This window comes from Clytia hemisphaerica, unplaced genomic scaffold (genome assembly GCF_902728285.1).
Source record: "Clytia hemisphaerica strain Z4C2 unplaced genomic scaffold, Clytia hemisphaerica genome assembly, whole genome shotgun sequence".
Classification (NCBI taxonomy): Eukaryota; Metazoa; Cnidaria; class Hydrozoa; order Leptothecata; family Clytiidae; genus Clytia; species Clytia hemisphaerica.
Genome location: NW_027103464.1, coordinates 1 through 144,179, shown reverse-complemented (window position 1 = coordinate 144,179; position 144,179 = coordinate 1). Strand labels below are relative to the sequence as shown.

The 144,179-nt window shown below is 35.9% G+C and overlaps 7 protein-coding genes across 9 annotated transcripts; 3 read left to right on the top strand and 4 right to left on the bottom strand.

Annotated features, from left to right (window-relative positions):
• Positions 1 to 29,826: 29,826 nt before the first annotated feature.
• Positions 29,827 to 41,423, bottom strand: LOC136798292 (doublecortin domain-containing protein 2-like). The gene is made up of 10 exons (XM_067054882.1): positions 41,056 to 41,423; positions 36,601 to 36,640; positions 36,157 to 36,245; positions 35,769 to 35,841; positions 35,211 to 35,263; positions 33,849 to 33,992; positions 33,192 to 33,237; positions 31,828 to 32,797; positions 30,918 to 30,986; positions 29,827 to 29,996 (listed from the first exon to the last, which is right to left on the bottom strand). The coding sequence occupies exons 1-10, from the start codon at positions 41,340 to 41,342 to the stop codon at positions 29,866 to 29,868; spliced, it is 1,902 nt and encodes a 633-aa protein (XP_066910983.1). The 5' UTR covers positions 41,343 to 41,423; the 3' UTR covers positions 29,827 to 29,865.
• A 2,505-nt stretch (positions 41,424 to 43,928) lies between these two features.
• LOC136798291 (U5 small nuclear ribonucleoprotein 40 kDa protein-like) lies at positions 43,929 to 74,678 on the bottom strand. The gene is made up of 12 exons (XM_067054880.1): positions 74,497 to 74,678; positions 70,109 to 70,159; positions 69,530 to 69,602; positions 68,641 to 68,734; positions 67,291 to 67,456; positions 66,918 to 66,971; positions 65,860 to 65,928; positions 65,013 to 65,133; positions 64,416 to 64,498; positions 63,415 to 63,476; positions 46,228 to 46,331; positions 43,929 to 44,328 (listed from the first exon to the last, which is right to left on the bottom strand). Exons 1-12 carry the CDS (start codon positions 74,641 to 74,643, stop codon positions 44,273 to 44,275), a joined length of 1,080 nt encoding a protein of 359 aa, XP_066910981.1. The 5' UTR covers positions 74,644 to 74,678; the 3' UTR covers positions 43,929 to 44,272.
• Positions 74,679 to 78,429: 3,751 nt separating this feature from the next.
• LOC136798285 (uncharacterized) lies at positions 78,430 to 79,329 on the top strand. The gene has a single exon (XM_067054873.1). The coding sequence runs from the start codon at positions 78,430 to 78,432 to the stop codon at positions 79,327 to 79,329; it is 900 nt and encodes a 299-aa protein (XP_066910974.1).
• Positions 79,330 to 82,494: 3,165 nt separating this feature from the next.
• Positions 82,495 to 83,868, bottom strand: LOC136798284 (uncharacterized). The gene has a single exon (XM_067054872.1). It carries the CDS (start codon positions 83,866 to 83,868, stop codon positions 82,495 to 82,497), a length of 1,374 nt encoding a protein of 457 aa, XP_066910973.1.
• A 5,149-nt stretch (positions 83,869 to 89,017) lies between these two features.
• Positions 89,018 to 141,913, bottom strand: LOC136798289 (disks large homolog 5-like). Of its 3 annotated transcripts, none has more exons than XM_067054879.1 (24): positions 141,814 to 141,913; positions 131,564 to 131,929; positions 128,098 to 128,523; positions 126,653 to 127,485; positions 125,843 to 125,875; positions 124,999 to 125,105; positions 122,946 to 123,045; positions 122,076 to 122,154; positions 121,399 to 121,499; positions 119,900 to 121,077; positions 119,416 to 119,575; positions 104,076 to 104,178; positions 103,336 to 103,357; positions 101,575 to 101,775; positions 100,978 to 101,066; positions 99,979 to 100,079; positions 99,286 to 99,388; positions 96,312 to 96,546; positions 95,466 to 95,659; positions 94,471 to 94,611; positions 92,199 to 92,332; positions 91,627 to 91,736; positions 90,268 to 90,377; positions 89,018 to 89,274 (listed from the first exon to the last, which is right to left on the bottom strand). In XM_067054879.1, exons 2-24 carry the CDS (start codon positions 131,763 to 131,765, stop codon positions 89,171 to 89,173), a joined length of 4,866 nt encoding a protein of 1,621 aa, XP_066910980.1. In that variant the 5' UTR covers positions 131,766 to 131,929; positions 141,814 to 141,913; the 3' UTR covers positions 89,018 to 89,170. The 3 variants fall into 3 exon arrangements, with proteins under 3 accessions (XP_066910980.1, XP_066910978.1, XP_066910979.1); XM_067054877.1 differs by lacking the exon at positions 141,814 to 141,913 and adding an exon at positions 137,295 to 137,376; XM_067054878.1 differs by lacking the exons at positions 101,575 to 101,775; positions 141,814 to 141,913 and adding an exon at positions 137,295 to 137,376.
• Positions 109,287 to 117,684, top strand: LOC136798288 (uncharacterized). The gene is made up of 9 exons (XM_067054876.1): positions 109,287 to 109,494; positions 110,244 to 110,344; positions 111,366 to 111,477; positions 112,030 to 112,187; positions 112,793 to 112,887; positions 113,757 to 113,904; positions 114,412 to 114,502; positions 115,185 to 115,619; positions 117,420 to 117,684. Exons 1-9 carry the CDS (start codon positions 109,341 to 109,343, stop codon positions 117,614 to 117,616), a joined length of 1,491 nt encoding a protein of 496 aa, XP_066910977.1. The 5' UTR covers positions 109,287 to 109,340; the 3' UTR covers positions 117,617 to 117,684.
• A 45-nt stretch (positions 141,914 to 141,958) lies between the features above and the next one.
• Positions 141,959 to 143,596, top strand: LOC136798296 (uncharacterized; the record flags this gene model as incomplete). The annotated part of the gene is made up of 2 exons (XM_067054885.1): positions 141,959 to 142,655; positions 143,154 to 143,596. Coding segments are annotated over exons 1-2 (1,140 nt in total), but the record flags the coding sequence as incomplete, so codon positions are not given.
• Between the last annotated feature and the right edge of the window lie 583 nt (positions 143,597 to 144,179).

The window sequence follows — 144,179 nt, the reverse complement described above, 5'->3', positions numbered from 1 at the left end:
CCTTTGAAAGTGTTCTAAAAGTGTTCTTAGAATGTTCTCATTTACAACCTTATTGCGTATTTTTGTGCAATTTCCTAAGAAAATGTGCTATTTAAGAGTTTACGAAGTCTTAAAATGTTCTCAACTCGTTGTTGATATTTTGACCTTCAAAGCCTTATGTTCTTATATAGTTTGTTCTCATAAAAAAACATGTAGTTGTAGAACGTCGTTTGAAATACTCTCTGTAACTCGAACCTTTCTCTAATTCGAAGAAAATTCCAAGCAACAGTTGACGCTCGTTACTTCGATTTTCAAGAGGAATTAGATTTTTCTCGAATAAGGGAGCGTATCGAATAGTAGAACGTCGGATTAGACAGCGTCAACTGTATGTAGTTAGAATTTATTTCTTCTTCGATGTGGTGTGATAATCACGTGTGTGGTATTCTGTTGAATTATTTTCGAATCAAACTATTTTAAACGGTTATTTTTGATAGGCGATAGGTATATCATATACTTGACTTTTCTAAAATTAGAGATTATTATTGAGCGCATAGATAAATAACAAGACAATACACGTTCTTATAAGAGCAAACGAGTTATGGCCAAAATCTTAAGAATAAATTAAGAACATTTTTACCAACTCTAAAACACTCAATACCTTAGGAAAAAATGCTCACAATATGGTGAAAATAAGAACTTAAACTCAAAAAGTTTAAAACATCCGAAGGCTTCAAAAATTTTGGATGTTCCTATGAAAAAAATGTACATAGCCGAAACACTGTATGAATTTTTGGAATGATTTTCTTTCTACCTATCGTATCGATTTAAAGTATTGCAAAACATCAGTAAAACATCTCAGCACGTGTCGGCAACAAATTCCTTATTTGGTGGGATTTTATTTTGTTAGATATGGTATTGACAAAAATACTTTATTTTCTTATCTTTTTTTATGTAAAAAATAATCAATAACGAAGTAACACAAAAATACGATGTTTTGTGGCAAAGTGTAACTTGGCGTCAATTAGAGCCCGAAAACCTTGACTCCAAATATGTGAAAAGGTCGCAAAATGGGGAACAGACGTATTACTGCCTAGAAAAAAGCCGTGACTGGAATCGTTTAACAAACCGTCATTTGGAACCTTAAGGGCTTATTCAACATCCTGGAAAAATAAAAACACGCCTGACCCAGTGACTCGGTGGAAATTTGAAATCCACCAGGGATGGCTAAACGCAAAATAAAATTTCTCACCGGGTCTTAATATGAAATATTAAAAAACTCACTGGGGTGAGAAATTCTATCTCAATTTTCATAGGGGTAGGGAAAAATCACTTTTAAGCATCATTCCTAGAATTAATTAAAAAAAAAATTTTTTTCTCCTTCAAATTTAACTGATTTAACCAAATCAATGAAGACCATAAGTTTTGATTGGGGGTAGTGAATTTCAAATAATTTTGACTGGGTTTACTGATTTTCCCACTGTGTTATCCATCGGATCACTGATACAGGGGTGTATAACAAACTTAACATATTCCGGCCAGCTAACAAATTAACCGGAGACAGCGGAGTGATGCAAGTGAAGAGATTCAGGCTATCGTTGCCAGCAATTTTGAAGTTTTATACAGTCAAATAAAATCAACATCGGAAAATAAAATTAGCACTGCAATCTTAACTCTTTACACAAACATGCAAAAATGGTGTTAACTTAATATCATTGTAAAGAAACACAGCTGGATTTTAAAGTTTTCCAAAGATTAGAAGGCAAGTGTAATGTCAACTTTCTTTGTTCCATTTTAAAGAGTAAGAAATGAAAAGGAATTAAACTTTTTTTTTAAGAATATAAGGCTTCGATGGTCAAAATGTTGAGAACAAGTTAAGAACATTTTAAGGCTCTGGGCACTCTAATACACCCGATTTCTTAAGAAAACAAACGAAAATATCCACTAATTGGTGAAAATAAGAACATGTTAAAAACATTTTTAATCTTAAATCTTAAAAAGTTAAGAACATCCGAAGGCTTCAAATATTTTGGATGTTCTTATAAAGAAAAAGGAATTATTGCGCAGACGCTTTGTCATCAAAATTTTTTGCCGACACCTCTGAAGGATGCAAGAAGATTGCTATAGACGCCACCGTTCACAAAGTTCCTCTTTTGAGTGAAGGGAGGGAAAATCAGGAATTTTTTCTTTCAAACTGTTTGATTTGAAGTGAATGCGGTTGGGTGGTGGGAAAAACCAGAACAATAGAATGGTACCAAGAGTTGTATAATGTTTACTGTTTTCCTTCATGAGAGACTATATTACTTTACTACCATGAGTACCACAATCTAGCTTTCTTTGAAATTTAACCTGTGGAGTCGGACTGTATCACGCATGTCTCATTCACATTACTATTCAAAGAATCAAATTTGGGAAGCAATGCCCCCATTTTTTAAAGCTTAAGTAGATGTTACATATCTAGTTTTATACAATTCTTCTGTGACTAACTGTAATAACCGTTAAAAAACTAGATGTAAACTATGTAATATATATAGAACATTTATTTCACTGAAGATTGTCATCCTGGATGGCATGAAACTTTGAATATGAAATCTGAGAACAGTGGTAAGCCAAGGGCGGTGGCGTGATGAACAATGTTTGAAACTATTCCGCCACTTGTTTTCCCGTAAACCACCGTTATGCCATCGTCTACAACAGATGGGTTTCAAGAAAATTACATCTGTGAAATCATGAAAAATCAAGAAAGCTGAAAATACTCAACTCTGGTCGCTTGATCAAACTTTGAAATTAGAAAGATATTACAACCAATTTTAAGGAGGCCCTGGGGGCCGCTGGGGGCCTTTTAGGGTCTTGAAATGCTTAGATGTTACTTTTACGTGATGTAGGTGAGGTTATATACATACATGTTTTTTTTTATAAGCAAGTGTCTGCCCTTACATCAGGCTCGCATTCTATTGTTCTCAAACAATAGAGCCATTGTTTAGGTACCAAAAACTGAGCCTGCATATGCTTATAAACGTTATGCTTATAAAAGAAAAAACATGTAAGGGTTTAAATGTGTTAACATTTTTAAGGCTATTTTCTCAAGTTGAATTACATGTTTTTTTTATAAGCAAGTGTCTGTCCCTATATCAGGCTCGCATTATGCTTAGCGTTCTATTGTTCTCAAACAATAGAGCCATATTGATTAGGTACCAAAACTTGATCCTGCATATGCTTATAAAAGTTAAAGAATAAAAAAACATGTATGCGTTTAGGTAATCATTCATCTTATGGTGTGTACGTGTGTTTATGTGATGAAAAGCCTTCAAACAAGATTTTTAAAATTTTTGTGTTTATGTCATTAAATTATAACCTCAAAGTTAAAGTAATGTAATCTTTTAATCTTCCAAAGAATTTTGTCTAAGTGAAGTTTTAAGATATTTTTCGACGTGCAAATCCTGATGCATGTTTTAAAACCGGAAAAGAATTAACCTCAGATGAAAAATGATTATAGCATTTTTGATGTAGCATCAATGAGATGCAAAATAGGCCTTGAATGCAAAAACGTTTGTTATTAGAAAATCCAAAATTTTTAGAGTCTTTGTTAGTTTTAAGATCTAAAAATGTTCTAAAAATGTTCTTATTTTCACCATTTTGAAAGTATTTTCTGAAAAATTAGTCGTTTTAGAGTCATGAAATGTTTTTAACTTGTTCTTAGTGTTTGGGGCATCGAAGCCTTATGTTCTTATATAGTTTAGTCTTATAATTTGCCAACAAGGTGCCGTGTTCCATCCCACTGGAAAAATTAAAACTTCATTTTAGTTCTGTGCTAATTTGAAAATTGGCGATATCGTACGCACGATAACAAAATCGGGAAATTACTGACTATAGACTAATTATTTTCAGCCCTGAACACCCCTAACCTAACTCACGACCTCATTGTCCCGCATGATATCGTTCCAGCCCGATAGGCTAGATGGCGTACTTTTGTTGAAAGGTGTGCCGAGGTTAGGTAGGAAATCCTACCTAGGTCACGTGACATTACAATAGAACTCCAGTGCTTGACCAATCAGAAGCTTCGCAGGTTTTCGAAAAAAATAGCAGCAATATTTTTGCGATATTACATTTTTTTTTGCTTGGAAGAGCTAAAAGCAAAGCACGACATCTAGCCCTTCGGGCCTTCTAAATATATGAGCATTCCTTGCAAAGTGCAAATGGATTTAAGATCAAACATTTTGACATGTGTCATAAATATCTTACTTGTAATTCAAATAACACTTTTGAGAATGACAGAATTCTAAACATGATCTAGATTATTTTAAAGATGGCAGACACCTTGAATGTTTATCACATTACTTGGTAAATTATATTCACGGCTGATTGTAATACCTTATCACGATGGACTTAAGGGCTCTGACCATAGTGAATTTTTCATAATTGCCGTGTTTAAAATGTGTTTTCTGACTGATGTAACCAACAAAACTATGGCATGTTATACATTTTCTGTTAGACAAACTATTCCTGAATCTGAAAATTCAAAAATTACATTGAAAAAATTTGATGAAGAAGAAAATGAAGACTTTTGCGAGGAAGAGTATTTCAACTTTGAAGAGCTTAGTTTCGGCGAAGAAAAAACATTTTGAAAAAATTTTCGCAGTAGATGGTGTATCTTTTACCGAACAATAAAAATTTTTGCGGAAAATTTTTGTAAATGCTTCTTTGTCTCGAAATCTTCAAAACAGTCGTTTTTCATCAATTTTTCACCTGGATTTTGCTTAAAAAAACAGTCATAACTTTTGACACATCTTTTTAGAAAAATTTTCCGCAAAATTTAAAATAGTTCAATTCTTTGCGGACAGGGTAAAGAAATTTTGAAACAAAAAAGTTAATTACCCATTAAAACTTAGCACTTTTTGTAAAAGATGGTGATGCAACATATTATTAACGTCTTTTTAAAGTTTATAACGTCATTTTTGCAATTAAATTCTTAATTACTCTTAAGGGATTCGATTAAAAAGCAATTTATAAAAGCAATTCTTTGTTAAAAGTGTTAAGGAACCTGAAATACAACTTTTTTGTTGAAATACCAAAATCAATTTTTGGACTATGGTCAGAGCCCTTAAGAATTTTCCTTTTTGATTGTTTTTACACGTGTAGGCGTTGATGTTTTAATACATTTAACAAACTCTGCCGAAAATACGGATTTCAATTATAGAAAACTATCCAGCCTATTTTCTGCAGAATCATTATCATTGATTGTTGCAACTGAAAGACGTGTATATTCGTTCAAAGTTAGCCAATATACCAAGTGCCAGACTTAAGGTTATAACTCCTGACCACTTGATTAAAAAAGGTCGTAAACCAAATTTCTTTTTTTTAAAGAGTATAGAAATACCTTTCTAACGGTAATAAACCATTGTCTAACTTTAAAGCTTTTATGTGAGCTTGAAGTTTGGGGTTGGAGTTGAAAATTTTTATCACCTTATTTCAAAAAATTTTGTGCGCTGCTGGAAAGGTTTACATTCATTTATACTGAAACTGAAAGGAAAGTGCCAGCCTTGCTTAACAAGGACAGGAAACCTTTGCTGTAAACAAATAATGTCAACCTCAACCTTCACCAGTCAACAAACCAAAAGGACGTACCAGATCTTCCACAACGTTAACTGCAAAAGCACTCGCATCATCTACCTCCTGGAATGCAACAAATGTCACATCCAATATATTGGAAAAAGCGAGACCCAATTCAATCAAAGACTCAATAACCATAGAAGTAATGCATACAGACCACGACAAGAGACAATCCCAGCGTGTAAACATTTCCACCAAACCAACCACGATTTCAACAGAGACGCAAAGTTCACCATCATCGAACAGATCAACGAGACAGATATAGAAAGAATGAAAAGGATAATACTACAGAGAGAAAACTTCTGGATCAAAGAACTGAGAACCCTCGCACCTCATGGGTTGAACCAAGAACTCAATCTTCTCCAACCGAGCGCCTAAGTCTGATTTACACGTTCATTTTAGACCAAATTCAACTTATCAGATGGCCCCATTTACACCAACCCATTTTCAAGCCGAAATCGCCTAAAATGACGTATTTGTCCAATTTGACGTCAAATAATTTTGTATAAAAACGCTTTTTTTCTATAGAAATATCATTCCCTTGAGAACGGACCGAGTCCGAGACATGTCGGGAAAAATCAAAATATAATAGCCGCATTCTTTTTCACCGTCCAACATATGTTTTATGTTCCTATATACCTTGTTCCTAAACGCGTCGTAGAATGAGTGAACTGTTAAATATGTGTTCGCTGGAATACAGTCAAATTTAATAAAACTTTATTCAGATCGCTTAAGCAGAATAATAGCAGCCATCGTTACACGTTTTTTTTTTATAAGAACGTCAAAAATTTTCGAAGCCTTCGGATGTTCTTAGTTTTTTGGATTTGAAGCCTAAAAATGTTCTTAAAATGTTCTTATTTTCAGCATTTTTTGAGCATTTTGATGTAATTTCTTAAGAAATTGCATGTTTTTAAGTCTCCAAAGCCTTAGTATGTTCTTAGAATGTTCTTAAATTTTTGGGCTCGAAGCCTTATGTTCTTATATAGTTTGTTCTTATAAAAAAAAAAACGTGTATTTGACTTTTCATGAATATGAAGTTTCCTTATCCTGATTTCGGAAACAAATGTTTTTCAATCAATTCGTTTGCAGAAATTGGTGTCAAGAGGTGAACCCAGTATAACTTATATATATTGAGCAATCTGCAATGCTGGAAAATGCTTTAACCCTAACAAAGAGAAACACTTAAAAATTATCAATATTGGAAAGCAATCACATGTTATTTTACAAAATTGACAGGCATAAGGGAAAGCTTCATTCATCATTATAACCATACAATAGAATCTTGCAAAACTGCAGGTTTCTAAGTCCTGTTTTCGTAGACAAGAAATGGTTCATTGTCTATAAAAGCCTTCAGACAGGCGTTTCCAATTAAGCGATTTCTTAAATTAGGATCGAAAGGTGACTTTTTCTCTTTTATTGAGCAATTAAAAAAAGCTGGAAAATTGCTTCCCTTTGACACGCAAGTCAACCGATCGTAACCAAAAGAGTAAAACACTACGCTATAAACCTTTTCATAAGTAACGTCACGGGCAGCGCTCACCTCGTTATCAAAAATATTGCTATGGTAATCGATTCCCAGAGAAATTCATAAGAAGTTTACATATTTAATTGCATTTGTATAATGGTTTCAAAACAAGGTAGTCATTACACTCAGAATAATTTATGAAAAGACCTATCTTTGGATCGTATCTCGAAAGTTTAGGACTGGTACACCTTGGAAAGATTGAATATTGCAAGGACTAAAAGGATCATCATAATTCATAATACCCGCGATCCCAGCTGGCACACAACGTTGTTTCAACGTTCATCTAACGTTAAATGGACGTTGTGAACGTTAGATAAACGACAAAAAACGTTGTGTGCCAGCTGGGATGCCAAATTATATTTAAGGATAACAAATACACAAAACTTTCATAATAGCCAACGTTCTCTAGGTTCAGTGGGGTACCTCCCTCCCGCCGATCTAGCATATGTATGGTCAAATACATTTATTAGATTGGACGACTGGTGAATTAGTATTTGGTCCTCAAATTGTTTGACGATACGGGCGATATGTGCGAGCAAGCACTGAATTATTTAAGAATATGAGGCTGGGAGTTGGCCAAAAACCTAAGAACAAATAAAGAATAATCCTAAGCTTCAGATTTCAAACATTACTAATTTCAAAAGTTTTTTAGTACTGTAAAGAAATTAAGCGTATTAAGAACGTTGTGGGAACATTTAAGCCTGAAAATTGCAAAAAAAATAATTTAAGAAAAGCCTAACCTGTATATAAAAGATGATATATTTTGTTTTCTAAATTTCTTAACGATAGTTTATGATTTATCAAGAAACATTCAAAAGTTTGCCAAAAGATAGGCTGAACAATGCGTTGGCTAAGGACGGAACGAATAAACGAATCAGGAGGAAGACAAGATGTTCGGTTGCTTAAGTAAAACGCAATAAAAAGTGTATTAACTAATATTTGTCTCACATTACGTTGGAAGCATATCCGCAAGTGGAGGGGATTTCCTTAAATGAGCTTCAAGATATATTATGTGGTGGAATGCTTTGCCAAAAAGGATGAATATTACATGACTTACTTTCCTTTCAACATTTCCGGATAACGTTGGAGTTTGTGTAATGTTAATATTTTCATATTTTCGTTGTATCTTGGCGAAAATGAAAAATGCGTTTAGCGTGACCTTCCATTCCTGTCTTGGTTCTCTATCCCAGCTGGCACACAACGTTGTTTCAACGTTTATCTAACGTTCACAACGTCCATATAACGTTATATTAACGTTGAAACAACGTAGTGTGCCAGCTGGGATTTATCAGTATAGAAGACTCTATCACCATGTTTTCATGTCCCTAACACTCTATCTGAACGTGTTTGAGATTCTAACAAAGTCTTTTGCACATATTCGGATAACGTTGGAGTTTGTGTAATATTTTCATGTTTCATTGTATCTTGATGAAGGAAGAAAAAAGCTTTTTGGCGTGGCCTTCCACTCCTGTCCTTGGCCCGCTGTTTATCAGTTTAGGTAGGTAGTCATGATGCTTCCCTAACACTCTGCCTGGAAGTGTTTGAGATTCGAACACAGTCTTTTGCACATTTCCTGATATCGTTGGAGTTTGTGTAATATTAATATTTTCATTTTTCGTTGTTTCTTGATGAAGAAAAAATGCTTTTAACGTGGTCATCCACTCCTGTCCTTGGTCCTCTATTGATCAGTTAAGATGGTAAAGTTAATATTCATTGTATCTTGACGAAAAGGAAAAATGATTTTAACGTGGCCTTCCACTCCTATCCTTGGTCCTTGATCTCTATTGATCAGTTTAGGTAGAGAGTCTATCACCTTCCCTAACACTCTGCCTGGAAGTATTTGAGATTCTAACACAGTCCGTTGCGGTGCAAGTCTATGATCAAAACTTTTTATACTACCAATCGGTAGCTATAATGTTCGAATCTCGAATACTTCCAGAAACGCTGTTTAGAAAAGTTACACTTGAAGACTTAAGGGGTATAATGGTTTTAAAACAAGGCTGTCATTACACTCAAAACAATCTATGAAAAGGCCTATTTGTGCAAAAAAGAAATTTTTTCAGTTTTTGAGTTTTCAAACGGTGATATTTTCGAAAAGCAAGATAAGCTGAAAGGAAAAGCTACGTGAAGTTAGCGTTGTAACGACTTAAGTATTCAACTGAGACACAATACTAAGTTTCCAAGCTAAGCAAATTATTTTTTAGTAAACATTACGAAATTATTGCCTATTCTCGGCATCTAAAGCTAATAAAAAGGAGAAGCTAATTCCTAAAGCAAACATCCTCAAGAAACATGTTTGTTTAAGCGCTGATTTATCCAGCTAGAAAATACATTATCAAATTAATGTATCTACTAATCTGAATCACAGACCCGTTGGGGCCCCAGTCCAACTGGATAATTTGGCAAAATTTTGTCCCCGGTGGGAGAAATACCATAGAATTTCAGCCCCACTGAAAAACTGACTTTGATTTCATTCCCATTCGAAATTCATTGCTTAGAAATTGCACTACGAAACCATCCTTGCTGAATTTATCCCCATTGAGATTTCAATCGAAATTTTCATCCCTGCTGTAGGAAAGGTTTTACCGGGGCTGCAAGACAGGAGCTGTATATAGGTATAGTATAAGGAGCATGAATCCATTAGTGGGTAGCCTATGCATCTACGCGAATGAGGGTAGAAGAATGACTGAAACGATTTGGAACAGCCCTCAGTTCTGACCCTCAGAGCAATAAGAATCTAACCGTCTCCAACACAGAAAAGACACGTGTTTTTAACTGATTGTTATGTATATTCGCTATTTTCTCTTCGGTGTGGTTTTACGGCTATACGCCTTTCCAGCTGGCACATAATGTTGTTTCAGCGTTTTTCTGCAACTTGATCAACTTCGTTCCCTGCGTATTATTATCAGCTTTTTAATGCTTACTGATAGCGTTAGATAATACCCTGACATTGTCTGCTTTTCGAATGCAAAAGATTACGTAATTTAAAAACAAAACGTCAGATTTCATTCGATCTTAACTTTTTCACATCAGCCAACATACCCTGGGGTATTCTCTGGCACCTATCAGTAACGTAAATAAAGCCTGGGATACACGGGAACGAAGCTGCAACTTTATTTGATCTGTATGAACTTTGTTCATCTGCCCACAACGTCAACATAACGTTAGATGGATGTTGGAATAACGTTGTGTGCCAGCTGGGGTTGGCTTAAATACTGTAGCCATAACAGAAATGACAGAAATGAGCCATGGCCAGTGTCGAAATAGAAGTAAACCTCACGTTAAACACCCTTATTTGGATATTTAGGAAGCAATGTTTTGGTAACTGACAAGAGGTTACAAGATCCTGTTTCCTTTCTCAGGGACAGAAGATTGATCAATGATCAATGTTTGTTTAATCAGTCATCTGTTTGCGAAAGGTTATTTACAGTATTATGAATTTTGCCCTTTGTGAAGTGAAGTGAAGTGAATACAGTCGTTCCATGTTATTTTCTGACCAGTCCCCAGAACTGTTGGAAAACCAAAGGATCCGGCGAGACTTGCACTACAACCATGCCATTAGCGGGCATTTGTTCTACCATTTAGCTACGTGTCATGTGAAAGGCGATAAATACTCAGTACCAAGAAAAATTAAGCTTAATGTTTTTCCTCTTAAAACCTACAGCAAATACTGCAATATTTTTGCAACATTTAGGATAGCGCTCCTTTGATATTATTTGTATTGGAAATGTCATTAACGACTCATTAAGCATCATTATAAAGTAATAAAGATGTTTTGTTGCAAATGCCGAGGAAACGCTAACTTTGTTTTCGCTATCTTCCGAAAAACAGGAATCCAAGAACACCTGGATCTCGAAAAAAATAAACAACTTCAAAAAACTGTGAGGTCAACCCTACAAAGTTGATTCAGTTGAGTCTCAATAACTCAAGCTCGTGGGCGTGGGCGAAATTTTTCTTGGTTCATCGTTACCGACGGCAAAAATTGCTAAAATCCTTATTTTGTCACCGCATGGCATGTTTGACCCCAAAATACCGTCGTTCTTTCTTCAAACACAAACAGAAAAAGGGCTGATGCCGTCACGCCGTCAAACCCGTACCCCACTATTTTGTCACCATCTGATGAGTTTTACTTAACAAATCTATGAAAATGCACACCCTTGTGTCACAGACCCGCTGGGACCCAGCCCTACTGGAAAATATGGCAAAAATTTCGTCCCGGTAGGAAAATACCCTGGAATTTTAGCCCCACTAGGAAATTGACCTATATTTCATCCCGAATCGAAAATAAATGTTTAAAAATTGCACTCCAAAACCGTCCCACTGGATTTTTTAACCTTTGAACAATATAGAATTTCTATTCCCATTGGAAATTTCAATAGGAATTTTATTCCCACTGAGTAAAAAAGTTCCACCGGGGCTGTGAAACAGGGGTGTGGATGCTGACAGGACTAATTAGACTAATAAGTGCTAAAAAATATGTCAAAATACACCAATGTCACGACTATGAATTTAAAGGCCACCCTGTTGAATTTCAAAACTCATTAACGGCTAACTTACAGTAAGAAGAATAAATGTAACGTTATTAAATTTCCTCATTTTGAAAATCTATTAGCTCCCTAAGAGGTATATCTGCTAGCACTGTTGAAGTAACTATCCGTCCTTTCGAAATAAACCAAACCAGATTATCAGAACGATCTTGCAAAGAGATGTTACTCTACGAAACAGTTTAGCAACTCTATGTAAATATGATTAGATAATTGAATGTACGCATCTGAATAGATAGATTCATCCTGCAAGATTATGTATTCAACCCCATCCAAGACTCGAAAAGGTGAGCCAAGAGATATCAGAGAAACTTTTTCACAATGGCCACCACAATTAATGACCACCCAGCACCCAGTGGTTTTAGATTTGAAAATTTTTTAATGCACAGGGTCACAGAGAAATTTCAAAAACCTTGAGAGTAGGTAGACCACAGTTTTCATGACTTTTGCTGTGTGACAGAAGTTCTTAGACAAGATTAAACTAGGGTGACCCTCTTGATTTGAAATATCCTTCCGGTATCATTTCACGATCTAATTGGGTTCTTTAGAACCAAAACTCCATCAAAATCAAAGATATCTTACAGAAAACACTAGATAGATAGATACTATGTATTTCCCGCAAGCAGTTGAAGCGAAATAATGCAAATTCTTTGCTAAGTAGACTATAGTTCGGTACCGGTAAAACAAGACAAACAGGCTGCCTCATAGGAAGCGAGGATCAATCGAATTGCCGGCACCGAACTGGAGCGTTGTGGTCTACTTTAGCAAAGATGGTGGATTATTTTTTTCATCTAGGACAAAACAGCTCCATCTAGTATTTTATATAAGATATCTGTGATCGAAATACAACGTAGATAATGATTTCGTGAGGATAAGATAAGAGTTTATGTATTTAAGAATGAGGCGGTTTAAACCAAAGTTGACAGTTGAAAATCGTGGAACACTTTGCTCGACGACGATAAAAACACCAATATTCCATCATCTGTTTAGGTGAGCAAAGCCGATATAGAGCCGTACATCAATTATCGTCTTTGCTTTGCATCGACTTCACTGAATGTTGTGCTTGATATCCTCCGATACATAAACTCGCTAACGAACAATCGACAACGGCACCTTTGATGCACATATGTTTTAAAAGGAGAAGATGCTTTATAAAAATAGAAATATATCCTGTTATTCAACGATCAGCCTGTCCTGTTTTAACATATTCCGTTCTGAATTTATTCAGTTCAGCTTCTTTTGGTAAACGTAATATTTATAAGCATATTCAGGAACATTTCTTAAAGAACTTAAATATTGCTCAGTTACCGTATCGATCGCAGCTATCTCACGTATAACGTGACGTAGTTGTAAAACATTTTTAAATCTCCGTAGATAGCGGGTCCGTTTACAGATAGTCTGTAAAATCGTGTATCTTTCAGAATAACTTGACATAACAAATCTGGGTCTTGATCAAGTAAACATTGCTCCAGAGAAGATCTTTGCCTATTCTTAGAACGGCGATGGTTAGAATTTGAACTTAAGTACGCCCCAGTTAATGACATCACAAAATATAATAAATCAATTTTCCACATACCAAAAAACTACGTTTAATTTTTATTAGTATTATCATAGTCAAGGCTCAAGGTATTTTCGTAAGCACATTTTCATAACATTTCATATATGCTTATTAAAGAACATGTATCCAGGATGTGTGTACCCAGCTAGCACACTACGTTGTTTTAACGTTTGTCTAACGTTCACAACGTCCATATAATGTTAGATGAAAGTTGAAACAACGATGTGTGCCAGCTGGGTATGTGGCATTATTTCAATGTCTGAAGCTGGTGTCTCGGTGAAATCAGTTCATAAGTAAATTAATTTTAATTAGAAAGATAGGGAGTAATCGAGAAAGTGTTTTTCAAATTTCCGGGCGGTGAAAAGAGTTTTGATTTCCCTACATATAACGCATGTACAGTACGCTTGCACGGAAGTCTTAAAAATAGAAAATTATACAAACGAGCCGAACAGGTTTTCCTTTTGAACAAAACATAAAGAAAATGTTAATTTTCGGACGTCCTATATTTAAGATTGACGTAAAAAGAAATCATTATTTTCGGAGTATTTGAAAAATCATCAACAAATTTCGCAGCACTGGCTAACACGCTTGTGAAGAAATAAGCCCAAAGCCGAAGAAAATTCGTGAGCGGGTTTTTTGCCGAAAAGAGTTTACAGTCTGTAGAGTTTGCCAGTCTTTCCCGTTTGTCAGTCCGTTTCTTCTAAACTCTCCCGCTGATTTCTTTCCGTACAGCCTAACACCATACCGCCATTTTTTCCGCCTTTACTATCAATGTAACGGATGATAACATTTTTAACATTTTAACATGCTTTTGCATTGAAAAGATTGCGCTGTGTCAAAAATGGTAGCCGGAGCTACTGAATTTGTTGCATGTACCAGACAGCAACGGCCTTTTCCTCGACACAGAGTGATATAAAAATCGCGTGTCGGCGTAGAGATAGGATATGGAATTTATGTTGGTAATTTTCATTTCAATAAAAAACTATACATCGCAGTTTTAATTTCGGAATAATTCGTCCGCGAAATCGAACCGCGGCTTGTCTTAGACCATGTGAAAACATTAATGAAAGGACTGTCTAAAAGTCCAAGATCACTGGACCATCCACGTAAATATCGGCTCTGTCTGTGACAGCGCTTTCTTTTCATTTCCGGGAAAGCCGTACCGTGAAAAGCACAGGTCGAAATCATATATCGACGCTGTGCCGAACAATCCAGATTCTATTCAGCACGCAATCAACGAAGACAAAAGTAACCATGACGACCATCCAAGATCTTGGATGAAGTTCAAAGTTGATATTTTTATTCCCGTCGTTGAAAACACAACTAAAAAATATCATCAATGCTTTTTAAAAAGAGTCAGTGATAGAGAATCATAACATAAAGTCTGTCTATTATTTCGATTCAGTTAAGGTGATACTTCCATAATTAAAAGTTTAGTAATTATTGTTATACATTTGGGGATCATGTAAAAGATTTCTTTTGAAATAAACTCATTTCAATTACACTTGGAGGTTTCTAGGGAATTCGTAAATAGTAAACTGCACACTGATACAGTCTGCTAGACATTAATAAGGTAATATTTGCTCTTCATCTTTGATTTCTTCTACAGTAATTAGATTGACACATGCGCGATAAAATTTCTATTATTGGTCTTCAGAGGTTGAAATATTCTTTGAAAACTCAACCTCTGATACCCAGGGTAGGAAAGCCGAGGTTTCCGTAAAATGAAATTATGCCACGTCAATATTAAATGCTACCGGCTGCTTCATAGATTAATTAACCCAGCTGGCATACAACGTTTTTTCAACGTTCATTTGATGTTCATAACGTCCATATAACGTTAGCTGAACGTTGAAACGACGTTGTGTGCCAACTGGGAATAAAAGTCAACTAATTACTGCCACTGATAATGAGGTTTGTGATGCACTGCGGAAACAAAGTGTAACAACAAACCCGTATTATATATCCTTGTCCAATTCAGATCTTTTTTGCATGTTTTCGGACTTTCTGAATTAGACGAAAGCTCCGTCCCCTAAATAGTTAAAATGCGGGAAAATTTATATGCGCAGGGTTTATTTTAAAGTCATACGGTACGGGGAAAATTATTTGTGGTAATGGAAAAACGTAAACACCTCCGTCGCTGTTTACTCCGCCCTGAATTGACCCCGCCTCCCTAATTATACCATTTTAAAGACCTTATGTAATCGAAAGGATCGTTTATTTTCTAAAGTTCCTTTAATCGAGCTAACAGGGTCATGATAAAGGAGCTTGTTCGAATAGTAATGAGTAGTTCAATATATTTAACTAGTTCGAAGGTCATCAAAAATATGACACCCCTGTGTCACAGACCCATTTGGCTAAAATTTCATCTCCGGTGGGAAAATACCATGGAATTTCAGCCCCACTGGGAAAATTACTTTTGATTTCATCCCCATTCGAAATTCAATGTTTAAAAATTGTGCTCCAAAACCATCCCACTGGATTTTTTAACCTCGGAACAATAGAATTTCCCCATCGGGAATTCAATAGGAATGTTTATCCACACTGAGAAAAAAAGTTCCAGTGGGGCTGTGAGACAGGGGTGTCATGGGAGTTAAAGAGTCAAAATACTGTGGTTAAAGATTAAAACCTTTTACTTGCTTTTATTGGGTTTTATATTATTTTATAGACATTGAATTCTCTTTATACAACTCGAACCTCCATAACTCGAACGTCTCCAACAAGTTTATGTTTCCAGTTTTTTTCTTTTTTTGAATTATGGAGACTTCACTGCACCTCATAAAATTCATTAAATAATCTTTAAATTGAAGCGTTTTATGCGGTGGGAGTGATGAAATTTAGGATAACATTCTCACTTGTGAAACTCTTCGCTATTTTTTATTGGGAGGGCGTCTGATATATTGAGTTTCAAGCCCGTAGGGCTAGAGGCGAGTAGCCCTTCTCAGGCAAGAGAAATTGAAACCACTTATTTCCCATCCAAAACGCGCATATAACACGCCGTAATCATGACGACGGATTGTATCTAGTGGTTCCTTTGTTTTGGAGGAGTACATCTTTTGAAATCTAGCAAAAGATTTTAGATTTAATCCGGCGTTTGTGTAAAAACTACGCGCAGGCGTTCTGGATGGGAAGTAAACGGTTTTATCTCCCATCCAGGAGTCTCGCCTCTAGCCTTTCGGGCTTGAAACTCAATGGGCCTGATAGACATTTTCGTAAATTATTTCAAGCGCAACGACCGCCACGTTTTAAAACCATTATTACCAAGGTGATTAAATCCCTCGAGTCTTCTCAAGTCTCGATTTATAAATAGTAAACTTCTTTATGAGCTCCTTTGGTAATGAACTACCATAGCAATATTCAGAAAACAAGGTAAGCGTTGCTCGTGACGTATTGGGTTTATGAGAAATAAATTAAACTATAACTATAATTTTGAGGTTTTGTCAGAAAGGAATAAAATTTTCAAAACAAGATCTAAAATTACGTTTAAAACGACAGCGGTTTCGCTAGACAAACACAGTAAAAGAAAAATAAGGTTACTGTACGTGTTCTTAATACAAAGATAAGGAACCCTCAACAATATAAAATGATTTTATCAACCTTAGGAGTGTCCTATGATTTATGTTACAAAATTTCAAACACACGTACGTATAATATTAACCCTTTAAGTGCCAATGTCGGGTATACCAGTAAATACCCAGTTTGAGTTAGAAATCGTCATTTTTGGTCTAACTCGTAGGAATTGGATTGGGATTCATGATCAAGCAAAAAGAAAATCAAAAGTGAGTCTTTCCACCGAGATTTTAAGCCGAAAAGTCAAAAAAATGCTAAAATTTGACAAAAATCCACTTTTTTAAGATTTTGACCAACTCCACGATTTTGACCGTTTTTTTGGCCTTTTTTGGTCAACGAGTGATCCAAAAACCTCAAAATTTGGCCCTATTTTACTTAATTCTGTCCTCTAGCGAATTCATTTGAAGTTTTACTACTTAGCACCTTTCCAGCATTCAAGCAGGTCTGCGCAGCCAAAAGAAAAGAAAGAAGAGACTCTAAGCTATACGACCTATGAACGAACTTCTAACTCCTTCTAGATCCGGAGAGTCTTTAAAGTTTGAAATAGCGATTTTCTTTAAAAAATGACCGTGGCACTTAAAGGGTTAAGTAAAAAAAAAACAAGAGCCGCAAGGGGTAGATATATAGTAAAATTTCGTTTACTCGAACTTCTATTATTTTAATCTTTCTATAATTCGAAGTGAATCTCAGTTCTCGTCAAGAGGCAAACGTTCATAAAATACTTTCTATTATTCGAATGTCTCTGTTACTCGAACAAATTATAATAATCCCCTTTTCAGATGGAAATAGCAAGACTCAACTGTAATGTTTTCTCAGGAAGAGCGGGAAAACAACCTGAATTTGGGGTGAGTTAGTCTCTATAATCTACAATCATGGTCAAAATATATTGAGAATTTAGTGAGACTCAACTTTGAAGGCTTCCAGGCTATATTCTGAGCCTTATTGGACCATTTTTGAACTTTTGGATCCTCAGATCCTAAGGGCGTAAGTCTTAAGTCTAGCGTTAAATCTCTACCATTCCAACCAATGAAGTATAAGCCCGAAGGGCTAGAATCGAATCTCCCTGGTAGGATTCGAAGCCAACAAATCCTACCAAAATTGCGCGGCCTTGAGCGGCTCGCCTGGTTTTTACACAAATGACAGATTGAAACTAAAATGTACCGCTAAATTTCGAAAAAAATATCAATCGTAAACAAAGGAATTGCTAGATTCAATCTGTCGTCAAAAATACGGCGCATTTTTTAAGGCTTCACTTTTTCTTACCTGAGAAAGGTTAGAGATTCTACTTTAGCCCTTCGGGCTTTAAACTCAATGATTCCAACCTAAGTTAAAGCGCTTCCAAATCGTTTGTGGTTTTGAAAATTTGTGGGAATTTTCCTTTTTTCTAAAATATTACGACCATGATTTTTCACACAAAGTAACTGAGAAGGGTATAATTTAAGAGGCAGATCAGGTGAGTTGAAAGTCCCTATTTATTTGACACGCACCCCTTCCCAATTGGCTTAAAATCTTTTGATGACATGGTTCATCAAATAGAAAAACTGCTTATTAATCGAGATCTGAAATTAGACACAAGTGATACTTGAGTTGGCGGAAATGCATATGCATTTTTTTATAAGAAAATCTAAAATTTTTGAAACATTCTGTTTTTTTTTTAAAACAAACTGTTTTAATATGTTCTTATTTTCGCCATCGAAGCCTCATGCTCTTATATAGTTTTTTTTTCTTATAAAAATTTGTGTAGGGGAATGACTTGAGAAGCAAATATCTATCAAAATACGAGGAATTCCCGCGCGTTTATTGCATAGTATGGTAGTATCGAAAAAGCATATAAAACATTATTAAAAAATAAAACGTCAATAGACCTTTTGCTGGTTAGGGTTTCACGTTGAAAAATTAGAAACTCCAGCATCAAAACAATGCACGCTTATAATAATCATGCATTATTACTGGAGTTTTAAATTATTTAATTATAACTGTGTTTCTTTTTGGTTTTCTTTCTGCATTTTGGTTAGTTAAGGGAGTGGTCAGAAAGTATCTGCTAGGAGGGGGTGGAGGATTCTAGGAGGGGGTGTCAAAACTTTTTTCCCACCCTTAGGGGGTGGGGTTTCAAAAAAAACTTATTTTAAGTGGCCTATATTAGGAGAGGGGTGAAAAAAATATTTGGCTGGTTAGGGGGGCTTAAACTCTTTTTGAGGATATCAAGGGTGTGTGAATTTCTTTCGGAATTTTTTAAAATATCTTCAAACCCACTCTAGTAGATACTTCTGACATAAAAGATTCTCGAAAATTCTTTAGTAATAATGTCATAGTGATGTCTCTACACACAAGATCACATTTCATTATTTTAAACATGCTTGAAATCAGGAATTTAAAAAGCAAACCTTGTATTAGTGTGTCGTAAGAAAATCGAAAAGTTCATGAAAATTGAAATCAAGATTTAAAAATAGACTCAAACAATTAACGACATTAGCTAGTGGTTATTAATCGTGCTCTATATCACAGTGCAGTGCTTGAATATAAGGAAACGTAAAAATAAGGGACCATCATATCTGAATTTGTTGAATTCGTATAGGAGAATCCTGTATTTTTAAGAAGTTGAAATTAATTTCTGGTTAGAGATACATTTGATGGCTTTTTAAGTTGAGATACACGTTTTTTTATAGGCATAGGGAAAATTTCTATAACCCTTGAATATGCTATGTGATAATGTATTTTGCAGTTTTTCCATGTTTTTTTTTTTGTAATTTAGAAGATTAAATGCTTCGAAATTTTTTGAACTGAGGCTCAGCGAATGTTTAGGCAATGCTTAAGTTTTTCCAAGATTGAGCCTTGATATGCTTATTAGAGTTATGCTTGTAAATCAATCAAATCAAGTCTCCCTGAACGATATTAGGAGCTAACATCATAATATGACGAGTTAAATAACTTGACTTTTGGTATATCAGTATTACACCCCTGTCTCACAGCCCCGTTGGAACAGTGGGGATCCTATCGAAATTCAAATGAGGATATAAATTCTATTGTTCTAAGGTTAAAAAATCCAGTGAGATGGTTTTGGAGTGCAGTTTTTAAATATTGGTTTTCGGATAGGAATAAAATCAAAGTCAATTTCCCGGTGGGGCTGAAATTCCTGGGTATTTTCCTACCGGAGACGAAATCTCTGCCAAATTTTCCAGGTAGGGCTGGGGTAGGTAGTCACAGGGGTGTAGTATTGAATTTCGCATTGGTAAATTCTAAAAAAAACTTAATAACTCTCAGAACAAATAGGTAAAAAATTGTTTACTTTTTTTCTAATATTTAGTCAAAATGGAGAGTCAAGACCAAAGATTATCAACCGAAGTTGTTACTATGCAGCCTACAGGCTCCTCAGTGGCGCTGGCTTCACCACAAGATACTGCTGCAATATGTGGATTACTGAGTAGAAATTTCGTAGATGGTATCAAACAAGATCAATACCCAGGAATCTTCACATTCGAAAGTGATGGTTCTATTCGACATGATTCAGATAAAATGCCGTTTTTCAGTCGAAAGAAAAAGATTGCTGGAATATCTTTTCCGACAGCTGAATCAACTGAGATCTGTTGTCGATCTATTGACGATCTTCGACGTTTAAAAGAACGTCTTCTTAATAATCGATTCATGTTCAAAGGGAAAATGTACGTAGTTAATGGACAATTTTCCGGCATCCAATGTCGAGTACATGAAAGGTGTGTTCTCCGTTGATCCTCGACATCCAGATATTGCAGAACAGTTAATAAGTGCTTTTGACAAAGCCGAAGAGTTTGCATTAAGTGGTTCAAAGTATGAAGTACAGATCAATTTTGATTTCTCAGTAGTGCAATGGTTTGAAAGATTCGCTTTGGAGAATTTAACAGACCAGATTATACAGCCTGGGAGCCGAGCATTTGCAACTTTTTCCATAACAAATGCGACGCATAAAGTTCAATGGTGTGGGGAATGTAGTCAGCCAAGAATCTTAACAATGGGGTGTATATGCGTGCTACCATTTTGGGTACCATGTTGTTGCGTTGAGAAAACGTACCGACAATGTGTTTATAAAAAACATATGCAGGTTATTGGCTGTACAGTTGCTACACTATAATCCATCGAATTTACAGCTCAACGAGGGGAAAGGAAGACTCTATTCAATGAGAAATTAATTATTCACTATCCAAACCCAGCCAGCACATAACGTTATTTTAACGTTTGTCTAACGTTCACAACGTCCATATAATGAATTGCAGAGAGGTTTAAACCTGAAATTGCCTGGAAAGGCGGAAGAAGGCACAGAGGGATGGACCTCCTCAACAGGGGGTATATGTTTTTTTTTCTGGAAAACCCCATCGTGGCGCCTATAAGAAACTCTTTTTGCTAGAGGTTGATCAGAAGCTTATGGCTTCACTTTTTCTTTACTTGAGATTAGAAAGTTTGAAGATTCTCCAGTCATTAATGTTGGCAATTGGAATTTCTTTTTTAAAAATATTTCATATCATAAATTATGATATTTTTATAATTTTCTGTGTTTTTATACAATATATAAATATAATAATCGTAGTCATGTATCACGAAAAATGGTGAATTTATATAATCATAACCTATGATATTTTTTGTGAATTTATTCAAATGTTATAGAAAAATCTGCGTTGTATAGAATTCCGAAAGCAGCTGCGACGGTCTTATCTGGCACCTTAAATTTTCATCCGATATTGTTTTGAGAGTATATCTCAGCTAGAAATTTTGATCTGTTCTGATCAGTACTCCGGGGGGGGGGGGTACTTAGGCAAAAATGGATGATGGGTATGTGCGGACGGTAAGGGTCGGTTTTTCACCTTTCAAAGTCTCTCTAAGGGTCGGAAAATTCTGGATTTTTAGGAAATTTTTTGATTTCCAGAGAAAAAATTGTAATAAAGTCTCTCTAAGGGTCACCTTTTCAGCAAAAATCAGTCTCTCTAAGGGTCGGTTTTCGGAGGTCCCGTCCGCACAAACCCCTCATTCGCCAACCCAAGTACCCCCCCCCCCCCCCCGGGTCAGTACTTCGAAAATTAATAAGTTAAAAATAATGTTGTGTTCTGATGTTCTGACGAGACAGGGGTATAATCAAGTTCATCTTAACGTGTTCTTGTTATCTAGGTAACCCTAGAAAGCTTCAGAACACATCTTTCGTGGAGAAAAACAAATATCTTACAAGTATATTTTGGCAAACTATTTTCGTTTTCCTAGATTTTAGAACACATCAAACCATAAAGCAGTGATAAGTTCAGGTAGACAAATAATGTGATAAAGGTTTCCTAGAAATCAGAACACATCATTTGCATAAAAACTTTTTGCATAAAAAGATTTATCCTGACCACAATCCTGGCACTTAATGTTTTAGAAATGAAAATTTTTAGTTTTGTTCAATGTTGAAAGAGTGCTTCCAAAAAATCTGAGGGACGGGTTTTCTTCCCTGAATTCAACATTGAACTGGAGGAGATGGAGAGGGGGTACGTTTTCAATGGAATTAGACTGTCATTTCTGGACAAACATTGGGCTTTTCCAGAAAAAAACCGTGCACCCCCTTGGAATTCCAGGCAATTTTAGGATCACACTCCTCTGGAATTCCGAATTTTTACAAATTTTCAATCATTACTCCCTTGGAATTCCGCTTATTTTTGACGGATTTTCGTCTACCCTTATGGAATTCCACTGCATTTCAAACCTTACCCCCTTGGAAAGGAAATGGACCTCGTCAACAGGGGTTGCACGATTTTTTTCTGGAAAAGCCCATTAAATGCCAGGATTGCAGCGGCACATTCGCGTAGGCCTTTTTACCCAATTAACCCCTTCCCTTTGCAGTTAAAAAACAAATGATTTCTCCTTAACATTTTGAGCTATTTTTTACTCGGAAAACATAAAAAAAAAACATAAAAAGACTTTTTCCCAAAAGTACATTTTATGTTTCTATTACCTAACGCAGAAATAAATGGGTTCGAAAGTTTGTCAAAAAATTAGAAAGTATTACTGGTCTGCTCAAAGTAATTAATTTGAGGAATTTAATAAATTTTATGAGAAATATGTTGCCAGACAGGAGAAAAACAGAGATCTGTGCTGTGAGTAGCGTAGACCAGGTGGGGGGGGGGGCGCAAAATTTGTGTAGGAGAGCAGATTTTTCGCCCCTCCTTTCTACGCTACTGGCTGAGAACCACCGTCTTTATAATACAGTTTTGACAGCTGACGCTCTCTAATTCGATTTTCAAGGGGAATTTGATTTTCATCGAATAGGGGAGCGTATCGAATAGTAGAGCGTCGTTTATGAGAGTTTCTTGCTAAGGGAGACTTACAATATTATCGAATAATGTAGCGTATCGAATAGTAGAACGTCGAATTAGAGAGCGTCGACTATTAGTATATTAACTTAACTAAGATTTTGCGTAAATATATTAACCAACTCGGGTAAGTTATGGCATGTCTCAAAAACTGAAAATTACCATAATTTTTAGATCGCATTAGTCGACAGAAAATGACCAAACAAATGACTGAACTCGAAAGGTACTATGATGTAGTTTCTAACCTGATGTGTAACCTAATTGTTTTTTCGCTGATTTTCGCGAAAAACCGCAAAAACTGATTATTACGTCATAATCGATGACGTCACTAAAACTAAAAATTGAATTTCTCAAGAATGGTTTATCCAATTGTCTTCAAACTTTCACCAAAGATGTATCTTACTAACGTTGATTATTTGAACAGTATAATTTTTCAAAATTTTGATGACGTCAGCAGAAAATAGGATTTTTCGTTTTTTACTAATTTCTGCTGACGTCATCAAAATTTCGAAAGAACTTTTTTTTCAAATGATCGACTTTAGTAAGATACATCTTTGGTGAAAGTTTGATGACAATTGGATAAACCATTCTTGAGAAATTCAATTTTTAGTTTTAGTGACGTCATCGATTATTACGTAATAATCAGTTTTTGCGGTTTTCCGCGAAAATCAGCGAAAAAACAATTAGGTTACACATTAGGTTAGAAACTACATCATAGTACCCTTCATGTTCAGTCATTTGTTTGGTCATTTTCTGTCGACTAATGCGATCTAAAAATTATGGTAATTTTAAGACATGCCATAACTTACCCGAGAAATAGCTTAATCCCGTGCCCAGTGCCTCTCGCACCACTTTTTCAAGAGCATAAAAAATTGAACTGAAAGACTGGGGATTGTTTGCAAACATAACCCTAATGTAGAAATGTCACATGATATAAGATTAGATCATAAGTTTAACACATTCGAAAACTACAAGTATGCTCGTAGTAGATAAAGGGGTTAAAATTTTGGTAGTACTTCTTCAAAGTGCCATAACTTTTGATACAGATTATTTTGATCACCTTGATAGTTCACCTGAACTTCTCTACACGTTTTTTTTATAAGAACATCCAAAGTTCTTTTAAACCTTAGGATGTTTTGAACTTTTTGAGCCTAAAAATGTTCTTGATTTCACCATTTTGTGAGCATTTTTGTTCATTTTTCTAAGAAATTGGGTGTTTTAGAGTCCCCGAAGCCTTAAGATGTTCTGAACTTGTTCTTAATATTTTGGTCATCGAAGAATGTTCTTATATAGTTCGTTCTTATAAAAACAAAACGTGTATTGTTGGTTTATCAAAACAATCAAAATAAACTTTCTCCGCCTAGAACTGTCACCTTTATCCTTCCTAGAAACTTTCAAATGTCAGTGTTGTTTTGAACTATATCTCCTATCTTTAAAACAGGAATTAAAAGACATCATTTGAAACAACAGAATTGACATTTCAACGGCGTGACGTTTTGTGTTTTGAAACTTATGTAATATAATCGATTCTCTTTAAGTCGAACAATTGAGTGATTAACGAGAAAAAAAATCGTAGAAACTAAACGCGAAAATATTTCAGGATTCTCGTCAGTGGAGACATATCTTTGATTTAATTGTATTGAGAAAAATAGCTAAATTAGGACCAAGCCCCATACCTTAGTTCACCTTTTGTTGATTCTGATAGCGGTCACATTTCGGTCACATTTCGGTCATCAAAAATTTTCGAAGCCTTCGATTTGAAGCCTAAAAATGTTCTTAAAATGTTTTTATTTTCAGCATTTTTTGAGCATTTTTATGTAATTTCTTAAGAAATTGCATGTTTTTAAGTCTCCAAAGCCTTAGTATGTTCTTAAAATGTTCTTAAATTTTTGGGCCTCGAAGCCTTATGTTCTTATATAGTTTGTTCTTATAAAAAAACGTACTGCACTAAGAGCGAGGGACTTTCAAAGTTACTAGCATGCTCTAAAATGGATGCTTATTCGTTAAACTATTTTAGCTCTAGTTTAGACGGCCGACTTTCCGCCCTGCCTATTCTAATTGTAAGAGTAAGCCATGGCGTTCTAAATTTTTACAACGCCATGGAATAGGTCAAAAGTGGACACAAAGTTGGCAGTTAATTCTTTGCTTGGAAAATACTGAAATTAGTTGCAATGTATTGACGTCAAAAGAGGGCAATGTGTTGACTGTGGTGGACTTGTCGCCCACTTTATAAATACTTCAATTCATAATTACAGTGCCGTAGGAAGCATTTTGATATTAGGGGGCATAAGTTCAGTGACACCGTGAGGGCCATGGTTTTGACCGAGGGAGGAAAACTAGAGCTCTAAATTGGCTAAAAAAACACACTAAAAAAACTAAACTAATTCAAATAAAGGCAAGGTAAAATACTCCATTTTATGAAAAAAATTACTTTTAAAAAATTAATGGGGGGGGGGGTTTAAGCATCCCTAACCACCACCCCCCCCCCCCCCGGTAGCTACGGCACTGATTTAGAATAGGCAGGGCGAAAATTGGGCCGTCTAAACTAGAACTACTTTCCTTGTGAAATGTATTAAGGAGGAATCAAAAATCTCTTCAGCTAAATTAAAAAGAAAACTGCTGCTTATTTCCTTTAAATACCTTCACGTAAACAGAAGTCATTAAAATCTATTTAAAATTGCAATCTACCGTCCTGCTGCAGAAAGTTTTGGAAGCAATAATTTCCGAAAATGGTAATTATTGCGCAAAAATATCTATTATCTCTTAAGAATTTACGGTTGATGTAAATGTATGGAATTACTTCCGGTTAAATAAGTTATTTTACGAAATCGCGAAATTTGCGAAACCCAGGGTCGACTAATCTAGTCGCGTACAAAGCATCAATCTGATGAGGGCTTTTGATGTGTTCAACAACACTCTACTCGCGGCGGGTGCGACGCCGGGTGACGGCTAGTCTGATTCTAAAATGCAAATTGATTTAGCTAAACCATTAGGTCCCCCAGTTTATTCTATTTTGAAAAAAAAATCGCCCCCTCCTAATATTCGGGACCTTAGGGTATATTGGTTTAAAGACTTGACACAACAATTTTTCACTCTAAAATTGAACGTGTTATTGTCACGTAATCACACTACATAAATTCTATAAATTTCGAATTTCTATTTACAATTTCATAATCATATTACCTGAAGGGAGAGCTCTAATTCTTTAACAATTCATTATTCTTATTTCATTGGATTTGTGTTTTAGTACATACAGTGGAGTCTCTTTAACTCGAAACTCCAGAACTCGAATGTCTCCTTAATAGACGATATCGGATTTAGATAAATGCAATGCATTCTGGTTTCTAGGGACTCTCAAAGGAATTATAATCTTATTATATCGTCTATTCGAACAAGTTTTATTATCCTTTCATCTAACAACGCCTTTAAATCCTTACTCCATAACTCAATATTTCCAAAAATCGAATATTGATCACCCATGCGTTTTCGAGTTAAAAAGCCTTCACTGTATATAGTTTGAGCACTCGTTTGCGAATTGAGATATAGGTTTCACAAGGACAACAGCAATGTGAAAGAGTTCTTGAATTTCCAATTTATTTGAAAGATGACAAAAATCAATTTTTTCAACGTTTTTCTTTAAAGGAAATCTGCACAACTTTGTGCATTCTTACCTCTGTAAATTGAATACCCAGCTGGCAGACAACGTCGTTTCAACGTTTTTCTAATATTCATTGCGTCCATATACGTTAAATGAAAACATTGAAACAACGTTGTGTGTCAACTGAATAGAAGATTGCACGTAGCAGATGCAAGAATCCTACGAAATTCAAAATTTTAAATTTCCTCTAGAAAATCACATTTTTCACATTAGTCAAAAAATTTTGCGCCTTGAAAAGGTTCAAGCATTTCAGTTTTATTTCAAAAAGTTTCTCCCTTCAAGCGTCTAATATATTTTCGTCTTACATAATTTCTTTTTACGAAAATAAAGATTTAAAAAATAAAAATTACCCAAGAAAAATTACTTTTGATATAAAATTTAGATTTACAGATAGGATAAACAGTAAATTATAATTTTAGAATATTTTTATGACTTTAGATAAAATAACCCAAGATAGGAATTGCGGGTCCCAGCATAGCGTGCAATTTCACTGATCTTATTTCGACCTTAAATATCTAAAAACGCAATAGTTGAATTGCGAGACTAAAACTTTAAACAAAAAAGTCTAGTCACTGTATCAATTAAAGGGTCGAAAAAGGCTAAAAAAATAGTGAAAATTGTCTATTCAGAGAATAATTCTAGGATATATACATTCGTAACCTTACAAAACTCTGATATGTTTTATTTTTTAAATTTAACGCCTTTAGCGTCTTTTATTCCGTCAGAAGCAAGGTTCGACGATCTTTTTCATCTTTTTCCGTCAAAAAGTTCTTAAATGGATATATTATATATTATATTATTAATATTATTTGAAAAATTATTTAGGTCAAAGAAAATTAGTATACTTGGAGGCGAGCGATGCCCATTAAGGAAAGCCCGGTTAGCTGGGGTGGATCCTGTAAAGTCGTTACATTTAGACTATTTTTCCGACGAATCAAATTGCCAAAAATTCCCCTGCTATTTTGAAGTCCCTACACTGTATAGATCATATGACGTCAAAAATTAAGCCTTTATCCCACCTAGCCGACCAAGCCTGCCTCCAATTCATGATATGCACCACTGCAATGACTTCACGAAATTATGCAACTTTTCTATTTTTGTTCCACCCAATACGTCACTTTTTCTATTGTTTAAGTGACGTATTGGGTGGAAAATTTTAAAAGTTCTCAGAAGACTCTCCTGTGGTGCATTTCATGAATAGTAGAAGTCTTTACGTACCAAATATAGTGTTCTTGAAGGCTAGCTCCATTTAGCCTGCAATGGCTCATACTTAAATACAACGTCTTTACTGTGTCTTGCTGATTGATAAATGTAATACATTATGGAAAAAGTAATGTTGTTTTTCTGGTATGAAGTTCAAAGTAAAAAGTGGCTTTCAGTAATTCACGCCGAGAACTTGAAGATCTTAAATAGCACCTTTTACCATGGATTCACACAAATCATGTTTCTTTGATTTTCCTTGTGTTAAACGCTGTGCTTTTGTATGAGGAATACACAGGTTGCAAAATTATACCAATGCAGTCAAAACATGTGATTACTCGGAAAAGTTCACGTGATTTTATTTCCATGTTACTTGCTTTACAACTTACAGCTGACAATTTTATTTGTGTCGATAAATTCGAACCAATCAGAAACAGATGTCATGTAAGAAGCACATAAAGATTTCGAGTAAAAGCGTGATTTGTCTTCCAGACTTTAATTTTGCAACCTGTGTATTCAGATGACGTCACTTACAGCAGCTGCGTTCGTTTGTTTTTAAGTAAAATTATCTTTATTGAGTATTCTTCAGAATAGTAAGATCAACCAGTCCTTTTCGCTACCATCCAATCAAATCGATGTTCATATATTGAATTTTTCTATAAAGTGAAAATCAAAATTTTAATCATTCAAAATATTTCTTGTTCTGCACCGTCGTTTTGTATAAGATTTTCATTTCCGCACGTTAAGATTCTTTTGCCTCTTTTCTAGCGGAAAAAAGACCAAGACTTCTGGTAGTTGAAAAATAAGTTTCGGAAAATTAGGCAGTTTAGTAGTGAACGCAAGAAACGTTCCTTTAGAAATCCTTTCCAATCTCATACCGGTTATCCCGGGGAAAATAGCGGGGGAAACAACGTTGCTTTTATGCTTTAAAACGAAAGCGAAAGGGCCTTGGTTCTAATGATTTAAGTATGCAAGTGACGTTTGATTTTTGTGCAATTGTTTTTGCGGATGGAAAAGAACAAAGTGGCGCGCCAACCTGAGCTGATTCTCTTACGGAGCCTTTGGCTTTAGAGTCAACAACGCAACAAGCGCGGAGTATCAGAATCAGCCCGAAGATTATACTTTCATATTTATATCGGAACCTCAAAGAAAATCGTAAAAATATTTTAGCACGATTTTCGCCAAAAAGTTAAGAATATCCATTATGAAATGAAAAAAAAACACCATTCTTATAAAAAAAGCTTGTACAGTTGACTCTCTCTAGTTCGATCTTCAAGGGGCTAAAAAAATTATTCTATTTAACCAATATTATTATCCATATAGAGGTCATTAAGTAAGCCGTTAAAGATTCGAACGGCGGGCGGTATTGAAAGGTTCTATGACTCAAATAGTCATACCCGTGCTGAGAAAACTAAGGCGTCGCGCTTCAGAGGGCTGAAATATCATTAACCGCCCTGGTTATAGGGCGATAACGTCATTTGCAGCCCGCTCGGAACTTTATTGAAGTCGTTGCATTGAAGCGAAAAGACTAAACTAACGTCAGAAAAAACACCTTTTGGTCATTTGCGGCCCGCTCGCAAGGGTACTCGAAACTTGTTAAAGTCATTGCATTGAAGCGAAAAGACTTGGCTGACGCTTAAAAAAAACGTTGTTTGAATCTCTGATATGGATAATAATAGTAATAGCTTTAAGCTTCGCGTCGGGCCCAAAATGACACTCTCGGGCTAGTAATCAAACTGCAAGGGCAGAATTAATGACAACAACGAACGAAAGCTTAACGCTATTGTTATATTTTAGTTCGAATTACAGAAAGATTCGAATGATGGAGGTTCGAATTAGAGAGAATTGACTGTATAATGCAGAATTGTTTTTCTTACCTTAATTTACTCATAACTAAGTGAAAAACCAAATTCAAATCATTTTGACTTTTTTCTCCCATCACCATTATTTTCACCTTCGTCTTCATTTTCACTTTCGCTTTCACTTTCAATTTCTTCATCTACTTCTTCAGCAGGTACCATGTCGATTGTTTTCTCCGTCTTTGTGTCTATGAAAAGAAAAACAAGAGTGTAGTAAAGAAGGTATAGTACAGTTAGTAAACTTTAATGATCCATTTTCATTACATATATGGTCATAATTTTAATGATCCATTTTCAGATTGCAAGGGTATTTTACATTTTCCACAAGAGCAATCCTAAACTTGTGTTTTTGATAAGGTTGTTAAAAAGACTTTTACAAAGACTTAATCACTCCAAAAAGGGCATTATACATTTTTTACAAGAGCAAACTTGTGTTTTCGATACCGTCGTTAAAAAGACTTTAAAATGTGTTTTTGTTACCAGTCTACTAAAAAGCTGACACGCTGCTAAGGTTTGGCAGGTGTATAAGTAGCCTGGGGATCCAAGCTCATAATCTTAGAAAAAATACCTCACCTCACAAAGTTCTAAGATTATAGAGCTTGGTGTAGCGGTAGATTAGTGTGACACAGAATGTTATAAACAGTCTGTGTGTGAACCCTTGTTGACAGACTTTCTGAACTTTGGAAACCCAGGCAAACACACATAATCAACTTACCATAAAAACTTTTTCACAAGCTCTGAAAGACTTTCAAAACTACTAAAAATCACTTCAAAATATCAGCCACATGTATTTAAACTTCCAGCCAAAAGCCACTTTGTTTCGAAATGAATTTATGTTTTCATTTTCATTTGTTTTCCTTTTTTCTGCAGAGTCAGCTTTTTCCATAAATTATGCACACGCATCGAAATGATCAAAATGCGCGCGAAAGCACTGCTAAGTAATACGCCGAAAGCTGGCCAATCAGACTGAACCTGCATTGCAGGGAAAAATCTCCCTGCAGGCGAGTTACCTGCGCCAAGCGTTAAACAAGCAGCAAAAATATCATAAGCTAGACTATGGAAAAAGTTAAACGCTTGGATTCCCAGGCTAGCGTATAAGTATTTCATACCTTTACTCTCAGTGACGGCTTTCGCTTTTTCACTTTGTCCACCGCTTGCTTGGAACAACGTCGGAGAATCTGAAATAGGAACAAAATATGGGGTACAACCACTACTCTGTACCAGAGTGTATCTCACGTTTATCGCTTCATAGTACACTCTATGCGCATTGTCTGCTTGATAAAGAATTTCCCATACGGAGACCTCTGCGATGAAGTATGATTTATAAATAGGAACACTTCTCTAATTGTCTCCCCTTCCTCACCAACACTCCATCGCAGCGGTCGGTTTGAAAAATCTCAAATGAGATAATGACAACAGACCCTCTACGGCAATGAGTTTTGAAATAAGCCGTAGATACTGGGTCTGTGTACAGATAATACAACCACTGACCTTTATAAGTCCTGGACTAAGCTATATCAACAATCATTGTTGGAGGTCTTTTTGGAAAGTAATACCCGCTAAGAAGCCATTGTAATTGTTAAAACTTAAACATCAAACGGCGCTATATCACAAGTGAGCCAAAAGGAAAATAGACTTAGAGCTCTCGATGCTACATAGCTATTGAGTTGTGCTATTTCAAAGAATTTCGATTGACAAAATTTCCGAAATTCCTGATGACAAATTTTTTTGAATCCGAAAAAAACCTGAAATGATAAGATTGGAAATTTGTCATAAAAATGGTGCAGATTGTCATGGTTGTCTAATTTTCTGTATTTATTTACTATGGGTCAAAATTAGAGGGAGAGGGCAATACATCGAGGAGGGGGATTTCCTAGGACGTAAATTACCGGGGATTTTCCAGGGGGGGGATTTTTACTATCACCGTTTTTCGGAAGTGGTGCCACATCCCATACTGAGGAAAATACAAACAAAGTAACGAAATGAATTATTGGATAAAACTTTCAAAAATATTTTTACCAGATTTTTGATTATCTACTTTCTCATTTTCTTCGTCATCAGATTCCGATATTTCTACATCACTTATTGGTGAAACTTCCGGTGAAATTGTAACACTTTCCGGTGATTTTCTGGGATTTTCTGGTGATTTTCTAAGATTTTCCGGTGATTTTGAGATATTTTCCGGCGATTTCATTACAGTAGTATCGTCAAGAGAATCTGTAGGATTACTTCGGATCGATGAAGCACGCCTTGAACGAGATATTGGCTCTTCATCACCTGTTTCCGGCGACTTTGAGCGTGGTACCGGCGATTTTGAGGGTATTTCTGGTGATTTTGAAGAAACATCCGGAGATTTCGGAATAGGTGTTATTTCTTTCACTTTTTTCGAAGATTTCTTTTTCTTTTCATTTTTCGATTTTTCGATCGTGATTTTTCCACCTTTCTCTTTTGGTGAAGTTTTCTTGTTTTCAGGTTTTTTTCGATTTTTGGTGTCGATTTCAATCGATTTTTCACGCTCGTTTTCATCCTGTTTCGTTGATTTGACGCTGTCAATCGTTGAAGACCGTTCAGCTTTCGCTAACGCTTTATCGAATGAACTTCCGAAAGCTTTCGATTTTTTCTTTGTTTTCTTTGATTGTTTTTCGATATCAATCGAGTCCTGTTCGATATCGGTATTGTCTACTTTATCGAATGTCCCTTCTCGTTTAATCGATTGGACATCCTCTTCGATAATATCTCGAGTTCGATCGATTTCAGTCGAAGGTTTGAATTCGTCCAATCGTTCAAGAGTATACGTGTTTTTAACAAAATCATTCGATTCATTCACGGTATCGTCTAATCGGTCTGATAATTTATCGATTGAATCATCGATTGTATCGATTTTATCGTTTTCGTCATCGATTATTGACGATAAATTCGTCGTCGTATCAGCCGATGATTTAGTTGGTGATTTGTTATGCTGTTCTTTCGATTGAGTTTTTTTACCGAACTGGAAAAACAGAACAAAAATAGACAATATTAAAATAATTATTTCATGGAAAAAGTAGGATGAAAATTTTTCTTTATGAATTTTTAACGTGAATTCTTTTTCAGGTTGTTCAAATTTAGACTCTCGATTACTGTAAATCAATACCTGAACAATATTTGTGTAACCTGTAAAGTTTTAATAGAACATGTCTTATTAAGTAATTTACATAGCACAGTCGTAGCTTCAAAGGACGGTAAGAAATTATTGGAACACTCAAAGATAATCTCCTTTGCCCCAACTATTTTAAGCCATAAGGTAGGTGTCCACTGGAAAACACAAATTCCTCACGTAGACACATGTCTAGATTTAAAAACCTATTGTTTTATTTGCGATAGGGCGATAATACTATAGATACCTTCTTTCTTGACGAGTCAGATCCAGAAAATTTGTTTTGAACAGGCCTGAAACAATAGATAATTTATAACAGATTTTGCATGGATACGGTCAACTTTAGCAAAAGGATTCAAAGAACATTGAAGATTACATAAAACGTTCCGAGAACACAGAGCTTTAAGTCTTTACTTTTGTTTTGTTACAATATTTAAACGAGATTTATGATATCCCAAAAGATTTATGACCCCAAAAGTACCTTTGTTCAACTCAATATTAAACCTGAGGACTGGGGAAGCTGAATTTTTAAATTATCTCAAAAATTAAATGCCAGGGTTGAAGATGGGACATTAAAAATGTCTGTCATGTCAGTAATGTAGTACACCGGGAATCATACAAAAAGTTGAAGCTGTTGTATTCTAATCTTCTACATGTTAGAAGTTTTGGATGCAACTTTTTTTTTTTTTAAGTTAAACAATCGGATGTTCTCAACTTTCTTAACTCAGTTTTAAGTCTAAGAATGTTCTTAAAGTATTCTTATTTTTACCATTTTGCGAGTTTTTTTCGTTTTTTTTTCGTTTAGTTCATAAGGAATTCGGTGTATAATATTTTGGCTACGAAACCTTTTGTTCTTATAAAATTAATTGTACCAAATAAATAAAGATCATTAAAAACGAATTACCTTCTAGGTGTTAGTAGTTCTGTTTTGTTGCTTCCATCATAAGAGGTTCGTACCAATCGTTGACCGAATCCCACTGCTACATACGTACTGTTATTCTGAATGGATGCTACATCTTTTATAAGATGACCATCTGTCGAATAGATGCTGAAATATCAAATTATAATTGAATATTAGCCTTTTTTCCCCCAATTTCTTTCATTTTCCTATGGACTTTGGTCATAATCGCACGATGAGTTTTTTTTTCTTAATTGGCGCTCCTTCAAAGAGAGCAATTAATCGTTAATTGCATCCTGTAGAGAGCAATTAATCGTTAATCACACTCTTCGATGCGGCGCCGATGTTTACAAAATTGATTCTAATGTTTTATCTTACTTTTTTTTCATCGAACGTTTAAATTGCATTCGAAATTCATTTTGTGAGAAAGAAAATCTATAAACAACAATAAAGAAAACAAAGGAGAAATAATATGAATTGTAATTTGCTTTCCTAACGGGGAAAAAGTAGTGAAACTCGTTGTGCGATTAGCTCGTAATCACATAATAACTCGTATACAATTCGAAAATTGCACTCGTGATTTTTTTGTTTCGAATTTTCCTCGTCCTTTCGGACTCGGATCGGAATTAACAACAACAAAATCACTCTTGTAAGTATTCTCGAATTGCATTCGTTATCATGTGATTACGTATACTAAATCTGGAATCTAAAATATCATCGCGAGAACGAATTTTCGCGATGATGGTCAAAATTCGCCAAAATCACGAAAATTAATCCTCACGAAATTTAATCCACTTAGGTATACAGTATGTATAAATTGGCTTTTAGACCCCCTTTACCAATTTTAGCTTGAAGCAGACCTTGTTGTAAATAAGTGGGTGAATAATATTAGCCATAAGACGTTAAAAGAAAACATATTTTAAAAAGTACATAAACATTTCACTTTATTAAAAAGTAAATTGTTACTCGTAAGCCTTTTAAAACTATGTAGGACAGTGCCGTAGACATAAATTATATTTTAGGGGGCCCCTATATGTTTAGTATCTAAGGAGGCCCCACCATGGTTGGGGCCGACGAGCGAGTCAGGAAAATTTTTGGACTTTATACCCTCCAGATTAGCTAAAACTGCCTCTCCGAAAGTCAATTTTCAGCAACAAAAATCTTACCTAAAAAAAGATACCTAAACTAGAAGAGATTAAGCAAATAAATCATATAAATAAGTAAATATACAGACAACGTTGACGAAATTTAAACTTTTTTAAAAAAAAACACCATAATCTGAAGAAAAAAATTTGCCTCCCCCCCTCCCCCCCCCCGGTGGCTACGGTACAGTAGGAAAAATGCCGTTTGATAAAATTATTCAATTACCTTCTAACAGCACCCGTTCTCATTCGAAGCTTATCTGAGATGTATTGGAGTACCTGAAAAAAACCAAAGCAAAGTTGAAATTTAAAATCAATCTGATGATGAAAAGAAAATTTGTGGTATAAATGTCATGTAAATGAGAGAAAGTTCAGAAAGCTATGACATGTATCGAATGTAGCGAACTTAGTACAAATGTAGAGTGTTCGGCTACTGTGCGCAAGTTCCTGGGTTCGATCCCCAGCTGGGCAATACCTTTGACTTCTGACGCTTAGCAATTAAATAGAAGGATTAAGGGTAAGTGAGGAAATCCTGGGAGAAAGAGCAGCGACCTCCTCTTGCTGTCGGGTGGATAGAGCTAACGAAAGAGGAGCCTTCGGGTTGCATCCGACAGCGGGCACAGACTTACTCTCTTATGTATGAAGTTCCCAACAAAATGATCTTTAAAATTTTTGGAAATTATTTCTTTAAGGGACACTCGACAACCCCCAAACAACCCTGGTACTCTCAGAGAGTTTTGGCCGTAGTAACCCAATACTTGCTTTTGTACTGAAATAATGTTACCTTCTCCAAACTATACAACAGTCTTTTATCAAGCAATATTTTTGTTCTTTTGTCTCCACCGTTTGGGTAAACACTGAAATTGAATTGTAAAAGTAATCATGTATATTTTTCAACGCAAGGCATCATAAAAGCGCGAAGTGCTAATGACCCTCGCAACAAGATGCCAATCTTTAATCACAAAGTAAAATTAAGGGCATTATTTTGCATTACTTAAGTCGAGTGAAATAATTTGTAAATGAAAGTGGACTAAATTCTTCTTTCAATTTTAGAGTTTCTTGGCGCATCCACGCTGATCTTCAGTGAATTGAAATACCTACTAATACTGTTCTTTTAAATTATCAAGCACTCTTTGAGAAGAAGACAATAAAAACCCTCAAAGATAACTTACTAAATGATTCTGTATCTCGAAGCCTCAGCTAAACCTTCTTGGAAAGCTCTTCCTTGAGCTATGATCTTTGGCTTTCGCTTCCCACCATCCTAAGATTGAAATCTAGAAGTCTCAGTCTAATCTAAAATTGTTTTAGAAAAGTTACGAAAAAACTACCAACATATTATTAGGGCGGATTATTTGTTTTAAAAATAATCATTTTATAACCTTGATTTCACGAATTTCCCTTTTGGTGATACCAGTAGGACAATTTGAGTTAATAATTAACAAATAAATTAACAAAGTAAAACAATAGGCCTAGATTTTAAGGTTTACGATCTGATCAAAAATTCATTACATGAATTGATTTTCAGAGCTTTAAACCACTGGAATATTAATACAGTAAAATTGCATGATCGCATTGCTAAATATAATAAAAATTCAGCATTTTCAAACTAAACTTACATGTGTTTGCTTTGGTTGCGGGTTTGATGATCCATTATACCTAGAAATATTAATCAAAGGTTTAAGATAATACATGGTACATAATTATAATATTTGTTATAATTGAAGCATTCGTTGAAAAAATGGCAGGCGAAGATTAGGGTAGGTTTTAAACGAATGGACTTCTAAGTTCTATATTGTTTTTCCTACAAGTTTGTGCATCAAAGCACTGCAAAGGAAGGTAATTTTTGCCATATCTGAGCCTAGATAATAATGCTTAAGTGCACTTCATGTATGTCTGAAATCAGGAGTCTTCAAAGTACCTGAACTTCTGTATTTTAACAAAATTAAGAGTATTCAGCACTAAAGAATAGAAGTTGTCTTTTTTCTTCTTCATATTTCATCTTCTATTATATTCTATTATGGTTGAGTTACAGGAGGCTCTGGGAGCCCATTCTCGCAACTATATGCTTTGAGTAAGCATCCCGTCAGCACCTTGAACTGACTACCCAATTCCCCTCACATGGCATGGGTTGACCCGGGCGAGGGTTTGTTCACTTGCCAAGTGAACCGTTGTGAGTGGGAATCGAACCTTGGTCGCCTGTACAGGAATCAAGGTTGATGTGCACTATACCACAACACCAATCTTCACTGACTAAATTATTTTATATAAAACCTTTTTTCCTAATCACAAATGTCATGTTGAATAGTAAAAAAACTCCAGCTGACTCCAGCATGAAATAATGACAAGAAATAATTTAGTACATTATGTACAGTACTTTCACTTCCATTGTTTTTCAAGGTAAGATTCCACTGACTTTTCTGAGATTTTTCCATTATTTTTCCCAGGATAGCCGGCATTTAGATTGAAAAGGGGTTTTTTTGTAAAGGTATAGAAAATCTTGTGTTGTGTGATGAGGAAATTGCTTAATTTTCTGAATCTCATTTTTCAGCCACCACCAGTCTTGGTCATGTCATACTGATATTAGAAAAACTACACTATTTTGCATTACTTTGTGCACTAGCAGTGAGCACTTAATTGAGATTAAATATGTGTTTGATTTTAAATACCTTATTCAAACTAATTTTTCCGGGAACTAATACTTGCAGTCAAAAAAAAATCAGAAAAATTGCATTTCTCAGGTTTGATTTTTCATGGGTTTGCCCCTTTTTGGACAAACTCTTTCATTTTCCTAGGGATTTTTCTAATTTTTTGATAACATTTTCATGAGAAAAATCTTGCTTCTCACAGGCCCTGCAAAATTTTGAGATTGCATATATTTGTTTTCACCCAGGCTGGAATTAGTGAACAGCACGCCAAATATATTCGGTGTGAGGCAGTAATTTCTTTTGGCGTATTGGCGTAAGGAGTGGATAGAAAGTAAGATATTGGTGTAAGTCAAAGCTTTTCAAGACGAGAGGTGCATCGCCATTCTAACGCCCGATTTCATTACGCCAGCTTTAAACGCATCCACCTCGCTCTCCCTTGACAATCATATACCGACGTAGAATGTAAATAGAATATAAAGCGCTTTTAATTCATTGAATCCCTAATCCCATTAAAATTCCTTAAATATGGCTCATGGTCATGATTCATTTAACTTTATAGATTTTTTTCTTAGAAGTACCAGCAATTCAAGCTCTTTTTCTACAAATGTTGAGCAACTTTTAGGTTTACTGTACAGCGCCCCCAAAAAAAACCCCTACAATTTCGCCCCGAACTTCTTTTGGCGTGTAACCCAAAAATTTTAGAAATGTCAAAAAATGAAGGTCTTCAAATCTCTCTAAAACCTATTTTTATAGGAACCTATGGTATTTTGTAGCAAAAAGCAAAAAAAATTAGAGCTTAACATCGCTCTAAAAAATTTTTCTTGCATTTTTCAGGTTTTTGTAAAATTGTAGGCCAAAGTAGGAGAAAAAATCATGAAGTTTTGCATTTCCTTCTCATTGACTTCATTTTCAACCCCAACTTCTAACCATTTTTGAAATCTGCATAAAATTTCTGACAATTTGATATGTAACATGCCTATGTTCCCAAGAAATCAACATAGGCTAAATCTGAACCTGCTGCTACAGTACTGAAAAAACTGCTTCGGAATCATATGTCCTTATTAGAGGGTTTTTTCAGTTATGGATTCAAAAAACTAATCAAAAGGTCTCTTTTGTAAGCTGAATCAACTTTGTATAGGACTTGGACTGGTTAAATCTATGATTTGAGGCTTTCAAATCCATTTTTTCACTGACTAGTAGTAGGTCAGAGTTTTTGTCACGCTGTGACGGAAAATTTTCAATAGCCTGTAAAAATCTAAGAGAGTGGAATCAGGTCTTCATTTTTTCCATGAAACATCAACATATTAGTGTTAATCAGAAACCTAAAAAAGAAATACAAAAATTAACCCACAAGATTTTCTGTAGCCCTTTTTAGTTTTTGTCACGCCGTGACGGAAAATTTGGGCCTATGTCAAAATTCCCTTATCTTTTCGTCAATTGTATTTGAATATTGAGATTTCTTTGCTGGAAAATTCTTCAAATAGGTAGAGTTCATCAGAATATACAAAAATTGAGTCAAAAATCCAGAATTACAATGAACTAGAGGTCCTGCAAGGTGGATTTTCTCATTTTTGATCAAAATGTTTCATAGGCTATTTTTGGAAAAACCCGGCCGTTTTTTAGGATTTAGTGTATGTTTTAACTTTCAAAGTTAATTTTTCTCATTCTTGTATGTATTTATGACAACTTGACATTAAAATAATAATGTTTCTTACAAATTCAGAAAAATAATTTCATATTTCACATTTGTGATTTTTGGCGTTTCATCACTTTTTGGGCCAAAATTGGGTCATTTTTAGGCCGAAATCCAAAAAAACGACAACAGTAACCTGTAAATAACCCTAACATGTTATATATCAGTGGAAGCGGAATTTTGAGTAGATTTTGAATATTCAAGTTTTATGTCCTAAAAATCAATTCAATCAAAATTATTATGCTTTAACAGCTAAAAAAAGACATGGGTACGAGCTTTTTGCTTATAGCTAACTCACACATCCCTTGTTCTTGTTGAGAGCTTCAGCAGTGCGTGCGTGGTATGAAGAAACAATGAAGATACATTTTCAGGTTATGATGGAACACCTACAGTATATCATTCAATAGACCTTTCACTATATTGGTGTGGGGTGATGTCATATCATATATATATTGGATAATTAAAACTCCAGCACATAAATAACGATAACTATTCTCAGTTTCAATGAAAAAGTAAGGGAAATTTTAGTTATTGATTGTTTTTTTCCTTTGAGCGACATCAAAAAGTGGAGTTATTTCAGGATTTATACCTTAAGATTGGGTAACTTGCATCATTAATGACCAGACAGGTCCACTGATGATGATGCAAGTTACCTGACTTCACGTCACGCCTCACAGTATGCGCTGGACAGTCAGGACCTCTTTGGTCTTTTTTAACATTAGTTCGGATAGAATAAAAACATACCTGATCAACACAACCAAACCTTCTGTCTTGCGTTTACTCTTTCCTTCCCAACAACTTTCGTTTTTGGTTATGTAGGTTTTAAAATCCACAAGTAATGAACCTCTTATATCCTTATCTGAATAAATCTGGTTGAAAACCTTCTGTCAGGTTTCATTCCGTACGTTTTTATCTACGTGGTGAACCGGTTTCCCCGATTTCCCGATAATTAAAAATTGGAACTTTCCCGTGGGCGCGATTGGGCGTACCGCCATCGCCAAATATTTTTCGTGAAAATTTACCGTATTCTAACGCTAATATAATCTAGATAGGAAACAAATATTAAATTTGATATTTTTTGGCTCGTATTTCTAAATTTCAAGATATAAAGAACTATCTACGAATTATTTTCTTTAACGGGCGTTGAATCGACATTGACATATTTAATGATGTCATAATCAATGCCGTGCATATTTTGTCAGCGCCGTGCATATTTTGTCAACATCCTTTTTCATTGGATAAATACTACTAAAATATACAAGATAAGTAAACATAAATTTATCGCCCGCGAGCACGACTTAGCTAAGCCGACTCTCTTATTCATTATCTAAGAATTGAAGCGGGCAAAGATTACCGCGCGGCTGATAGCGGACGAAGGTTTTTTTGAAGATATTTTCAGTTATAATCCAAGGTAGAACAAACTAAACATAGAAAGGGGGTATTTTTTAGTGCTCTATACGATGATCGGTATTTTTTTTTAATTCTATGTTTAGATTTTTCTACCCAGCCCCGTTGCTATGTACGCGCGCCCTGTTGCTAAGACCTTTGCTTGAAATCGAAAGCGAAACCAAGATTATTTAGCGCACACTGCCGTTTGCGTAATATCGATAAAGTGAAATGAGGTCCTGACTGGCGCTGGAGCTTATAATTATCCAACATGACATTGCGCCTGGCAAAAAGGTAATATCCCCGTCTCTCTGCTGCTGCTGGCGGCAATATAGCAAAATACTTACTCTAATTTCTTTAATTTTTCAGATGGACCAACAATGGCAACATAAAGGCCACCATCCACTACACTGTCAAGATCACGAACTCTGGTTCCGTGATTAGGGGTTCTCAACAACCGTACACAATTTCTAGCACCAATTAATTGTGTTGCATTGTCCAACAAAACTTCTAGATTGGGAATACGTTTCCTATTCAAGACAAGCCTTTTTCTTACATATTGGTCCCCATTTGGGCAAATAGTTATGTTCATGGCTGCCATAGTTTTCTCATAGTACTTGTTATCAGCCTTCATCTAGCAATCTGTCAACACAACTGACAAAAAACGACATACAAAAGATCAGGTGATTGACAAGACAAGCAAAATCTCTCTTAAAAAATGTGATGTTTTGATCAGATTTGAAAGATGGCGGACCTTGTTATGATCGATTGCTTGCTCATGGTAACCAGAGCAACGTGAAGAATGTTCATTTACTTTTGATCTTAGCGCCCCGTGATGAAGCGCCTAAACGTTCAAAAAAGAAAAGATATTGATAGCGCGGGGGTCATGTTGCGGTTTTATATTCGGGAGATTAGATTTTCATGGATTTTTGAACAAAAACATCACATTCTTTTTCTTTTATAAATCTCATAAACAACTTGTTATGAAATCAATTATTCATTTGTATAGACCTTATTTTCCCTATTTTTTCGTTATTTTGTTTGAGAGTAAGTATTCACATGGAAACGAAGCAAGAAAAAACAGTAGCACAATTTTTATTCAATTCATATGATTTTTTCATACGATTGCGCTACGTTATCACCACCTCAAAGGAGCACTTGTATAATAAAAAAGAAAAAGAAAGTATTTTTTTTTTATATCTCTTCACTAATTTTTTATATATCTATTTCATCACCCCTTTTTTTCCTCCATTCATTTTCAATAGTTAGCGATCAAAAGTTAAAACAGTTTTCAAATAAATTTTATGGGACCCCCATTTCGGATTGAAATCCAACTAATACACTGCAAAATACACTGTAAGGGTGTACTTTTGATACAACCACCCAATCAAGGTCATTATATGTGAGAAAAAAAGGGAGATTAACAGGGAAGGGCGTAGTGGTATAGTGGTTATCATCCTTGACTCCCGCCTGGGAGGCGCGAGTTCGATACCCCACCGTGTCTCTACGATTCACTTGGCAAGTGCGAATATACCTACGCCTGGGTCAACCCATGCCATGTGAGGGGAATTGGGTACCATTACTCTGATACAAGAGCGTGGGTAGATTAGACAGACATTGTGACGTGCCGTGGCACTCATAAGGTTTGAACTCGCGTTTGCATCGCTCTCCCAGTGTCGTTCGAGTGTCATGGTATACGCCATAGCTTGGCACCTCGCGCCTGTCAAGTCGCAGTGTCTGTCAGTGCCGTGATTCCTTGCCTTCGTGGGTAGGACCCGTCCCGAATGCATTCGGAGGGCTCATATCTATCTATCTTTACCGGGAAGTTTTGAAACCACAATAGATTTGTAAGCGCTCTAAAGTAGGTTCGAAGGGTAGAGTTTTAACGCTAGACTTGAGACTTAGGATCCTAAACAATGAAGTATAAGTCTTATACTTCATTGTTTAGGATCCTAAGTCTCAAAAAGCCCGAAGGGCTAGAAGTCAATCTCCTTGGTAGGATTTGAAGCCAACAAATCCTACCAAAGTTGCACGGCTCGCCTGGTTTTTACACAAATGACAGATTGAAACTAAAATATACCGCTAAATTTCGAAACATCAAAGATCAATCGTAAACAAAGGAATTGCTAGATTCAATCTGTCGTCAAAAATGCGGCGCATTTTTTAAGGCTTCATTTTTTCTTGCCTGAGAAAGGTTAGAGATTGAACTCTAGCCCTTCGGGCTTTAAACTCATCAATGATCCTAAAGTTCAAAAATAGTCCAATAAGGCTCAGAATATAGCCTGGAAGTTTGTCAACCCCTCCCAAATTGAACTATTCGATTAGATTAAAGAGATTTTCTCGCCGGAACTTTAAATCTTGAAAACCGTTAAAATAACCGGAATTCTCAATATATTTCAACCATGATTGTTGATCGTGCTACAGTACAAAGAAGGGTCTTCCTTTAAGTTGGATGCACAGTAAGGGTGTGTTTGGGGACTGCTGAATTGAAAGTTTGACAGTATAAAAATCTGATGTATCTTTACAGTTTTGAGTCGCACCATTTGAATTTGTTTCCACTTTTTGTCAACATCTCAGGCTCATATTCAGGTGACTTCAACATAATAAGATGTGAAATCTAACTACACTGTACGGGCACCTTTTCACTGCTAAAATGCCGACTGCAAGGGTCCGCCAATTTTGAAAGCCATTTTTTAGCAGCACATGACGTCATTTAGAAACCGAGTGCCCCTCCCCGCCCCGGGGAATGATACGAAGAAAATCTCTACTGTAAGGAAAAATGATGTCACACTCCCAGATTAAGATGAAAGAGGATCCTAATCATAGAGGCCCCCCAGCGGTGGAGGTCTAATGAAAAAAAGCATTTTAAAAGGCAGGATAAAGAAACTTCGCTTTATTCCGAATGAATTTTAGAATATTTTACAAGTCAGGGCCTAATTTTATAACAGCTCATCCATCGCAGTGCTTTAAAGGTTTTGTTATTGAATAAGAGTGATATCGTTTGCTTACTTATCACTTTTAATTCACGAGCGTTTTCACATTCGATTGACATGGATGTGGGGCAAGATTGATCAGAAAGAGGAAAAGAAACAAATTTCTTTTGCTTATATCAGCATAATACAATAGGAAGACACTGTCCTGATATGAAATATGTGTCTGATATGAAAACGGGAACACATAAATCACATTTAACATTTATTCCCAATCTGATTGAAAATCATTAAAGCGACCCATCAACCTGGGCAGATTCTTTTACGGAAATATGGACTTTTTGGTCCAAATGGTGGCGTTTTTTTCTTTAAAATAAATGAGATAAAAAATATATTTACAAAATATCCTATGACGGGCTTGATTACAAGTTTTCCAACTTAAAAATGTTTTTACTCGTATAATGTTTAAAAAAATTGACTAATAATTCAAAACTCTTTCCTCGCACCCATTGCATTTGATGGATGCAGCTGCAAAAATAGTCTAATGCCATCGGATGGTCAACAATGTTCATTATATTATACTCTCCTTCATAGCAAAGTATTAATTTGAGATGCAATGATTATTGGGAGAAAATCACGTTGCAAAAAGTTCCCCAAGAAAGATTTTCTTATCGCTACCAGCCGACAACACTAAAAAAACAAAAAAACGAGACAATAGAGAATTAGATCATCACGTATTGAGAATCAAATTATCTGATTCTTTGATTGAGTGGAAGTTTTTTTTCAACCTTCAAGCAAGCGATAAATTGGAGACATAAGGCTCGGGTACACAATAAGTTTTTTTCGCGTTGGTGCAATGCAACCCCGGGGGGGGGGCAGCTGGGCAAAAGGACCGACGGGTATGTGCGGGTCCTAAGGGTACCTTTTCCAATATGTTTAAAATGCACTGTAAGGGTCGGAAAAACTAGAGATGCACTGTAAGGGTAGAAATTTCAGAAAATTCTTGAAAAATCTAGATATTTTGACCAAAAATGCTAGAATTTTGACCATTTTTTGCACGAAAGGGATCGTTAAGTGGATAAATTTTCGCGTGGATTAATTTTCGCGATTTTCGCGTATTTTGGCCATTTTCGCGAAATTTTGTCCACGCGAAAAATTTAAAATTATGATTTTTGCCAAAACCCCTAGGAAAATGAAAGAAATTAGGTGAAAAAGAGGCTGATTCGCGAAATTTAGTCCACGCGAAAATTTTCGATTTTCGATTCGCGAAAAAAAGTCCACGCGAAAATTTATCCACTTAAGGTATGATTTTCACTGATTTTTGCTGCACTGTAAGGGTGCAATTATAAAAGCCAATTTTTGGCCCGCACATACCGTCAGTCCGCAAACCCAGTGCCCCCCCGGGAATGCAACATGCTCCATCCCACCAACCTGAAACGCTTTCTCGTGTCTCCACCCCATTTTTCTTTCTACCAATAAAAGTGAAATCGACAACACTTTTAATAACATTTGTGTGTTCTCTCACTTTCGCCCATGGGCAAAATCAGCGTGTATTTTGGGTATTTCCCTCACTTTTTGTCCCATGAAACAATAAAAGAAACCATGGGACACACACTTTTTTCTTGTGTTGGTGGGATGAAGCATGTTGCATTGCACCAACGCGAAAAAAACTTATCGTGTCCCCAAGCCTTTAAGCTTTTCGCGTTTTAGATGGGAAATAACAGTTTCAACTCTAACCATTTGGAGCTTCAATTCAACTCAATCGATTGCGTCCCATAAACGACTTCCCGTTGGTTTAGACGCAAAAATATCCGAAATTCTTAGCCCACACAGTAGACCAGCGTCCGAGATTCAGAAAAGGCCTTAAAAATGGTTTTCGTAGGGCACCCCTTAGATCAGAGCAAATTTTTGATATTATGCTCCTAATAGGGTGTAGTATTGACAAAAAAAAATTGTCCTTCGAATCTCCTGCCGTTTTCGAGTGAATCAATTTTTGGTTAATCGATAGAACTTATCAAGGGTCCCCCCTTTATCAACGGTTTTTCCGAAGTCTGAAAATCAAATATCTGAGGCTACAGACTCAGCGTGAAAAGTAGATAAAGAAAATGGGGTGATTTGTTAAGTTTCGACCACCTGGTACCGAGAAATGGCATTTTTAAGGCGAAAATCGACGTTTTCCGATGACGTCAGCATTTTTCAGGGAGCATTCCTACAGCTAGATAGCCCTGAATTAGTAGTATCCGAAAATGGTATGGTTTGTTAACTTTCGATGTTCCAATCTTGAGATATTTCATTTTTAAGGTGGGTAAATATGCTGAAAAACTGCTGACTATCGATCATTTTTAATATATAAACCAAAATATCTCGAGATCTAGACATGGAAAACTGATTTAAAGATGAACCCATAGTCTGCGGCCGCGTCAGAAAAAAATTCCATTTTCACCCGGCCGGTTTCCGGAAACACTACATTATTGTTTTTATTTTTGCCCTAGAGGAAATTTTTTTTTCAAATTTGTAGCTATTGTCAAAAAAACCGTGGAAAAAAAAGAAACATTTAAACATTACGTAATGAATATCACTAATACTTACAAATTGGTTCAGTAGGATGAAAATCAACGTCGTTGACGGATCCATTGTGTCCAGGTAATTTGTACAAAATTTTCCTCGTAACCGTGTCCCACACGTAGACAAACCTTTAAAGAAACAAAGTAGTATTCTTGATATGCTTAAAGGGACAAAATGTAAACATTGCGCGAACCATGTGTCATTTAAGAGAACAATTAAAGTCACGTGTCCAAAACAAACTTGAAAAACAATTTAAAAAATCAAAATCAGCCATATTTGTTTTGATTTTGTATCCCACTGCATACGGTTTGTTTACAAATTTCGTCAGTACTTTTGTGTCCCTTTAAGTCAAGGTGACGTCTTATCTGATATTCCGATGGTGGATTGGCGGCCCGGGGGGGGGGGGGGCAGCTGGGCAAAAGGACCGACGGGTATGTGCGGGTCCTAAGGGTACCTTTTCCAATATGTTTAAAATGCACTGTAAGGGTCGGAAAAACTAGAGATGCACTGTAAGCTCGGGTGAAACAAGGCATGTCCCAAATATATTTTGCGTGACGCACACCGCTTCCCATTATTCATTAACTTTCATATATAGCTCAAAAGAATCGTATCAACGAGAGGATTTCGAAAAGTGCTGGGTCAAAAATTGACATCAAGCCAATCTCAAGATATCGGCCAAAAACTGATTTTGACGTGATAAAATACATCGAAAAAACACGTCAAAAAGACAATTTAAATGACGTCATTATTGAAAAAAGGCGATAATTCTGATTAACTTACTACAATCAAAGCAAAATTTTGACTGGAGATGTAAAGTAACGATTCTAAATATTTCATGAAAAAAAAATTGAAAATTCACGATGACGTCAGCATTTTTTGACGTATTTTAATTTTTCCCGACAACAAATGACGTCATTCAAATTTTCTGAAAATTTTTGAACAAATATTTCAGAATCATTAATTTACAACTCCAGTCAAAATTTGGTGTTGATTGTATTAATAAAATTGAAGTTATCGCTGTTTTTCAATAATGACGTCATTTGAATCTTACTTATGACGTGTTTTTTCGATGTATTTTATAACGTCAAAATCAATTTTTGACCGATATCTTGAGATTGGCTTAATGCAAATTTTTGACCCAGCACTTTTCGAAATCCGCTCGTTGATATGACTCTTTTGAGCTATATATGAACGTTAAGGAATAATCGGAAGCGGTGCGCGTCACGCAAAATGTATTTGGGACATGCCTTGTTTCACCCGAGGGGGTAGAAATTTCAGAAAATTCCTGAAAAATCTAGATATTTTGACCAAAAATGCTAGATTTATGACCAAAAATGCAAGAATTTTGACCATTTTTTGCACGTAAGGGATCGAAAATTTGGGGAAAATGCACTCTAAGGGTATGATTTTCACTGATTTTTGCTGCACTGTAAGGGTGCAATTTTAAAAGCCAATTTTTGGCCCGGTCATACCGTCAGTCTGCAAACCGTGTGCCCCCCCCCCGGGATTGGCGGCCGCCCAAGCTAAAGCTCTAAAGGAGCAGGCCAACTTCCTTCCTCGTAATCGTGTCCCACACGTAAACAAACTTTTAAAGAAACAAAGTGATATTCTTGATACATGTTTTTTTAATAAGCATACAAAAATTCGAAGACAGACTTAGGTCGAGAGCTTGAAAAGGCTGAAAAATTATTTTAAGGATGCTTATTTCCCAAGTAAAACTCTAGAGAAATTCCATAAACTACAAAACTACAAAATACGAAACTTCCAGTACAAACACGATATGCCTGGATAGAGATATGATTTTTGGTAAAGGTACGTTGATTCGTAGAGAGTTACAGGTACGTTAGTTATAGGTACGTTGGTTCGTACAAAGTTATAGCTACGTTGACTCATATAAAGTTGAGATGCCTTGGAGTTTTTACAAGATACTTCACTAATTGGTCATTTAAAGTGATAGAGATGACGCGTTCTTTAGAAAAAGTAACGACCAACCAAATCAAATAAGAGCTTGTAAAAACTCCAGCTTGTCCCGTAAAGTGTCATGTTATGTTGACTGGTACAAAGTAGTTAAGTTATACTTGGTTCAAGAAGACTAGTTATTTCAATTTGTATTTCAAGTTAAGCAATATATATTTCAGTTTCAATTTGTATTTCAAGTTAAGCAATATATATTTCAGTTTCAAGTTGTATTTCAAGTTAAAGCAATATATATTTCAGTTCAATTTTGTTATTTCAAGTTAAGCAATATATTTCAGTTTCAATTGTATTTCAAGTTAAGATTTCAGTTTCAAGTTGTATTTCAAGTTAAGCAATATATTTCAGTTTCAATATATATTTCAGTTTCAAGTTGTATTTCAAGTTAAAGCAATATATATTTCAGTTTCAATTTGTATTTCAAGTTAAGCAATATATATTTCAGTTTCAATTTGTATTTCAAGTTAAGCAATATATATTTCAGTTTCAATTTGTATTTCAGGTTAAGCAGTATCAATTTCAGTTTCAATTTTGTATTTCAGGTTAAGCAGTATATATTTCAGTTTCAATTTTGTATTTCAAGTTAAGCAATATATATTTCAGTTTCAATTTTGTATTTCAGGTTAAGCAGTATATATTTCAGTTTCAATTTTGTATTTCAGGTTAAGCAATATCAATTTTACTTTCAATTTCAATTTGTATTTCAGGTTTTATATATATAGCAACAATAATGCAGATTTTTAAACCTTTGCACTATAGGTTTTTCAGATATTTAAATCTGTTGTCTTGTGGTGAAACATGACAAACCTTCACTTTTTTTGTAAAAAAGAAGCAATGAATCGTTAAAATGGTTGCTTGCTCTTAGCAAAAAGACAGTATAAAGCCACAAAATCTTTATTCAAAAGTTTTTTTTCAAGGGTCTAGCATGTTTGAAGAAGAATTTACCAGACGGTTTTTTTTTGTATAAGAATGGTGTAAATCCATTTCATCATGGATATTCTTAACTATTTTGGGAAAATCATCCTAAAATATCCTTACAGCATTCTTAGGTTAGGATCCTAATTCAGACTAGATTTAATATTTAGTATTTACGTCTAAAGCATAAAATGGCATTTTTGTGAAAGAAGTGAGCCTTACTTGGCGTCTTGGAAAATGCTTTAAAAATGGCATTCTTAGCTTGAGTACCAAAATTCCATGATGATGATATTCTTAGCATTATTCTTAATTGTTAGGCCATTTTCATCATGGACATTCTTTAACTATTTTCCAGAACTTTCTAAAATCTTGATCATCCAGAATAGCAACTCCAGCTGGAATCCAGGCATTTTTGTAGATAAACTATTCGAATCGGTTAAAATCTTTTCGGGTATTTTAGCGCTATTTCCACACGAATTCCAAATTGTCAAGAATTCCCGTTTACTTTACGGTCGATTTATTTTTATCGCCTGTTTGGTGCAGCTATAGTTTCCGGATGTTATTCCGAAAAATACGCATCTACTTTTGTTTTCTAAAAAACAACTTGATGAAAAGCAGACTTCTGGCTGGACTTTGCCTTTTGATAAGTTTTTATGACGCTGAGTACATTAAAGTAGACTAGGAGCGTTTGAAGAGGTCGTCATTTTGAGAGAAATTGTTACAAATCCAAATAACAATAAAACTACTTGGAGTTGAAAGATTTAATCAAAAATGAGAAACAAACATCAAAAACAGATTTGCAATCCCTTATTCTCAAATAAAAACATTGCTTCATACTGTTTTTACTTTCCAAAATCAGGCGTAGTGGTGTAGTGGTTATCGTGCTTGACTTCTGTCCAGGAGGCTCGAGTTCGATACCCACCGTGGCACTACGATTTACTTGGCAAGTGAATGCTCCTTCGCCCAGGTCAACCCATGCCATGTGAGGGGAATTGGGTACCATAACTCTGATACAAGAGTATGGGTAATTGTGGTGTGCCGAGACACTTAGGAGGTTCTACACCTGCGAGGACATCCGTTCTCCCGCGTAGTTCTGCAGGGTTGCAATGTCTGCTTGCCCTGTGATTCCTACTCCACCGTGGGTAGGACCCATTCTGATGTATCGGAGGGCATATCTATCCATCTATCTATCTATCCTTCCAAAAACAACGAAAATCTGGCGGACTGTTTTACAGTCCACCTAAGCAAAAACATATTACCATATACTACCGGGCCACTTTAGTGAAACCCGAGCTAGATGAAAAGAAACTTTGATTTCGTTCCGAAAATTAGATATCACCTCAAAAAATCAGAGTGATTTTTTTCGTGCCTTGCGTGCCTTCGTGTTCTTCGTGCCTTTCGAAAAAAAGTATAAAGCGTATAATTCCCATATAATATAATATAATTTCTCTATTTCAACGAACTTTTTTTTCAAAGGCACGAACTTTTTTTCGAAAGGCACGAAGGGCATAATATAATTTCTCTATTTCAACTGTATAGACATGAATAGAATAGAATGTATAGAAATATCTAAACGGTTGAATATAGAAAAATTCGGTGATAAAATTTGAACCAATCAGAAAGCTTACGGGGAAATCAATTATAACTTAAAGAAAGTAATCGTGACAATTGTATTTATAACAAAATTATTTTGAAGGTTGACAGATTGCTCACGGCATGGATTTATCACAGAGACTGTAAATTGAGTTTTATAGAATTTTTATAGATCAGTGCCATAACTTATTGGCACTTTTGGCTAATTTACCATTTTTCGAAAATTGAAGTTCGAGTGAGAATGTCAATTTCGGGCCTTCAACTTGATTTCATCGATTATTTCGATCTTGGAGGGATTTATTGGTTTATAGGCTATATTTCAAGCCCTGCTGGACCATTTTTGATCTTTTGGATCCTCAGATCCTTTGCCATCAAGGCAAAAGCTCCAATCTCAAAATTAGTGTCTGAGAAAACTAAGAATTTTTCTGCTAAGCTCACCTTAAATTTTGAGATTGACCGTTTTTTCAAGTAGATTGGAAACACATTGAAAAAAGGGCCAAGCTCAAGATTTAAGGTTAGCCAAACAGAAACAAGCCACATGCTAAATGGACCTACCTAACAATGAGAATCAGATAAAAATAGAAAAATTGCCAAAGAGTAAGAAAAAGCAAATCGAACTCGGTCATGTTGTGAGCATTGCGAATACGCATCTTTCTGCAAAAAATCTGAAAAAACTAATGATAAAATCTGAAGAAATTGCCAAAAAAACAGTTTTCCGGCATATTTCCGGCATATTTCGGGCATTTTCGGCCAGAATTTTTTTTTCGAAAATCGGGCTCCGTCACATTTTGGGCATTTCCATTTTGCATCTTTGTGCCAAGACTCAGAAAAAACGCGAGAAAACTGGTAAAACGACGAACGAACGAACGAACGAACGAACGAACGAACGAACGAACGAACAGACAACGGTCAATTTAGGACCTCTGGATAGGTCCAAAACATCTTAGTTTTCTCAGACACTAATTTTGAGATTGGACCTTTTGCCTCGATGACAGTGATATACTCTTTTAAATTTTATGTTAGATATATTAAGAAAGGCTGACCCATGACAATTACCGGAGTTTGCAGCCGTCATTACGGCTGTTTTATTATTTATTAAATCTATTTTTTTGTTTTTTTTAGATGCACCTTTTTAACATCGCAAGAAAATAACGTATCAAAATCATCATGTCAAACAATCTGAAGAAACCAACATTTTTATTTCGGTCGTTATTAATAGTTTCTGTGTGTGCCTTTGAAATGAGCACCTATCTGAGCACCCATGAAAACACTCCACACGTGACAGCTTCTAAGAGACAAAACTCGGTCACGGAAAAATGGACCGACGGTACGAGATATTTAGACTTGTTTCTCAAGCAACTATCACGTGCTGAAAGATTTGAAAGGAATCCTGAGTTGAGTGATGTTATTAGGAAAATGGTCACTCGATTGAGCAAGATCAACTATGGTCAATCTAAGACGCAAAACCCTGGCAACAACATCACCATCATTCTAAACGCTATCAATGAGATTTCAAGCATCGGGAATGTTGCCCCTAATTGGAGTAAATCTACTAATATTCTTGTTGGCTTGAATCGATCTATCTACAATAAATATTCAAAAAGATTAACCAGAATTCAAGGTCTATTGCCCAACTTTAAATGTGAAATTGTAGATCTTGATCAAAGTAATTCCTTGGCCAAAACTTTATTAAACCTTGTTATCAAAAGTCCTACCAAATATATTATGTTAACACGAAAGTTGATGAAGATCGAAAATAAATTCAATATTAAAGCTTTTCTGAATCCTTTAATGAAAGGAGCTTCCGATGTTATATCCGGGTCGGTGAATTATCCTGACAGCCATTGGAGTTCTGGATGTTATCAATCAAAACTGATCTGGAGCCAATACAAAACTGTATCCGGTCACGATGTGGTAAATCAACAACAAAGAGTTTTTTGCGATTATTTGAATGGACCCTTTGCAATAAACAGAGGCGTTCTTTTGGGTCATTTGGAAGCTAAAGCTAAGACAAAATGTCCAGACGTTTTAGTTTATCCGGAAATCATATCGACAATGAGTAAGCAATTGAAAACTATGACGTCACACCTCTCAAGTGTTTTCGATATGGAGCCATGGCGTGATTTAGAGAATCTAAGTCGCAATGATTGGCTTGGATTCGCTACAAGAAATAGTATCTCGGAATTTTACGATGATACTCTCGATAAACATTTTGAATTCACTGACATTGAAGTGAAAGTGAAATGTGAAAAGAAGAATAAGAAAACTAAGACTATGCTTGAACAAAGAGCTTGTATGAGGGACCTGCATTTCATGTTTATCGATACATTAAAGCTCTTCGATAAGTTAGGTTACCATTTTAACAGCGAGGACGGTTCAGGTCTGGCGGCTGTCAAACTGCAAGATAGTCTACCGTTGGATATAGATCAAGACGTACTATTCCGCAGTCAAAATTTCACGTCCCTTGAGAGATATGAATTGGAATGGAAAAAACTCGGCATGGCTTTTGATAAACAGCTAAACACAACGCCAACAAAATGCACGAGAAATGTTAATCTGTTTAAAGAAGTTACTTGTGACTACATTGGAATTTATAAAAAGAAATGGAATATAGAGGCTTTCGGCACGATCATTCTCCCATACGACTTATATAAGAATGTAAATCAAATTTCGGACATTATTCAAATCGTGCGACCCTATTTAAAACATCCGTTCCCAACGAGTCGGATCAAGGGGATCAATACTAAAATCCGAATGGGAGATTATTGGTCAGCCTTCAGACCGAACCCGGGGTATTATGCGCGCGGGCGGTACGGCCTTGATGCCTTGAAACATGTCACGCATTGGAGACAACAAGAATCATCAGATAGAACTAGAGCGTGGACAACATACAAGACTAAGCCCAAATTTCAAGATTGTACTAAAGAAGGACATCATTTATGTATGAATCATTATTTGGCAGACGGAAATATTCAATTTCAACAGCCATGGGCTTGAAAATTATTTTGATTATCTTGATATTGGGCTTTTCCAGAAAAAAAACCGTACACCCCCTGTTGAGGATCCAACCTTTCGTATGAGCTACCCCTGGAATTCCAACTGAAAATATTGTATCCCCTTTGGAATTCCAAGAAACTTAAGGGTCAAAACCCTCTGGAATTCCAAATTTTTGTGGGTTTTCAAACAATACCCCATGGAATTCCGCTTATTTTTAATGGATTTTTGTAAACCCCTATTGAATTCCGCAACATTTCAAACCTTACCCCGTAGGAACGGAAATTGACCTCCTCAACAGGGGGTGTACGGTTTTTTTCTGGGAAAGCCCATTAATGTTTTATATTAACTTTGTATTATCGGAGAAGGGGGTGGGGGCGTGCATTTTGACGGTGTGGCGGTATTAGCTCTCTAGTTTCGGTGTTTGACAAAAAAAGACTATATCTCGTGGGTGACATAATTTGACTTTTAGCAATTATTGCTGTCGGTGTAGCCCGGGGTAGCCACATAAAGCTTTTTGATAGACTGGATAGCGCTGATAAGTGATCTGGTGTAATTTGGCAAACTCCATATTTTAGCTTTGCTTGAGGTGGTAGCAAATACATGCCACTATATCCAGTCCTTTTTGGCGAAAAACAAACAGAAAACTATGACCAAGGGATCGATTGTTTTCAAAGTTTGGAGGTATTTTTGAGTTTTTATATCGTATTTTGTACACTTTGATGGGATTTGATTGCTTCTTCGTTTATGTCTATTGGTTTGTTGGTTCTTTTTCGCATAAAATTCTCATTTCTTGACAGAATGTTTGATATATGTTTTTTTCTTTTTTATTACGATTCTTAGCTGGTTGAAAAGATAACTGCAAGCATAATATGAAAATGCAGAAGAAATTAACTTTTGAACAATTGTTATAATTATATACCATTTTTCATTTATCATATTATTAAAAAAACTTGGAAATTATCACTCTGAAAATTTCTCTTTCGATATGGCTTTCAATGGGCTTTTCCAGAATGAAATTTTACCCTCACTGTTGAGGCAGGGTTCCCAGCACTTAAGAGAAATATTTTCCCTGATTTTTCCAAAAAAGGCCCTTTTCCATGACTTTTAGATTGACCAAGGTGCCTTTTTCCCTGACCAGAGCAGGATATTGGGTCTTTTTCCCTGACCGTTCACCCCAACGGTATTTTGAAAAACCCTATTGAGATAAAAAAATTAAAACTTACAAAAATTTACTATATATTTTTGACTTCCACTAAACCAGGATACAAAAGGGGTCCGTCGATGTTGTAAAGATGAACGTTTATTTGATGAAAATTTCCTCTTTCCTCATATTTGGCTTCTACTATCACTTTAGAGTGCAGTGAATTTCCATGAAAATTCATACCCTTATGCTTTTCAAAGGGCAAAATTGCAATTTTCCAAGAAAATGTGAAATTTCCTCCAAAATGACCAATTTTGTGCCAATTACCAAAAAATTGGCCTTTTAATCACAATTTTTACCCTTACAGTCCAGTTCAGTTTTGTATTTCCTACCTTTCCTGAACTAGAAAAACCTACCCTTAAGGCCGAACGTCTGGTAGGTCATTTACCTTGAGTGCCCCCCCCCTCCCGGATCATTTTTCTACCACTAAAACGAAATAAAAGAAACTAATGAAGAGATAAGTAAAACAAAACTGTCAGAACTGTGGAATAAATAAATATCACAGAGCTTACAATACACCAATACTTACTGGCTGATAAAATACCTGCAAAAATGAAAGATGAAAAGGATAATATCATTTCAATTATCATTTGTAATTTGGAGTTGACTGATTTTGGAATTCCCTGACTTTCCCTGACTATTCCAAAAAAAGTTCCCTGACTTTTCCCTGACTTTCACTACTTTTTCTAAATTTTCCCTGACTTTTCCAGGTTTTCCCTGACTTTTTCCAAAAAAGCTACTTTTTCCAGGTTTTCCAGGTTTTCCCTGACCGCTGGGAACCCTGTGAGGATATTGATTTCTTCAAGTACAGAACCCCCTGGATATCCACTCTTAAAAATATGCTCAACCCCCTGGATATCCTCTCATGCTCATAGGGTCCTCCAGGGTTCAGGTACCCCCAATCATTTTGGTACCCCTAAATCTTTTAGAATTCTAAAGTAGGCCCCAACTTTGTGAGTTACCCCCTTTTTTATTGTTAAAAGTGCAATAAAGGATTTTCTGCTCTTTTGTCATTCCTGGGAAAATACTTCCATGATGGCCAGCACTTCTTTTTCAACAAATTCAAGGGTTTCAAGGGTCCATTTTGACTAATTTTCCAGGGTTTCAAGGGTTTTTTATCACAAAATTTCAAGGGTTTTATGGTTTTTAATTGATCTTTGCTGGTTTTCAAGGATTGTTGACAATAGGAGAAGGGTCGAATTTTCAACTCTCAAAGTTGAATCCTCAGCTCCCTTAAAATGCATAAAATACCCCTAAAACATTTTCTTTAACAAATTCACGTAAAAACCTTGAAATCTTTCGAACAAACCAGTCTTTTCAATCCCCTTGATTTTAAACAGAACCTCAATAACATTCTTCAACAGACACTTTCTTTATAGTTGTGGTAAAGGAGGGCACAGCTTTAATTGGGCCCGACGGAGAAAATCTTTGATGTTCAGTGCTTTAGATTGGCTGATAGTTGATAATTTTAGAACCACCCATTCTATCACCCAGACCTTCCGATCTCAAATAATACTAGTGGCACTTTTCACGGGTTAAATGATAAACCCCTTAAGAATGAGCGAGGAATCTCAGGGGTTCCAAAAGTCCGCCCCCCCCAAGTGAGAATGCAGGTACCCCCAAACATATCAGGTACCCCCTAAATTTAAGAATACTTCCAGGTACCTGCCTTTTTTAACACTGTTTTTTAGGTACCTCCAAATTTCTGGGGGGGGTATCTTTATTATACGTATTTTTTACTTGAAAAGACACTTTACCCCTGGATATCCGCTCCCTTGTAGATACACGCTTTTTTTATAAGAACGGTGTAAATTTATTTCATCATGGATATTATATTCTTAACTTTTTTGGGAAAATCATCCTAAAATACTGTATTCTTACAGCATTCTTAGGTTAGGATCCTAATTCAAACTAGATTTAACATTTATGTAGTGCATACATCTCAAGCATAAAATGGCATTTTTATGAGAGGAGTGAGCCTTAATTGACAATTTATACTTAAAAATGCTCTAAAAAGGTCATTTTTAGCTTGAATAGCCATGATGGTGATATTCTTAGCATTATTCTTAATTTTTTGGTCATTTTCATCATGGGCATTCTTATAAAGTGTATTCTTATAAAAAAAGCGTATCTCCTACCAGGTAGTATTATAAATATTTGATGGCAATGAAAAAAATAACAGGCTAAAAAAACACATCAAACACGCAATTTCCCTTTAACGCAACGGTAAATAAATTAAGCTTCCTTTTGCAGACAGCCCTGAACTTAAAAGACTACACCTCGTAGGACAAACTCTACAAAGAAGTATTCATATCTATAGAACGTGTAACAGTCATGATGAAAGCGGCCATGCTGATATTTGTGACGTTCTCGGAAATGCGATGGAGCGTTGGTGAGAGAAGGGAGAATATGAGAAAAATGTTGCTATTAATTAATCGTACTTCATCGCAGAGGTCTCCGTACGGGAATTAAGAAACTTGAGAAATGGTTGGTAAGTGTTTCACTACAAATACCTAGGGGGCCGTCAACCATAGTACGTACGCACTAAAGGGGGAGGGAGGTCTTCTCAAAAGCGTATGCTTGTGTACAGGGGAGGAGAGGGGTCAAAGGAAAATGTACGTATGCAGAGAAAATTGTTTCATAGCCCTTTTTTGCTCGTTTTTTTGTCGACTTTTAAGCTTCTTATACGCATCAAGGAAAAGAAAAAGTTTCTTAATAAACATGTTGTTTCATGTATGAAATAAAGGTCCGAACCAAACGATTTGAATTCGGAATTTTTTTTCAACTGAGGAGGGGGGGGGGGGGGTGGATTTAAAAGAACGACAAATTACGCATACGTGTTAAAATGCAGGATTCTTTAGAGCAATAGACTTCGTATATAAAATATCGTCTCTTTATGAATATTTTCAAATTTCGTGTTCAACAGAGGCACGGTTCCTCATTGCTAGGATGGCAGCAGAGCTCGGAATCATCGGAAAATTTCTTTGGTGGTTTTTAGTAAAAATTGTTTGTCTCGAGGCGTTCTGAGCATTCAGCTATTTTGTGTTTCACTAAAATTGTAGTCTCGAGGCGTTCTGAGCATTCAGCTATTTTGTGTTTCACTAAAATTGTAGTCTCGCGGTAGAAATTTTCCATATCCTTTTTCTGAAGAGGTCAAAGCGAATGGCTTATCAATTTCAAAGATACGAACCACAAGGCCAATATAATCAGATAACATTCCGTGACACAAAACTTGACTAAAAGATTAATATTCAAATCATGAATGAACTTTTAAGAGAATACAAACACATTTAAGTTTATCATTAATAGAAGTTGAAATTTTAATTCTAATGAGAATACACGAGAAGAATACACGCTTTTTTTTATAAGAATACACTTTATATAAGAATTTCCATGATGAAAATAGCCAAAGAATTAAGAATATCCTAAGAACTCAAGCTAAGAATGCCATTTTTAGTCTGGATTAGGACCCTAACCTAAGAATATGCTTTTTTCCGTACCGTAAAGATTTGCACCGCATTACACAAGAAAAAAAACACTTTGACATTGATCTTATTGAGGCCCGGTGAACGGTGAATTTCACACAAGACCAAGAAATGAAAGAAATCACAATTTGCCGGTCTAAAAATTTGGTTCGCTGCGGCCGCCTCAAGTATATGTTCACGCTAATTAATACAATAGGCTTGCTAAGAATTCGCCAGCCTAGAATCTAGAATTTGCCGGAAATAATTTTTCATTCGCTAGCCAATCAAAAACAAAGCAAAATCCCTGTATAGGGCTTAAAACTTCTATAAAGGACTTTAAAAGCGAATCAAAAAGATTTCTAAGAAACTAACATAAAATAAAAAGCATTCTTAAAAGGAGTTATTTCGGTCATCTAACTCTGTAACGATTGCTAAAGTTCAGATAATAATTAATAAGCTGGACTATTCTTATCTTTTTTATGTGCGTCAGACTAAAAGACAAAGGTAAGGTAAAGTACATAGACATTTTTTTAGTGACAGCAAACTATAAGAACATAAGGTTGCCATTAAGACATTAACAAAAATGTTAAGAATATTTCAAAACTTTGAGAGCTCTAGAACACCTAATTTTTCAGGAAATAACATAAAAAACACTCACAAAAGAGCGAAATATTGAGAACATTTTTTAGCTTGAAAAAGTTTAAAAGGCTTTAAAAGTTTAGGATGTTCCTGTAAAGATACGTGTTTTAGTAGGCTCATTCATTACCGCATTTACAGAGTGCATTAATTGATCAGTTAATTAAAGAAAAAAAAGGTTTGAAGCCATTGACGTATAATTGTCTAAGAGGCATATAGAAAAAAAACCCAGTGGTGGTCAGATGACTTGTCAAGACCTGATAAATGAATTACGTTAATGTTCTCTCTTTTGAATTAAACGGTCGGGAAAACCCCCCTAGTTTAGGAAATTACAATTAGATTATAGTATAATAGTAAGTATGGTTTGCTATAAAAGTTAGCATGATATAAAGGAAGCTGGTCATCGGGATTAGAGTGTTATAAGAGAACTTAGGAATCTAAAATTTCAGTTCGAAAGCAAAAAAGCAAGAGAGAGACGCATGAACACAGTAACCAAACAAAACAAAATGGTGAAAAATATTTTCCACAATAAAACGATAGTGGACACTGAGACCGCTAACCACAACCACCAGAATAATGAGAAGGTTGGTGGTGGTCATTCGGATTGGAAATGTTGTCAAATCATAGAGACTTTGAACGAGAAAACAGTATTAATAGACGGCTGTGATTGTGGATATTACAAAGAAGAAGACCGAGTTGTTAAACGTACCGGTAGCGACGGTAAACGGAGAACGGAGACGGCGCATCGCCGAATGTGTCGTTATTGGAGCAGAGAGGATCCGCTTAATGTCAAAGAAGGTGATGTGGCGGCCACAGGAGTAAAAAGCGATACCATCAACCGAACATTGACCGCACGGCGCCGCCTATGCGAACAATGTAGCGTTGAAAGTGTGAAATCGGTTGAATGTTATATGGAGGATTGTTTTGTTCAAATCGACGGGACCGAAGACGAGCCTACATACCAGGAAATTGAATTCAGAGAGCGCGACAGATGTGTTGTCGAGGGTGAGGATAATCAACCAATTTATTTTGAACTGATCAATGTAGAAGAACATGTTTATGAGTTTGTTTTGTAAAAACGTTTGTTTGTTTCGATTTTAAATTTCTCGAGTTTAAACATGAGTGACAGAATTTCCTCGGAAAATATTTACGAGCTTGTTTTAGAAGAACTGCTATCAGGGATTGCGATCAAACTTTCTTTGGATTAAAGAAAAACTACAGTTGGTCTTTTTGTAAGAATCCATCTTCGAAGTTCGAATAACAGATATGAATGTTCAAAAAGATTCTTTAAGTTATCTTTAGGCGAGAATCGAAGTAAATTCTCAAAACTTTCGATGAAGCAATCACATTGCCAAATATGACCTAGAGATCATCATCTTAGTTTATTTTTGTAGGTAGGGTATAGTAGTAACATTTTAAATGGAAATTTAATTTTTTAACAACTTAGTTTTATTTTTGTAGGTAGGGTATAAGTAGTATATAACATTTTAAACGGAAATTTAATATTTGAAAAAAGAAAATTATACACTGCATCTCTGTAAATAAATACATATGATTTTATACGATTTTAAGAAAAAGTAGACAAGAATCAATTTAGTACTATCAGTTTCATCTTTTACGAATCATCAGCTAATTTGTTAAAAAACTACATACTTCTTACTTATAAGATTGATTTGTGAAAATTTGCAGAATTCCTAAGCATAATATGAGCATATATGTCAGCCTGAAATATTTTTCCAGTTGTCATATTTTATCTGTTTAAAAAGGTTTGGTAGAGGTCAAGTAAAAAAAAGACGTTCCACGGCTAGCTACATTCCACTGCTCCCAAAATCTGACCAAATTTTTACAAAATTTCTGAAATTTCACTAAAAACTTGGCTCGGGGTGAATTATAAGCATGATTCATAAACATATAATAAGCATAAGCTATGCCTGGATGCTTTGAGAACTTTTAAGCATACACGAGCCTGACCAAGGGGCATACGCTTGCTTATAAAAAAACATGTAATGACAATTAAATTAATCTTTAGATTTATAATTGGCTCTCTCTCTGTAAATACATAATACTTTATGACGACAACATATCTTTAGCATTTTCGTATTTTATCATAGAAGATAGTACTAATTTTCATGGTATTACATCTGTACCTTTTATAAAAAAAAACCAAAATGTCCTCAACTTATTTATATTTTGCTTGGAAAGTGTGACAGCTCATAAAAGGAAGACCTAGTGGTCTAAGGCGTAAATAGACGCCGTCAAGGGTTGGTTATAACATTAGTTATTAACTAGCTGAATTTGAATCTGTTCGATGGAAAGCTTAAAGTCTATTTTGGGAATTAAATAAGTGCTCTTTGATGAGGAACTGCAATAAAAATACTACGAAAAATTATTTGATGGTGGAAGGAGGGTTAACAATAATGTCATTAACATTACTGCGGACAAGGCTTGTAGATGAAAAATTGGCAAGGTTGGTCCAGGGGTTGTTGGTTCGAATCCCCACTTCTTCCATGTTCCGTTAAAAGTCAAGATGACGTCATATTTTTAACGGAAGCACCCAAAAAAACCGGATTTTGACCTCCGTGTTTCTATTTATAGAAACAGAGAAGGGTCAAACTCCGACTTCGGGTGTTTCCGCTATAAAAATGACGTACGCATATTAAGAATAGATAGACGAAAAAAGTACTCTGGTAAGCTAGGCACGTAAGATTATCTACACTACTTAAACTTTAACGACACCACCAAACAAAAGAGTTGAGATCTTTCATTTTAAAACCGAAATTTTCAAATTTCTTCACACAAGGTCGCAACCAGATGAGATGAAGTTATTTAATAATTGGTCATTTGAGGTAACGCATTCTTTAGAAAAAGTAACAAAATTGTTTTATTACTGGTTAACGACCAACGAAATCAAATAAGAGCTTGTAAAAACTCCATCTCGTCCCGGCACAACGCAACTAAGTTTTCTGAGCCCGATTCGTTAAATTTGCTGAGCTTTAAAAAAATAAATCCATGCTCTGAAATCTTTCGCAATAATTGGGCCTCGTTAATTAAGTAAGTGGTGAGTAATTCCGAGGTAACAATAGGTACGAATAACACGAAATCTCTTACTTAGCAGTTTTTGTTCATGACAGCTTTCTCAAAATAGATTTTATCGGAGTTTTTGATTTTTCTAAAAAAGTGATGTATTGTGGGATCGTTTCGGGAGTATTACAATAGAATTCCCTAGAGGAATTCCTATAAGATTTGTACTAGTAATCGTATGGTTTGGAGTGCAATTAACGATTAATCACGAGTAACAAAGGAGAAAATAGTAATTTGCACGAGTCCGAAGGACGAGTAATTTTGCACGGCTGACGATTACTATTGTAATACTCCCAAAACAATCCCACAATGCATCGCTTTTTTAGTAATCGTATGGTTTGGAGTGCAATTAACGATTAATCACGAGTAACAAAGGAGAAAATAGTAATTTGCACGAGTCCGAAGGACGAGTAATTTTGCACGGCTGACGATTACTATTGTAATACTCCCAAAACAATCCCACAATGCATCGCTTTTTTAGAGAAATCAAAAACTCCGATAAGGTCTATTGCATGGAATAGTTTGCTGACCTGGTGAACATGGAATACTTGAAGTTAATGATGAACATACTATTGGCAATTAGCAGAAAATCGTTTTTTTTGTCAATCATGCTTAGTCGATTTTTTAATCCGAAGTTTAAATTTTCTTAAATACACGCTTTCTTTTATATAAGAATATCTTTTATAAGAATATCAGGGCCAAATCGGCTAAATCGTAAGAATACCCTCCAGGGTGAATTTTAATCAGTCAATAGGAAAAAAACCGTCATTTTTCAGAAAATGGGAAGTGAGGATTTGGTCAAACGCGTAGCTGATATCTTTATTAGAACTACTCGCATAAGCTGTCTAGAAAGGAAATTTTATTCTGAAATACACTCTGGTACAGGGTATAAAAAGTGATGCCCTAATAATATTTGTGTGTCCAATCCCGCGTCTGTATGAAAACCACGAGGGCCACGCAACTTCTTACGTGGGAAAAAGTTGCTGCTAGTCTCATAGATTTATAAAGCCCGAAGCGCTGGATGTCATGCTTTAAGCTCTTCCAAGCAAAAAAAGTGAATATCACAAAAATAATTGCTGCCATTGCTTTCGAAAACCCGCGAAGCTTCTTATTGTTCAAGCACTGAAATTCTACTGTAATATCACGTGACCTAGATAAGGATTTCCTACCTAACATCGGCGCACCTTTCAGCCAAAGCACGACATCTAGCCATTCGGGCTTTACTAGCCATTCGGGCGTTACATAGGAGATTCTAGGCCTTCGGACTTTATAGAAATCTGTGACTAGTCCTACATAGGAGATTGGACTCTAATCTAGGTATACCTTATTGCCCTGAACAACAAATCATACCTGTCTGATGAAGCGGCAGATATATATCGTCCGTCAGGTGACCAGGCGCATTTTAACAAGTTCTACAACAGTGAAAGAAAGTTAAAGTGAATGGTAATGAAGAGCGTATGATAAAATATTTGGAAGTCTGAAATGCCCGTGCAGAAACTCTCATTCGAATCTTTCTGTAATTCGAACTAAAATATTGACCCCCTTGCCTGGAGAGTGGTTTAAATTACTCTTGTCTCCCGAATAGACGGGGGGGTCCCAATAAGCAGAGGATAGGAAAACTTTCTTAATTCTAATAAGCGGGGGTATGGAATAAGGCGCATAATAGCAAGTTCTACAACAGAGAGAGAAAGTTTGAAGTGGATGATAATCAAGCCAATGAACAGTCAGGGAAATCCCTCAATCGCGGTAGTAATCTTTCACTGCAATTGTGTACATACACTATAAACGTCACTTTTACATTTTTCATACACCGCAATTGCAGTATACCGCAATTGAGGGATTTCCCAGACTGATGAAGAACGTATGATAAAATATATTTGGAAGTCTGAAATACAGTCAACTCTCTCATTCGAACCCTTTATTCTTTAATTCGAGCTAAAATTGGTTCCTTTGCCTGAAGAGTGGTTTAAACTACTCTCTGTGATTTAAAGAAATCCTTTGGTCTTTTGAAGATCGAATTAGAGAGATAGAGTTAACTTCATATTCTTTATCCTAGAGACGATTGTGTTTCAGGAAGCAGAAATCCAAACTCAAACCCAACCCCTAAGCTCGCTTTTCGTTGATTCTGAAAGGTGGCACAAATGCGGGGGCAAGTGATTCTGGATACGAGATTGCCAGAAATGTTAACGATGCGATTCCTCTTTGATATCTTTTGATATAGGGAATGCTAATCGTAAGAATTGACACACTACTTTTTTACACTAGATTTTACAATTTTAGAGGTGAAAATTTTTACTTTTAGTAGTGACTTTGGAATGTACAAAATTGTACACGAGTATTTCTTTAAATACCTTTTCGAAGTTATGATGTACTCCAGTGAACACTTTCAAACATCTCTCGGGAGGTGCAAATGCACGAATGTCCCAAATACGAACTAAAAGATAAATTTGAAATAATAAGAATTTAAGAATTTAATAAGCTTTATAGTAGGGGGCCAAGCCTGGGGTTCCGTGACATCTTTCTTACGACCTCACCATTTTTAGTCTATTCCAAAGAACAGTATATTACAAGATATTTTTGAGAGGGAGGACGCGGCTTGGATATCACTCCTTTGTCTTTGAGAAGTGTTTTAACCAGCTTGTATGTGAATCTGGGTAGGTAAGAAAGTTTTTCTTACAGATAAAAAGGGAAACAAAAGTATATTGTAGCGAAATCTAATCGGAGAGAATTCCATACAATACACGGACGACAGCAGGTTGGTATAATGGTTGATATTACTTTGAGGTGCTGCACATTAAAATGTCTTGTTTGATAATATTCAAAAATATTTATATTTGACAAAAGAGGAGAAAATTTCCTATTTTCCTTATTCCGAGTTAATCAAAATTTGGAAATTCCTCCTTCAACAACTCTACATTTTCAGAAGATGAAAAAACATCCCAACTAACCTGTGTTATCCATAGCATTAGAAAGCACGAAAGATCCATCAGGACTTAACCTCAACCCTGTCGGTGTATCTGTGTGTCCAGTCATCCGGAACATGACGTCATTCTTACGTAAATCCCAAACCTATTATGAAGAAGAAGAAGAATAAAGCAAAGGAAATTTAAGACTTTACTGGGATACCCAATCTCGAACAGTCTCGAAAGAAATTACATAAAAATACTCAAAATGGTTAAAACTAGATTTTTATCTTAAGAAAATTTTTAGGCATAAAACTTAAAAAGATAGGTGGCCATCCGAAGGCTCCGAAAATGTGGGCGTTCTATAAAAAAAATGTATAGTCCCGAGTCTTCAAATTTGACAAAAAAATTGACACCTAAACATTTTCACACCTTGAGTATGATGATATTTCTGACAGTATAAAGGTGTCACAAAAATTGGCACTTTTCCGATACAAATTTATTTTTAATGTCAAATATATCCTTTAAACCGTAATTTATTGAATATTTAGGATAGAAATAAGCATTTTAAACTTTTGATAGAATACAATAGCTATTTTATAAGAACAAAGGAAATTTTTGATTTTTGCTCACTTTGGGCATGATGAGTGACGTCATCAAAAAAATTTTTTGTCAAAAGTTACCTTATGTGACAAGGATCTTGTGTGCCAAATTTCATCCAAAAAGACTCACTAGATCAAAAGTTAAGGGGTGGCACAGGAAAAGCCCCCCCTAGTTCTGAACCGCCCCTAAAAGCCTAGGTTGAATAGGGTTAAACTATACATTTTCATCGAGTGATGGAGTGTATCGAACAGTAAAACTTGGAATTAGAGAGCTTAAACTGTACTTTTACCTTGATAATATTATCGATACCACCAGACACAATTTGTGTTGCATTGTCATTAAAACATACCGCTGTTACCTAAAAATTTATAATAAAAAAAGGAAATTGTCAATAAACTCTTCCGGAGATGATCAAGAGAGTTGTGGGTGTAGTCAGTGTCGGATCTAAAGGGGGTTCAAAACTTTTGACGGAGAGTGTTTCTTTTATCCATACTTCTTATAAGGAAATAAAAACTCTCCGTCATAAATTTTAAAACCTCCTCCAAATCCGACACAGCTAGTTTTAAAAATAATAGTAGCGCTCAAAAACACTATAAGGTTTTCTCGCTTTAATTATATTTTCAAAGTGAAAGAAAGTTATAGGGGTTCCTGTTTTCAGTATTTTTAAAGAAAGATGACGTCATCAGGTGGTGATTTGTGTCATCCAAGGATGCCAAATTTTTTTACAAAATATATCAATTCATTGGTTCACCCTTAAATGTCAATTATCAAATAAATACTTCAAAAGTTATCAAAAATATTCGGGTTTTTTTGGCAACATAGTGTACAAGGGGTTCCAGGGTCCCACCTAAAAATACAGGTCCAACCTAACCCTAAAATTCCCACCCTCAAACCAGACTCCCAGATCCCAGCTAAAAATGCTATCCCCACGAGAAATTATACTAATTTGAGGAACGAAAGAAAAATTCTTACGGTATAATAATAAAAAGGAGAAAAGTTTCGTATAGTAAAAGAATTTATAGAATATAAAATTTTGAAAAAATATAATTAAATTAGAAATAAGAAACTAACATTAACTTTTACCTTAAAACACCAAAAATCTCAACTATAGAATCAATCCCCACCTTAACTTGTTTCTCCCACCTAAAACCTGAAAATTTCAAAATCCCACCTGGAAATGTTCGTCCCAAAACACCCAAAACCAGGATGCTCGAAGGGTTTTAAAAGCAGATGGACTCAAATTATGTTAAACTAATCTAACTATCCCGGGTATCCCAGATACTTTGAGAACGAGGGCAATGATTTTATTTTATGATAATTTTTATTGGATTTAAAGAGAAAACTTACTGGGTACTTATTCATGAACGTCTGGACGGCTGTTTTCTTCCTTCGATCCCAAAGCTAAAAGAAAAGAAATACAAATCCGTCACATAGGTGCCCTATTGAGTCAAATAATCAAAATCAACTGCTATAACCTCCGATAAAACTTTTAACGTATAGGGGACTCTAGCTATAATTAAAATTTCTTCTTCTCCTTAATTCAAGAATTAAGTTTCCACCAGAGGAGACCCTTATAAAACATAATAAATCATAATAAAATAATAAAAATTTAATTTACGAGAGTCAGCTATAGATACTTTTATTAAAACGAATTATGGCGGAAAGAAATATTGGTCCAATAGATCCTGTTTGGGTAATGGAAACTAGAAATAAATGATACCTTTATTTCTCCGTCATCAGACCCACTGACAACAAGTTCAGGGCCACGCCTAACAGGACAACACGAATTGACAAATGATGTGTGACCTTTAAATTTCTTCACTTTTGCTCCTGTCTCGTAATCCCATAATGCAATTGTCTTGTCTGATGATGACGTAACAAGGGTACTAAGAAAGAAGATATGTATATTGAAAGTTGGGATAATCATAGTCAAGGTCATAGCTTCAGCCAGGTTTCTAGCCCCCCCGACAATTTAGCTCCCCCAAAAAAATGTCTTGTGCTAGGTCCCCTAACACTTCAGGTCCCAAGGTAAACTAAAAAAAAAACATTGTTCTCCCGCCCCTGTAGAGAGAAGTCAATATAAAATATATGCAAGTACAGTACTGATAAATGAAAACTAAATTTTACTTGTATTAATATTTATGTTTTTCCATGCTTTTTATATTTTGATTTAATAGTAAGATAAGAGATCTTTTGAATTTAGCTGAACAGCCCCCAGAGTCTCAGTCAGGTCATCTAGGCTCCCCCCAACAATCTAGGTCCCCCAAATATTTTGGTAATTTTAGCCCCCAGGCTCTTTAAAGGCCAAAATATTTCTTAGCCCCCCCCCCCAAAAAAAAAAGTAAGGGGGGCTGAACCTATGAAGGTTCTAAGCAAATAGCATAATACAGGCATCGAAATAAGGGATAGAAAGTGCATCGCAATTTTTTGATAAGCATGATTTTGCATCCTAAAATGGATCAATTTTCAATTTTTAGCTTGTAAGTAATCCAAAAACGCATCACGAATTGCGAAATGCGATACGCTAACTCGATCCCTGTAATACTCGAATCTGATTGGATGGGATACAAAACGAGCAGCAACGAGAGTTGTTTGCAATCAGGCGTTTGTATAAGTGTAGTGAAAACTCGTTGAACGGAGGTTAGACATCACGTCTGACACTCTGGCTAGGATAATCATGAAATAATTGTTTTTGCTTATGGAGAATTATTATGTTAAAAAGACTTTAAATTTTGATTCCTAGAAAGAAAATTGAAATAGAAAGCAGGATATCACGATTAAAGCTACACTGTGGTGTTCTATAAAATCTACAGGCTTTAAAAACGTGTAAGGACTGTAATTTTGTGAGGGCTAATTCTTTTGAAGTCGTTGCAGTGCAGCTAGTATAATGGTATGGTAAATTCATATTATGGTTATTGGCTGAAGTTATCAAATATGATTTTTATGATAATTATACAGTGGTGTACTTGCGAGATGCTATGAGAAGCTACATACAAATGTACCACACAGCAAGTAGTTATCATAGCATCTTGAGACAGTATTTGAAACCATTAATTTATCAATCACTTACTCCCCATCGTACATCCAGTGCATATCCAAGATAGCTCCTGAATGTCCTTTCAAGATTGCAAAATTCTCACATTCTCCATATACATTCCAAAGATCTAAAGAGAGAAACAACAATCAACCAACGATAGCAATCCAACTGACTGTAAAAAGGCTCATAATGAAACATTTTCTCGCGGTATTTTTCCAGCACTTTTCCTTACCTACCAACGTTTTGGTCTGAAAAATTGAGTTTCAATGCAGTGTGGTATTAAATTACATGTGTGTTTAAAAGTGCTTGAAAAATACCTTGTTTCTCTTTCAGTAGTTTAAAATTGAACTGTCTTTTGCAAAAGTATCAAAATTTGAACATCAATATAAAGCAGAGTAATTTTCAAAAGCACAAACAAACATAGAATATACAGTCTTGAGCAAAGCAACCAGGCGTGACTAGATCATCCAGTACATATATTCGTTATGTGATTTCTCAGAAAAACGGCTGATTGTGGGTGAAAATCATGTCAAGCAGAATCAGTCTCCATACTTTTTAACAGTTATTAGCCAATTTTATTCACCATCGCTTTTTAAATAATCTAAGTATGGCAAACGAAAGCCCTTGACCAGATAAGCACTAATTGTATAATATCAGGGTTGGTCAGAGCAAATTTTTCAGAAAATGAATAGAGAATACTAAAGCAATCCCGACCTTGACACAAACTAGTTGCTTAAAAAATATGCATATATGCAGTGATCAAAGCAAAGACGGAAATGGGACAAACAATAAATCTGGCCAGACTCTTCAAGTTTTGCAGAATGTTGTTGAATTTGGAGACGAAAGAGCCTCTTTTTGCACCTCGCTGAGACGGAAATCTGTTTGAGACGGGAAAACTTTGAACACTGTATATGTGACTTACAAACTAATCTGTCAAAGCCAGCCGATGCAAGAGTTTTTCCTGATGGATGAAAACGACCACAAAATATTTCACTCTGCAAAAAAAAAAACCAAAGAAAATTTAATATTTCTGGGATAAATTTGGTAAAAAAGGGTAAAAAAGGCATTTAAAGATTCAAAAGATGTTTAATCAAATCTGGTAAACGTTTTTTGTATAAAAACCAGTAAATTTTTGCTGAGACCCACTTTGAGGCTAAAATTGCTCAAATCCTGTTTTTATTCTTAAAATACAGTATATTTCATACTCTAATCTCCATAATTTGACTCAATTACAATTTGCTTTGCTTAGTAAAGTTCAATCATCACAGGCTTTTTTGGCATCTTAGAGCCTCAGTGTTCTTATAAAAAAAGAAGTGTATTTTGAGTGTTTGCTATAACAATAACATGGTACCATAAAATAAAGGCTATTTTTGGTCTGTAAATTGTTCATTTTTTCAATGATGATTTACGTAATCCAAACGGCGGTGATCATTCTTTATCTTAATATCTGTGACTAATTCAGATTAAATAATAAAGATAAATGATAAATGATAAATCTTACCTCTTGACCAGTGAGAAGCATGATTGGTGCAGTTAGCCCTGACGAACGAGGCTAAAACAAATTAAGCAATGACAATCGAATAAAATATTTTCTTATTTTCTTTTGAATTCAGCCTTTTTATAATAATACCAAAAAAATCTTCTTTTGATTATTTTGTCACATTAAATTCAATTTAAACTCAAATGCTGAAAATTGGGTCATTTTAATTGACTTTTAGGGAAAGAAAGATACCCTTTTTCACAAAATAAAAGTAAGTGCGTTAAAATTCAATCTTTCTTCTTAAGAAATTATCAAAAAATCTTGAAAAGTACTGTTTTATTTGTCTTTGCAGGTCTTTGGTAAACAGTTTTTTGAAAATTCATGATTTTTGGGGGGTCTTCAAAATCAAAAAAGACTTATATACCACGTGATAGAGCTCTTCAAACTGAGCAAACAAATGTATTATATCAAAGTCTCAACTTTTCTAGATGAAAAGTTATGGGCGTTTTTTGCGAGCGATTTCTAGCGCATTCGCAGCATTTTGACTTTGTTTATCATTACATGTGCCATTTTGGGGTCGGAGGTCACAGCGTTCAAAGGTCATAATTTTAAATCACCCATTACACGCGGTTGTTTTGGCTGCTGGCTGGCTGGCAGTTTCCTCCAAGAATACACTCCAAAAATGGATGGAAAAAATAGAAACCCGAAAATTTTTACGACCGACCGACCGACCGACTCACTTTTTAGACCCAACGAACGAGGACGCGAAATGAAGATATTTGTGATTGTCACCTTATACATAATCCATAACTCTGCTAGTAGAATTTTATTTAAATCCAAAAGATCCATGCTGGGACAGGCTCCGGTATAAAGTATATTTTATATTTTTCAATACCAACTTGTATTTAATTTCTCTAATATTACGTTCCGAAAATGCTTGAACAAATAAAAAAAAAAAAAAATACGCAAAAACTGCGGGTTTTCATTCAAGCTTGGTAACATTCAGATTTGGAATCAGCACCCTCAAATTGAGTAAGAAACATGTCAAAAAGTTTGTCACAGACATTTTGAATTTTTCTTTATTTTTGAAACAATAACAATCCACTGGCCACAGCCTAATATTATGAACTTGAATTTAAATGCCATCCATAATAATTATTATTATTATTATTATTATTAATTTATTTGGTAAAGAAGGTCAATACAAACTAGCAGACAGTGAAAAACCACTGATGTGGACCTACTATAAATCTAAGATAAAATATTATTATTGTTTAAATAAGTTAAAATATAAAATGATTTAGAACATTAGAGGCCGAGACCAAAGTCTTAGTGTCCTCAAAATTTTGAAAAATTTATTTATTGAGATTTAAGTATTAGGATTTTGTTAGGATGCATGAATAGGTTGATAGAGACTAAAGAAATTGTGAGAATTTTAAATGTAGGTTTGACTGCAGGATCCATTCTATGTAGTTTAAAATAAAAATTAAAAAAATTCTATGTATATATAGAGTATAAGATATATAAACTGAGATAAAATATTAATAATATAGATAATTTTCCGGGTCACGAGCCCTGGATGTCGAATTGTAGCCAAAGTTAATTTTGGGTATAACTTTTGATTCAAGTAATGCCTTTTTGAAAGTGGCTAAAGATTTTTTCTCTCTAACACATAGGGGAAGGAGGTTCCACGATGTTGAAGCTCTGTAGGCAAAAGAGCGTTTGTATCCGACATAGTTGAAAGCTGGTTGGTCGATTTTGCATTCGTTTCGTGTGCGTTTTGTTTTGGTTGATTTGTTGATGAAGTCTTTCAATAACGGTGAAGTCAAGTCGTTGTAGATTTTATAAGTTTTGCATGTAAGATGTTTCTTATAGTAGAAAGCAAGAGGCTTCCACTTTGCTTGAGCGAGAACTTCACAGTCTTTTACTTTTTTCTTGATTCGTTCGATGAAACGAGCAGCTTTAATGTGGATCTTTTCTATATCGTCCAGTAGGTGATCAGCACAATTCCCCCAGATCAAGATACCATATATTACTGATGGTAAAATACCGCTATTATAGATTGTTCTAAGCGTAACTTTATCAAGAGTGTTCATTTTGTAAAGGTTTTTAAGTTTGTTGCTAAAGGCATTACACACCATTTCCGTATGAGGGCCCCATGATAGTTTATTGTCAAGAATCACACCAAGACATTTTGTTTTGTCAGTTAATTTGATAGAATTGTTGTTGATCTTAACATCTGGTAGGGGACCAATGAACTTCTGTTTGCTTAATATCAATATTTGACATTTATCTGGATGGATTGTAAGACAGTTCTCTAACGAATAATTAGCAATTAGTTCTATTTGTTTTTGCAAGTTAATCATTACTTCGTCAACAGTGTCAGCTATCGAGTAAGTCTCAGAGTCATCTGCATATAGGTCGATTTCCTCATCTCCAACATCTGGCATGTCATTCACGTACATTGAGAAACATTGAGGTCCTAGTATCGATCCCTGAGGAACGCCGTATTCAACAGAGGATTTGGTCGATGTAACTCCATTCACTTTGGTGATTTGCGATCTTTCTTTGAGGTAGCTCATCATGAATTCGAGGAAATCCCCCGACACCCCACATGCAGAGAGTTTATTCAATAGCACTTCATGAGACACACTGTCAAAAGCCTTCTTAAAGTCAATCATAAGTATTCCTACAACCTTTTTGTCATCTAAGGCTTTATACCATGTTTCAGTCAAGTATAATAGTAGATCTTCAGTTGATCTAGCTGCTCTAAAACCCCATTGGTGTTCATTTAACAAATTAAATGTGACAAGATGATCATTTAGCTGAGAGCAGATAAATTTCTCAACTACTTTGCTTGGTATGCTGAGTAAAGAAACAGGTCTATAGTTTGAACAATCCCTTTTTGAGCCCTTTTTGAATACACATGAGACTCTAGCTATTTTCCAGTTGGTAGGAAATTTCCCAGTTTGAACACTTTGTTTCAAAACTTGAAACAGACCCGTAGTTGACGCTGATTCGTTAATTTTTAAATCTTCAGCAGTAATCATATCAAGCCCACACGCTTTTCCAATGTTGACAGCTTTAGTAAAGGATTTTTCAAATAATTCGAAATCGAGCTTCACATCGGAGAGGGTTGGGGTAACTTTGTATATTTGCTTATGTGATGCAGTAGTGTGATCCTCTCCAATATCAAGAGCTAATTTCTTACCAACATTTGCGAAGAAACTGTTCATGAGTTCCGCTTTTTCTTTGTCGTCAGTTATGATTCGCTTGTTGTCAGCTAGGGGTCCAATAGTACATTTGTTGGTGTCTCCATTGAACTTTTTTACTGTTTTCCAGAAGCTCTTGGAATTATTAGATTTGTCGAATTCATTTCTCCAGTACTTTGCTTTTGCTGCTTTGATTGCATTTGTACACCCGTTTCTTGATTGTTTATATAGTTTCCATTCGGGTGATCCTTTTGGAGTGCGATTTGCGTTCTTGAATAGTTTGTAACGGTTGTTTAATAATTTTCTAATTTTTCCCGTCATCCAAGGTTCATTTTTGGACCGCACCTTGACTTTTCGTGTTTGGACGTGTTCGTTAATAACGTCATTAAAAAGTTCTTCCCAGGCCCATAGAGAGTCGTCAACATCATCGAATATAGAGACAATGTCCCATGGAACCTGCGATAAGTCTTGTTTCAGTTTGTTTTGATCGGCATTTTTGTAATCTTTAACTGTTCTTAATTTTGGTGGTGGACGGTCAATAAAGTAGTTCATAGTTACGTATATCAGGTTATGATCAGAGATGGCTGATCCATAACTTCCACTTCGAAGGATCTTGGTGTCGTTCACAGGTATTATAGCCAAGTCAATCAATGTTTTAGAGTTCTCTGTAATACGAGTGTAATCTTTTATAACATTCTGTAAAGCAACTTTCGCCAAGCCTCGATGAAGCTGAGGTGTAAGACAAGCATCATCTTTAGCAAGATCAATGTTCAAATCTCCAAGTAAAACGATATTTGACCTGTGCGAGTACTTTTCAAGAATTGGTGTCAAATTGTTCAGAAACTTTATTAAAATAATAAAAGAAAGAGAAAGACCAGACAATGTCAATCGAACGAATCGAACGCCGAATCAATTGAACGCAATCGAATGCAATCGAATATTACCGCGATTTTCTCGATTGATTCGATTGCGTTCGATTAGTACAGTGCCTGGATTCGATTGATTCGATTGATTTGACTGTGTTCGATTGATTCGATTGCGTTCGATTGACTAATGTATTCGATTGATTCGATTGCGTTCGATTGCGTTCGATTGATTCGATTGGAATTTTCGTTCGATTCCGTTCAATTGACATCGTATCGTCTGATCTGGGAAAGATTAGCTAGCTTAACTTGAGCATAAATAAAAAATAATTACCACAGATAAAAGGGATTTCTGCTGGTCGTTATAAAGTTCCACTTCGTTCCTGCTTTTCTTGGCTGCAACAAGTTGCCCATTGCCTGGCCCATCCACAATTTCTCCTCCAAAATCATATCTTCTTTTCCCACCGAGTTGTTCCGCCATCTTGAATTTTCGAAGTATGGTATCACAGTCTGACGGAACTCCAATTTAAATATCTTTGGGAGGTAATTTTTCCAAACAACATAAGGGAGATAATGCAAAATAAACTACGTATATGGAAAATATGGATCTAGGGAGTGGTCATAGAATATCCCGGGGGAGGGGGGGCGGTACTTAGGCAAATGAAGGGTACGGTATGTGTCGCCCTTAAGAGAGTCTGCTAAATTGCGTGGGTTGCGTGGGTGCGTGGGTGCGTGGGTCAATATTTTTGCGTGGGTCATTTTTTTGCGTGGGTGGGCGTGGGTCAAATTTTTTGCGTGGGTCATATTTTTTGCGTGGGTCAAATTTTTTGCGTGGGTCAAATTTTTTGCGTGGGTCATATTTTTTGCGTGGATCATTATTTTTTGCGTGGGTCAAAATTTTTGCGTGGGTTAAAATTCTCTCTGTAATTCGAAAAAATGCCTTCCCTTGAAATTCGAACTGGTCACATCCAAAATGTTGGATGTGTTTTAAATAACACGTTTTGGTTTATTTTGTTTATTTTGCATACATAGCTGTACAGTATCCGTACTTTCTGAATATGGTGAATTTGTTCCAATAAACGAGGTCGGAAAGAATGTTTCCAACAGGGGAGTGTCTTTTTATAAGTGTAATTTTCCCTTTTGGGAGATTTCGTCCAAAATTAATACTGTAGTTACGTTTTGTATATACCTAAGAATGGCCAAAAAAATGTACACAATCGAGCGGCTTTATTATATTTTTTAATTCCGCTGACTGAACATGTCAGCTTTTATAGCTTCTTATAGCACACTTTAATCTTTTGGGTTTCCTTTGAGTGTGAAAGAACAAAGCAAATGGTGACAAAATCTGAAAAATTTTCTACAAAAGTTATATTCATTAGGCGACCGATTACTAAACAAGTTAATCGTTGTCAATTATTTCGTCCACCCCACTTGTAATTTCTTTGATTTAAGTACATTAAAGGCCAATTTAAAAAACTGGACGAAATAAAGACGCTTAATTTTTTTTCAAAGCAAGAGAAAAAGGGAGGAAAAGTTTCAATAGAAAGGAAAGAAGCAATGAACGGTCATATTTCATTTTTTTGCTTGAAGTTATTGTGTTTATTTCCATGACACTGGAATCCTGAAATATAACATGTTAAAATTCAAAAGTGTGATCCTGAAGTGTGTCTACAAAAATTAGACGGGTGTGTGTTGATTCTGTATAATATTATAGTAAATAAGTGCAGCTATGCAAAATAAACCACAACGTGTTACATAAAAACAGTCTGCTTTTGCTTAGTTTTCGTAGATACACAACAAATTTTGTATAAGATAACTTGAAAATTTTAATTTGACAAAAAAAACGAGTTAACTAACTCGAAAGTTTTAATTTGGTAAAAAAATCGAGTTAGCTAAAAAATCACCAAAAAAATAGTGACCCACGCAAAAACTTTGGCCCACGCAAAAAATATGACCCACGCAAAAAATAATGACCCACGCAAAAAATTTGACCCACGCAAAAAATATTGACCCATGCAAAAAATATGACCCACGCAAAAAATTTGACCCACGCAAAAACTTTGACCAACGCAAAAAATATTTTGACCCACGCACCCACGCAAAAAAATGACCCACGCAAACATATTGACCCACGAGCCCATGCACCCACGCAACCCACGCAATTTAGCAGACTCCTATTTCAGGCAGTAACTTCCATCCATCCAAGCAAACAATGGTTAGGCCCAAATTTTGAAAATTTAAGTTTATAGATAGCCATCAAAAATGAAATTTTATTAGGCTAGGGAAAAATTCACGCTCATACCCAGTCCACAGTGGTACTTTATCGGGGAAAATTTTCGTCGCGGAAATATATTCGTCACTTGCTGGTAGTTGGTAAACAACGCATTAAATTAAGGGCGGGGAAAATTTTCGTCGGGGAATAATATTCGTCATTTGGTCAAAATTTCATCACTTTTTCCCGATAAGGTACTACAATTGGCTATAGGTCGGTGCAAGATTCGGAGAAATGGTATAAAAAATCAGCATTTTATCCTTATCATCAAAAAATCATAATTCTTTACTACACTATAAAACGTGAGATACACCCCTTTCTCACAAACCCTCTTGACTTGACAAATAGGCCAAAAATAACGCGCCCAGTGAAAAAATTATACTCTATTTCTTGTCCCCAGCAGAAAATAATCAAATTCTAAGAAAGTACTCACTGCAAAATATTGTGTTATTTTACCATCCCCGCTAAATTTTCCCCTATCGAGTTTTTGTCCGTTATTTTTACCCCTACCGGCTGAAAAAACCGCTACCAAGTCTGTGAGAAGGGGGTGTAGTCTGGTCGTCTGGTACAGTAAACCCTCTCCCCGACTGCATTGTATGGTGGACAAAGAAAGGAATCAATGGTTTCATGTCTAAAAATTATTTTTAGAAAAGAAAAATTAACCAACAAATAAAAAATAATATTGATAAATATATACCAATAAAATTGATATTTTATTTTTGGGGGTATTGTTAAAGGGGAACTCAACAAATTTTTCATTTTTATTTTTTTCCTGATTTTTGGTAATATTAAGTATAAAAATGAGAAAGAAAGTATATAGGTTCGATCTCTCAAATAAAAATCATGAAAAATCTCTCTTAACTTCAGTTAAAAATATGTTCAAAAAATCACCCCCTTTCTTTTTAAAAAAGATCGACTTCTCTTTGGATTATGACGTCACCGTATTCAGAAAATAGAGCAAATTCAGTTATGACTACAGTATGTTTTCAGAGTTCTGTTTTAAACAAGAAATAAATACATAGAAAAGTATTCCTGGTGAATTGTGGGTGATTTAGCTGAATAACAATAAAAAATCCAACAAGAAACACAAAAATTTAATCACAAACCCTCTACTGAAGGGCCTGTCTTCACTGATTTTTAGCCTGAGAAGATAAGCAACATAAAAGGGGTTGCGGAACGACCGTTCCGTTTTCGCAAAGCGAAGAAATTTCGACACTAACAAATTATTTTTATAAGTCAAACTTTTATACACCTTTTCGACCGTAGTCGCGCGGGCGCGGCGGATGACGCAAAAAAAGGACTGGTACGAGTTTAGGGTGATAAAAAATCAAAACATTGCAGAAACGGGAAAGTGATATTGACTATCCGTAGATCTAACACGATTTTTTTTCCTATCCGTAATTCCGTTTTCAGGGGGTAGTGGGTCATTAACAGTTAGGTAGGGTCAGGGTTGCTAGTAACGGCTTGTCACTGTGCCGGGTGCATACTCGGCGCCTTGGGCCCCGCAGGGTTGCTAGTAACGGCTCGAATTTCAGTCAGGTTAAAAAAGGGGTACTTTTACCCATATTATAATAACATTACCCCCGTCTTTTTTGTCATTCTATAACTATTTCCAAATTTCGTCTTCTGCTGTGCGAGTGTGGCTCAACGGATAGCGTGTTGGCTTCCGAATCCGAAGGTCTTTCTTTAGTGGTGGTTCGAATCCGGCCCGGTGCGATGATTTGATTGGTCGAAAAATGATTGACAGGTATCAAAACTTAGTCAGAAATGAGAAACTAAGTCTCAAACAGTCAGTAGAAGCAAAGATACAGAAGAAAGATAGGAAAGGAAAAAGAGTAGAAGGAGTGTTAGATATACGGATAGTAGTTATCACCTACCGCAGAAACGAGGATAAATTAAGTAGAAATTAGTTGGAAGCCAGTTATAATGACCTTTGAATGCAGTTAATTAAGTGAAATTTTGATCAATTATTGTGGAATTTGAAGTTTTAAGAAGATGGATTACAACACTGTGAAAAAAATGAAAGTTAATGAGCTGAAAAGTTTTCTCAGACTTCGAGACATGAGACTTTCTGGGAATAAAGAAATCCTCAGAGCTAGAGTGTTGGTTGCAATTGAAAATGGGGTGAAGCCTGTAAAAACTGCAGAGGAAATTGAAGGAGAACTGCTCAGAGAATATAATGATAAACTGACATGCAAAGGTATCTCAATCCCCGATCCATTCAATCTTCAAGATGGTTGGAAACCTGAAGCAATTGGAGTCAAGGAGTGGCCAATGATATCAACATTATATATCATAAAATTTCTTATGTTGGATGAAACCATCGGAGACTTGAATGACTACAAGAAGTCTAAAGCATATAGCTATTTCGAGAGAGGATGGCTTGGAAAGATAGACTTTCATCCCTTGAAAGACACACCATTTTGTCTGATGAGAACTGATTGCCGTCCATCACAGAGAATATCAGACACTCTTCATAAACTTTGGCTGCTTTTTTCAAAGGACACAGGAAATGTGCTTGAAGCCCACTGTACATGTATGGCAGGTATGGGTTCTTCCTGTAATCATGTTGCTGCTGCCTTGTTTCGCATTGAGGCAGCTATGCGTTATGGTTTGTCAAATCCGTCATCAACATCTCTACCAAACGAATGGCTACCTAATCGTAATGAGGTACAACCATCTAAAGCAAAGAATATTGATTTTAATAGGGATGATTTTGCTAAGCGAGGCAAGTCGAGAAAGAAGCTTTTTAGTACCCCTAAGAAGAATTATCATCCATTACCAATAAAAAGAAAAACTACAAAAACACTATCTTTTGAAAAAATTGTGGAAACGCTAAAAGAAAAAGACCTAATGAAGGACACCCACACTCTCAACAGCAGCTCCTCAACCTGAGATAGACTTTGTTTGTTGAATCTGTAAGAAAACCAGATCACGTTTCAGATTTACCATGTATTGATGATGTTATTGTTGTTGAATCTGTAAGAAAACCAGATCACGTTTCAAATTTACCATGTATCGATGATGTTATTTTAACCTCGAAATCGACAGATGAATTTCTGACAAATGTTACCAATGATTTGACCAATGATATTATTGATAAAATTGAGGTAGCTACTAAAGGACAGAGTACCAATGAACTATGGTATCAACATAGAAAAAGTGTCATAACTGCTTCTAAAGTGCATGAAGTGAAAACTAAAATGGAGACTATAAAAGGATATCAGAAAGGGGATGAACGAAGTGAAGTTTTAATGTGGAGTTTAACGAAAAAAATAGCTGGGTTTACTTTCTTAAACCCAAATAATCCTGCATTGAAATATGGTAGAGAAATGGAGGGAATGGCATCTTCAAAACTTCTTGATTTTCTAAAAACTAAACATAAAGGAGCCAAAATCAGAGACTGTGGTTTGCTTCTTCACAAGAATAAACCTTTTATTGGAGCTAGTCCTGATGGCATATTTTCATGTGATTGCTGTAAGGAGGAAGTGTGTATCGAAATCAAATGTCCGTATTCAATAAGCTACCTTTCCCCGACTGATGAAAATGCAAAGCTTCGTTACATGATAAAAACTGACCAAGGACTGAGATTGAGAGAATCTCATCAATATTTCAGCCAGTGTCAATTTCAAATGGGTGTGTGGAACTTGAAAAAATGTTTCTTTTTCGTTTATACTGCCCATGGTTTTATATTAAATGAAATTAGATTTGATACCAATTTTTTTTCTGAGTTGTCAGAAAAGTGTAGTAATTTTTATAAAGAATATTATTTACCATCAATTTTCTTAGCTTGATATTCTTAAAGGCAAATTATAATCTTTTGAAACTTTTGGAAGTCTCTACACCCTGTTGAGAATTAAAAAGAAGCAAGATTCAACTTTTTCAAGGACAAGATCCAATTCAAGATTCAACTTTTTTATTCAGTCTTTTGTTTGAAAAATAAGAAAAACATTTTTAAAAAGGTTTTATGTAAATGTAGTATATATTTTTATTTTTACACATTCTTTCCATTCTTTACAGGCTTCTTTAATTCAAATTTGTCATTGATTTTTCAAGAAAGTTGTCTTTTTATGTTTGTTAGTCTTGGGCTTTATCCACTCTTTATTTTTTTGTATTTTCAAATAAATTTCCTTTGTTTTTAAGCCATTGAAATAGGGATTTGATTTTGAAGGTGGGCTCAAAGTTAAAATTACATTCATTTAAATTTTTTTTTAACTTATCTATTGTCAATTGTGTTGAAATTTATTGACAATCAACTATTCGTCTTTTGTTCTATATGACATTTTAAAAGAGTAAAGTATACTAGTCTTTTTTATTTACTCATATCACTCTTTTTATTAGGATCTTTATAACAGTGAAAAAATTCTTTTAATTTCTCTTGATGAGAGATCAATTTAATTATTTTGTTGTTCTCGCCCAGTCCCTTATTATAGGCGGTAATCACTCAAAGGAAATTAATTTTGGTTTGGTAATTTGATAATTGCACATAGGTCCCAAGACATCTGACATGTCAGAACATTTTTTTCTTTGAAATCTTGTCACCGAAATTCAATCTTTTGAAAAAGCGTCTTTTTTATTCATGTTACCGATGCCGAAGCATTTCTCTGTTCAAAGTTTGTTGATTTGTTATTTAAATGTATTGCCTCATTTCCCCAAGTTTATATTTTCACCTGCGTAAAGAACATAAAGGGATGATTTGGAGTTTTTATAAGATACTTCAGTAATTGGTCATTTAAATTAATAGAGATGACGCGTTCTTTAGAAAAAAGTAACAAAATTGTTGTATTTTTTCCGGCCCCTCATTTATTAATTTTCAAAATATTCCCAGTTACCAAACGAAAAGTCCCTTGTTTTGCTCTTTTGAATCAAAAAGAGTCGTTGCAATAAACAGACTGTACCTTTATGATCATAAAGGTTGGTGAGTCCAGTCAAAACACAGATTTGATCTGCAGCGTCACGCTTCACCTTGCAATAGCCGTCCCCCCCCCGCTAATTAATTTTTCGAAAATTTTCCACCCAGGACATTCTTATTCCAACCCCCCCTCCCCCGCTTATCAATTTTTGGGAAAATATTTTTGAAAGTTCCCTTTTTGTCTTAATTCTACTGTATTAGCCTCCTTTTCAAACATTTTCCACCCAGGACATTTTAATTCCAACCCCCTGCTTATTCCAAGCCCCCCGGCTATTAGGTACCCGAGAGTAGTTAACTCAAATTGAAACAAACCATTGCCAAACAAACTCTACTGTAGACATACTGATTTTTTTGATAAAACAATTCTTAACCAAAAAGATGAAACTATTAAGAATTACAAAAAATAGACAAAATGTAAAAACAACAAAAAATAATGGTTTCCTATGCTACAAATGATTAATTATGGCTAATATAGAATTTTCTTTGAGCCTGGGCAAATAGGGTTAAAAGAAAAATCAAGTTAAAAATATAAAAAACTTTGTAAATTTCAAACTCAAAAATCAAAACACAAGAGCCATGAAGGTAGAAAGTACCCAAAAGTATTAATACAATAGTTTAAACTATCACTGCTTTGGAAGCAAAAGGTTAAGTTTTAGAATGCTTTTTCTAAGTGCTGTAAAAAATCAGTGAACAAAATAGAAGAAAAAAGTCTGGACTAAATCTTGCAATAAAAAAGGTCCAATCGAAGATCATTAACACAAGATATTGATATAAAATTTACATACACTAAATGTTGACAGATCAACTAAATTAAAATCTATTCTGTATTTGTTTTTGTTGCCTCCTTGAATAAAAGAGGCTTCAGATTACATAAAGCAGCACAAATTTTAACCATGTCATCACACTGATGAATCATAGTGATGGGTAGAGAACTTTTAAAAATTCTGAAAAACTTCAGTCTATTGATTGCACGTTCCACGTGAATTCTTAAATTAGCAACCTTTTGAGTCTTTTCTGTCTCTGCTTTGGTCATTTGGGCTTTCAGGCGTTTCCCAGGAGGGACAATCAATTTGCAAAACTTTAGCATTAGTTCCTCTTGGATCTGAAAACCACGATCAGCCATCACATCATCATACAAGTCCAGAAAATTAAAAAAAACCACTGTCCTTACATATAAATTTATCACTGGCTCGTCCACCATAGCACTCTGATAAAAAAGATATAAACCCAGTTGGGGTAATTCCAATCAAAAATTTCAGAGTATTATGACTCTTGTAGTCTGACCAAGTGACGGCTTGAGCTTCCAAATTTTTAGGTCTTTCAATGAATATTTCACTACAGTCAATAATGACACGTACATTTCCACACCCAGCTTTTTTGAATTGCTTTGGCATGTTTTCCATTACAGCCTCTTTTGGAACCCATTTCACTAATGTTCCCAAAGTTTCAGCAAGAAACCGAATCCATGTTTTTATTGTTTCTGAACATGTACCAACAGAAATTTGAAAACGATCTGCTAAATCTTCAGTGAGAAGTCCAAGGCGTAACTTCATCAATGTTAATAAAAATTCAGTTTTAGCATTCAACTTCTTTGAAGACGCCCTGGAAAAAATTTGCCGTTTGACTTTCGTAGATACCACTTTCTTGGGGCCTCGCCAGTAGGTCATTGATGGTATGTACGGTTCTAGTAAATTGAATATGGCTTGAAATAATAGAATTGATTCAATACCAGTGTAAAATTTCATCTTCTCATCAGTTTTAATGTCCTGAAGTGAAAATGGTTTGGATGAATCACGGATTTTCTTGTTTGTGGATCTCAAAAATTTAATTGCTTTTGTGAGTCTATCTATTTTAATTTCATAAGTATTAATAAGTTTATCTTTTTCCTTGCAGTCTAGACATTCATTTTTCTCGATAGTTTCATCAAATGTTTGAGGTAGATGGGGTTCAGCTGACATTAGAGGTGTTGGCTCATTAGAAATTTCTAAGGTAGGTGTATCCAACGATGCTGAAGGTATTTGTTGTGGTGGTATCTCGTCAGACGGTGTAGATGTTGATGATGATGGCATCGGTTGTTCAACAACTGGATAGGTCAGTGGAGATAATTGATCAGTGTCCGAGTTACTAGTGTTTCTAGGTTTTTTTGGAGGAAGATCATGTTTAATAATGGCTCGTCTCGACTTAACTGTCTTTGGATCATAACCAAGTTCAAGCTCTGGACTAGGGTGCTTTACAGTTGGAAATCCATCTACAAAATGTACACTGCAAACTCTGTCACTTTCAACTGGCACCCACGATGATTTGTCAGCCTTAACTCTGTTCATTTTTTGTATCCATATCTTTCTTTTGTCAAAGTTCAGTTGTACTGATGGAAATGCAAATAGCTGAAATGGAGGGCTACAACCACAATCCATCTTCATCATTCTGTTGTGACCTGGCTCATAGCATGTTGATGTTCTCCACTTTTTGAGTCGATAAGTACTGTTTTTACAACCAATAACAGCACAATTACCATGCCCCATCTCGTAATGTATTAGGAATCAATTATACTTCATTAAATCTTTCACTAATCACAATTAATTTCCACTTTATATAATCACTTTTACTCTCTTCAGCCAAGCCACACTACCAACTACTAAGCAATTTTGGTTTGTTTTGATTTTTTATCACCCTAAACTCGTCCCAGTCTTCTTTAAATTCACGCGCGCACGCTGCGCGGCGATTGGCGGCTACGGTCGAAAAGGTGTATTGATAATGTTTTCCAACTCAACTCTTTCTTTTTTATAAGAATTTTATAAGAACAATACGAGGCTCAAAAATTAAATACGCCGGGTTTTGAGCAATTCAAAAACAATTTCAGGCTCAAAGTGCAAAAAAGGACAGCCAAACCTTTAAAAAAATTTACTGGTTCTTATAAAAAATAGTGCAAGTGACAAAAAAGAACACACATGTTTCTTGTGCAATGGCTGAATGACCAACAACATTACATTAGGCTTTAGGCTGGTAGTTTATCTGAATAAATTGAAAGACTTTTATCCCATCTTTTTGTGAGCTTTTGAAACAATTACTTAGCTCTCTATAAAACTTTTACAAAGACAAATTTATCAACAATTCAAAAATTATATTATACATTTCCCTTCAAAATTTAAAAGAAAATAGTGCGTAGTTTGAAAGATGATCTTGAGCTTTTCAGCCATTAGAACCTAGGTATACAATCTCTCAAAATGTGCTACCTCTTTATGATATCATTCACTTCAAATGTAGTATCAATTTTCCGAAAAGGAATCAGCAGCCTAGCAATAATTTCCAGTAACATATCAAGACTAGTGAGTTTTTTGCGTGATGAAATTTTGTCTTTTTGTGAGTCTATTTTTGCGATATTGTGTGTTCAGCAAAAAGATGTTCCCAATGTTTCATTTATAAAATCAATCCAAACCAGTCCAAACTAATTTTTTCAAGAATCTTGCCTGGCCCATCCACAATTTCTCCTCCAAAATCATATCTTCTTTTCCCACCGAGTTGTTCCGCCATCTTGAATTTTCGAAGTATGGTATCACAGTCTGACGGAACTCCAATTTAAATATCTTTGGGAGGTAATTTTTCCAAACAACATAAGGGAGATAATGCAACATAAGGGAGATAATGCAAAATAAACTACGTATATGGAAAATATGGATCTAGGGAGTGGTCATAGAATATCCCGGGGGAGGGGGGGGGCGGTACTTAGGCAAATGAAGGGTACGGTATGTGTCGCCCTTAAGAGTACCTTTTTTGGACTTCCAATTCCAAAGTCCCGCTTAGGGTCGGAAAGATCAGAAAATCAAATTTCAGTCCCCCTCTAAGTGTCGGAAAAATAGGAAAATTTCAACTTTTTACCCCCTGAAAGATCGAAATTTGGTCAAAATTGGTCCCGCTAAGGGTCGTAAAATTCCCAAAATTTTCCTTTGTTTTCCCCTTTTTAATCCCGGTAAGGGTCCAAAGTTCGAAAGTCGGGCGGCACCTCTCCCGTCAGCTCGCAACCCTAGTACCCCCCCCGCGGTCTACTAGAGGGTGTTGGACTTGGAGTATTTTAAGGGGGACCGATAGAAAATTACCAAGGGGGGTGAGTCCGAAATCTTTTTTCTATCCTTTTTAGTACGATTCGAAATGTAGACTTTTTAGTAATTTATCAGAGCCTTTTTGAAAAATTGTCGGCCTGTTGCACATTTCAGGCAGTAACTTCCATCCATCCAAGCAAACAATGGTTAGGCCCAAATTTTGAAAATTTAAGTTTATAGATAGCCATCAAAAATGAAATTTTATTAGGCTAGGGAAAAATTCACGCTCATACCCAGTCCACAGTGGTACTTTATCGGGGAAAATTTTCGTCGCGGAAATATATTCGTCACTTGCTGGTAGTTGGTAAACAACGCATTAAATTAAGGGCGGGGAAAATTTTCGTCGGGGAATAATATTCGTCACTTGGTCAAAATTTCATCACTTTTTCCCGATAAGGTACTACAATTGGCTATAGGTCGGTGCAAGAGATTCGGAGAAATGGTATAAAAAATCAGCATTTTATCCTTATCATCAAAAAATCATAATTCTTTACTACACTATAAAACGTGAGATACACCCCTTTCTCACAAACCCTCTTGACTTGACAAATAGGCCAAAAATAACGCGCCCAGTGAAAAAATTATACTCTATTTCTTGTCCCCAGCAGAAAATAATCAAATTCTAAGAAAGTACTCACTGCAAAATATTGTGTTATTTTACCATCCCCGCTAAATTTTCCCCTATCGAGTTTTTGTCCGTTATTTTTACCCCTACCGGCTGAAAAAACCGCTACCAAGTCTGTGAGAAGGGGGTGTAGTCTGGTCGTCTGGTACAGTAAACCCTCTCCCCGACTGCATTGTATGGTGGACAAAGAAAGGAATCAATGGTATTAATTAACAGAGCTAGAATTATAACATTGTTAACATTGAGGACAGTCATAAGCAAGTAAAATTCAGAAAGGATATTTTACACTCTCTCTAATTCGATCTTCAAAGGACAAATGATTTTCTTCGAATCAGAGAAAGATTCTAATTACAGAGAGTAATTTAAACCACTTTCCAGCAGAGGGGACTGATATTTTTTGTTCGAATTACAGTTACACACAAATGTGTTAAATCAGATTCGCGCCGTTTTATAAAGACTTTGAGTTGTTCGATAAGTTTGTTTTGATTGATAGATTATAATTTCTGCCCAGACGTGCCCGAGGCCGCCTCTTATGTTTTTTTTCTTTTTTTCTCTCTATTCTTTTGTTTTATGTTTTCGAAAGTAATTAACGACCTTATTTGATTTGAGACATTCGAATTCGTTTCAAACAAAAAATCTTTCAAACAAAATCTGTTTTAGAATAAGAACAAATTTAAAACATACAAAACATAAGAATCACAAGACAAGTTTGTTGGAACAACTAAACAGCAACATTAACAATACATTCGAAAGGCGGTAAAAACAAGAGATCTTTCTTCGTAAAAAGGGACTTATAAACATCTATGTCGATAATTATATTGCTGTAAATCTAAGTCATTCATTGTTGAATTCGAAAAGTTATGACGAAGGTGCCTAGCTGCCTGACTTTCGGCCCTCGGACCCTTAGCGAGACTAGAGAGAAGAAGAAACAAGCGAAATTTTGCACTAATTTGATTAAATTTCTATCTTTCTGGGGGTAAAAAGTTGAATTTTTTTCCCTATTTTTACCGACTCTTAGTGGGACTGAAGTTTGATTTTCTGATTTTTCCAACCCTTACAGGGACTGCCATTTTTAAAAAGGCATCCTTAAGAACGGCTCATGTCCGTATCCTTCTCTTGCCTAAGTACCCACGGGCTGCCTTTTTTCGACGAATCTCGTGTCATGTCTATAATTTCACTCCTCTTATCTTGACATCAAAGTTTTCCTAATCATCAACAAGTACGGCAAATGTAAAGCGAGCGAAGCGAGAAACAAATCTAATCTCAAAGCCTTTTCGGACGTCGCATGTCGCCGGTATGGTATAGTTTGAACAACACCCTTTCTGATCATTTTTGCAACAATTTAAAAATCTTTTTCAAAATATGGTTAAAAGATACGTGACCTGGAAGGGACAGAGTCAAACTTTGAAGAGAATTTTTTCCTTTAATTTTGACTTCATCGTATTTTAAGCCAGCTTCCCAACATCCAAAGGACTTTAAAATGCGTTCAGCAACAGCTAAACCGGCGTGCGACGCCGGGTACCGGCTAGTATGATTGTATTACGTTAAGAGTAGCCCTCAACTTACAGCTTTTAAATAAAAAAGATACGTTGATGTATAATTATCTTGTATTTATAAATACCAAGAATACAAAAGCGGCTGTGTTATTAAGATATTACGTTTTTATAACATCTTGTATTTATAGATACCAAGAAAACAAGAACGGCTGTGTTATATGTCACTAACACAATACTAACATATCACGTTTTTATAATATCTTGTACTTATAAATACCAAGAATAAAAGAACGGCTGTGTTTATAAGTCACTAACATAATACTAACATATTACGTTTTAATATTATCATAAATCGCCTGCGATGTAAATGACTAAAAAAATTCCAAAAGAGGTTTATCAAAAATAAAATAAAATAAAGATTTTCGAAAAGAAATTGGCAAAAAGTAATTACCCTAATATGATTTTCGCTAAAGCTCGGCCTGTTCTTATTTTAGGGTAAAATTGAAGCAGATGGGGATCTATACACCCAAATCTTATTACATTGACTCTTGATTTGCAAAAGTTCAATCATTCGAGGTCCAGCGTTGTTCTTAAACGTTTTTATTTTTAATGTGTTTTTGAGCTTCCTCTTTTATCATGAAATTGTTCTTATAAAAAAGAGCTAAAACGAAAATGGATTACACGTTTTATTTTTTATTAGAACCCAGTTTATAAGAATATTGATGCTGAAATTCGTCGAAAATTTAAGAACATCGTAAGAACATGCCCAGCCTCAGTTTGGAAAAAAATGACAAAAAACTACAATTTTTTCCTCTTTTCTAGCAGTTTTAACCGAACTTAGGGATGGATTTTCTAAATTCGAGAGCAAAATATTGTCCAAATTTTACCAATTTTAAGTGCTCTTTATTTTGCATGATATTGTCGATTTAGAGTACTCTGAAAAATTAAGAACGCATTTTAAGAACATTTTAGGCTGAAAATTGCTAAAAAAATAAGGACATCTAGGCTCAGCTATATTTTAAATGTTCTAATAAAAAAACGTGTATTTTTAGCCGGCAAGTAAATCAAGCTTATCGTCATGTTATTCTTGTTAAAAAGACTCATATCGTGTAGAACGATAAGATATCCATCTTCAAAGCCTAAGTAAAAGAGTCTTCGAAGTTTCTAGAAAAAAATAAGCATCTCACCATAAAAAAAAAAAAAAAAAAAAAATTTAGTCCAAAATTACAATATACCGTTTGTACAAAAAAGTCATAAAAATAAATTCCAAAAAATATATTTCTAAAAAAATATCAAAAATAAAAAAAACATCGACCTCTAAATTTAAAACTGGAAATGTTGCATCTCTTAATCTCTTTTTCGAATAACACTTATGATAGAGAGAGATTGCTTGTTATCAAGAAATTAAGTTCATTGTATTGTACAATTGATTCTAGAAATTAATTATTGAATCGCAGACCTCTATAGGTATACTTCCTATCAGAAACTCTTTTCGCAAGAGGACGAGCAGAAGTTTAAGAAATTCATGATCCTGGGAACAATTTGCCATTTGTCAAATTAGGAGATAATCTTTCCAGCCTTGATTTTAGAGATCGGTGACTTTCTTTTATTCATCATTATTGACCCATAATGCTTTCTTTTGTTGTTCCAAAACAGCATCGTTGATATCTTTGCAAACTTGGTGTAAATTGCTGACCGCGTTGATTGTCACTAGAAAGGTGGACAAAACGAATCAAAAAATCCAACAAATTTTCAAGTCTTCGGATGTTTTTAAGTTTTTGCTGGTTTTTGAGTTTTACAGCTTTTTAAGCTTACGTAGTGTTAAAATGTCGGAGAAATTCGCAAAAGACAGCCTTACGAACGATTTTCCTTATTATCTAAAGTAACATTTTAAGCTTTTTTCACGTGTACGTAAAATGTTACTTTAGACCTTACGAAAAATTGTCCGTAAGGCTGTCTTTTGGGAATTTCCCCCGCCTTACGTACAGTTTTTGTCCCGTAAGAGAGTCTTAAGTGACTTTTCCTTCCGTTCAAAATGTTTTGAACGTTAGCAAACTCTACCTAAGGCCTTAAAACGTTACGTAAGCTTAGAGAAATTCCCCTTTCCTGAAGGTTTTAAGTAAAATTTTACGTACATGTGAAAAAAGCTTTACGTGCATGTGAAAAAAGCTTAAATGTTCATATTTTGTGCAATTTTCTGAAAAATGGAAGTTTTAAAGTCCGTAAAGACTTAAAATGTTCTGAGCTTGTTCTTAATATTTTGGGCCTCGAAACCATATGTTTTTATAAAGTTTTTTCATATAAAAAAACGTTTAGGTTTGTACCAAATTCTTCTTTGCGGTAAACAAAAATTATTTTTAAAGTCGATAATTGACATTATTAGGTGGTACAGTCTATCGGCAGGTAATGTAATAAGCTGCTGGTTATAGATGTCTAGCCCTCCAAGAGAATCCTCCCCATTCTTTCATTTGAGAAATATGATGAAGTCTAGCAAGCTAGACGACTAATTCAGACATAGTAGAAATAAAGCAAAAAGTAATGGAGGGAACAATTTTATACAAACTAAATCCCGTGACAATAATCGTATTATCATATAACGCATATACTACTGTATTACACGCATTATAAAAGACTTCAGTCTAAGAAATATGACACTTTTGATCAAAATTGTACAGAGAACTAGTCCATTAACTATTGACTTACCATTGAAAAAATGTTTAGAATCTTTTTCTTGTTTGAGGTAAGTATCGTACAAATCTTTAGCCTCTTTTGTCGATAGTTTGTCTTTGATGAAATGTCCGTCCCTCATATCTCTGTAAAAAAAAACAGTATTAGAAAAACATGAAATGGTAAAAATGGATACCAGGGGTCGATTTTTAAAACGTTTTTGAGCACTTTCCAAAAGTAACTTTTTTTATTAAATTGAGCACAACTTTCGATCTAATGAACCGAATTCAATAAATGACCCATCAAAATTTAAGTTTATCTTTCTTCTTTCCAATGGAATAGGGCATGGTTCTTTTAAAATTTTTAGATTTCGAGAAAATCAGTTTCAAGGAGAGAAACTTTTTTGTGACACACCCGGTGTTTTCATCAAGTGGCTTTCGTTTATACAGGAGGTGAGGCGTCCCTTGATAACCTGATCTTAGAACGCCGAAAAATTATATCTAATTATTCACAAGTGCCGTCGGATCTAATTATTTAATACCTGTAAGCTAAAAAAACTCCAACGAAACGCAAGAATACAGCTGTTGTTTTTTCATAACTTTACCAGAATTGGATTCTAAATAAGTACAATCTTAGACAAAATATTTGTCACAAATTGTTTTTTAACAGTTTTTGACCCTAGGAAACCCTTCCCCCCAGTATCAATGTTGCCCAGTATCGATGTTGTCCAGTATCAATGTTGTCCAGGGCCAAGATGGCCTCCTATTCAACATTGATATTGGGGGGGAGGGGTAAAATACACTCTTTTAAGGCTTTCTGTCAAAGATTGTAAGCTTCAATTTTGGAATAATTTCCGAGCAATTTCCGATTCTCAAAACATGGAACGCAATTACTCTATTTTAAATTCAATAAAAGAAATATGATTAAACGATTGACTTTTTATTTTAATGTTTTTTGTTTTCATAATGACCCATAAAGTCTGTCAAAATGGAAAAATGAGCTAAAATTGCTTGATACACGGCCAATTTTCGTTCTGTTTACTTGATATTTTTCGTGCAAATTTACATGGGATCAAAGCTAAAGCTAAGCAAAAATTTAATTCGAAACCCGTGTATTGTTTTGGGTGAACAGCCGGGTCAGATCGTCGCATCCACGACAACCCTTTAGTGGTGTGCGCAGAATGCGTGATCTGCCAATAGATTAAGTATGGAGATACAGGGCGTACAATATGGAATACGGGGCGTACAACATGAAGATACAGGGCGTATGGTATGGACATACGGGGCGTACAATATGAAAATACGGGGCGTGCAGTATGGACGTACAAGACGTACAGTAGGGAAACGGGGCGTTAAGTATGGAGAAACAGGGCGTACAGTATGGAAACACACTTACTTTATGATTTTACCAGATTTGAATTTTAAATAAATAATGATAGGGTATAGATGAGCGTTAATGATTCTTTCGATGGCGTCCATGTTGATATCCAACAAACAATGTTTCGTCTGAAAAAAAGTCAAAGAAAATGAAAATGACAGTGCTCGGAGCAAAGAATAAATAATGATGGCTGAATGGCCAAGGGTGTCCCGGTTCGAACCCCTAGTTCGAATCCCCACTTCCTCCAATGTTCCGTTCAGTTCGTAGATAGCCGATAGACCTTTTCATAAATTACGTTACGAACATCACTTGCCTCGTTTTGAAATTATTGTCATGGTGATTAACTCCCAGCGGATTTTATCAAAACTACTTTCTAATCATAAAAAAATTATTTCATGTCTCAAGGGACTTAATCACCATGGTAGTTGTTTGAATATTAATGTCTATAAAAGGTCTATTAACCAGTTAGTTAATAATTATGTCAGAAAAGACTTGGCGCTCGAAAAAAAAATTTTTTTCAAACGATATCAGGTAAAAATGCTTCTTTTACCACTCGCTCAATGACGTAATCACAGAGCAATGAGACATACCTGTTTTTGAGAGAATTCTTTGACAGCGTTTGCAGTGACAACCTCATAGCGATCACCTCCTTTCCGTAATTTGTAATCCAGATAAGTTCCGCTATCTACGTTCTCCGACATCTCGTCTTGTGTAGAGTGTACCACTGTGGTGTTAAAAGTAAAGGAAAAGTTAATACAGTTGACACTCTCTAATTCGAACTACATTTTCATCGAATAAGGGAGCGTATCGAATAGTAAAGCGCCGTTCGTGAGAGTTTTATGTTGACAGTGATTTTCAATATTACCGAAAAATGGAGCGCGTGGAATAGAAGAACGTCGATAAGAGACGCTCCCTAATTCGATTTTCGCAGAGAATACAGTTTTCATCGAATAAAGGAGCGTTCCAAATAGTAGAGCGCCGTTCGTGAGAGTTTTTTTGTTGACAGTGATTTTCACTATTACCGAAAAATGGAGCGTGTGGAATATTAGAACGTCGAATAAGAGACGCTCCCTAATTCGATTTTAGAGGGGAATACATATCGAATAAGGGAGCGCCGTTCTTGAGAGTTTTATGTTGACAGTGATTTTCAAGATTACCGAATAATGGAGCGTGTGGAATAGTAGAACGTCGAATAAGAGAGCGTCAACTGCATTGAAAGACAGCAGCTGGGCAGTCTTATGGAGAGATGGAAAATGACGTCAAAATTCATAGTTTTATGAGAATGTCAATGCAACGACTTGAAAAATTTTAACTTCTTTCTTTTTGGTAAACTCAAACCCAGTTTCCACAAACTTTAGGTTGCAGCCCTAAACACTACCGAGTGTATGTATTTGCACTTAGGTAGAGACGGTAGAGTGACTGGAGCGATTTGGAAAAACCCGCAATTCCGCCCCGCAAAATCGAGGACGGTAAAAGTGCTGATTTACCGTCGTCTTCGGCTGGATAGGATCTAGCCAAATTAGAACCTTACCGTCTCCGTCGCTGAAAAACACACATACATAAACTCGCTACTAAAGAAGGATTGACGCCAAAATTTTGTGTCTTGGATAAAAACAATGCAACGACTTCGAATATTTTGACGTCAACCTACCTTGTAAACTCTAACCCAGTTTCCTTATGCGCTAATGGGTTGATATTTACATATTAAAAAGACACCTGGCTAGCCGTGAGGGTCGGGGTTTAAAGAAATTATGCAAAGATTAAAAAGCCTGAAGATTTACTGATGCAAACGACAAAAACAGTAACTTTTATAAACATCTTCGATCGGCCGATCCCTGTGAAATTTTAACCACCAAAAATGGTTTTTAAGTGCGTAAAACTAGAGTTGGAAAGTAGAGTTTTAACTGTGAGTTTTAACATGAGGACCTTAGGATCTCAGGATTTAAAAGCTTAAATTTGAACCAACAACAGTTAGGAACATTTGGCGAGTTCCTGTACGCAGCCACAATCAAAAAAATCATAACCCCACTCATAAAAAATTTACGTTTGCGTCTTCGTTTACCATTTTTGCCTAAACAATATAGGAAACACAGTAAGTATAAACAGAATGTGCCTTTAATTGGCTGTAAAAACTTTTTGCGTCGGTAGAAATTTCTCCAACTTTCAACAATGATAGAACGCACCAGGGTTTGAACGCACCTATTTAAACAAAATTGACCAGCGCATTTTTTATCTTTCTACTTCTTCATCTCCAATGAAGCTCTCAAAGTCAAATAGAATTAAGCACATAAGATATTCTTATAATTGTGAAATGCCGCTCGCGCCTTCGCTACGGTGGAGTGCATGACGTAACTCACGCTGCAAAAAAACTTGCCTTCTGTTGAATGATCATATTGCGCGTTTTGGCGTTACCACCCTCGAAGCAGCGGACACCTATATCATTCCGCAACTCTGTCCACCATTTTAAATGTGTTAACAATAGTTCAAAAGGGCGCCCTCATTAAGGAAGATCATTTGCTTTGGTCTCCGGCTTTGGGAAGTAGTAATGTTCTTGATTGTTTTCGATGGGAAATAGTAAAAAACTTAAGTTTACAAGTGTCATTCAGTTTTTGTTAGCTGATAGAATGGCAGGATCCTGGATGGCTTTCCTAGCTGAACAACGCTTGGAATATGGCCTAGAACCCATAAAACCCCCTCCAAAATCGAAATATTCAATGATAAAATATGGAAGTGCTAAGATAGCAATTCTTGCCGGAACTTTAAATTCTGAAAAACGTTAAAATACCCTAAAATCTCAATATATTTCGACCATGGTTGTAGGTAAAGGAAGGAAATAACGAAAAAATTATAAATAAATCTTACCTTCAAAGCAGCGTGCGAAATTCATACTCCAATGGATGACCAGTTTATCACAGATTGGTTCGGCCATTGGACCAACGATAATAACTGGTCTTGGGAATTTACACTCCAACTGTTTGACGAATTGATATGTGTTGAAGTCGTCTGAAAAAGGTTAAGAAAAAAATCTCTATAACTAGACACTCTCTAATAAAGTTTGATGTATAAAAAACATACACTTTTCCCCCTCATTACAAGGATTTGTTTTGTTCTTGATAGGCTGATGAATGGAAAATTAACTCCGACGAACTCTAGATTCGAGGCCGGTGAATACTTAGAAAGCACAGTGTGTGTGTTGTTTGGCGTGAATATGTACTTGAGGCAGCGAACCGAAATTTTAAACCGGCGAATTGGAATTTTTTCGTGCCTTGGACAGGCAAAATTCGCCATTCGCCGGGCCTAATGGAAGATAAATTTTGAGTAAACTAATTTGCGCAGTGCGAGGGTAAGCCTGTGGAATATACCATAGTGTGCAGAAACCCGTCCGTCTCTACTCTATTGAAACTTAACGTCGCTATGGTGAGTGTTTGATAATAGTACAAAACAAAAAGTTCACTGTGCTAAATAACAGATAAAGATAATGAAAACATAGAGTTCAAAGCCCGAAGGGCTAGACTTTAGACTCCGGAAGGGAAATGAAGCCATTTAATTCCAATCCAGAACGCCCACACGTGGTTTTTACACAAACACCGGATTGAAAGTAAAATCTATCGGTAGATTTTAAAGAATGCAGTCATCAAAAACAAAGGTACTGCTAGATACAACCCGTCGTCATAATTGCGGCGCATTCTAAGCACGTTCTGGATGGGAAATAAGTGGCTTTATCTTTTTTGCCTGTAAAGGTTAGAGATTCTACTCTAGTCCTTCGGGCTTTAAACTCAAGGAATGAAAACCTAAAGAAAAACTCGATGTAAAGTATGCAGTTTCAAAAAGGATAAGAATGAGTTTAGATAACCTACCTGATATGAAAACAAAGGACGTGCCACCGCTAACCGTACTTTCGATTTCAGCTTTGGAATCACTACTCTCGCGAGAATGATTGATAGCGTGATGCGAAGAACCTTTCTTGGAGCGACGGAATAGCGATTTACGATTCTTCGATTTGTCGTCGCCGTAAGATGAGGATCGCCGTAGTAATAGTTCTTGTTCCGCTCTACAGAGATGTGAAAAATGGTAAGAATCACCGTAGTATTTTTATAAATACCTTAATACCGGCCTTTTTATGCCAGCCCTTATTAGCAGTATTTTTTCGTCGTTTGCGTAATAAGGGTCGGCGTAAGGGATCGGGAATTAATGAGGATCCGGCTAAAAGCTTTGGCTTAATAAGAGCCGGTGCTTATTAGGGCCAGCATAAAAAAGGCCAATAAGGTAAGAAAGTCTGCGCGACCGTGGTCGCAGGCGATCAAAAGGCTCCTCTTTCGATAGCTATCTAATTACTGAGTACTTAGCAAATGAGCATCAAGTACCATTTCCCGGAATTTCTACCTTTGCACTACGGTCATAGTAATTTTTTTAAGGCCGGTCTCCACTTGCCCGTGCTGCGTTCTCACCTTTTGGTACATTTTTGCTTGGAAAAAAAAAGTTGAATACATTTCAATTTTTTCAATCCGTTACGTCAGATTGCGCCCATGAAATTGTTTCATTTTTCTTTTGATCAATAGCATGTAGCATTCAAAAGTGAAATCACAGCGCGCGCAAGTGGAGACCGGCCTTTAAGAACTATCAAATAAAAAGTGTTTTATGTTTATGTAGCAAATAAACCTTTTAAAGAAAAAAGGGTTTAAAGAAAAGAGGTTCTTCCTTACTTCCTTTTGCTTGGAATTTTTCCTTTCGTCAACTTTCCGCTCGAAGGTTTTGTCGTTTCATTATCATTGACAATACTAGCTCTCCAGACACCCAACTGTCCTTTGTAAAAAGTTTCGGTCACGTGAAGGATGTCTCCTTTCCTGAAACTAAGCTCTCCTTTCCCATGCGGGAAACGATCGAATTGAGCGCGGACGTAGAAAGAATCGTTGGCTTGTGTTTGGGCTTTGCGATATCCTGAATGATAAATGGTATAAGGAAATATACAAGTGAGGACCAGGAAAAAAATAAAATGAACCTCAGCTTAAAACACTGTTAAAATTATGTAAACATTTATAAACAATTTTGATGCTACGTATTCAATGGCGCGAAGAATGAATTTGTGTAGCTTTCGGATGTTCTTAACTTTTTGAGTTTTGTTTTAAGCCTAAAAATGGTCTTAAATGGTCTTATTTTCATCATTTAGCGACTTCCTCTTTGTCCATTTACCTAAAGGAATTTGGTGTTTTAGAGTCCAAAAAGCTTTAAAATGTTCCGAACTTAATATTTTTGCTATCGAAGCCTTATGTTCTTATACAGTTTGTTCTTATAGAAAAAAAAACTGTATTCGAAAAAGATGTAGAGGGGTTTAAAAAATGTCGTAAAGGGCCAACGAAGAAATATTTGTTGTTTTTTTCGAATTGTTTTAGACCTTCCGGTACAGGACCGTAAATATCGGACAATCTTATAAAGATGCCATTTAATGGATTAATGTAGATCTCCAAGAGCCGGTCTTAAAATATTTGAGAGTATTTAAAATTGACAATTGGTTAAACAATTTAAGAAAGTCTTCCATCGAGGGGAATATGCCATTAAAGGAGAAAGACCATTTTAGAAAAAAGTATGCATCTCTACGAGGTTTTTTTTCTTTCGTCAATGTTTAGAAAGTGATCTATGGCGAGGTGACCTCACTGTTTCCTTTTTTGTTTTTACAACGCAGTTATTACTAAATTTAGCATTAGGTATGGCACAGTAAAAAAACTATAGACTAGAAATTTGGAAAAACTTATGAACGGAAATTTTCTCCGGATTCTGGTTGTATTACCGGGGAAATAATAACAGGAAACTTTTTTCAGCCTTCTTTTTTTTTTTTGAAGTTATTTGATTGTTTATTAAAAAAACGTTGTGAATTCTAATATTTCTTAAATTCGATTTTGTAAATTGTTTAGCGAAAAGCCCAAACAGGACAAATTCATTTTTCCTTCTCCAAAAAAACTTCCTTTATGAAAAAATTTTGAAAATATTTTTATTTTCGTTTTTAAAAGGTGACACAGAGAAAACATGGTCACACGAAAATCGTTATTTACTTAAGGTTATTCTTATTTAACAAAAAATGGCCCTTGAGAGCAGAATGATTACGATTTTAAATAGTCAAGGAGATCCTTGGGATGTTTCTTCTTTATATATTGAGAGTGAAATGATTAGGATGGTTTGTGGTCTGGGTGTTTAAATCTTCCTTGGATGACAGTGTTCATATAGTAACAACTATACAGCCGATCAAATTATGTTTTAGTGCTTCACTGGTCAGGCGTTTGTTTTTTTAATGGTACAACTTTAAAAACTTGTGAGGAAATCACTAATATCAACTGTGAATTTAAGAGGGCGACAGCCCTCGGCTCATCGTGTATAAAAGACAGACAGACTTCCTTTGGTTTGATTATAGTTAGACAAATTAAATACACGACTTTTTTTATAATACCAGTTAAATTTTTGAAGCCTTTCAATGTTCTTAACATTTTGAGTTTTGAGCCTAAAAAATGTTCTGAAAATAGTCTTAATTTCACAATTTTGGGAGTATTTTTGTGCGATTTCTTAAGAAATCGGGTATTTTGAAATCTATAAACCCTTTAAAACGCCCTCAACTTGTTCTTAATCGAGGGGTAAATCACTGAAAAAAATCACGTACACCTTTTTGAAAAATCAAAAAGAAATCAAAAAGAAATCAAAAATCAAAAAGAAATAAAAAAGAAATCAAAAATCAAAAAGAAATCAAAAAGAAATCAAAAATCAAACAGAAATCATAATGAAATCAGAAATCAAAAAGAAATCAAAAAGAAATCAAAAAGAAATCAAAAATAAAAAAAAAATCGAAAAAAAAATCAAAAAAAAAATCAAAAATCAAAAAGAAATCAAAAAGAAATCAGAAATCAAAAAGAAATCAAAAAAGAAATCAAAATCAAAAGAAATCAAAAAGAAATCAAAATCAAAAAGAATCAAAAGAAATCAAATCAAAAAGAAATCAAAAAGAAAGAAATCAAAAAATCAAAAAAAAAAAGAAATCAAATAAAATCAAAAAAAAAATCAAAAATCAAAAAAAAATCAAAAAAAAAGATCAAAAATCAAAAAGAAATCAAAAAGAAATCAGAAATCAAAAGGAAATCAAAAAGAAATCAAAAATCAAAAAGAAATCAAAAAAAAATCAAAAATCAAAAAGAAATCAAAAAGAAATCAAAAATCAAAAAGAAATCAAAATCTCGTACACCTAATTTTTAGTGATTTACCCCTCGTTCTTAATATTATGTCCATCGAAGCCTTATGTAACGACAAAATACAACTTCTACAATCGGCGCCGAAATATTTGGCACAAAATGGAAATTTCCTCAAAACTTTAAAACCGCAAGTGATTTTTAAGTGCTCTAAAGTACGGTTGGAAAGTAGAGTTTTAACTCTGAGTTTTAATATTAGACATTGTGATCTCAGGATCTAAAAGCTCAAAAATGTTCCAAAAAGCTGAGAATATAGTCTGGAAGCCACTCCGGGAGCCACTCAGCCCTCCCGAATCGAAAAATGCAATGAAACAAAGTGGAAGTACTGAAACTGCAATTCTCGCCCGAGCTTTAAATTCTAAAAAACGTTAAAATACCCAAAATTGTCAATATATTTCGGCGCCGATTGTAGAGCTATAAAACAGGAGATGGTTACCATGGTTACACTTACCTGGCGGATTGTATTGAACCTGTAAGTCTGATACTTCAGTATGTTTGCCCAATTCCAAGATGGCTTCTTCTAAGGTAATGTTACCCATGTCTTTATCATTGTACTGTTAAGGTGAGGAAAAAAGTTTTGCGTGGACTACATTATATCAAACAGTTGAGTCTCCATAGCTCGAAAACGCACGGGGAATTAAAATTTGTTCGAGCTAAGGAAATTTCGAGTTATTGAGTAGGGTTTGTAAAGGGCTACACAATATATTGACAAACAATATTTGACAATATCATTTTCGGACCGTAATGTACAAAGTAAATAATATATCCTCTATTAAAAAAAGGAATTTTTCTTTCTGTAACAATCCCCCTATATTGTTGGAAAATTGCAAATCAAACTGACAATACATTGCGGACACCTTTTCAATATACTGCCGGCACTCAGCAGTATATGATCAATGTATTGCCTGACAATATATTGTGTGTATGTAGCCTTTAAGGCATTGTTAACTGAAGGAACGAGAAAGCTTGTTCGAGTTATGGAGACATTCGACTTATAGAGGTTCGAGGTAAATAGACTCCACTGTACTACCAAATTTTCTTGGTTGACATTAGGTCAATTTTTTTGGTGATTTCAACGAAGCGGTATTTTTAAAACTAATTGTCAATTTTCAAGACCCCGGTTGAACATTGATAAGAAGTTTACCTTTAGAATTTGGTCACCACACCGTAGGTTCGATTGTGATGCTAAACTTCCTTTCTGGATATCCGAGATGAAAATTCCAATATGATTACCTCCGATAATGCCTGTTGTGAAAGTCATGAAAAGGTAGTGATTCAGATTCTTATTGCAGAGGATCCAGGCCCGGCGGAAGCGGGAAGATCGGGGAGACTTCAGCCTCCCTATTTTTGAGCAAAAGAGATTTTTCTTCTCAAATTGCTAGCGAATTTTAGCTCATTTTTAGCCTTCAGACTCCCCAATTTTACGGTTGTTCCGCCGGGCCTGGGATCTATTTTAAGGGATTCAATTTTGAAAAGAGAGGCCTCGAGTATCATATCGTCTCATTCCAACGCGTAATTTCATTATAAACGTTCGAAAATAGAAATCTCAGTAATCGAGGATTTCTAGATAGTTCAATGGTTCACTACCAGCCGACTTGATTATCAATGGACTGAACGGAACATTGGAAGGAGAAAGGATTCGAACTGGGAACTCTTCAATTTTAGCGCTAGCGCCTTAAACCACTTGGCCATTGCTCCTTATTGATCTGTCCCAAAATAGGCCATTTCACAGTCGAAATGGATCATGGGTAATCAGGACTGATTACACTTCCATAACGGCTTTCTGTTGGCTAGACGGGAAATAATCTTCAAAATTTTTCAAAACTTTGGACCAATAGTAAGCCGTCATTAGAGCGCAGTCCTGATTACCCATTACGCTTTGCGACTGTGAGATGGCCTATATGTTAGCACGGTTAATACTGATTCTTTAAAAGTCTGAGAAATGATTTTTGAAGTTCACCTTACCCAGTAGTCAAAGGTTTTTCGTTTGAGACAGGAAATAATTTGTTACACAGAAAATTAGCACATATTCCTTGAAATTTTGGTCAATTACGCAGAACTTGGAGACAGAAAAGTAACTTCATACTTCACCTAGACAGAAAAGAAATCCACCTGAGATGGAAGAACTTTTAACATTGCTTACCTAAGCCAAGAGCCGTGGATGCAGGCACGCGGTCGATATGTATAGGACGTTGATCACCAATGGTCGATTCGTTTTCCGGTATTGGAGTTCTAATAAATAATAAAACGCAATTTTAATTGATTAAATCGATTGATTTTATCTTAGCCCCAGTGTGCTTAGCGTGTCTCTTTTAGGAGTTTTCTTTGTCTAGGCTATTAGCTTTGATGCGCTTGAATGAGTCTAGTTTGTGGCATTTACTTTACGTTCAAGACGGATCCTTTTCTGAATTAACCCGAAACTTTCGCGGGTAGAAACTTTTCGCGATTTTTGCCCTTTTTTCCGAAACTTTCTGCCAAGTAAGAAATTACACGAGAAATTTTCCCACCAAAAGTACACTTTTTTGTTATTTTATACTCAGTTTTCAGCTTTTGTGCATTTTTATCGCTTTTTGCCTGCAAAATAAAATTCTAAAATTCGTTCCAAAAGTTAAATTCGCGAAATTTCGCGATTTTGCAACCTCGCGAGAGTTTCTGCCCGCGAAAGTTTCTGTTAAATTTCAAAGTACAAGTGTAAAGATCGAGATGAGAGCTATTTGGAATTATATCTTCGTTAACTTACATTTTATTTTCTGAATAATAGAATTTAGAGTGGTCAGAAGACGAACTTGTGTTTGAACTCAGGCGTACGTGCATTGTGACGGGCGTTCCGGGGGCGGACAGATTTCCGGTCAACCCTGAGACAGAATTCCGCCCGGCTCGTTTATTGAAAGCGGGAGACGATATAACTGATCTGCGTGGAGTGCATGGTGTCGATTGCGTACTAGAGAAAATGAAAAGTTGAAGGAAGTACATAGAAAAGTGCGTAAAGTTATTTGTACTGGTACGTCAGCTAATATGTGTAATAGATCTTATCGGATTTTTTTATTTTTCTAAAAAAGCGATGCATTGTGGGATTGTTTCGGGAGTATTACAATAGAAATCCTCGAAGAAATTCTATTGCAAGACTCCCGAAACAATCCCACAATGCATTGCTTTTTTAGAAAAATAAAAAACTCCGATATATAAGATCTATTCACAAGCGATTTGAAATACAAATGAAATGAAATGTCCTTGAGACGCTCCTGAAGGTTCCGTAGCGCTCCTGGAAAATGTTTAAGAACTTTCTTGATCGTTCCAGAACGCTTGCGGACAAAACTTTGTTTTCAAAGGTTAATATTCAACTTGGTTAGAACGCTCAGGTACGTTTAAGGAACGTTAATAAACATTCTTAACCGTCCCTGAACTTTCTAAGACACGCCTAAACTAGTAAATAAAGGGAACGAACAAGATCGTTCTCTCCCGTTCTTAGCTCTAGTTTAGACGGCACACTTTCCACCCTGCCTATTCTAATTGTGCCAATGCAAAGTCTTCGAAGACTTTCGAAGCAAAGATTTCAGCACCAACTTTGCGCCCACTTTTCGCCTACTCAAACAATTATAATAGGCAGGGCAGAAAGTCGGCCGTCTAAACAAGAACCTTCCTAAATGTTAAAGAACGTTTCGTATTGTTCGTTTTACACGGAGACGTTCCATTTTAATTGCATTTAAAGTCGCTTGTGATGACAGATTACTAAGAATCAGTAAACTATAAAGGCCATTTTGTCTCACAATGGACTCTCGCTAATTCGAACTTCTATTATTCGAGTCTTTCTATAATTCGAACTAATTCTCAGTCCGCCGCTTAACTGCCTCATTCCCTATAATCATTTGAATCCAAAAAGATATCAAAATTCATGGTGATAAAATTACTCAATTTTGTTGCTATAAAAAAACTAATCTCTAGAATTTCCTGAATTTTTTTGAAGATATTTTGAAGTTATATAATAGAATTTTTAATGGTTTATTGTAAAAACTCAAAAAATGGCTCCATCGAACAAACCAGAAAATTTCTGTTTTTTTTTTGTCATTTTGTCATTTTGTATTTTTCACCCCGTCAAAGAAAAACCTTTCGAAATTTGAACAAATTAGACTTTCCCGTTTGACTTCGAATTAGCGAGAGTCAACTGTATAAAGGCCGGTCTCCACTTGCGCGCGCTTAAGTCGCACTTTTCAAGCAAAGCTTCCACGCTATTGGTCAAAAGAAAAATGAAGCAACTCCATTGGTGCGATCTGACGTAACGGTTGGAAAAAGTTGAAATGTGTTCAACTTTTCTTTCGAGCGCGCGCTACATTTTTATGACGTAATCTTTTTTCCAAGCAAAAAAGATTGAAGCCAAAAACTGCGATTACAGCGTGCGCAAGTGGAGACCAGCCTTAAGGTGTGTATGCATTAAATAAGTGTATGTGTGAGTGTGTGGATGAAAAAAAAATATCATATGATTTTCCTTCTATAAAAGATTTACCTTGAGTTTTCAATAGGCATTTCTATGGAAGAAAAAAAAACAAATAATGGTTAAAAACCAATGAAAGACAATACACTAATCATTTGAGAATTTACCCAGCTAACACACAACGTTTTTTCGACGTTTATCTAACGTTCACAACGTCCATATAATGTTAGATGAACGTTGAAATAACGTTGTGTGCCAGCTGGGTAACCTCCATTGGCTATAAATTAGACGCCAAAATTCGAGCCGAAAGGGCCAGTCATTTGGTGCCTACGCCTTATAGGACCACACGACGATCACTTCCCTAAAATACAATAAATTTCATGATAGGAGCCGATGTAAAATGAAAAATTTAATGCTTGGTCAAGTTCATCGACTATGTTTGCACCATTGATTTATTAAATTTCACGATATTGAATTTTTCGTTTTCGTGAATTTTTGCCTTTTTTTTGCGATAATAAATCGCGATCGAGATTTTCGATGCAAAACGCAGCCTAAACTAATTAATAAATTGAAAATCGAACATAAAATAACAAATTTGCACGTTCGAAAAGTAAATTGGAATGCTCCTAAAAAAGCCTGTCAACTCAAAAACAGGAAACTAGAAAAATTTATAAAAGGGGAGGTCCTACAATAAGAACACTAACAGGGGGAGTCCGAGAATTTTCCGAAAATCAATAACCAGGATTGGACGTTTATTCGAGACCTTAGAGAACAGTGGATGAATCGGAAAATACTGTAAGAAGAGGACTTACTGCTTGGGTTGTAATGGACGAGTACGGTGACTGTGCTCTCCTGTATGGTTAGAATCGTTTCCGCTTGTTTCTTTTCCGCCGTTCGAAGGTTGATACCGTTGAACTATTAAAGAGTTAGACGTTCAAAAAGATTATAATATACTGAGTTTAAGTTAGAATGAGATGAGCCTAGATCAGGGGTAATCTCATCTAGGCGGTAAGTTACTGGGAGCTGAGAGTAAGTAGGGCACTCCCCTTCAGCATTCGATCCACCAGGTCTAGTGCAAATAGAAAAGGAGGCAGGCTCCTTCATTCTCGGCTCAACCGACAGTCTCCAGCCAGACAATATACAGTAGACTCCCGGTTATTTGAAGCTCTGGGGGATAAGAATTTACTTCGAATAAACGGGAGTTCGAATAACTGAAAAATTCGTTTCCCTGTCCAATCTTCAATTTAACCTTAACGGGGTGGATCAAGGGCCGGCCAATCTAAAAAGGACCGATAAGGCCGGCATATTTATCGAAGCTTTCTTATTGGTGGGAATAAAGAATTAGTTCGAACTATAGAAAGAAGAATTGAATAAACAAGAGTCTAACCACTTTATACACAAAATTTGATTTATTTCATAAAACCAAAAAACATCTATACATAGAACTCCAATTGAATAAGTATTGACAAATTGAGGGAGTTTTTTCATATAAAAAAGTCTTTTCATATCTGCTTTAGTGATGGAGGTTTACCACACTTTCAAAATGAGAAGGGTAAAACTAAAAAGCTCCCGACAAGCAAAAAAGTTTTTTTGATTCTGGAAAAACTTAAATGAAGGCCGCGTTTGCGGGAAGATTCTCTTTCGAAAACAAAAAAATATATAGTCGAAAAATATATTTCAGTATTAAGCAAAGTTTCAAAGACTCAATCTTAGATTGACTATTTTGGTCGGTATACGGACATAAAAAAAGTGCTTAGAAAAATTAGGTAGCTAGGAGGAGGGGACATAATTTTCCTTCTTTCTGAGTCATTCATCTTTGAGTCTTGAATAGTTTCTCATATAAATTACATTTTAAATCAATCTAATATTTAAATTTTTAAATATATGTTTGTGATATTACATAAATGGAGAAGGACGACTTTGAGGCTTTTTCAATTCAGTTCGATTTATCGTTTCTCTCACTTAATTCCATATCCGAGGCCCTCACTGAAAAGATAGGTCTTAAGCTCTCATTTTATACGCAATCTTAAAGGCTTTGCTTTTAAATAAGACTGACATTGTTTGCTTACTCATCAATTTTTATCACAAGCTTTTCCACATTGGATTGAAACCAGATGTGGAGCAAGATTGGAAAAACATTTTTTTGCTCATAATCAGCATAATATAACAATAGGCAGACACTGTCCTGGTATGAAATAAAGTATGTGTCTGATATGAAACGGGAACACTTATGTAAAAATAAAACCTTGAAATAAACAAACACGAATACACAAACCTCACAAGTTTTTGAAATTGCGGATTAATGGGAATGATTGATTAAATGATTTTGGGAACGATTTCTCAGTAAAAACGTGATTTTTGGACCTTAAATTCTGTCTATGATCCCCAAGATATTCTTATAAAAAGACGATTATTTTCTATATATTTTGTATGCATTAAATATAACATATTCATTTTAATTCAAAATTTCATACCATTGAAGTCTTGATTTATCCGTCAAGGTTATCAAAATTTCATGAAGATTCGTTTCTAAAAATGTCATTGGTTTTGCTTTGGGTCATTTTTATGGTTACAGATGGTTTTTTTGTAACTTGGAAGTGCATGTTGCTAATTTTGATACATGGTGACTCTTTGGTTGTTTTACGACCTTCTGAGACCAAAAGGTGTTATTTTTGCAACATAGAGGATGATAGTACTTTTTGAATTTGATCTTTTAGCTGCCCAGCTTTTTAAAAAAATTTGATCGAAAAATTCACTTAAAAATATAAAAAGTTTCTCTGACCTACAGTATGTAGAGGATAGTCTATTCAAACTTGAATATTAGACTAACCTATTTCTACTAAATCTAGCTTAGAGTTCAACTATGTTTGGTCTCAGGAGCTTTTCAGTCGTACAACATACTTTTCTTACTCACCCTGTATATAACACAAAATACATTAAGAATTTTGGTGATCCAATTTTGGTATCAAATTAAAGAGGATATTATTTTGACAAACACTATTAATAACATCTTGATATTGTTGATTCAATCAGTTTACGATCCTACCGACACACCGACCTTAACTTTTTTTACCACCAGACAATCCAATTGTATTCGATTTCTTAGAAAATTGCACAAAGATACTCATAAAAGATTATGAAGATGTTTAAGACCACTATTAGGCTTGGGACTGAAAAGTTAAGACTTGGAAAGGCTTTAAAAATTTTGATTGTTCTTATTTAAAAAACGTGAAGCAGGCGTAGTTCTAGTGTGATTTCAGTCTCAAAAAGTTTTTGCAGGTAATACTGTATGGGGTTTATAGGAAAAAAAATTTGATTTCTATTAATTGAAGATAAATAGTTTATTTATATCGCGAATCAAGAATATCAAATTCATATCAGAGTAGTTTAAAGGGCAAACAATTACAGTTACCATGGAAATGTTGACGTCATCAACCACCATTATGGAAGAAGTTAAGAAATCAAAGGTTGTCATTTTGCTTTTGATTTTAGGAATAATTGAAAGGTAATTCCTCAGTGGATTGGGAAACTTTAATGATTCGAGATTTATGCCCGGGGGGCACTGGGTTTGCGGACTGACGGTATGTGCGGGCCAAAAATTGGCTTTTAAAGTTGCACCCTTACAGTGCATCAAAAATCAGTGAAAATCATACCCTTAGAGTGCATTTTCCCCCAAATTTTCGATCCCTTTCGTGCAAAAAATAGTCAAAATTCTAGCATTTTTGGTCAAAATATCTAGATTTTTCAAGAATTTTCTGAAATTTCTACCCTTACAGTGCATCTCTAGTTTTTCCGACCCTTACAGTGCATTTTAAACATATTGGAAAAGGTACCCTTAGGACCCGCACATACCCGTCGGTCCTTTTGCCCAGCTGCCCCCCCGGGGGATTTATGTCAGTAGACTTACCACCGGACGTTCTTAAATAGGAACCAATACAATTAGGCTCTGCCACTGACCTTTATATATCCCTGGACCAAGCTATATTCGCCATCTTTGATCGAAGTTTTTTTTGAATTGGTACCCGTAAAGAAGTCATTGCAGTTTTAAGATTTAACGTCTAACGGCGCTACATCATCAAAACTTTTCGCGGAGGGAAAGTAGGTCTAGCGCTCTCGATGCCTTTACACCGCTATTGAGTAGTGTTGCCATTAGGGTATCACTTTTCAATAAACTCCGATCAAAGATTTTTCTTGGCCGGGATTGAGAAAGGCAGTGGGCTCTGCCCTGTCACTTTAAGAAATCCACATCAATTTGTGTGATGCTGATTCGACTTCTTTTGGCGTATTGGCGGGATCAGAATTTTGGCGTGATGTGTAATAGGGTAGGAATTGGAGGTGTGATGCTAAATTAGTGCTAATATTTTCGTAATTTTTGTGAGATGAACAAATTTGGCGTGATGGCTTGATGAGGGGAGGGGGCTCTGTGGAACCTCTTGAAACTTTATCTACTGTAGTGAAATTTTTTTAGCTTTTACAAATTTTAAAAACACGAGTATATAGAATAAGAATTGATTCATATCGAAAAGTCTTTGTTTTTAAGACCTTGGATAAGGCAAACGGCTTGTCTTAGAAGGTGAATTTGTCTTGGAATTGGGTGTCGAGAAAATGAAGCTGATGTTGAAATCACAGACAATGAGCTGACTTCGTAATCGAAGGTTAAAAAAAAAAAGCACAGCTTGAAGAACTTCCGTTAAAAAAAAATCCAAAAAACTACGAAACTTGCAGCCATCTTTACTTATTTTTAGGAGCTCATAATTATGTATAGCCAAGAAATAAAGAAGGTTTTTAGAGGGATGTTTTTTTCATCTTTATTGGATAATTCTCGTTATCATGTGGTTACTTTCTACACTACTTTAACTTGTTTTAAAATATTTCGAAAAACCCCTTGGGAAATGTTGATTTTTATTGAACTTCGTTTTTCCGAACCCATTCTTGGGTTGATGTCCAAAGGGGGGCTTTTTCTATTCAAAGATCTCAGAACCTATGAAAACTGGAGTAAACCAAAAAGAAAAAAGATTTTCAACAAGGAAGAATTTTTATTCATTAGAGTTTATATTGGTTATAAAGTCTATCAGATTATAGTTTCTAAAACTGTATACGCTTATAATTACCGATTTAAAAACAATATTTTTGTGAAGGGTATACAATTCCACAATAGCGTTCAGTTTGAGGTCGTTGTTGTTATTTTCTGGCCGCGTAGTTTGATTATTCGCCCGATAGTGTCATTTGCACAAATGGCACTAGAGGGCTAATAATCAAACTGGAAGGGCAGAATTAATGTCACAAGTATTTTCACCTTCTGGATAAAAAGTCACGAGATATGGATATGAGAGGTGTGGTCATTTAACACTCCCTCTAACGGGATTCAAAAACGACCCTACGTGCAGCCTTTGAAATCGGACCCTTACAGTGCAGAGAAAATCTTTGCAAAAATTGAGCAAATTTGAGCGAAAAATCGACCACTACGGTGCATTTTCTTGAAAAGTTTTGACCCTTTCAGGCAGAATATGGTCAGATTTTCGAAATTTTACACCCTTAGAGTGCAATTTTTCTCATCTCTGCTGATTCCGACCCTTATAGTAAGTACACTTTGGGAATCTTGGAAAATATACCTTAAATTATACCCTTAGGGCCGCACGTATGTTAGGTAATTTACCTTGAGTAAATGACCTTAAATGGTATTAATAACAACAATCAGATTCTAGACGATAGAATTACCTACTACAGGCCTTGGTAGTCTGATTTACAGTTCTATCGGGAGTTCTATATGCTTGAATTCCTATATATAAGAAGATGTTTCGCTAGCGAATGAGAAAAAGCCTAAAGGGTTACTACGTGGTCTTTTAATATGATTGACAGATCTATAAACTTGCCTTCCAATATATGAGCAACTTCTTTTTAGCGGTCAGGCTAATACCTAAATTCTAAAGCAAGGAAATGTGTTCTGTTTGCTTGCTTTGTTAGGCCAGCGAAAGACAAGATAAGAATGATGTTAACAATAAAATCTTTTAATTTCCAGATAAAAAACTAAACAAAAATAAGAGAGTAATAACCAAAAAGAAACTACAAGCGACATTATGACAGTACGAGCGATAGCAAAAATTGCTTTATCCTTACTGCTGTTAAAAATGGTGATTGGAAATACTAGCGCAGTCAAATACACAGCGCTGATGGTTCATGCAGAACCATATTCGTGGTTGAATGGAACACAAATGATTGGCTTGATACCTGGTAAAGAATCTATTGTTTCTATCGGAAATATTCGAGAGAAAAAACACAGAAAATTGCCTCCTTCCTGCTGAGTCTCCCATACATCTGATTCTAGAGACCGCTAGAGAGTATTATAAAGTCTGCCCGATGGTGATATACTAGTAGGGCCCTCACACTTTAATGAAGCATTAGACAGACAGGTTTGGTATGACCATAGATTTATAACGCCCGAAGGGCTAGATGTCGTACTTTAAGCCATCGCAGGCAAAAAAAAGTGAATATCGCAAGAAATACTTGGAAATATAGTTGCTATTGTTTTCGAAAACCCACAAAGCTTCTTATTGGTCAAGCGCTGGAATTCTATTGTAATTTCACGTGACCTAGATAGGATTTTTAACCACGGCACACTTTTCAGTCAAAGCTCGACATCTAGCCCTTCAGGCTTTATGAATCTATGGGTATGACCTGGGCAGGATTCCACCTATGCTCTCGCGCACCGTATCGCGCCAATCGCATTACCTTTGTACTACAGTTACTTTGGTGATCATTTGTATGGCTCCGCACACAAAAAAATTATTTCAAAACTTAATAACTTAATTAAGCTTTTAAACTTTTCTTTTAAACTGGGTTTTCTGAGGTACTCGCTAAGTTAAAAGGTTAAAGGGCACCATGGGGGGACCATTATCCGTTAGCACTTGTCTGGTGGAATTCACATTCTGATTAGCATGTTTCAATTTATTAATCAAATGACTCGGTCATTTTTCTTCTAGATTTGTTGAATGTATTTTCTGTGAAATGCGAAAATTTGACTTTCGAAGTTCATCAAGTACATTGGTCATTAAAACAGCTTAAAGAAATCACCATGAATGAGGTATGGTTGAAAGCTGTAGAATCGAGTCTTCTATATAGTACCGTAAATTTTCTAATTTAATGTGTACTCTAATTTAACGCGGACCCTGTTTTTAGCGAAACATCGTAATTAATCTTACCCTAATTTCTAACGCAGATTTAAGACAATAGAGCAAGTACGTCGGAAACATGCATAGGAATGCAACGCTCGAAAAAAAAAACAATGCAATTCCAATTATAAATCTCTTCATCTGATAAGTTCGACATGGTCTAAAACCACCAATGAACGTGTAGCCGGAATTTTACCTAATTAATTTTATTCTAATTATTACGCGTGGTGTGAGAAAAAGTGAAAACTTAGAGGGTTACCAAAGAAAGAATAAAGGAAATCGAAGCAAGAACTTTAAAGAAACAGAAAAAAAACACTCAGAAAAGTAGAGTTCGAAAGGATATGGTACACTATGTAATAATATATAGGCACCTTCAAACGACGGGAAACTTTTTTTCTATTTTGTCTATTTGGTTAAGTCGCTCGAGGCTCTCTAGTCCCATTTTTGTAATTGTAGATGCTTAATATGAGCCCATCCTAACATGACATGGGCAAAGCTTTGTTCACTTGCCAAGTGAATTTTCGTGCAATTTAATTTCGCGGTTCACAGCTTAAAATATGGAATTTTTGCGGAATTTGATTTCGTGATGGAGAGAATTTTTAAATTCCCAATTGGAACAGTGGTAAAAGAGTTTTTCGTTTCAGGCGGTTTTGAAATTTGCCTTAGTACACCTTATCGATAGAAAATTCGTGGGCAAAAAATTATCGGTGAAAAAAAGTTCGCCAATTCGTTTACGTATCTAGAAAATTCGTCGGCAAAAAGTGACGAAATTTGTTATATCCGAGAAATTCAAACGAAAAGTCTTGTTACGCCTTGCGACGAAATTCTTTACCGGCAGACTTGAAAACATTCGAAAGCTTATCACCCTAGCTATAGCTTGGCACGAAGTCGTAAAACAACGACCTTATGGTTACTTATATGGTTCTTTTACAGGATCCGTTACCAGAGATTAAAAGTAATGTTCACGGAATCAACATCGATCGAAATGTCATCCTTGGCATGAATAATTATCCAAATTATTTCAAAAAAGAACACAAATTCTTAGGTGAGTAGAGCGTAATTTGCAATTTGCATAACACTGTATAATAACTTCGAGGGAGTAAACGCCCCGGGCGTTTTTTGTTTTATTTTAGTTCTTAGGAGGGGCGTTTATTCGAGGAGACGTTTATTCAAAGTAATACTGAGGTTAAGCATAACAGGATAATCACAACGACGGACGAAAAATGTAATAGGCTAGTGAAAATACGAAATTTTATTGGTTGAAACTCACTAGGCTGTTAAATTTTCGTTCGTCGTCGTGATTTTACCGATTTACTTAACTTCACTAATATATGGTATCCTAGACTGAGACTAGACTATGATGTCTTTCAAATTTTAGACAAATGGGCCGACTTGCGCCAATAAATTGATCACTAGACTGACTAGGTGCCATAAAAACATGACAATAAAGTTTAGTCAGGAGTAGCCTCTAGCCTACAAAATAATGGAAAAAGTCTATCTACCGTGAAAGGTTTTACGAATTAGGACTGATAAAATAAATTTCTTTATTGACGGACAGGACACTAACCATCATCTTTTTTCTTATTTTTTTATACAGCTTATCCATTCATCTTTTCACGAGGTATAGTGGCGGTAGTACACCGTGACACCATCGGTTTAGGGCGGAAATTATATGAAGCAATGGTAGATTCTGCTATTATCATGTATAATGGATTACTGCTGGCTGTCATCAGTGGAGTGATTATTTGGGCTGTGGTAAGTGAAAGCTCTGACTGGAAGGTGTTACATGGGTAGTGTCAAATTTAACATTATCTTTTCATAATACGAAAGCACCCGAGGGAAAATGCCAGAAATTTTGTTAAAGGTTTTATTTTTACAAAAGTGTTCCCGTTTCATAAGACACATCAGGATGGTGTCTGCCTATCGTTACATCATGCTGATTATAAGCAAAACAATTGCCGCGCAGGCATTTTTTTGTCCGCTTATCCCACTAAAACCGTCCCAGTCCTTTTTTGACAAATTTTCCTATTGTCTATAGGTGCGAAAAAAGGACTGGGACGGTTTTAGTGGAATGAAAATGTCCGCGCGACAATTGGCGGCTACGGTCAAAAAGGTCTATTAAAGTTGATAAGTAGGCAAACGATATCACTCTTATTAAAAAACAAAACCTTTACATGATAAAGCGAGTAAGAGTTCAATTTTCACCATCAATAGTGCAGTACTCATAAGTACAATACCTTCCTAATTTGGCCCATTACCCAGCATTATAGTTCGAGGGAAAGGAAATGAAGTGGACCGAGAATTAGAATATTCTGCTAACTATGCACGAAGCTTGAGATGAATTTCCTTTATATTTCTAGGAGCGCCGTCATAATTGCCTTATGTTTCCCAACGAAACCGGTCCCGGCATTTTGAATGGTATTTGGCTTACTATTGTTACCATGGCAACAGTAGGGTAAGTAGTAGAATATCATTGGGCTATTCCAGAAAAATTTGTACCCCCCCCCCTATGTTGAGGAGGCCTTTTTGGGGAAGGATGACCTCCTAGATTGTTTAAAAAATTTTCAGGACCCCCTTGGATTTTTTATTTCCTCATATTTTGGACCACCCTTACCTGGATTTTCGACCTCCTTTTTCTGACCACCCTAGTTTTTACACTCGAAAAACCAGACCACCTAGATTTTTTTTTACCTTAAGGGAACTAATATTGGTGGGAACTAATTTTGGCGGATTTGGCGAATTTAGCCAACTCACTCGCCAAAATAGGTTCCCGCCAAAATTAATTCTTTTGTTTTTTTGCCTAAATGAACCCTGAAATTCATCAAAGCTGCTCAAAATAAGGCAAAATAGAACAAATTTACGATGTCATTCGCAAAAATTAGTTCCCACTAAAATTAAAAAATTTCGCCATTCGCCAAAATAAGTTCCCGCAAAAATTAATTTCTTTTAGGATTTTTTGCTGCCCGCCAAAATTAGTTCCCGCCAAAATAAGTTCCCTTAAGGTATTTTTCAGACCACCGTGGGCGTCAAACCTCCTCAACATAGGGGACAAACTATTTCTGAATTAGCCCATTTTGTTAAACGTTTAACATTACCGAGTTTCTGTATGTGTGTTTTTCTGCGACGGAGGAGGTAAGATTCTAATTTGACTAGATCATGACCAACTGAGGACGACGGTAGATCAGCACTTTTACCGTTTTCGGATCAAAACCTGCGGGTTATTCCAAAACGCTTCAGTCACTCTACTGTCATCAAAAGTGCAAATACATAAACTCGCTATTATCATCTACCCTTTGACCAACATTCTTTATTATTATTACACAGTTACGGAGACATGGCACCGCGCACGAAACTTGGTAAAGGTTTAATGATGTGTTATATGGGCGTGGCAACTTTATTGATCGCTGCGTTGACTGGTGTTTATACAGAGCGCGTCGCCAACGCTGAAGTCCATATCAATGCTGATACTAAGGTAAAGAGAAGACCACAGTAGCCTAATTTAACATTTTATTTTGATACAATTTCCCCTCTCGGATAGCTCCTGTTTGTCGCACACCCTGCCGAAACAAAAAGCAGAATTCTACCTTTTCCCTGTACTTTCTTTACGTAATAATGCAGCGACTTCAAAAATAGGCCCCTAGGCTTTTGCCGTCAATTTACGTTTGCTAGGCCTTAAATTTAGAACGCCATGGTTTTACCCAAATAGGTCCATAAACTCCAATCGGATAAGTTTTCGCGAGTCTAAAAATCGTAAAATCTTCTGGATCTAATTTTGCGAATCAGCAAACGACTGGCTTTTGAAACGCCAAAAAGTAGCAAATTCGCTGTGTATTTTACATCTAAAATCTGATTTCACGCTTAAACTCTGCTTGATGGATTTAATTTCGCAAGTCAGAGATTTCACACCATTTCCCGAGATATATTAACGCAAAAATGGCAAAAATTTGGAAAAAATTCACATTTTTTACTTTCGATTCAGATGAGCGTCGTGAATGGAACATATGACGTTGAGATTGCGATGAGATTTCACAAGAATCGTGGAACGTACATACATGGAGACAGTATCAAAAGTAAATATACATCACTTTTTTATTACAACAATTTATGTATTCTATTATAAAAAAGGATTTTCTTTCTGTAAACAATCCACCTATTTCCACCCATGGTCTTGGTCTTGCGGACCGAAATGTAAGAAGTAAACAAACAGGTGCTCTATACCTTTCCTTGAAATCCCCTTACCTGGAATATTGGAAATGGAGCTAAATATCATAGTTTCATGCATTTTTGCCTAAGAATTGACATTTTTGGATAAAAAAATTCTCTGAAAAAGGCATGTTTTTACACTGTTATGCTAAAAAAGCATAAAATATGCTATATTTTACTGCTTTGAAGCCTGAAAATCAGGTGGACGAAAAGATTTCAAGGAAAGGTATAGAGCACCGTTGTTTCAACGTTTATCTAACGTTAAAAACGTCCATATAACGTCAGAGGAACTTGAAACAGCTGGGAAGCCATACAGTTACGGAATCAAGCATATTAAGAATAGGTTACGACATTCGTAAGTACGAAAATCCTAAGAGGAACGGCTGAAGCTTAGTCGAAATTTACTGGTTCTTTAAAACTCCTTAAAAAGTTTAGGGTATTACGTCGACACAGAAATTCTTCATATCCAACATTGAAAGCAAAAAAAATCTACGGAAAATCCTTTAAAAATCTAATTTCACGTGACCATTAATGTTTTTCTTGTTTAAGCTGTACGCACCTACGTTGAAGCACTCAAACTGGTGCAAACCAAACAAGTAGAAATGGCATTAATCGATTACAATGTAGCCGCCTGGCTACAAGAGGACATTATAGCCAGCGATTTGCGGATCACAAAATTCATCGAGCAAAAGTTCCACAAACATATCTACATCTACGAAGACCACACCGAGCATGAGAAAATACACGAACTTTTAAAATGCTTTCGATACAATCAAAACTCTTTCGATCACGCCCTAACGGATTTTGTCCGCCCCATAAACATAGTACGCCTTGATGTTACGGATATGTATTACGCTTTGTTTAATATTGGTATAACACCGATTATGAGTAGCATAGCTTTGTTGACGTTTTCGATTGTATTGTTGTACGAGCTTTATGTGACAATCAAGAAAAGATGCCAGCCTAAAGGTGCCAGTAACAAAGGTAAGCAAAGTTTACACAGCGACTGTAGCATGAAGGTAGAGCACAAGGCTACGGTTCGCAAGGTTGTGTGTTCAACCCCCAGCCGGGTCATACCAAAGATTCCTAAAATGGTACTTGATGCCTCTCTGCTTGATGCTCCGCAATTAAGAGAGAAGGATCAAGGGTAAGTGGAGCAATCCAGGGAGAAAGAGTGGCGCCCTCCCCTACCTTCGGGTAGATAGCTATCGAAAGAGGAGCCTTCGAGTCACCTCCGACTGCGGTCGCAAACTTACTTAAAGGCCTGAAGGAGCTCGATTTAAAACTCTTGGATGGAGAATAAAGCCACTTATTTCTCATCCAAAACGCTTGAACCGCGTGATTTTCACACGCAAATGCCTAATTGAAAGTAGATTTAAAAACAATATGCCACCTAAAACAGAGAAAGGGCTAGATTCAATCCGTCATTCTAAAATGTGGCGCAAATCTTAAGGTTTCACTTTTTCTTATAATGAGAAAGGTTGAAGATTCTTCTCTGGGGCTTAAGGTATGTGGAAACCTTCGTTTGGAATTTTTATCAAAAATTTTTTTTTTGTTTAATCTGATGTAAAATTTCCAGAGCTTTCCAGTCATGCAATTATTGTTTATTAATTCCAAATATTTTGGATGTTATGATAGAATTTGTATCTCTTCATTGTTTCCCTTGTTTATAAATAAAATATCTCTCTTCTCTAGTTCAATAAGACCGCCAAACAATGTTCAAAAAAGAAGAGGGGAACATTTGTGTTTTGCCCTTTTTATATAAGAACGGCTGCGTGAAAAGAATTTCTTAGAACAGTCAATCTTGTGCCCATTATCTTTTCGTCCATAATAGAGCCCTTTAGAAGTTACCAAAACAGATGAATGTATCATAATAAGGATATATGATTTATTTCGAAATAAAATAGCGAAACTTTTTAGACAAGAATAATTTCATTAAATCTTTCTTGTAAAAAAATGTTAAAGAGAATAGGAACTTCATATTTATAACTTTTGTTGTTTGATGAATAGTTTTGTTTTAATCTATGTGCAAACAAAAGATTAAGGGGAAAACTTAAATCGATGATATCTCAAGACAGAAAATTGGGATACCTAGGGTCATTGCACGAGTAATAAGTCCCCTTATCTCTGAGCTACATACTTCATTTTTTCTTTATTGTACTAGTGAATGATAGATCTAAAAAACGTTGCCACGTTTTTCTTTCTTTTTGCCTTAAACTAAAGCTATGACCCTTTAAAGCAAAAAACCGCCATTATTTTCATGTTTTTTGTCGTTTTTTGACGTTTTATCGAATAATTCGAAAACTAAGCGTTTAGAAAAAAAAACGTGGCAACATTTTTTTCGTCTTTTTCTGGATCATGATCATATAAAAAGCTTTATTAAGTTGCCAACATAAGGGGACTTATCACTCTCTGAAAATTACATGGTCATTTTTCCTTTGTCACCTTTTATTCCTTGTCAAATTGACAAAATTTAATGTTATCAGCATCATTCGATAGAAAATTTAATAAGCTTTCCAAAAATATATACTTTTACTATTGAAATATATCTGTATCGAAAGCTATTAATAAAAGAGTCAGGTGTGGTGTAGAAGGTTTCCACATACCTTAAACTCAATTTGATGCTCAACAACTAAGGTAAGGATCAAGGGAAAGTGGAGAAGTTCAGATAAAGGAGTGACCACCCCTTCCCTACCTACAAGTAGACAGCTTAATAAAATAGAGTCTTCGGGTTACCATCAACTGCGGTCGCAAACTTACAAATTTACAACTTTATTTTTCTAGAATACGGTGTGCGAAAGAACGAGAAACGATTCGCTGTCAAAGTGTTTGAAAAGAAGTTAGATGACAAATTGCAAGGATTCAAAGAAGAGCTGTTACGCGATTACAATGAACTTTTAAGTAACGAAAACCGTGTAGGTTTCTTTGATCAATATAGTGAACAGAATACTGAGAGAAGCGATTTGTTTATATTGAATTGAAGAAATAGAAGAGAGGACGGTGAGATCTTTGATGGTATAATGGATGTTGATTTTAAAGACCCGAAGCATCTAGAGGCGAGACTTCTGTATGGGAAATGAAACCACTTATTTCCCATCCAGAACGCACGACCCATGTACTTTTCCACGTGCTTTTTTGAATCCATTGTTCTAAAGCAGTGAAAATTTTAAGGCTTCACTTTTTCTTGCTAAAGAAAGGTTTTAGATCCCTCTCTAGCCCCTCTCTAGCCTTCGCGCTTCGGCTTGAAACTCAATGATAATGGAGGTGATATCATTGATATCATATCATGATATTACCAATGACAATAAGCTTTTTGATGTTATAGACAATGGTCAAAGCATAGTCCGAATTAAAAACCCCGGATCAGAAGCCTTTTGTTTCTTTCGATTGTTTCTTACTTGAACTTGCGTTTTGAGAAATTAGTTTGTTTTGCTCACTTTTTGATCACGTGATTAAATCTTAAACCAATCCCAAGAGGAATACTTGGTAACGTGATCAAAAACTGAGCAAATTGATTTTTTTCTTTTGATATTAACGAAGGAAAAAGCTAACAAAAAGTTAAAACAATAAGCTTCCAGACCAGAGTTTTTTATACGGACTATGGTCAAAGCACAGTTTTCCTCTTAGAGGGCAAAAATGGATTTTACACAGAAAATAAGCGCATATTCTTAAATTTTTGGTGAATTTTACGCAGAACTTGGAGACGGAAACTCCTCTTTATACTTCAATGAGACAGAAATTCGTCTGAGACGGAAAATGAATTTTACACAGTAAATAAGCACATATTCTTGAAGTTTTGGTGAATTATGCAGAATTTCAAGACGGAAAAACCTCAAGCCTCTTTATATACTTCAATAAGACGGAAATTAGTCTGAGACAAAAGAACACTGCATACATAGAGGTTATGGCTAAAACACTTTTGCTTTCACGATTTCACTAACGATTCGTCCTGGCTTTCACGAGGTTGGTATTTTATCATTGCTTGAATGGGACATGGATACGCTGTAGCTCTAATCAAAATGTTGATCCTGAGACTTGCATTTGTAACATATGATTAACCTCGCAACCAAAGCCAAAGTTTCTCGACTTTATCGACTGGCGAACCTTAAAGACCAAATTTTCCGAAAACGAGGAAAATAAGGCTTTGGTATGTGACTTTGTAATTTTTATACGAAAGTTTTACAGACCCCAATCTTTTTGTAGGATATTGATATATTTGGCGTAGATGTTTTTCTAAATTTTAATATTATGACTTTTTTGTACTCTATAATGAATTATAAAACAAAAGTTTCTTATGGAGAATATTTGCAGTAAAAAATACGTCATTTCAAAAACAAGTCATTTGAAAAATACGTCATTTCAAAAATACGTCATTTCAAAAATACGTCATTTCAAAAATACGTCATTTCAAAAACGCGCGCTCGCATCGACACTTCAATAATGATACTATATCGGCCAAAACTTAGTCGGCCCTAAGTGACTAAATTCTGGCTTGGTGACTAAAATTAGGGCCGACTAAAAATTTGGGCCGACTAAAATTTGGGCCGACTAAAAATTTAAAAATGGCCGAAACTTAATTAAGGTCCTTAGTGACTGTTTTTTTTTTCACGTGTACGTAAAATTCTACTTTAGACTTTACGACAAATCGACCTTACGATGTTTTAAGTAAAACTCTAATTACATGTGAAAAAAATTTGACAGACGAAAAAAAATTATGTTACAAGACGGGAGAACATAAAGTGAGAGACAACAAAATAATCGTCGTCAAATAGATACATACCTCTAACAACTGGTCTCCATATTTCAATCCGTGTTTTGCAGCATAACTCCCTTCAGTGACGTGTGAAACGAAGATACCATTCGGGTCCCCTTCTAAAATGGTGATACCGAGCGGTTCCATCCCTTTCTCGATGATGATTCGCCGTGGCTCTTCTTCATCGCTAAGGGTTTGAAAAAAATTGTTACACTACAATCAACCTAATTAAAAATAAACACTAACTTCAGGGCAGACTTACCCCGCAGAGTACCTCTTTTTTTTCGATTAGCCGGTAAATAAGTGCCGTGGTGCGAGCCAAGACTATGGGATATTCGTCTGCTGACATGATTTAGCTTTCGATACTTAACCTCTCTAATGTCAGCATAATTTGTTCCTGATTTTAGTCAAAATTGAACCCTTCTCTTACAAAATTCATAAAACTATGGATTGAATTTCTAAAGAAGAGTAAAAAATACAAGAGTAAGGTCTAGTAAAACAAGAAAATTACCTTGTTGCCCTAACAACAGAGCGTTTTCTAGTTGTCGTTGTGACACTTTTCTTTGACGATGCCGGCGAGCTGAAATCTGGTTTTGAGCTCGCCCGAGAACTTCTACGGGTACCCGATATTACGGACGCGTAATCTTCAGTGAAGGGCGATTCTAGTTCTTCCTCGTAAACAGGTGCCACGTGGATCGGTGCTGGATTTTCAGAAAAATCAGAGTTTAGAGACCCGTGTGAACTGTGCCCTGGACCACCGACCGAACGAGAGCTACCTTGCTTAGAGGGCACCGTACTGTGGCTGGTTATGATAGTGTGGCGGTCTGAGAATTCCATACTCGGGTGATGTAAGCGGGCGTATAGAGAGGAAGAGTGTTCGTGACCTATTGAATAACTCGGGTTTAGGTTTTCACTGGAGTGGGGTATTTTGGGTGGCGGACCGGTCCATGTGTGAGGCATTGCTGCGTGTCGTGGTTGACTTTGAGTACGTCTCCCACGGTGCGTGAGAGAATTCACAGACGTGCTTGAAGTTGTAGCAGACGATGGTTGACATAGAGTTCGCATTGGATCTAAAGCAAGAGGATCAGAGCGTGTCGGGTTTAAGAGAGGTGACGCCATGGTTCGCCCGGTGCTTCCACTACTATTTATACTGTTCGTGATACTGTTTGTTGAGCGAGGGCGTGAAGGGCGTTGGAAGCCGTAATTCTCACTTTTCCGTATAGCGGAAATAAAAGATGGTGAGCGTTGCGGTTTACTTTCGTCGATCATCTCCAGTTGTTCTCTTTCACGACGTCGTTGCTCGTCCGTTAAATCACTCAAGACACGTTTGATCTCTTCATCCGACATTTTATTTAAAAAATTCATACTCTTATGTGGGTGCGATGGTGGCCCGCCAAACATAGAACTATGATGGAAGGCGGAAAAGTCTGGTGATCCTATGTGACCGGGCGCTGACGGGCTTCGGAAATGAGGCGGTCGGGAGGAAAGCGGGCCGTCATTTGATGTCATCGAATCAGATTCGGTATTATCAGCAACTTTTTCATCGTCCCGATCGTCTCGATGTGAAAGACTGCGATGCGACGAGGTCGTACTGACACTTGGTTTGAGAACGGTTAAGCTCAAATGACTTGTGTTGAGTAGTTTCTTTGCTTCTTGGTAAGGCATGTCGTCAATAGATTGGCCATTGATCTGAAAGTTTTAGTGAAATAATTTTAATAAATGTCATATGCAATCATGTTTTTATAGGTCGATTTTTGACGGTCTTAGAGCAATTTCAGAAAATGATTGCTTTTTTTAATTTTCGTAACCTCGGAGATTGGCCCAAAAAGGCAAAAAATTGCTAAAATTAGCTGCATTTGAGGAGAAAATAGCGGAACTATGTACTTGGGGTTAAAAAACCATCTGCACTTGCACCTGAAAACCTCAATCTTTGCACCTGCACTCGACTTTTTCGGAGTTGTGCATCTCGAGCAAACGTGCCACACTCTGCAAACTGTCAAGACAACTTACTGTCAGAATTTTATCACCGATGGAGAGAGTTTCTTCTTCCGCTGCGCTACCAGGTTCGATGCTCTTGATGTGAAAACCACTGTCAATACTCAAGCCAATCGCTGTAAAAATAATAGATATGTATAAAATTAGGTTACCTATTCTCAGTCAGGTGCCTAATAAACGCCTCCCCCCCCCGCCGTTTGCTATTTTTTAATTTTTTTCCAACCACTAGACCAGGAACCCCTCCCTGTTTACCAATTTTTGAAAATATTTTCAGCTGACAAAAGATCCAACCCTCCCCATCCCCGATGATTTGGTCCCCCCTCTGTTCTTCATTAAAATTTGAAGACTTTTCCAGTATTATATTGGGGACCTGAGAGTAGGGGGACAAGTGTTTGAGAATTTCAGGTACAATCCCTTGGAAAGTGAGAACGTTGTATTAATTGACGTAAAAATGTACTTGAGGCGGCGGACCAATTTTTTTTTTCGTGCCTTGGAGCGGCGAAATTCGCCGTTCGCCGGGTCTAAATAAGACCCCTGAGTAGTATTTTGTAATCGTATCTATGAAATTCTTTGAGATTGTTTACCTTTACTCTGACTTTACTCTATGTATCAAAATTATCCGTAAGAGGCCGAAATATCGTTAAAATAAAAAATGTTTTATTTTTAGTGTTTTATGTGAGTTTTTTTCTTACCTTTTTCATCGTTTCCAGTTTTGAGGTCAAATCTTTGCAGAGGATTCTTCAAGCCAACCTTGTTATGTCGTAAAATTTTCTAAAAAAAATGGACAGAATAAAATTCTAAACAAATTTCTTCTCAACAAAGGCTAAAAAAAATAAGGCTTAGCTTACACGGAAAGGAATTTTTATGATTGACCGAGACTATTATTCTCATTAAATCGTTAATTTTTAACATTGCACTGGCTTCTTCTCGGGTATCAATTCCAAAAAAACTCCGATCACAGACGGCGGATATAGCTTGGTCCAGGGTATAAGAAGGTCAGTGTTAGAAACAAATAAGTTTTTACACATGTAAAAATCTTTTGACTAAAATAATGTAGAAGAGATGAATCAATTTCACAATTTTATCCAAAAAAATTTTTACCAATGACCTTTCAATACCCTTCAGCAAAGTCTGGAGTTTTTAGAAAAGTGGTACCTTAATAATGAACTACTTTATTTGGGTCAATTCATAATTCAATGAAATTCCCCGTTTAAAGATGCTTTCACCCAGGGTTTGAAAAGGTCAGTGACTTCTCACTATTGAGTTTCAAGCCCGAAGGGCTAGAGACGAGACTCCTGGATGGAAAATGAAACCACTTATTTACCTAGAACGCCCGCGTGTAGTTTTTACACAAACGCCGGACTGAAACTAAAATCTATCGCTAGATTTCAAAAAATATAGTCTTCCAAAACAAAGGAGCTGCTAGATACAATCCGTCGTCATGATTACGACACGTTCTGTGCGCGTTTTGTATGGGAAATAAGTGGCTTCAACTTCTCTTGCCTGAGAAGGATTAAAGTTTCGCCTCTAGCCATTCGGGCTTGAAACTCAATGCTTCTTACCATATCAAGATCATCTACACCAAAGATGGATTCACAAGCTGTTTCGTAATCAACATTTGTCATATCCATATTGTTGACTTGGATGATCAAATCGTTCACTCTGTACAATAGAAGAAAGAAGATTTTTAGGCCTGGGGATACCTTAAGGGAAGAAATTTTCACGCGAATTTAATTTCGCGGTTGGTCAAATTATTTTTTTTTCGCGGGAATTTAATTTCGCGGTTCATCGATTTTCGAAAAATTCGCGGGAATTTAATTTCGCGGTTGCAGGATATTTTTGGCCAAAAGCGTTATTAAATAAGCCAAAATCCTGTTTTAAGGCTAGAAATAGTACGAATTTGGGGGAATGCGTGAAATAAATTAAATTTCGCGGGAATTTAATTTCGCGGTTCGACGATTTTGTAAAATTTCGCGGGAACTTAATTTCGCGGTTTTAGGCAAAATCCGCGAAAACCACGAAATTTTGTTCCCGCGAAAATTTCTTCCCTTAGGGTAGTCTCTCACAGGGTCGATTTTCGAACTTTGGCTCAGACTATCTGTTGCCTCTCAAGCCTAGTATCCCCTCCGGGTTTGCTAGGCTATAGGTTTTTGTCAAAGTTATGTAACTTAGACGAAAATCGACCATTATGGAAGCATGCGTTTGAATTTGATTCCTTAAGCAAATCGAATGTTTGCTGCCATAATGACGGAAAGAACATATAACTTACTCAATTGAAAACTCTCAATAACTGTCAGTCTGAACCTTATCTGGTATTCCGATGGCGGATTGGCGGCCGCCCTCGCTAAAGCTCTAAAGGGAGTGGGCCAATTTCCCATCGGAGAGGAATGATAGTCAGTCTTTGATGTGCCGCATCCCCAGTCGGGTTCAACGAACCTTGCGAATTAACCTGAAAATATTTTGGTTGGACCAGCCATTCCCCAAAAACGAGGACTGGGTTACATTAAAAAATTCCTGACTCGAGTCTTGCAAAATTCCTTCCAGGTGTTGAAATTTTCCCGACCTTCAGAGCTTTAGCGTGTTGGATGAAAATTCCTGCATCTGGGTGCCAGATAAGTCTGAACCACCTAATCCTTTTCCCAAGATTTCACAATTGGAAATATCACCACCTTTCCTTTCAACTCCTTCCAACATCCATTTGACCCTCCTTGATTTTATCTTATGAAGTGTTCAAATACAAAGTGTTCTTATGTGTTCAAAGCATGACAGGAGGTAGCATAAATTGACTTGAAAGGAATCTTCGTGCTTTTTATATACTCTGGACCATAGAATTTATAAAACCCGAAGGACTAGATGCCGTGCTTTGGCTGAAAGGTGTGCCAAGGTTAGGTAGGAAATCCTACCTAGGTCACGTGACATTACAATAGAATTTCAGCATTTGACCAATAAGAAGCTTTATCGCAATATTTTTTGCGATATTCACTGTTTTTTGCTTGGAAGAGCTTAAAGCACGACATCTAGCCCTTAGGGCTTTACAGAAATTTGTGCCCGGGTCGGAGTTTTAAGAAGAGGGGTACCCTAACGGTGCCCAATTTACAGTTCAATTAAATTTTCCGTTTAAATATTTTTTCACTTACATTGTGAGTAGTGCTACCATTAGGGCACCACGAAAATTCTAGAAACGGGATCTATAGAAACTGTTCTCAGGGTATATAAAGGGTCAGTGGTGATACGAAACCAAAAAAATGAGCGTGGCGTAACGTGGGGTTCTACGTTCCCGTAGAATGGTTGTTTGAAGTAAATTTGGACTTCACAGTAACAGTAACCTTACAGCGACCCGTGGTGCAGTGGTAGAGCATCCGGCTACGGTTCGCAAGGTTGTGGCTTCAACTCCCAGCCGGGTCATACCAAAGATTCTCAAAATGGTACTTGATGCCTCTTTGTTTGATGCTCAGCAATTAAGAGAAAGATCAAGGGTCAGTGGAGCAATCCAGGGAGAAAGAGTGGCGCCTTCCCCTACCTTCGGGTAGATAGCTATAGAAAGAGGAGCCGGGTCGCCTCCGACTGCGGTCGCAAACTTACAGTAACCGTCGTTTGAGTAGAGAATTGACTCACTTTAGATGATTTTCAGCAAGTGAGCCAGGCGTAACTTCCACAACTGTGATTGATTTATCACCCAACATTCCGCCTCCGATCTTGAAACCAAACTCATCTTGTGCACTCTAAAGAAAAGAAGAAAAATAAACACATATTCAAGTTTGATGAAACAATTGATTGAACGTTAATTCGAACCTCTGTAATTCGAAAGCTGGAAATATGCATAAAATACTCATGCATGTATTTCGAATGTTTCTCTAATACACCTTATCGACCGTAGCCGCCAATTGCCGTGCGGACATTTTTTCGTCCGCTTGATCCCACTAAGACCGTCCCAGTCCATTTTTTGCACCGACCGACCGACTACGGTCGCGCCTACGATCGCGCGACTACGGTTGAAAAGGTGTATTCAAAGAAATTTTTCCGTCCCTTGAATATCTTAAAAGATAGAAGGTCAACGGATTTAAAGTACTCTCGGATTCCTGAAATGAATCCAAATGATATTTTTCCAGGATTTTTCAGTTGAGATATTCCCGCTTAACCGTCTATTAAATAGAGACCCGAGAGTAGTAGGCAAATGAGAGTTTGTATACAGTGGAAAATATATAATCCGAAGTTCTACAATTGAGTACGCTTTCTTATTCGATGAAAATTGATTCTTAAAATAGACCTTTTCATAAATTACATCACGAACATCACTTGCCTCGTTTAGAAATCTCTCTCAAGGAACATAATCACCATGAAAATTGTTTGAATACGAGGGAGGCAAATGATGTTCGCGACGTAATTTATGAAAAGGTCTATTGAATTAGAAAGCGTCCAATTGTACTTCAAAAAAAAAATGGATTCGAAGTTTGTATACCTTTTCGAGTTTCACTCCACAAATTTGGTATGACTAAAAAGATAAAGATTATGGAAAGTAATTTCATTAGGCTGACAATATATCTACTCTTATGTGCTTAATTGTAGGGGGCGGTGGAATAAGCAGGGGGTGGGTACTCCAGATAAAAATCAACAAAATGGGTAATTAATAATCAATAACTAAGTGCTTCCGACCTAATTTTGCAAAAAATCCCTAGGAAAATGAAGGTTTTTGGCCAATTTTGGCACTTCGTAGCATAAAGGTCATATAAAATGGGGGACACCCCCCCCTACAATTAAAAAGCACACAAGAGTATCTACACTCTTATGAAAAGATGATGGTAATATTTATAGAAGTTTCACTGGGAAGTCTGGTATCAATCACAAAGAGCCAATTTTTTGAAGCCATAATTGTATGTTCTAAATGGTGAGTAAAAATGACGTCATTTTGATTTACAAGTGAGCTGAGCATAAAAGGATTGGGTAGATTTTAGCAATGACGTCATAGTCTATTAGCCATTGTATTGAGACACTCATAGACACTTATTAACACTTTTAAAGTTTTATACAAACCATAGATTTATAAAGCCCGAAAGGCTAGATGTCATGCTTTAAGCCATCGCAGGCAAAAAAAAGTGTTACTATTGTTACTATTGTTTTCGAAAACCCGCGAAGCTTCTGATTGGTCAAGCACTGAAATTCTATTGTAATGTCACGTGACTTAGGTAGGATTTCCTACCTAACCACGACACACTTTTCAGCAAAATTACGCCATCTAGCCATTCGGGCATTATAAATCTATGATACAAACCGGTGCTTCTGTATCGATGGCTGAATCTTGGCTTGGTAACATGCTTCCTTTAACCAAAAGTGTTTTCCGGAGGCTTTCATTTTCACGGTATAATTCTTTGAATTTTTTTTGAGACGAATGCATTTCAAGCGACAGCTTCTTGCACTGTTCCTCGATCAGTGTTTTATCTTTAGCTAAACTACTGTACCGATCTCTCATATTTTCCCGTTCTTTGACAACTTTGTCTCGCTCATTAAACGCCCAATTACGGCGCGCCATTGCCACCTCTGTACGATTCCAAGCGTCCGTTAACTGTTTTGAAAGTTTATCAAATTTATCTTTTAGTGTTTCCGCCGCTACAAGATTTCCCGCGCTAAGTTCCTCAAAATTTTGTTTGACGTCGAAACATTCTTTTAATATTTTATCACGATAGACTAGCGCCTCACGTCTCTCTTTCTTGGCAGCGTTCGTCTCCTGCTTTGTAATTTCTAGTTCTCGAGTCTGTGTTTCACATCGGCGTGAAAAATCTTCGCGTTCCTTGACCGTGCGTTCAAGGCGTTCTTCTAATAAACGTAGCTCGTGTCTAGCTTTATCCCGGTCTGCAAGCACGGATTGAATTTCACGTTGAAAGCCTTCTTTTTCCCTGAAAGCTTTTTCTTTATCGATGTTCAATTCCTGTGCTTTATCTTTCGTTTGACCAAGGTTTTCTTGAAGCTCTTGAATTTCTTGTAGAACGGTCGCACGCTCGCTCATTACTAGTTTATATTCCTGAAGCACCGAGTTTTTATCTTCTTGTAGCTTTTTAAGTTCGTGTGACATTTTATTTTTCAGTTTGGTCGTCTCTTGCAGTTCATCTGTAAAAAAAAGAGAAACCAGCTAGCATATATTAGAGGATTAAATTCAAAATTTGCTCTTCCAGATGAACTAAAGTTAGATCAAGTCGATATCTTATTTGGACAAATTAAAATTATTTGACTGTTATTTTCAAAAGATATTTCCATTCTAGTGTATGTCAGGATCGTAAAAATAATCGAAATTGCAAGTTAAATAGAGGAGGAGACTAAAAATTTGAAGTTGAATGGGGAAGCAATCAAGAAAGAAATTGTAAGCTCTGGCAAAAATTTTCTCCGAAAAAAGGCACGCTATATCAAATAAAATCCATATTATATACTTAATGGGTTTTAATGGCGTAATCAATCGCTTTTTCATAAACCCCTTTTTCATTACTTTTGGGAATAAAACAAAATGAAAAAAGAAATCATGGCTTGGCAGCAGGTTTTAGGTGCCCCCTAAGAATTCAGGTGACCCCTAAGATTTAGTGGGGGGGTTCCAGCCATGGAAATGCCATCTTATTCCAATTATTATAATCTCCAGTGATACAATGAACAATGAATTTTGAGAATTTTACTTTACTATAAAAAATCTTTCCGCTTTTTTCCGGACACACTGTATGTGTTTTCACAAACCTTTAATTTTGTCGCACTCCTGTTTGACTAGCTTATATTCATGATCTGTTTTCTCTCGATCGTTGAGCGCTTTCTCGAAACCTTGGATAGCCGACGTGCAGCGATTCTTTAACTGTTCGTTTTCGAGTTTAAGTTTAGATTTTTCTTCTTGTAGTGTTTTACATTTGGTAGATAAGACATCACGGTCCGCTCTGATTTCATCGAAATTAAACGCCACGTCAACTCTACTCCCATTCGGATCACCGCGCGGAGACATTGGGCGGTCGCTACTAGATGAGATTGTGCGTTCGTGAAAATGATGATGTTGCGAGCTCATTTCTGCTTCGCGTAACAGAACGATTTCCTCGTAATCCTGACGTAGTTTATTGCGATCGTGAATAACTTGTTCGTAGTTGGATTGTAGCTCTTCGAGACTGTTCCGAAGACCTGGAAATGAAAAAGATGCTTTAGATGAAAAGTCGGTGGAGCTATTTGCGCTAGAACTATGAGGTAGGGCATCACTGATGCTCAGCAATTGAGAGAAAGATCAAATAGTAAGTGGAGCAATCAAGGAAGAAAGAGTGGCGCTCTCCATTACCTTCAGGTAGATGGCTATCGACAGAGGAGCCTTCTGATCGCCTCCGACTGCAGTCACAGACTTACTTAATTACTGTCTAGATCGAATTTTCCAAATGTAAACTATTCATTCTTTGAATTGGCAGAGACCGGGGGTAAAACCTACAATCCTTGGATTGCAAGGCGAATGCTCTACCGACTGAGCTACCCAGCCAATGAGATAATAACAAAGTACTACGAGTGTGTTTTTTTAACCCCTTAAACTAAGAAAGCGTTTTAATGAAGTTCACGAGGACCTTTCAAAGTATGAGACAAAATTTTTGTTGTATTAAAGTGTCCACTTGAAAAAATATGCTTGTCCCAAATATATTTTTGCACGTCTGGAGCTAAAAATAGTTCACTAAATTTTTGGAACAGAGGGAAAAAAAAAGCTGAAAAAGTTTTGACATCTTTAGGTCGTAGTAACCTCGAACCAACCCCAACCCAAACACACCCTGGCATTTTGACATCAATAGACCCTAAAAAATTCTAGCCCAACCACTGACCTTTATATGTCCCTGGACCAAGCAAAATCCGCCATCTCTTTGATTGGAGTTTTTTTGGAATTTGTACCCGAGAAGCAGCCATTGTAATGTTAAAAATTAACGTCTAACGTCGCTACATCATCAAAAGAATTTGAGGAAAAGTAGACGTAGCGCTCTCGATGCATTTACACCGCTATTGAGTAGTGCCGCCCATTAGGGTACCACTTTTCAAAAAACTTCGATCAAAGATTTAGCTTGGCTGGGATTGAGAAGCTTGGTCCAGGGTATATAAAGGTCAGTGAGCCCAGCCCACCCTAATCAGGCATTATAAGATCGTTTAAAGACGCTTTGAGTGTGTACTAAAGTCTGTCCAGATATAATTGGCAGTGGAAACAAGAATGCCTGTAACTTTTGATAGTCAAATATAATTATGGAAATTTTGTTTGCTTGTTTCAGAGAATCAAAAGCGCTATATTTGAATGTATTTTTGGTTGAAAAATTCGCGATTTTTAGCGGTTAAATTTGCGATTTCAAAAATTGAGCTTTTTTTCTACCTATGCTATAACGTTCATTTTTACACCAGTGGTAGTTCAACCTTAGGTTTAGAAGTTTGTTAAATTTCAAGGCGAACAAAAAAGTCCTTCGGAAGATACGGGACCCGAAATACCCCTTGGTAGCACTTTTCTGTGAAATATCAAATTTCCAATTTATTACTAAAACGGGGGCAGTGACATGATAAAAAAGTTGTTCGATCATAACACATTTTACGATCTCTTTAATGACCTCATAGCCAAACTGTGTTTAGTGTTTTGGGAATTAGCAAAGTTCTTTAATATCTTAAAAATAGCAAAGGCAATATAAGTTCATGCTTATCTTTTCAATAAAAACAATTATACTGTGATTTCACTTAGTTTCGAAATAATCCATGATACCAATAATACCAATGCACCAACACTTTCTAACTTTTAATTGCACTGTTCAAAAAAGATAACATAACCCCCGTTTTTAGTAATAAGTTTGAGATACGATATTTCACAGAAAAGTGCTACCAAGGGGTATTTCGGGTCCCGTATCTTCCGAAGGACTTTTCTGTTTGACTTGAAATTTAACAAACTTCTTAACCTAAGGTTGAACTACCACTGGTGTAAAAATGAACATTTTAGCGTAAGTAGAAAATAAGCTCATTTTTTACAATCGCAAATTTAACCGCTAAAAATCGCGAGTTTTTCAACCAAAAATACATTCAAATATAGCGCTTTTGATTCTCTGAAACAAGCAAATAAAAATTCCATAATTACATTTGACTATCAAAAGTTACAGGCCTTCTTGTTTCCACTGCCAATTATATCTGGACAGACTTTAATCCTTGCTTTGCTTGTCATTTTTCAATAGATGCTTCTGCTCTAACTATATACAGTTGAAAAGTTAATTCAGAGTACTGTAATTTCTGGAAAGAATTATAAATAACTCAATGAAGAAGAAAATCATGAACTTTTTATCATTTGGTACTAGAAACTGTCTCTAGAGTACAGAGGTACTTCGAAGCCTCCTGATTTGAACGATACAGTTATTTTTCCCTTATGGTTCTTGCATAATATCAAAGGTCACAGTCACTAATATGTAGTTTGTCGAGTCTAAGAGTCTTTTCACTTCAATTGGCAAGACTTGTAAAATTGTATATTTCAAATCAGGGGACTTCAAAACACCTTTGTACCAAAAATGGAGTTTCTAGCATCGACCCAACCTTAGTCAGCCCCTTCTCGTTAAGCTTTAAGTGGACTTTAGAACTTAATAATCTGAAAACTAACCCACCTTTAGTGATTTACTTTGACATCATTAGACCCTAAAAATCTCGAACCCAACCTACCCAGGAAACCCCATCTCACGAAGTCTTAGGTACAAAAGTTGATATATGTATTAACTAGTTCACAGTGTGGATGTAAACCACACTGAAACGACCGACTTCTATCACGCATCACGCTCGCGAAAGAGCGCGCGCACATTATTAACGTCTACATGTCATCTCCAGTACATTTTAGATTATTCATTGAAAACATATTACATCATTTTTCATGTCTCAATTATTCAATTCCGAATAAAAGACATTCAGGGAAAAAAATAACCGAAAGTAAATGGTAGACAAAGTAATGAGCCAAGGCAAAACGAGATTAGCGTACCTCTATGAAAGAAACCGCCTACGGCGGTCGATAATAAAATAATTATACGTAATAATTTTACTGTGTAAATGATTCACAGTACCTGTGTATCAAAATGGAGCTTCCATCACCAACCCAACCCAACCCAACCCACCCCACCCCATCTTAAGAACCATTGAAGGTTGAAAAGATGATAATATAATATGTATATATATATATATATTAACTTACAAGTGTGCTGTTTCTTATGGTATTCCATCTCTCGTGAAGTCTTTTCAAAGCGTGAGAGAGTGTCTGCATGTTTCTTCCCCAGTGTTTCAATTTCTTTCATAGCTGCATCACACTGGTCTCGAAGTCGGTCATAATCGCTCTGATGGTGGAACGGTTTTTGTGGTGACAACCCTGGGTGTTTATCCATGACGTCATGAGACATAATGGCGGATAGAGCAGCGATGGATTTTTGTTTACGTAGCTTGGGTCTGGAATGGAATTTTTTTAGTTTTACTTGGTTCCTTTTGCTGATTGAAGGTCGAGATTCGGTAGAGGTATGGTTTGATGGGAATTCAGCATAGTATGCCTGGGTATTGTTCTTCGACCCTGCAAAAAAAAGCAAAATGCTTATTATATTAAAATTATCTTACCATATATTAGTTTTATTAATGCCCCATTTTTTGAGGTAAGAATGGAAATAAAAAATTAGGAATTTGATGGGGAAAATAAAGAGGGGGAAAGCAAAAAAGAGGCCTCCCTGAAATATTTTTGAATATGGTGGGGGATAAAAAAGAGGGGGAATCGAGAGAAATTTGGATTTTTAGTAGGGGGAACCAACCCAGAAGGACACTATGAAAAACAAGTGAAACTTTTATGAGCCTACCTGGTTATGCATTTAACAAATATAATTGATATCTACGTGAGCATGACCGTTAAACAATCATTCAGAACAGAAATAGTGACGATCTATTAAAATTAGTCGTTTGTTTCTTATAAACGTTTGGAAACCAAAATTTCATGCTCTTGAAATAATCTTTCATATTCAAGACTTCGTGAGTAAAAAAATACATCTTTCTCATTAAAAAATTGAGTAATTTGGCTAAGAACATTGATGTATGCTTATTAATAGTGATTCTTATATAAATAAAGCTGCGTTTTTTTAGCTGAAAAATTCTTTTTTACAAAAATCTGCTCGAGCCATCTTTTACCTACTTTCATGCAAAAAATCAACAAAAAATTAATGATCCAATTTTTCATTAAGTCCAAAAAACCCTTTTTTTAGCCATTTTTTGGCTCAAATTTGCCCAAAAACATTTTTTTTCGAAAATCGGGTTCCGTCACATTTAAGGGTTTAAAGTTATGCATCTTTGTGCAAAAAATCATAAAGAATGAAAGAGCTAATCTCGAGAAAAGCTAATACCTAAGTAATTGATAATGTGCTTATAAAAAAATATCGAATTTGGCCAGTTTTTCTATAAAAACACGCTAAGCAACAAAATTTTCATGTCTAAACACACATACTCTCTAAAAGTAAGCCCTCGTGAGCAAAAAAAACATCTATCTCATAAAAAAATTCAGTAATTTGACTAAGAACATTGATGTATGCTTATTAATAGTTATTCTTATAGATAAACATGTGTTTTTTGAGCCAACAAAATTTTTTTGCAAAAATCTGCTTGCCATCTTTTACCTATGATGGTACCCTACTTTCATACAAAAAATCAGAAAAAATTAATGACCCAATTCTTCACAAAGTCTAAAAAACCCGTCTTTTAGTAGCTGTTTTTTGGCCCAAATTGGCCCAAAAAGCCCATTTTTTTTCGAAAATCGGGCTCGTCACATTTTGGCCACCACCATTTTGCACCTTTGTACCAAAAATCAAAAGATTCCTATGATTCAATCCTGAGAAAAGTTGGTAACAGACGAACGAACGAACAAACGGACAAACGGACGAACAAACACAGGTTAATTTATAGGACCTCCACCGGGGTAGGTCCAAAAACTTTAATCTCTACCGACAAGGTTTAAGATGTATACCGAGTTTATTGTTCTACATCCTGCAATTTAAGTTTGATAAGGATATCACTGTGTCGCACTAACATTCTGCCGATTGGTAATGTGAAGGTTTCGATCACAGACTTTCACCGCAATGAACTGTGTTCGAATATCAAGCACTTCCAAGCAGGGAGTCACCCGTGATTTAAAAAAAAAAATTCAATTTACCATTGTTTTTAGAAAATTGAAATATTATGCTATACTGTAATTCACAGGAAAAATATCATTTCCACAATGTCCCTAACTTATAATCTGAAATTTTCGAATAGCTGAAATTCGAATACTGCATCGGGGTTTAAATCAGCAGGAGCTTTTTTACTTTGATCAGAAGAACCAATTTTGCATGGGCAGAGATGCAATTAAAACTGTTAAAGAATGGACAGGCACAAACTTCAATAATTCATTATTTTTTAATCAAACTCTCTAACTACCAACATCATATTTCTTTGAAAACTATATATAGGCTAATCCAATGCTTACAGATTTGCTGTCTGGTATATGTGTAGTTTTAAGTTGACTGGGTCCGCCATGCTGTTATCTATTTTACAACAGGTTTTCAAACGTACCAATCTCAAAACATTTAAATCACACAAACCAATGAAAACAACAAACAATGAAAAAGAAAAACTGGACACACTTTAGATGGGAAGCCGGCTCAGTCAAGTAGTTAAAAGGTCAGTGACTCTGACGAATAATTTGAAAATAAGATTTGAAAAAACGATATAAAACATTCTTCCATTCTTCCATTTTCCAACAACACTTTCAGTTTCGGTTGTTCCCATGCAGCTTCTCATCCCTATTTAAATATATTAGCCAATGAGCCGTAAAAAACTTCTTCATTTTTTGCAACTTTAGTCATCGATTTCTAATTTTTTTCTCAAAAAAATCAAATAATGAAAATCTCATTAAATTTGTATGTGAAATTTGATTAACGGAATTTAACGGATAATTCAAAAAGTGAACATAAAAACAAATTGACATAAAAGTTTTAAATGCATATTAATAAGTTAAGCATAGTTTAAACACAATATTTCCTACCGGGCCAAATTGAAAAGTCCCGTTTCTGTCACGGAAGGAAATCAGAGCCTTTTTTGGTCTATTTTTGAAAAATGGTAAACTTAATGAAAAAAGTATTAGTCCTGAATTAAAGCCTTCATAGTACTACTACTTCCAAACCAAAATAAATTTCATAAAAGTTTTTCCTCGTTGAATAATTGAACTTTGAAGGTTCTGTCACGGAAGGAACGCAGCAAAAACATTAAAAAAGACAAAAGTATGCTGATTCAGATTCCTGTGAATTTAAAGAGAATTTTAAACCAAAATACCACCAGAAGAAACTTATGTCTATCTGCTTGTCATTGAAAAAATAACTGAGCCAATAAAAATTAATTTCAATGGCTACAGGCCTTTGCAACTGAGAAAGGTCAGTGTCACGGAAGGACACCGTCACGGAAGGAAAAAATTCCTATTTTTCAAAATCAGCAATAGCGTAAGAAATGTTGACTGAAACTAGTGAAGTAACACATCATATCATGAATCATAGCCATTTTTAGAGTGTGATTATTTACGTGGGTCCCGTGCCCTCCTGGGTCCCGTGGGTCCCGTGCCCTCGTGGGTTCGTGCCCCGTGGGTCCAAAAAAAAAACCCGTGGGTCCGAAAAAAAAACCCGTGGGTCCGATAAAAAACCCCGTGGGTCCGAAAAAAAAACCCGTGGGTCCAAAAAAAAAACCTGTGGGTCCGAAAAAAAAACCTGTGGGTCCAAAAAAAAACCCGTGGATCCAAAAAAAAACCCGTGGGTCCGAAAAAAAAACCCGTGGGTCTAAAAAAAAATCCCGTGGGTCCAAAAAAGAAATCCCGTGGGTCCAAAAAAAAACCCCGAAAAAAAATGTAACTTCGTGGATTTCATTGGTTGGTTTGGTTCCGGAAAGATAAAGTCTCGAAACATTCTATTGTTTGCTTGTGTGTTTTAAACTGCGGGTCGGTTTTAGATATTGTCTTTCAATACATTTATATCGTAATCAATTTTTGAAGCTTTCATCAAAAATTTCATGTATGTCTCTTTATTAGATTTGAGTTCTCTCTCGAGCATATCTTTGAGACTCATATAATAGATGTCTTTTGGGGGCCTGGCATGTAGACAGGGCTCCCACGCGTATATTAAACAACAGTGAGAAATCGCCCTGCAACAAACTTTCTCATTTGTCAATTACTAGAATTTTTTTTTTGGACCCACGGGTTTTTTTTTGGACCCACGGGTTTTTTTTTGGACCCACGGGTTTTTTTTTCGGACCCACGGGTTTTTTTTTTCGGACCCACGGGTTTTTTTTTCGGACCCACGGGTTTTTTTTTCGGACCCATGGGTTTTTTTTTTGGACCCACGGGGGCACGAACCCACGAGGGCACGGGACCCACGGGACCCACGAGGGCACGGGACCCACGTAAATAATCACACTCCCATTTTTACTATTCAGTTCATTTCAAAACCTTGGAACTGTATTTTTATTGTTCAACCATAATGGTGATAATAATTAGGAAATTTTACAGGAAAGATTATATTTTTTAAGCAAAAAACGTAAAAACGTGATCTTGCAAGCGAGTGAGCCACTTCCAAAGGCTGTAATTAGCAAAATTCCATGGTGCTGAAGCGATTTAGAGGGTTTAGAACCGGCTAGGAACAGTAGTTTTGCCAGAAAACCGTTTTTTAGGCCTCCAGAGCCGCCTGGGCTTTACATTGTAAGCTTACAGCGCTGTACTGGAGCCTTAGTTAAGCTTATTCTGAGCTCTATACAGGGCTGAGCTGGTTCCCAATGGTCATGAACCTTGTAGGACACTCCCCTGCAATGGATTAGACCCATTGAAGTCCAGCGAAGGGGGCAGAACTGACGAATTTTCACTAAAATAGCTTAAAAACGCTTAAAAAGCTCTATTTAAAAGCGTTTTTAAGGCTTTTTTAGGCAAAAAACGTAAAAACGCAACCTTGCAAGTAAGTGAGCTACTTCCAAAGACTCTAATTAGCATATTTCCATGGTGCTGAAGCGATTTTGAGGGTTTAGAACCCGCTGGGAACAGTAGTTTTGCCAGAAAACCGGTTTTTAGGCCTCCAGAGCTGCCTGGGCTTACCCTGTAAGCTTACAGAGCTGTACTGGAGCCTTAGTTAAGCTTATTCTGAGCTCCATACAGGGTTGAGCTGGTTCCCAATGGTTCTAAACCTCGTAGGACACTCTCCTGCAATGGATTAGACCCATTGAAGTCCAAGATTTCTAAAAATAGCAAGATATTTTTAATCCGTCACGGAAGGACAGGGTGAAAGTGTCACGGAAGGACAATAATTTCAGACCTTGTAAGTGAATATGAAGGAGGATGCTTTGGAATGTAATTTCATTTTTTGTTAGTGGGTACCAATAGTTAGAACTTGCAATAATATCAAGAATAGTGTACTTGCACAAAACTGGTGAAAAAACTTTTGGTCTTGAAATTGTCACGGAAGGAATTCGATATTTGAAAAAAGTTTCTGCTTGCAGTACTCTTTTGTTGTTTGACTTATTTCAAAATGAACAAACCTATTAAACTAACTAGGGTATGTACTTGTTTTAAAACAACATTTCATTTTTGATTAATCATTTTATTTTTCAAGAAGGTCCATTATATTTTAACACTTGTCCTTCCGTGACAAACCTCACTAGCTGTGTTTCGATATAATCACCTGATTACAGAGACTAAAAGTGCGACTCGGTTGATTTAAAAGTTGAAATTGGAAAATTTAAGGGTTATTTAAAAAAAAAATCACAGTTACTTATTTTGTTTGTAAGATTTTTGATTTTGTGTTTTGGTTGACCACTTTTCAATTTGGCCCTACCCTTGGTTATCCCTGTCACTTTAGAACAAACAGGAAAATTAATTTTGAATAAACAAATACCTTCAGAATTTGGAAAATCCCCTTCGATGTCAGAACAACTCATACATAGTAAAAGGACAACAAATTCAAAAGCTGCTCTGGATGATAAAATTTTTATAAACAGAATAAACTGGAATCAAACTGAATATCATTTTAAACCTTTTATCAATTTTTTAGATTAGACACTTGAGCTGACCCCAAAAAGCATTTATCACTTTGTTTAAAAGGACATTGTATTTTTGTGGTTTGAGAGTAAAAAAAAAAGTAGCATCTTCTGAATCAAAATTTAAATTTGAGGGATATTTAGATGGTTTGAGATATTCATCCTGTGTGCCCTCTTTTTTTAAACTTATTTTACTTTTTAGACTTATTTTAAAGCACTCTTGAATAAGAGAAGCATCTTTCATCTTTTATGGGGGGGTGGAGTGTGCAGCCACTGCTAACCCATAGGGTAACAACCCAAACTGTTCTAACCCTAATTTTAAGAAAAATTTATCTAACGCACCACCACCCCTGGTACTAACTTTTTTGATAAAAAGGCTACATACAGTTTGGGGGACCATCCAGGATCCTGCACCATTCTGTAAGCCAGCAAAACTAAATGACACTAGAAAACTTAAGTTTCTCACCATTTTCCATCGAAAACAACCAAAAACATTACTACTTGCCGAAGAAGCAGACCAAAACAAATTATCTTCTTTGAAGAGGACGCCCTTTTGTTAACTAACTCTATTGTTAACTCACCTAAAATGGTGGACAGATTGCCGAAAAGATAAAGGTGATCACTGCTTCGAGAACCAAAACCAGGTATATACTAGTACCAGGTACTAACTCTTAAAGCTCTAAAACAGCATCTAATAACATGAACCAGAATATGATTCTTTGATGGGAATCAAAACTATAAAGTGCACTCACAAACATCAATTTGTCAGATATAAAATACAAAATTAATAATGACACTGTTATCAGTTGATTGTGATCATCAGTGACAAAGGATTTTCTGTCAAGAACCTTGTAAACATTCCTTCCAACAACTTCCATCGAAATGAATCTGCCGCAGCTAAGTTCTACCATTTTGTGCGCGGCTTGAGGATTGAGGATTTTAGAGCTTGCCTGAATGAAACACTTTTTCTCAAATATTTAGAGTCGGTCGGAGGACAGCAAACCAAACTATCAATTGGGCCAGGCCTAGTTCATAAGTTATTCATAAGACCATTGCACTTCTCAGGACAGGTTTTATTTGTCAATATATTGTATCAACTTGTCAGCATTGTGTTGTTGCAAAGAAAAGATAAAAGAGGCAAGACTAGCCTAGTCTCTAATCCTGATATTGGAGTTTTAGTCTTGGCTGACTGAAGCCATGAAAAAACTGGCCGATAGAAAGAAAAAATGACCAGATGGTGTCAATCGAACAAGTTCGAACGAAAATCACAATTGAACCAATCTAATGTAATCTAACGCAATCGAATCTCAATCGAACAGCTGATTTCTGGGTAATATTTGATTGTGTTCAATATTGTGTTTGATTGATTGTCAATTACGTTCAATTGATTGTCGATTGTGTTCGATTGAGTCTCGATTATATGTGACTTCCCAAGCGATTTAAATTAAATTGCCTGAAAATCAGACTGGTTTTGAGCGGTCTAGTAGCGGTCAAATGTTTGTTTTAGATCAGCCTCCAGACCTTCTAGAAATGTGATCTCTAACGGTCCTGGCCGCTTCTAGATGCTTGTGGCTGCTCGTTAGACCGGCCCGGGCCGTACGTTAGATCGGTTCAGGCCGCTAGTTAGTGATTTTTAGTAACGATTACATAAAAAAATTGTTGCAAAATGATGTCGACCTATCACCTGATGGGACTAACAAATAACCAGTGTGTAACTTGCCGCGCGAGTAACGCCAACACTTTTTTCATATTTCGATTTAAAAGCCTACTTGATGCAAAATCATTTATGTTTTAATACGCGGTACATTAACTCAAATCAAATGACTTTGGAGGTTCGGTGAAAGGGTGGCCGAATTGCCTTGATTTCTGTTGAAAACAGTCTGTCCGAAAATTTTGAAAAATTACCTTCGGCATCTTTGATCCTGATTTCCCAGAAGGAAGAAAGAAAAAGAGTTTTTAAAGTTATAATTCTGTTAAAGCTCTATCATTCCCTGAAGACAGGTTTTTTCCAGGATTTAAAAAGCTTATTGAGATATTTGGGATTTTTGTTTACCTCCAGAGACCAAACGGCGGAGAGCATCATAAAATAATACGCACGCATCTATTATTTTTTTAAATTATGGGAATGAAAGGTGTATCGAAGCAATTGAACGGCAAATCCTGGGTTATATTTAATTAAGATTTGATTGGGTTCGACAATCGGATTGCAATTATTCAATTCACAGTCTGGAAATAAAGAAACGCTATCCTCATTTTGCTTTGGAGGTAGGCTTTCCCATACCGTGAGTGGTCCTAAATCCGACAGCCCTGCCTAAATCTGTTGGGGTCTTTCAAAGATACAAACTAAAATAAAAACAAACCTTTCTCTGTGACGGAACGAAAATACCTAAGTGTCAACTAAACTGGGAGAATTTTATACACTGAACCAATTGAGTCAAATAACAATAATTGCTTCTTTTAAGAAGCAATTATAAGATTAAAATCTTATAATACAAAACATAACTTTTTATTGCATTATGTACAACGTCATAAATGGCAACAGTAGTAACAGCATCATAAAAAGTGATCCAAAATAAAAGGTAATTATTTTTACAACTCACACTTTTTAAATTATATTAATTGATATCTTGACATTATTTATACCAGACCCGATCAATCGAATTTGTCGAACCAATCGAACAATCGAACGAATCAAACTCCATTGAACGATTAAAGTTCAATTAAAAAAATTAATTGAACTCTAAGAGTTTTTAAAAGATTGTGAGTGTTCGATAAGTTTGATCAATGGGTTTCGATAACGGATTACACACTTTTCCTGTACCCTTTTAGCACAAGCAGTGCGTCTCAAACCGCGATATTTCGAGAGCACGGAAGCGCGTCAAAACACCAGCTTTTTTAGAGTTTTGTCTCGTTTACCCAAACGCTGCAATCCTGCGTAGGCTTTGGGCTCAAGACTAGAACCCCCAATACGAGACATTGGCCTGACCGAAAAAAAATCATCATCATCAATTTTGTTAATTGTCAGAGTCGTTTACTCACTGGAAATACGCAACTTTCTGAAGTTTCGTTTTTTTTCGGTTGTGCTTCATTTTAAAAATAATGAAGATGAAAAGTTACCATCAATCCCGCGAGTAAAAGAAAGTACTCCGACTAGTCTACGAAAAGTGCGCTCGCGCGGCGAATAGAATATCTCGCAAATTAATATATGCGTAAAACTGACGAAATCCTTTCTTTTTTATGCTTAGGTGACGTCACCATCGATCCTGACTCGACAATGGAGAATCAAATTTGGCAATGTATAATTATTACGAGCGGCCGAGAAAGTTTGTGTGACGCAAAAATTGCGCGATAAACGAAGCCCTAGAAGAACGCCCACTGAAAATTGAAACCAGGAATTTATTGAATATTTCACTAATGAAGTATCAAACTTTTTTTTTTTGTAATTATTATAAATTCATATTTTTTAAATACTATTTTTTGAATGTCAAAGGACAATTAAAGTGAATTTTAAGCTGATTGGGTGGATATTGGGCGGACGGGCGTTTTGCACGTGCCGAGATTGGAAATTAAATGAGAGTAAAAGACGGGGGCGTCTTAGTATGTAATATTAATTCATTATTATTCTTTTATTTTTATTTTTCGCGAATGAAAAATTAATTTTTGATTTTTGAATTAAGGAAATATAGTATAATATATTGTATTTGATTGTCAATGCCAAAAGATACTTACGAATAATCTGCTGTGTTGCTTCGCTATTTACCCCCGGATTGTTTTAGTAGGCACTTCGGTCACGTAAATAAAAACACGTGTATATGTTGAACCCGACTGTGGACTGACCGCAATTGCAATTACATAAATTATTGTGGAAGGGAACGCTTGAGACGAATGTTTGGGAAATCAAAAAGACAACTTTTGTGAGAATGTTGAGTTTTGTTTATATGGCTGTTTGTGACGCACTGACAAGAGGCGGTTTGTTGGGGTGTAGTATTCCATCACTCGACCGCGCACGAAATCGCAACAGACTTTTTTCTGGATAGACAAATATCCGGGTACTATAGACGTCAAGCTGTTAAGTCCGGGAACTGTCGAAATGGCAATCTTGTGCCAGGAGACTCACTTCCTCATTTATTCTCCATTTATTTATTTTATTAAAAGATTGACCAGCTTTGATCATGCATGTATTGTTTTTTTGTTTTTAGCCATTCCTACGTCATTTCAGGCCCAAACAAACCCCAGCTCTATTTTTCTCGCTCCCTCCGGTCCGCTCGCTCGTTGTCCCGCATTTCCATTCTCATAAGTTGGCAACTATGTTTCCAATGGCACTTCCTAGGATCTATAAAGCTAGTATTGTCACTTTTATGAAATTAAAGATCTTACCTCAATTACTTCTTGATTCCTTCATTTCATAACAGATTCTTAAACTAAGTTTGTGTTCATTCGATCGCCGGTCATTAAAAGTGACTCGTAACTTTGTCTACCATTATGAAAATACAAATCCGGTAAATGTCAACCACCGACTTTGATGCCACGGAAGTTGATGAAATTCGGAAAGAGTGAGATTGAGAGGTACAAAAAACTGACGAACGGAAAAAACTTTACCAAAATTGCAACCGAATCCACAGCTGATACCAACAAAAAGTATAAACAATGGGAAAATGAACTAAAGAAATCAGCAAAGTTATGCTTCAAGAAAGTCTCAATAAATAAATATTCGAGACAAGATCCAGAAATAGCAAGAATGATGAAACGGAAAAGAAAACTAAAGAAAGCAGGAGGAGATGACCCTATCAACCGAATCCGTGACAGGCTAATCAACGAACAAATTGAAAAACTTTTATGTGAACAGCAAAAAAGGAAAGTAGATAAAACCGTACAAAAGATTATCGAAGCCGGAGGTGTAAACAGCCCAGAATTCTGGGGAATACTGAAAGTGAAATCAAAGAAACAAGAAACAAGATGTGCTATGAAAGACAAGAATGGGAATTTGAAAGAAACGGAAGAAGAGATCCAGAAGGTCTACCAAGACCATTACAACGAACTCCTAAAAACACCGTCAGCGGCGAGCAAAGAAGAAGAGGATGCTGAGAAAGAAGTAGAAGAAAATTTTGATCTTCTAAAACGAGCTGCAGAAAACAATATCGAATCAGAAGAAATAACAATGGAAGAATTAAATACTGCTATAAAGCAGCTGAAAAAGAAAAAAGCTGCTGATATTGGCGGTATGAAAGCAGAGTATGTAATATATGCTGCAAACGAGGCAAGAAAAAGCCTTTTGAGTATACTAAATGAAATCTACAGAAAAAATGAAATCCCCAAAAAGTGGGAAAAAATGAAAATTAAATCTCTATACAAAAATAAAGGAAGCAGATCAGAAATGACAAACCAGAGAGGTTTGTTCATAACCAACATCGTGAGTAAAATTTTCGAAAGAATAATATTAAATAGAAACAGAGATATGGTGGAAGAGGATATGTCACCTTATCAGTGCGGAGGAAAGAGAGGAAGGGGGACAATAGACCACCTTTTTCTTCTCAGGGCCATTATAGATGACTACAGGTCAAAAAACAAAGACCTGTATGTCTTTTATGGTGACCTTGAAAAATGTTTCGATCGCCTATGGTTGAAAGATTGTCTCCTTGAACTATGGAGAACGGGAATGACCGCAAAAGAAGTTATGCTAATCTATGAAATGAACAAAAAATGCTTGATCACAATAGAAACACCATATGGAAAGACGGAGGAAATCATTGTGGAAGAAGTGGTGCGCCAAGGAACAATTTGGGGCCCTTTCCTATGTTCAATCACGACCGAAAAGATAAACAGAGTTGGAGAAAGAGTATATACACCATATGAAAATGTGCGCCTGGAACCAATGGTATTCGTGGATGACATCTGCGAGGCAGGAGATTTACAACAAATCAAAACCATTGTAAAGAACTGTAAGATCATTGAAAGTAAGAAGAAAATGACCTTCAATAACAAGAAAAGTAAATTACAAAGGATAAAGTTATCCAAAAAACGAAAACGAAACCCAGCAGAGAAAATTAACAACACAGTCAAGCGAGGAGAGATTGATTATTGCGATCAGTATAAATATCTCGGAGAAGAAATAAGTGACAGTGGTCGGTACGAACAGTCCATTGAAAAGAAGGAGAAAAAGGTAAAATCAGTTACCGTTGTCATAAAAAGAAATGCAGAAAAATCTGGAAAATTATACAACAAAGTCGCGTTAAAACTTATAAAAACATGTCTAATACCAGTAATAACAGCAAACACGGAGACATGGTCAAACATTTCAAACAGGGAATATGAGAGTCTGGAAAAGATCCAAAAGCAGGCTCTATACAACATTTTCAACATAGGTCAATCTGCACCGTACCTAGCTTTTTTAAGTGAGATTGGCATCCTACCGGTAGAAAAACAAATTCTGATGAAAAAAATTAACCTATACCATACCCTCAAACGTCTGACGACAACAGAATAGCAAAGAAAGTATTAGAACAAACAAGAATCAAACGAGAAAGAAGGAAGTTGGTACACAGAACTGAAAAATGCAATGACGAAGTATGATATGGGGGAAGTTCTTGAAATCGGAAAATCTAAGAGGGAAATGAGAAAGAATGTTAATGAAGTGTTTAAAGATCATATAGAAATCGACCTGAGTAAAGCAGGCACGAAATCGAAATCCAGATTCACAAACCACTTCGGAGCGAAGAAATATTTAGAACTCGGAAAGAATGATA

Excerpts from the sequence above, each read along its gene's own strand:
- LOC136798292 (XM_067054882.1), bottom strand. The coding sequence starts at position 41,342 with ATGAAGGCTGATAACAAGTACTATGAGAAAACTATGGCAGCCATGAAC. Across the intron at positions 35,264-35,768 it reads TGTTGTATAGTTTGGAGAAG|GTACTCCAATACATCTCAGA; the intron begins GTAACATTATTT and ends GGTTTTTTTCAG. Across the intron at positions 29,997-30,917 it reads AGCCGTCACTGAGAGTAAAG|ACACAAAGACGGAGAAAACA; the intron begins GTATGAAATACT and ends TTCTTTTCATAG.
- LOC136798291 (XM_067054880.1), bottom strand. The coding sequence starts at position 74,643 with ATGGCGGAACAACTCGGTGGGAAAAGAAGATATGATTTTGGAGGAGAA. Across the intron at positions 63,477-64,415 it reads TACATCATAACTTCGAAAAG|AACTTGTTAAAATGCGCCTG; the intron begins GTATTTAAAGAA and ends TCACTGTTGTAG. Across the intron at positions 46,332-63,414 it reads TCTGCCGCTTCATCAGACAG|GTTTGTCTACGTGTGGGACA; the intron begins GTATGATTTGTT and ends GTTTCTTTAAAG.
- LOC136798285 (XM_067054873.1), top strand. The coding sequence starts at position 78,430 with ATGGATTACAACACTGTGAAAAAAATGAAAGTTAATGAGCTGAAAAGT.
- LOC136798284 (XM_067054872.1), bottom strand. The coding sequence starts at position 83,868 with ATGGGGCATGGTAATTGTGCTGTTATTGGTTGTAAAAACAGTACTTAT.
- LOC136798288 (XM_067054876.1), top strand. The coding sequence starts at position 109,341 with ATGACAGTACGAGCGATAGCAAAAATTGCTTTATCCTTACTGCTGTTA. Across the intron at positions 110,345-111,365 it reads AAGAAATCACCATGAATGAG|GATCCGTTACCAGAGATTAA; the intron begins GTATGGTTGAAA and ends GTTCTTTTACAG. Across the intron at positions 112,188-112,792 it reads GAGTGATTATTTGGGCTGTG|GAGCGCCGTCATAATTGCCT; the intron begins GTAAGTGAAAGC and ends TTATATTTCTAG.
- LOC136798289 (XM_067054877.1), bottom strand. The coding sequence starts at position 137,337 with ATGAGTTGTTCTGACATCGAAGGGGATTTTCCAAATTCTGAAG. Across the intron at positions 123,046-124,998 it reads CTTGCTGAAAATCATCTAAA|AGTGAACGATTTGATCATCC; the intron begins GTGAGTCAATTC and ends TCTATTGTACAG. Across the intron at positions 101,067-101,574 it reads TATTATTCAGAAAATAAAAT|AACTCCAATACCGGAAAACG; the intron begins GTAAGTTAACGA and ends ATTATTTATTAG.